Source organism: Athene noctua, chromosome 20 (assembly GCF_965140245.1).
Source record: "Athene noctua chromosome 20, bAthNoc1.hap1.1, whole genome shotgun sequence".
Taxonomy (NCBI): domain Eukaryota; kingdom Metazoa; phylum Chordata; class Aves; order Strigiformes; family Strigidae; genus Athene; species Athene noctua.
In genome coordinates, this window is record NC_134056.1 from 5,307,889 (window position 1) to 5,429,784 (window position 121,896).

The 121,896-nt window shown below is 38.8% G+C and overlaps 1 protein-coding gene across 2 annotated transcripts; it reads left to right on the top strand.

Moving 5' to 3' along the window:
- The first annotated feature begins 22,874 nt into the window (after positions 1-22,874).
- Positions 22,875-116,690, top strand: MED27 (mediator complex subunit 27). 2 transcript variants are annotated; one of them, XM_074923546.1, is made up of 8 exons: positions 22,875-23,091; positions 25,802-25,946; positions 59,308-59,438; positions 87,471-87,564; positions 97,899-98,006; positions 104,704-104,745; positions 113,555-113,632; positions 116,188-116,690. In XM_074923546.1, the coding sequence occupies exons 1-8, from the start codon at positions 22,886-22,888 to the stop codon at positions 116,320-116,322; spliced, it is 939 nt and encodes a 312-aa protein (XP_074779647.1). In that variant the 5' UTR covers positions 22,875-22,885; the 3' UTR covers positions 116,323-116,690. The 2 variants fall into 2 exon arrangements, with proteins under 2 accessions (XP_074779647.1, XP_074779648.1); XM_074923547.1 differs by lacking the exon at positions 97,899-98,006.
- The last annotated feature ends 5,206 nt before the right edge of the window (positions 116,691-121,896 follow it).

The following is a 121,896-nucleotide window of genomic DNA, read 5'->3' on the forward strand; positions in this document are numbered from 1 at the left end:
GTCTGTCACTAGAGAGGAAGAGATGTGCATGCGTGTATATGCAGTCATTGCTAACTGTTGAGCTTTTTGACTCAAATTTCGTTTTTGTGAAAATTTCTAAATTAAAATGAAAATCAACTGCAGAAACGATGAATGTGAAATACCAATAAGGCAAAAGCATGAGATGTTTTCTCTTGTTTTCTTAACTCATGGTCTTTGTGTGTAAGAGTGTATTGCATGGCAACTGCATTCACACTTCTCTTTAATAAAAGATCCTAGCAGATGGACCCACTATTAAAGTGTATCCCCCAGATTTGCATATTTCATATTCATGCCAAGATGGTACTAGGCACACATGGGATGAACAAGGCTGATATAAACACAATTGCACCAGATTAATGCAGTGATCAAAGGGTATTGTCCCAGCATCCCCGTTAGGAATCCAGTTTAATATTAGTTATTAATATTGTTAAACTTCTACTGGAGTCAAATTAAGGTCTTCCAAATACAGTCGGACAGGGCTCTTAGGTACTACAAGTTGATGAATATGTTATGAATTCCTGAGAGAGCGGGCTAAGAAACAGCATTTGCATCTGAGCTGTGAAGAATCCAACACTGGAAATGTGCAGACTTCAAGGTTTGGTCCAGCATGCTGTCTAATTAGGACTCGCTTGAAATTCAGATCTTATCCAAGATCTGGATCTGAGTTTCTCAGAATTCAAGTGCAATCTCATCTAGTCAGAGGACAAGCCTATCTGTTATATTTTATCAAATATTAGGCATTACAAAGTGGTATTCTGGAGCCCAAAATATATTTGAACCCATTGTTCTAGTCTATTAATCAAACACTGCATGGCACATACTAATAGGATCAAACATTAGGAAATATTTATGAATGAGCATTGTTGTGACTGCAAAAATTAAACACAGCAGGTTTTAAATACACAAGATCTCGAAAAGGAAAAGTTGATTATCTGGTGCCAAATTCAGAGTGAATTTTAAGTGAATCTTAGGTAGTCTGTGCTGGAGTAATTTACACCTTCTTCCAGCTCCCTTCAGCGTGTAAATTATACCTGCTTCCACCTATATTGAATCTGACCCATTGCACTAAGGATACTAATGAAATGATGTAGCACCAGATAATGCAGTTTCAGAGAGGCAGGGGACTGTCGTGTGCACACACCGTGACGGTACTCGGGGTGTACAAGCTCAGGCCCCTGTATGATCCCCCTGTGCTGTGTTCTGCAGCTCTCAGTGGAAATAAGCCACTGCTTACCCACGTGAGCACTACTCCAAGTGGAAGCTGCTTCTGTGTGCTGGGTGGAATCTGGACATGGTTAAAGTCCTTCTTGGATGCTGGGAGTTTTGTCCCTTACTCCAATGGGGACAGAATTTTGCTCGTAGATCCAAAGGCGAGGCACGCCATTGGCACGAGGTATACGGTAGCCCCACAAGCCATGGTTTTGTCAGGAATAAATCATGTCAAACCAACCTAATTTTCCCGTGACAGGGCAGCAGGCCTCAGAGAGGGGAGAAGCTGGGGATGTGCTACATCCTGACTGCAGTAAGATTTTGACACTGTTTCATATGGTGTTCCCAGGAGCAAGGTGGGGCAATAAGGTCGAGGAGAAAAGCTGTGGGGTACCAAACAGGCTGGGAAAGCGTACTGAAAAGCTATCGGCTGTTTACTGTTGAAGTGGAAGGATGGCTTGAGTACAGCGCTGTGGGGGTCTGTGCAGGGTCTGGTATTACTCAATCTTTTCATTAGTGACTTGGGTAATGGAATATGGAGGAGACCTATTGCATCTGCTGACAATACCAAGCTGAGAGGGGCTGCAAGTGCTCTCAGAGAACAGGAGAAAGATTCAAAAATCTTAACAAACTGAAGAAACAGGCTGGAAAGAATAAATTGACGTTCGAAAAGGACAAGAGCAAAGCAGAATGTACGAGAACTATTGAAACGTGTGTCAGGGAATGGCTGTGTAGGCAGCATTTCTAAGGAAAAGGGGTAATATCGTGGGCAAGAAATTAACCCTGAGCCAACTGTGGTACCCTGGTGTGAGAAAAACAAAGCTGGCACTGTGGTATGTTAAGAGAGTGTGGTATGGTACACAGCTCCCATCTGTACTTAGTGTTGGGGAGGAGCAGGTTTGGTCATCAGACTTCCAGAAAAAATACAGAAAGCGAAAAGAATGGTCAGAGTTCTAGAAAACAAACTTACCAAGAAGGAAAGAAGGAAAGAACTGCAGCTGATTACTTAAGACTGACAAAAAATACAGTAATAATCTCCCAAAATGTAAAGGATGCTACAAAAGTAATAAACTGTTACCCACATCCACCGGTGTAGGACAGAAGTAGTGGGATTAAACTGAAGCAAAGGCAATTCGGGTTAGACTTGGGGGAAAATGTTCCATCTATAAGAATAGCTGACACCCAGAATAGACCGTCTGGGGAGCTTGTGGAATCTCCTTAAAAACTGCCAGGAATGAACAGGTTAGAGAAACTCCTGTCAAGACTGATTTAGGCAGGGTTGATCCTACCCTGGGGGAAGGAGATGGGACTAGGTGACCTCTCAAGATCTCTTTTCCTCTTATTCCCTGTGGTTCTGTGCGTATTTTGCGTGGCGGTGATATTGTTAGAGCAGAGAGTTTGATTCTGCATATTGGGTAAACATTTTACATTTAAATCGGTTAAGTCTTGTTTACTTGTCAGTCTGTTGTTATTTCAGCTTAAACCTTACTAATTTAAGTTGAATACTGAATTATAAATTACAGTGATGGGTGTATGAGGAATATCTGAGGAGACAGATACTGAAACCTATTAATCTATTGATCCCGTTGATTGGAGTGTTTAATTTAGAATAGCATATTCCTATTTTTAAATATGTTTTAAAAGACTCCTTTAAAACAACTTTGTTTTGTTGCAATGCAGAAATTCTACTCTCTGATAGGTGTATGTCCTTAAGCAGGCACGCAGAAAAAATGGATGTTGGCATCTATGAGAGACAGGATGAAACCTTGCGCTACCACAATAAACAGAAACCATCGGGTTTTTGAAATGAAGTCAGGCAGCGGTCTGGCTGCCAATTAATGAACGTATTACTGTTAAGTGAAAGCTTTAAAAAAAGTTCCCGAGTTCTCCTAACGGTTTTTGCTCCCCGTTCCTCCCAGCTTTACACCGGCTGCTCCTTTACTGGAAGTGGAGCCCCTCCAGCAGCGGGATGCGGCAGTTCAGGGCCTGGCAATGAATAAGGTTCCTGTACTGTAACTGTAAGGGGGGGATCTACGGCAGCAGAATGTAATTCCACAAATTAATTTGTTCAAGACCCAGGGGTTAGCACTAATTTTGCACTAAGTACCAAGAGAGCTTTAATGACCGCAAATAGCAAACACTTCAATTTTTTGCTTCGTCCCACTCGGAAGCCAAAACTGCCAGGTTTACAGTGCCCTCTAGTATCGCACTGGAGCATTAGCTTTCATGTGCCACCTACATCGCAGAAGCGTTGCTCACTACAGCAGATTTTTCCTTCGTTATTTTTGCAGCGGAGAGCAGGAGCCTGGGCTGGCTGGAGCCGCGCTCCGAGCACCGCCTGCCTCTGCGGGCAGGCTGGCAAGGTCCCCACTTCTGTCCCTAGGCACCACTGGTTTAGGATAAAAAGGTGTGGGAAGATAAAAGCGCATGCTCTCCTTAGAGGGTTGCAGTGACCAGGCTGCTTGGAAGAATGATGTTCAATAGTTTGAAGCCATTTGGCAAAGTGATATTAATAATATTTTGCCTTAAAATGGTACTTTGCAGCTGTTGCTGCATAACCGCTAACTAGCGAAATGCACACCGGTGAAGGAGAGGGAAGGACAAAGGAGAAAATCCTGAGTCATACGAAACCCATTACACATTACCCGGGACCACATCCTAGACAGCTTGAGGTCACTTAATGCAAGGACTTCTCAGAGCTGTGACCTTCAGCCTCACACGGATTTCTCCATGGAGCAGATGCAGGAGAACTCCTTGGTGGAACAGGACGTGGCACCTGCTGTAGGAGTGGGCGTATTTATAAAGCACCTCTAAAGATTTCCAGCTGCTGAAGTAGCCTGTGGAGGCTGCCTGTGTAAGACTGAGCTGATGTTGTGTGGTGTTACTGCTGCTCTGAATGGCGCTGTGGGAATGGCACCGTTCCCATGGAGCTGTGGAGGCAGAAGGAAATCTTAAACTCCTGCTCGCCTCCAGACCAGGGAGGTGCTGTGCCCAGGAGTTCTTCCCCAGAAAACCCATTTCCTAGGAGTTGAACTTATACTGATTTGTAGAAAAGCTGCCTAGATTGTTCTTATTCTAAGAAAGTTTGCCGGTTCGTGGCAGTGAATGAGCTGGTTCTCATGATGCCCACGTTACCCAGAGATTTTCCTTGTGGGGAGAACTACTGAACTCTAGCAGGCACAATCAAGCCTTTAGTACATGGAAATTATTAGGTTATGTTAACTAAGCAAATTTAGAAAATGAATTAACATCCACTTTCAGATTTTTCACATCGTTTTATATGGCTGCCGATGAGATTGTTGTGGACAAAAACTGGCACAAAGATGGAGCTCTTCTAGTACCCAGCGTGACTGGTGTCTGCACTTCCCTTTGAAATGAATAATCATAGGAGAAAGCTGCCTGTCAACTTAGGCATTGACTTCTAGTTACTTCAGTTCCTGGGTTATAAGCTACTGAAGACACTTGAGCCACCCTTTCCTGACTGCACAGCAGAGACAAAAACCTGCTTAATAGCAACCATTGTTATTGTTTGAGGAGAGGAATAATTCTTCCTGCTTTTAAACCATATGTGAGGGTATCACACATATTAAAAATGAAGATGTTATAGGGAACAGTAATCAGCGTGTCTAAAGGACAGGGAGAAGTTAGGAAAAGTGTTAGTAAAATAAAATAATAGTAAAAGTAGGAGGTGTAAAACGTAAAGAGGAATCGTAAAATGAAACCGTTGGTATGTATCCAAGGGTTGAACTCAATCTTATTAGTCTTAGTGACTTTCAGAAATCAGCCACTCAAGATGGTTTTCTCTCTTTTCTATTGTAGGTCTGTATGATACATACAAATGTGTTTATTTTCCTCAGTGTCACTGCTGAACAGCAGGACAAAGGCTGTATGGGGACAACCTGCATCCCAAACAAGTATCGTCCCTTCACACCCCCCCAGTCTTGTAGCACACTAACAATTTCTGAAGCACGGGGTGGAAACGTTATTGTATCTAGCCAGGTTCTTTTTCATCAAAATATTTTCATGCCTTCTCATGTACTATGCATTCAATGTAAATGTGAACTTTCATTATTGCCAATGTGATTTCTGCACATGGAGCCACAAGAGTCTGAAATAAGAGGTCTAGAGCCCTTCTGCTTTGAATTTTTAACTCCTGCAACTAGTGTGCTAGAAATGAAGAGCTATCTCATTGTATATGCAATATGTAAGTAGTTTGACAAAGATGTCTCTTTACAGCTTAAGTGTCAGCTCTGAATAGATGGATTGGGGATCTTGAAAGACATGCTACACATCTCTACATCATTGTTCGTAAAAACTTTAGTAAGTATCTTAAATTCCTTGCACAGCAATACAAGCAACTGCCTCAGCTTCTCAAGGGCACTATACCTTTGATAATGAATATATTTAAACAAAAGGGGGGAAAAAAACCCCTTTGCTGAATATAATAGAATGCAGCTTTCTACTTTCATATTTCATAGGACGTGAAGGTTCATCATTTATTGAAAATAAGATGTGGACCATCAGTAACATCCTGTCTAGATTTCATATTCAGAGTAAAACGCCTTTCCAGTAAAATTACAAGAAACTGCTTTTCTCAGACAAAACCCTTGTGTTCAAGCTGTGTTGCAATATTCTCTAGACTATTTTCTCTCTTTTGCTGTGCTTCTCTTATAGCTTGTTTTGCCAGCTGAGAAACTTCCTTTGCAAATCTGTTTTCTCCTTTATATTTAAAAATTATATGCTTCATGTGGGCAAATTTCCATAAGCCTTCAGGACTTCAGATTTACTGTTATCCCTCACTGGCCAACAGACAAATTAATTTGATTAGAGCTCAACCCTCAAGAGAGAATTTTGAGGGAAGCAGAGTCCGATCCAGGAATACCTGGGGTCAGCTAACAAGTGAATGCTTCTGTGGCAGTATCTTCTCCCTCTTTCGTGAGCTGAACTGATGCCAAACAATGCTGAGGACTGGGGGACTTTGATCAGAGTAGAAATGGCAAATAGCATTATCTAGCAATAGAAAAAACAGGAAAACTATCATCTTTCTGAGGCAGTTCTCTTGCCTGCGGTACCTCTCTGACATTCAAGCTGAATTGTGCAATGGATGCATTCCTCCCAGAGGAGGAGGAGGAGGATGAGACCATCAAATCAATGGGCTGCACCCGCATCACCTCGCAGGGTGGTATTTGCTGCTCTCACAAACTAAGAGGACTGCTGGGTCAGTGGCTTGAGGACAGATCTCAACGGAAACCTTCTGTGCTGCAAAGTATTGTTTGGGTGGCTCAGAAGCTCTGTTTCCTTAGAATCAATATTGGAGTAATGCCTTGGTATTAGATTGGAGGCACCATGCTCTGGGAGATGCGAGCTGTAAGATGAGATATGGAACTGAAGTGTACTTGTAATACCTACTTGTAATATTTTAACAATTCAGTAACAACTTTGTAAGGAGGGTTATTAGCCGGACTGCGTGAAGCAATTCGAGCCAGAGCAGCTGAGTTCTCTAACTATGAACCTTGCCCCTGCATTTTTATTTCTGTATAATATTCCTGATTTGAGTTCTTGCATGGTGTTGCTATGCATTATTAAACTCCCACTATTTTCCACTCCAGAAATGGCTGCATTTAGATGTAGGTGAACTTTTGGTGGAGGGGTTAATCTGTAAAAATGCTACAAAAGTGCCAACTATTAATTACTGCTTTTGTATTTTAAGCTGAGAACCCATGACTGCAGGGATAAAGTTGGTGCGTTGGCTCACTAAGTTGCTAAAAACTCATACTCTTCCTGTGGAAGAGCAACTTGCTCTCCCTCTTTTCTCTTTTCCTTTTATTCTACTCCCCACCCACCCCACCCCCGAAAAATTCAATGACCAGATTGTTCATCCTTTTTCTCATTGTGAATGGTCTCCTAAACACTGAAAGATGGCTTGGGGTGTTTGTTCAGAAGATTAGTTTATCTTCTCAGAGCTAGTCCCTAACTGTATTCACATTTATGAATCCATATAAAGAACCCTGAAGAGAAATATATAACCTGATGATGCAACAAGCCAGGAGACAAAAAAATAGCCCATTAAGAGGACAAAGCTAATCAATACTAATAGCAAAGACTAAGATTTTAAAAGCCTCTCAATGAAGTCAGGCACAATCTTACCAGTGAGTCAATGAAAAATGAACTGTGCTGGGGGGAAGCTGGGGGGCAAGTCAGAGAGAGAGACGAGACCCTTTTTTAGGAGAGACTCGTGTGGGTTAGCTCCCCTGGATGATACAGCGTGTCCTCACTGCAGCTGGGTGAGGTGGAAGGAACAGCAGTGCTCGAAGGGATAAAATGCTGACAGCACATGGAGAGATCAGTTTGGTTAGTTCTCCTGCCTCTCCTTTTCCTTAACTCTTCCAGGTGCAGTTGGGATCTGAGCAGCAGGATCACACACCCTGTGTCAATGCATCTGTGCTCAGCCTTCCTCTTCTGTTCCCAGATCTGCTCATTTTTCAAGGCAGAAGGTATTGTGGTTTCATTCCCTACCTGGCAATAACTAATTCACCCAGGAAACTGGCAGACTAAAGTGGTTCTTTCTCATTGCTCATCTCCACAAGGACAGTTATGGATTCAGTAATTCCTGGTCATAGAAAAGACACTTCACAGGGTCTTCTGTTATTTTGACTGTGTTTTTTTTGTTTTGGCTTTCAAAATTCTTTGACAACATTCATAGCCCCTTGTTCTAGATCAGGCTCTTTGATGCCTTTCCTGTGTAAGTTCCTTTTCATGTCATTGAAAGTTTATCTGCTGTTCCCAAAACAAAAATACTGCAGAGTTCCCTTCATCAAAGTCAAGCCAATCTGTCACTCAAGCCTGCCATGGTGCCCTGTCTGTCCTGCATCTCCCATCCTTTCCTCAGCTCCGCTTTAGATTGTACAGAATTTTTCCTGTATAGCATCTCTAAAATGCAGCCTCTGATATCCATCCACACAAACCTCAGACCTGGACTTAATCTTGTGGTTTGTATTCCCGTGTGTTGATAATGCCAACATCCTTTCTCTTGGCCATGACTGATGCAGGCCTTGTCTTCCCATGCTGGTAGAAGTGTTCTCCTTCCTTTCTTTGCACCCTTTCTCTGACTTTCCAGTCCATCCCCATGGGGGAATTCCTCCATGAGTGACTGAGAAACCACTTCATGCTCTTTCAAATCCCTCCTACTCACTCATTTTCTACCCTGCTCCTGCCCACCATGCCTTATGTCCTCTCTGCTCTGTATTGCACTCCCTCTTTCTCATAGTGCAGCTGGAGGTAAGCAGCCAGTTTATCCCACCCAGCACCACCCTCTGCCTCTCACCCTGCGAGACAAATGCTGGCCCTGTGCCACAGAACATCCTTCCCTCAGCCTCTGCAGTCCAGACAAGCTGGTGGGCAGAAGGGAGAGCAGTGTCCTCCTGCAGGGATGGGCATCCAAACACAGCCACCACGGCAGCCAGCCCAGCTGCATCCAGAGGAGATCGTGTCAGCAAATCCTTAACTCTCAGAGACAAACTCTGAGAGGACCGAGCATCGCTTTGCCCTGTGTTTGTGTGGTGCACGGCAGAGCAGAGGCACAGGCACTACAGAATTAGTATCAATAAGGTAAAATGGCAACCAAAGCTTCCCACCCTGTGCGTCAGCACTGGTGCCTGGCTGTGAGCTGCCTGCGAAGAACAGGAAGGTTGCTCAGCCGCTGTAGTTCTGCCAGTCCTTGGCCCCTCTACTGAAACTGCTACAAAGGCAGAAAATCACTTCAGCTAGGACTAAAGGAAGCAGCAGTGCTACAGAGCTGTGCTGGGATCATTAGGGTGGTTAATATTCAGCAGGCATATCGCTAAAAAGACAGTGCATGCTAAGAAAAAAACCCAACAAAACCCAACACTGCACCTAGGTCTTTCTGTCAGAGATATTAACAGTGACAGTGGTTTTTGTACATCAGGCACCTGGTACCCCCTCAGACCAGAACCACTGCTCTGCCACATCTCACAGAGGTCATCGTGGAGCAGTTGTGAAACAGTCCTGAGTAACATGGGCCATATGTAAGCCCATAAATTTTTACGGCTTTACTGGTCCTCCAAAGATGACTTCTCTACTTTGGCTCAAAATATTCTGGTCAAGCTGACATTGTGGCTTTGGGCAGGGGTCCAAAATAGATGCTACTAAACAGTACTCAAGCCTGCATGTGCACAGACAGATGCATGTATTGCAAGAAATCTCATTTAACTCATTTAAAAAAAAAAAAATAAATCAGAACTCAAGGAAGTCTTTGAAAAGGCCCTCAACGGGAGATAAAGGCTGTCTGTCATCATAAATGCAATGTAGCTGTAAAAGGAATTTTCAGTGTATATAGAGACTCTGTAGTCCAAAATGTGTTATCAGGCAGAAAAACCAAATCCCTGTAAAGGGCCACCTCTTGCTATAATGCAGGTCTGTTCCATAATAGAGTCGGCTCTGATATAGGACTATTGCTGCACTGCAAGCTGTAATAAATATTAATGTGTCAAACTGTACGCCACCTCTATTTCAGGATGGAGGCAAAAGACAGCCTTACAGAGGATGAGTCGCAGCCCTGCTAGGGAGCTAGTGCATTCCCAGGGCTTTTGGTAAGGAATTTTTATCTTTGCAGTGATTGCATCCTGCATTTCTCTAAAGAATCACCAAAGCCCTCCATTTTACTCTATAAGAAAGGCATGAAATCTGTCTGTGCTTGGGGCTATGCCTTGGGGGAGTGATATTTGCACTTCATACTGTGTTCATTGAAAATCTGCCCTCATGCCAGTCCAGCATTTTGTAATGCAACCCCCCCAAGGTCATTCCCTACCAACTGACAAGTCGTATGTTAAAAGCCCAACATATACCACTTTGCAAAGAGATTCTGATATTTACCTTGCATTTATTTCTCATAGTGCAATTACTCTACAAAGAAAACTAAATATGTATATAGCGGTGTGTCTGTGTATCTTATAAACTAATCCTTCCGTTTTCTTGCCTGCATCATGACACTGTATTAAATATCTTATCTAAGCACATGTCTATGAGAAGTATTACTAGACAAAACATTTGAATGTATATATTGTTCTACACATAGGATATAAAGGTAAATAAGTATTATACTAAGTATTTATGTTTACCATCCCATGCAACAACAGTTTATCAAATATTTACTAGCCTATTTACCTGTGCTCTTGTGGGCATAGCTGCATTAACTACTTATGCTACAGAGAGGTTTTGTGGTTGATTAAAATGCATTTGTGTGTGTATCTGCAATGTTTGGTAGGCCTAGTTAAACAGCCACTTACAGAAGCAGGCAGTGAATGCTACTCCTTTAAAAAAAATGAAGCTACTTGTTATAGATTCTGCAACATCTTTTATATGAAGCTCTTATTAGCATCGTGCTAGGTGCCGGTGGAGCAGCAGGTTATTTTTATATTTTTAAAGTGTTAGGATGCCACACACAGTGTTACTCTGAAAAAAAAAAAAAAAAAAAAGGAAAAAAGGAAAAGCAGCCTCTGTTTGTAATGAGCCCTGATCATTAGTTTCGGCTCACAACACATTGATGAAAGAGAACTATTTTTGTTTCACAGAAATGTGTGTTTCTGTCCAGGAATAATCCTGATAGGTCAGGAGACAAGAGAGAATTGGAAGAGTATCCCAATGTTTTCTTCAGCAGAAAATGGAGTAATATGGAGATGGGGATGCTGATCCCGCTCTCCCATATCAAAGACTGAAGAGGAAAGGGGATTATATACTTCCACTGCAGGAGGATTCAGGCAGCATTTAGTGTTTGTTCCATCCTTGTTAAACTTGCTGCTCTACAGGCAAACACTGTTGCTACTGTTCACTCGGTATACATTCCAGCAGAAGCAATTTGCCTGCAATTAGTCAGCGATGAAACTCAGTTCTTAGGCAATCTCAGGTGGCAGCAATCACAGTTCCTACTCCCTCTGTTCTGTCTCTAAGCAAAGTTTCATATTCTCATGATGTGAAAGGACTGCATTTGCCAACAGGCCTACTTTTTGAAAAGTCATCGTGTAAGACTCCCAACAGAAATGACTGCTTTGGTTCAAATCTAATGGTAAAAAAGTACTTTAAAACCTTGTTCATGAAGCTCACTGATAGCTTAGTTATTCACAGAAATAAAACAGGAATGAGGAAAAAGCACAAATCTTTGCTTTTTATGGCAGATTCTAAGCAAATAACCTTAAAGGCAGTAGTTTGATGTTGTTGCAGTTTCATTAATTTCAAAGGAATTGTCTCAAATCTTTCAAATTATAACTTGATGGCAGGTTGTTACACTAGAAAAAATCTGGCCAACCGCTCCACAACCACATAGTGTCAGCCAGCAGGGCTCAGGGAGGTGAACTTTGTAAGGAAGAAGAGACTGCAATGAACATGAAAAAAAAAGACCTCAAAAGAAAGCCATTAAGTGCTTTTTCATCCTAACTAAGTTCATTGTGAAGGGTGGTTGGGAAAAGGGGTAATATGAGACTTTGTTATTGAAAAAAATATTGATTGTTAGGGATCAATAGCATTAAAAAGCTGTGTCTTAAGCACCAAGCTTTGAAGGACTCCACAAGCTTTTCCATTCCCTGTCTATTCTCCTGCCAGAACTTTGATAGCTTTAGCCTGCAAACCAGCAAATGCAGTGATTTGATGGTGGCCAATATATATTAAAAAAATTAAGGTGTCAAGCATGAATTTTATTACATCTGCAATCAGATGTACTTCCTTCAGTCAGCTCATTTGCAATTAAGTCCAGCTGTTCTCAGTGGAAAGGACTCTTCCAAGGAAATTGCTGTAAAATTTAATGGGAGGATTTTCCATGGTGCTTTGTTGTAAATATTGTATTCCTAACAGGCTTCCAAAGGGCTTTGCTTTTTTACTCAATGGGCAAGAGAAGTTCTGTAATTTTTCAGGCATTAGAAAATGAATAGGTCAGTGATAGAACTCATAAAACTTGTAAAAATATTCTCATTGTATAGCAACAGAAAGATCTTTAGTAACTTGAAGGAGAGGAAATTTTTACAGAATTTTTTGGTCTGCATGGTTTTTGTTTACATATGAAGGGCTATTTTTTAACTGACACATCAGATGGAGTTTGATCAATATGCTATACTGGGTTTCTTCTGTCTAGAGTCAGGCATGACAGCCAGAGAGGGGCACCAGATTGCAGATTTCTGAGTATGATCCTTCATTTCAATATTGCAGTATAACATCCCACAAAGGCCAAAATATTACACCATGAACTCACAATACTGCAGTGCTTTAGTTTACTATCACAGAATCCTGTTTGGGCTTTAAGCAAATGATGATCATTAGAAAGTTTATCTCCTTGCTACTATGTCCAAAGAGCATTTCTTTCCTTTTACCCCCTTAAGCAAAGCTTAGAAGTGTTTTTCCTATCTTCCAGCAATCGTTTCAGCAACATTTTCAATCTGTGTGCTTCTGTCACTCTGGGAGAACAGTGCCTAAAATAAACCAGTGAGATTTGTAATTATTGACATTATTTTAAGATGTTATGCTGAAGCATTAAATAGAACAAAATGAAACTATTTTGAGGAGGGATGTTGAGACACGAATGTTAGCAAATACTGTTATTGTGGATTTATTTTCACCCAAGCAAGAATCAGACTCCCTCTCTAATTGTGAAATATGACCTGGCTCTTGCAGGGAGAGTAATTTGCTAATTTGTTTAATGTTGTTATCTCTGCAGGAAAGCCTTGCAAGAAAAAGAATTCAGAATGGATCAACAGTACAGGTTATTTTGGGGGACAGAATTAAGCTACTTTTTATTCGTTAAGACAGTGATCGTATTCCTTTTTTTTGTCAGCTGTGAATACTGAAGAGAAAACAACTCATCCTGGTCAAAAGCTGCATTATCATTGTTATGTTGGTTTCCAGTGCAAGAGGTGAAACTAATTTCCTATCAAAAAAAACCTTCTGCTGAAGCAGTGGAAGTCCTTCTACTAGTACAGTTTATTTGAAGAATGGGAATGAGGAGAAATATCCTTTTGCTAGTATACTCATATATACCTTGGCAAATCCTATGGTTTAGAATCCCATCTCCCATGTCTGCAAATAGCAAGAGTTAGCTGGCACAGTTTGGAACAGTTCTCCAAAATAGTGTAGCAGAGAAGGTTATAGAGGAAATATCTGCTGAACATGTATGTTCCTGTGTATGGGCTTCAGAACAGATTGATAAACCTGTTAAGAGATGATTAATCAAAAGGGTTTGGATCAGGAAATGACAAGGGAGTCAGAGCTAGCTGCAGAGGAGTGTAAAAAGATTAGGTCTCTGTAGGAGAAGAATATCTTTTGTAGAAGTGATTAGAAAATGAACCTCAGAAGCACATGATTAACAAGGAAGGAGAGAAGGGCTAGAACGTTGTAAAGTTGGGGTGAACCTATATATATATGTGTGGTTTATTTGTACAGCTTGCTTGGTTTTGGTTAAGTCACTGCCTCTAAAATGAAGTATGATTTTCATCTTGAGGTAGTTCCTGCAGTTACAACGTTCAGGGTTTTTTCCTGTTGTATGAATTAAGCTGCCGGGTCTCCACAGCTGGAGTGGAAATTAAAAGCAGGGGACACAAGGAATAGAACAGGTCTCCTTGTCTGTGCAATGGCCAGTGCTTGCCTTTCCTTCTTCTAATCCATATGGGCAATATCTAAAAAGGGAGCGATCCAAAGTCGCAGTGGGGGATGTGGAGAAATGGCATCACTTGGATGAGAAAGCTGCCAATACCGCCAAGGCTCCATGGTCTCTTCAGTCATTGAAGTTCTTCGTATGCCTCTTTTCCAGCTAATATTTAAAACTTACACCTGATATATAGAAACTTTAAAGGTGTCTGGGTCACATTTCAGCTAGTACCTGGTAAGAAAAATAAGCACAAATGTGCCTTTTAGCTCCATAACAGAGCAGCTGCTGTGGGAAGCTGAAGATCTGGTCCTGACTGCTCCCCACATTAAATGCATTTATGGTTTGTGAGCTGTGATCCATCAGGGAGGTGCATGACAGCTTCTAGAGAAAGCTTTCTTGGTCTCTTAAGGATTCCCGCAAGCATTATTCAGCCATCAAATTCACAGCCTCTGTATCAGCACTTACCGATGTATTTGGCTTAAGTGAAGAAGAGCATATATAGAAGTCTGTCTCTGTTTAAAATAGTAGATGTATTTGAGAGAAGAGTCTGGGATCCAATATTGTACTGTTTGAGAACAAGCGGGTTCTACCTTGCATCTAAATGTTTTGGTTGGGTTTTTTTTTTCCTTCAGCTTCACTCTAAACTCAGAAGGTGACCAGAATTAATCCCTGTGTCTTAAGCATAAAGATTGTTCATGGAGCTTTGGAGGCTGGAATGCTCCAAACCCTCAGGATAATACTTTCCATTCTCTGTGGGCTTCAAAAAGCAGAAGGAATCTTCCCGTGATGTGATGGGAATCCTCACGAGGGTACAAGAGAGCATCTTCACCACAGGAGGTCATAGGAGGTTTGCTTTAGGGACCTGCCTGGCAGCCCCTACTTTTCACAAAGCATCCGACACCTGAAGTTTTTTTTCATTTGCATCTAGTGTCTTGAACCCAGTTCTCTGTGACACCTTGTAGACTGAGCTACACAGGGAAATGGCATTTATATGGTGTTCCTTTTGTCTTGTGTCCATAAACAAATTATCTTCTAGCAGCTTATCTCACCACGTACAGGGAAATAATTAAACAGCTTTTGAATGATAACAAGATTGCTTAGCACCGCTCTTGTCCACTGCTTTTGCGTTGCTTTCTGCAGTTGAGAAGAGATACAGCCAGGTACCTGCAAACTGCTTAGCCCCCCACACGATCAATAGCAGAAAAGATAAATCTGCTGCAATTGACTACAGGCTGTACTGTCACTAAGTGACGATGAAAAATGATCGCTACTTGAATACACTGCATTTTTATCTTTAAATCTTTCAATAGAAGCAGTGTCAATAACAGAGCACTAAATAATCTCTGGATGGAAGGAAAATCTTTCTTTCTTTTTTTTTTTTTTTTTTAAGAAGGAAGATGGATGTCACCTTTTTTTTTTTTTGAGACCTTAAATACTGAAGCATGGAATTAGACCTGCAAATTCCAGGAAGTGATTGTCTGTTTAGAAAATCTCTGTCTCATTTTAAGAAAGACTGGCTGGGTTCTGCTTGAAAACATAGCTCAATTCCGTATCATGCATGCGCCAGGGTAACTGTAAGTGGAATATGCAGAAAAGTTCCTTTGGGGATAATATATCTCTCTGAATTGGATACAGCTGCCAGAGATGGCCTTTCTTTACTTTAAAATATCTCTGACCTTTCTCTGAGCTAACTGGACGCAGTTTAGCATATTGGTCCAACTATAAAGCAAAGTCTTTTTCAGATAATAGCCTTTGGAAAAAATACAATCTGTTCTGTGTTTGCTGACCATGGCACACACGGCTCTGGGTCCTCCCTAGCCCACGGACGCTGTTAGCTGGCATGTCAGTGTGGCAGCAGGCCAGCACTGACAACGCACGCTCCTGCATGTTGCTTTTGGCTCTGCTGATCTTGGTGGAGCAACACCCAGACAGGGCAGATACTGGTTGGGGATACTGGTAGCAATGCGACCCCACTGTGTGTGCATATGCTCCTCTTTCTGTCCTGACAAAATGAAGGTAGTCTTTTATTTGAAGCCAATTTACTTCCACATCATATGGTGCCTCCACTATCTCCAAGTATTGATGTCCCTTTTATCCCATATTACGAGACAGCAAGAAACACACTAGAATGCCTTTGACAACACCAAATTGATTAACTTTTTTTTTTTTTTTCTCATGCAGGATGTTTTCCATACCAATGTCTGTATGTCTGTGGGAGTAGAAGCTTCTGAGTAAATCTAGTCTGGTGGCAGTTTGAGCAATTCCAGTTGTGTCCTGCTAATATGTGGCGTGCTGCAGTGACTCCAGGATGCCCTGTGAAGTTTTCAGATGTGTGCCTTTCAGATGGAGCCCACTCCAGAGGAAATGCTCTTTTGGTTGCGAGTCTCTCAACTGAGTTCAGTTTAGCTGCCCTACAGATTCCAGAAATAGGGTCTTGAAGCAGGCAGCAGGGGTGTGGAAAGGCTTATTGATTTAAAAGTCTCTTTGTATGTACTCCAAATTTGGTTCAGATGCTTTCTTGAATAAAGGTCAAGATGACGTACTGAATTTCTGAAATGCTGAAGTTCTGAATATCCCAGAACTTTGACTTATTCTGACTGTTTTGTCTGGATGTCTGTTAAAAAGCATGGTAGTCTGTCTTAATGGCTTGATGAACTATACTGAGTGTGAAACAGCTTGAAAGAAAATACTGATCTATGCAGTTGCTAGAACTGCTTGACTTGTCTGGAAAACTGCAGGTTTCCATGCCCTCATTCAGCCTTAAGCATATTTGACTATATTTATTTTTGTTGTTTGTCTCCCTCTTTTACAGCTGGAAAAGAAATGAAAGAAGGCCTGAAAGTAAAAGAGTAAAGAATAAGACCTTGTTGTTTCGGGATGGCTGGTGCTTTAAGGGGAGATCAGCCCAGTTTCATCTGTGAAAAATCCTGCTGAGATTGATTGGTTTATGGAGAGGCGATTATAAAAGCCAGCGAGTAGCTTAATTAGGATGGAGAGTTATGAGAAGTAGCTTGGCTTTTGTAGGAAGTACTGGAGCAAATGACTCTTGGCAAGTGGCTGGTGGAATGGGGAAAGCTAAGCTCAGGAGTTAGGCAGGATGGTTGCTTGGCACGCTGCATCCGTATTTAAAAGGAATAAAGCTGAAGATTGCCAAAATCATGCCTGAATCTGGTTCATGTCAGGCCTTATGAGGTTACACTTTTCTCAGATAATAATTACTAATAAGGAACTTCAGAACTCTTTGAACTTCTCTCAGTGATCGTTACTGTGTCATGTTTTTTAAAGAGCCTGGGGAAAAGCAACCTCTGCTTTTCCAAGCTGCAGGTTGGAGTTTGCTCCTGGCAAGAAGAAATACCATATATCGTACCATGAACTCCATCATATTTACTGTCATAACAGTGGATACACTGCCATCTAAAACTTTCATGTGCCCGTTCAATGAAAAGCAATAGCTAGTGGATATGCTCAGCCACGTATTGAATAACCATCAAGTTTCAAGCTTCCCCTTGCCTGCTGCAAAATCCTACCTCCGCAAGAAACTGGTAAGGAGTAGAATTCAAGCATTATATATTCAACAAATTCTGCTGACTGCTGCTAGGCAGTGAGGCTGGAATGATTGTGCCAAATCCTGGTCTTTCATGATAATGGAAGCGGAATTTTCCCCAGAGCAAACCAGTGTCAGAGAGAAAACCCAGGGGACAAGACAGAACATTTGAAAATACAGCCTGGGCATTAAAAAAGGCAAATAGGCTTTAACTATTTAAATTACAGAATACACAAATATCCCAGAATTATGTAAAAGCCTGATCCTGCAGTCTTTGGATAGGGAAAACAATGAGTTTAACTGACTCTAATACTGCAGAATCATCAATATAGTCAAGAAGAAGCAACTGGGTCATTCTGTCTCAGCCACTTGCATATTGCAGAACTGCTTGTCTGTTCTTGCTATTATTTCATCCCTGCTAATGTCTTATTTAACCTGCTCAGGATAGTTGTCATTTTGAAAGTGTGCAAAATATATTAAATTTTAACTACATCATTTAAAAATACATGTATTTGTGCAGATTTTTCAAAGTGACTAGGATCTGAATGTACAGGGCAGCAGAACACAACTCAAAGCCCAATTTAAAGAAATTATGTTTTGAGCAGGCATCAACAGATAGACTGAAAAGCAAGGCAAAAGCATAGGGTTTTTTTTAGATGTTGAGTGGACTAAATGCAATGTGAATTTATCTGCAAACCATCTGTGATTTCTGGTATTTTTGATGCCTTCACAGCTCTAATTTTAAGCAGTTATGTAGCCTTTAAATAATGATGCTTCCCATTCGGTTTTACATCAGATTCCACACTTGATCACTGAATGTTTAAAGAAGAGAAGTGGCTGAGTATACTTCTCTGCAGATTGCACACATACAGAATAAAACAGCAGCCTTTTATTTTTGCAAGTAAAATTTGACATATTTTGGGACAGAATTCCGCATGCATAAAATAACACCATGAGTTTTGCTGGGTATGGTTTACTTTTTGTATTTTGCTTTACACTTCTCATGTAAATTCAGTGCTGGAATAAGGTGTTAAATTGGCATCCCCAGGGACCAAAACTCTAGAAGCAGCACAGCATAACAGGAGATCTCTTTGAATTATCTTAAAACTGATATCAAGGGTGCCAGTTCCATCAGACGAGAGGGAATCAAAGAGTCATAATCCATCCAGTCCTTAGTGGTTCTGCAGACAAATCTGTTATGTGCCGGATTTTCTGTGTGTGATGTGGACACTTTATAACCATATACTGAAACAAAACACTCTGGATAAGGAACTGAACAGCCCCATGAAAATTGTAGTTCCTACAGTTACAGTGACCCCCTAAGGGGACTGTGAGGCCTCTAGGTCTTTTTTCCATACACCACGATATGGGGGGAGATCCTTTGGAATGTGAGCCAGGTCGCCTGAGAGCCTGAAACAATACTAAGCTAACTCTATTCATCCCACAGGAAATCTGATGATAACTACATTATTGTCAGCTCAGTTCATTGTTTCACTGTTTCTTCTGGCAGGAGTGTTCAGATAAGATTTTTGCTCACTATTGTTGGATATAGTGGGAGATTCTGATTCAGGGAACAATAGGAAAGAAATAGCACTGAAGATCAAGGCTCCTCCACATCTGAAAATGTCTTGCCATTCCAACCTTGTCTAAAAGGAGGCAGAATGCATTCAATTCTCTTGGTAGAAGCCTCAAACATGAGTCAATAACCCCTCAGCTTCTCTTCTGCTTCAATAATGCATCATGTAGTAAACTCTGTGGCTAACTGAGGACTGAAAACCTGAAAGAAATTAATAGGAATGTAAAAATAGCAAGAATATCTTACCGATTGTACCATTGAGTGTCACAATTATTTGAATAACAACAACAAAAAAATCAGTTTATTACATTTATGTGAAGTGCTGTCAAGAATGTAGCAATGAAGTATGAAGAAATGAAGAGGCCCTGGTGATGAATATCAGTCCAGCTTGCCGCAGAATAAGTATCAGCATTTATCTATCTCAGAGGAAGCTAAAGATTGTTTCTTATGATGTCAGTTATTCCAAATGTTGAGTCCTGTCCAGACATTTCATGAGAGATTATCTGCACTTTGTACGAAACCCAATAGTTGCTATTAGTTTTCTCTTCTGACAACAAAATTAATGTATCTTAAATGAGAATGCATTTCTAATTGGGCACTTTCTTCTGTAACAAATTGTTTACAGTACCCCTGCAAGGACTCTGAAATCATCCCTTTTCTTTGATGTTGCTGATTAATTACAGCCCACTTGGTTCTTAGCTGAAATTTGAGTAATATTGCCATAACATACTTTGCTGTGAAAGGTGCTTCTTAATTATGTGCTCCCCAGTGAAGCTTCTGCTTTGGAAGAGAACGGTACTGCTCTTGTCAAGCTGCATGTGATGCCAGGTTGGATTGTTGCTTTTTTTTCCCCCTTCCTCTCCAAGTGAGTTTGGAGCTTATGTACATTACGAGACTGACAGCACCCAAAATGAAATTCTCTCTTTAGCCACAGAACAGATCCAGAACTGGCAGTTCACTGCAGTCTCCTCTATTCCATCTCTTAGTCTATCTACATGGCACAGTGCAGCAGTGTGTGGAGATAACTGGGCTAGCTGTAGTATCACTGTGTTAGCACAGTGGTCTGCCAGAGCTAATTAGCAATGCTGAGAGGCAGGGTTTATTAGCCTGGTCAGAATGCTGAACTAACAGAGCAGGCTGCTTCCAGGACTGCAGTTGCTGTTTGAATCTCTCTACATGACACTGTTGTGCAATGTGGATATAACCCATGTGCTTTAAATGTGATCTTTTTTTGGAGGGAGATCACTAGGTCCTTGAACTGCTGGTGGAGAGGACAAGATGTCAGTTCTGACACTTGCTCAGATGTGGATATGTGTCCATATTGGACCACCCAAATAATTTTGCAGGAGCCCACTCAACAGCTGTCAGATAGTAAGATTTTTGGATGTTTTGAACATCAGCTGGATTCTTGCTTTTATGGTTTACTAGTGATTTCAAGGCAAAAAGATTTTTCTCGGTACCTTGGAGATATCCTGGTTTCATGTATTTAATATCCATAATGCCCATTTACAATATAGCAATAATGAAGATGAAATTAGCATACTGCCTTGGTTTGGGCAAGCTGCCACTTAAGGAATATTGCTCAAAAAGAAAGCAGTGAGCAACTTAGGCAAGGCAATGCCCTACAAATGAGCACACGAAATTACACGGTCTTTTCCTTCTAGATGTGGCAAAACAGGAGGAGGAGTGATAAGAGGAACAGGAACTCCTGTTCTCTTTAGCCATTATCTTTAGGTGTGATATCTTTAGGTGAAGCACAGTCTGCCTTAACTCCCCACGGAGCCAACAGAGTTCCTGATGCTCTGAATTGCCCGTTGTCTGTTCAGGAGAACTTGGCTCCTCATTTATGCACGTAAAAGCAGATCCCTGGAGCAAAAAATGTGAATGGCCTCCTTTGAATCTCTAAGCCAAAGCTATGCTGTGCTCTTTGTTCTTTAGGGGCAAGTTCCAAATGGTTCCTATACATTTATGGGTTTGTTTTCAGGCCACCGTTTTGTCCTTACAGTTTAAAAATAGTAAAACAACTGTCAAGCCCTTTTACTGTTCCAGGCAGAATGTAAAATCAGAAATCCTTGTGCTCTGGCATGATGATGATGGGGATCTTGGAGATAGTTAAAATAAATATTAGCAGCTGAAAATATATTTTCAAAAATAATAAATCTTACATCAGAGGGGAAGAAATTGAAAAGAATCATCCATTTCCAAGGGATACCATATGAAAGAAGTTACAGACATCTGCAATGTGCACCCAGAGTCTGAACTTTGCAGTGAGAGGAAAAAAAGAATAACACCATGCAGGAATGATCTTTCAGCCTACAAGTATGCCCTTATAATAACACAGTACCTTCTTGACCAATCTACTATAGTCCAATGAAAGGTATTGTATGTCTAAGATAACTAATATTATAGATCCATAAACAAGTCTAAGTCACCAGTGTGGCTGAGAGAGTTCTGTCCTTTCTGCCTCTGGTTGCTATTCTTTGATGCAGTGCATTTTTACCAAGGAACTATTCTTATCTTGTTCATAGTTGCCTGTGCACTGTGTGCTCAGTCCATTGCTGATTCTTTGAAGTACAGCACTATACATTTCACTGTTTATGTAGGCTGAACTACACTGCTTCAGACTATGTTGCTTCCAGTTTTACTTTACCTCTGTGCTCAGATACATCAGCATTACTAAGTTCGGTGAGGTAGAACTGCAGCTTTTTCATTTTCTCATTCTTCATGCTAAGTAATATGGTTTCACTTATCAATACCTTGCATGTTTCCTGAGATTAATTGATCAGACGCAATTTTCAGAATCCGTTGCATGATAGACAGAGAAGTGTCACTGAGTGGAGGGCAAAGCCTCGCTTCACTTGGCCACTGACACATCTGCTGTTCCTTGCCGAATTCATTTCCATTTTACATATTAAAAAAAAAGCTCCCCTGACTAAAGGATTTGACTGTGTGGATTTTTCTTACTGAATTTAATTAATGACTTTATGAAAGAGGTTGTTATTTACTTTAGAAGTTGAGAAAACAAAAAAACCTAGCCCTGTGCTGCAATTTATTCTGTCTGGAGTGACTATTGGCCTTCATTTATTTTAGCTCTATTTATTTTAGCTGAACTCTAAGAGCTAAAAGAGCTGGCGGTGGCATCAGAAACACAAGCAGGTTCTGCAAAATCAAACTAGTACTAGTTAGTGCTATGCTGGCACTCTCGAACTGTGCAGTGCTTCGCCAACATTCAGTAATGAAGGGCTGGTCCCTGTCCTGTTGATTTCAGCAGTAATCACGGCTGAGACACGAAATACGGGGTCTAACCTTCAAATCTTCAGTCTGTCCAGAATCGTGAGAGCTTACAGAAGCGTTCCTGCCTGCTGAAAGCTAAGCACAGTGGTTAGAGCAGGATGGGGGCCCTCGCTTCCTATTTTAAATGGCTTCATTTCTGGCTCTATGCCTGGGAAACACCCTACAGATCCTCAGAACATCCAGAAGAGGGAATATACCCTATACTGCGTGCAGAGCATGATGAGCAGCACAGGAAAATAAAACAGGGCGTTGAGTGGGAAAATTTCTGTGGAAGGGGAGAAGCACACGCCAGTGCGCGCTGCTTCTGCTCCGGGGCCCCGCGGCCGGGCAGGCATCTCCTCAGCCGCGACTGTCACAGGGCGCGGGGGGCACACCCGCCTTTGCTGAAGAAATCCCTGAGGTTAGAAGCGGCGGGTAAAAGGCTCTATAGTGCGGGTGTGAGCGGCCGCCCCGGCCGCGGCGGCGCCTGAGGGGAGCGCCCTGCCCGCCCGCGCCCCGCGCCCCGCCGGGACTACATTTCCCAGCATGCCCCGCGCCGCCGCCGCGCCGCGCTCCTCAGGGCCCGCCGCGGAGAGGCCGGGCCCGGCCGGCCAAGATGGCGGAGGGGGTGCTGAGCCCGGGGGTGAACCTGGAGGCCTTTTCCCAGGCCATCGGTGCCATCCAGGCGCTGCGCTCCAGCGTGACGCGGGTCTTCGACTGCCTGAAGGATGGGATGCGGAACAAGGAGACCCTGGAGGGCCGCGAGAAGGGCTTCGTGGCCGCCTTCCAGGAGAGCCTGCACTCCGTCAGCCGCGACCTGGGGTGAGCAGCCGGCCCTGAGGGGGCTTCCCCCCTCCCCGCCTCGGTGTGCCCGCGGCCCCGGCCCTGTGGTGACGGCGCGGGAGGGAGACCGAGGGGTCCCGGGGTCACCCCGGCGGGGCCCCGCCGCCCCCAGGGCCGGCCTGGTCCCTCAGAGGCCCCCGGCAGTGCCGTTTCCACTCCCGGAGAAAGTTTTAGGCAAATAAATGCGAAAACGCTCCATTTTATTTCTTCCAACCTCGTTCGCCTTACCCCTTCGTGGTGTTTCATTCCAGTCTGCAAGGGAATGAATGCTGCTCATAATATTTACCTAGGTTTTGGTCTTGTTTTGTTTTAGAAAAGCAGCTGTCAGTGAGGTTGCATTGGGAAGGTGAACGCTTTTGGTTACAGGGAGATTTTTCTCTGTTTTTTGAGGTTTTTGTTTAAAAAAACCCCCAAAACAGACCGAACACGTTTTAGGCTCTGACTATTCAGTAGCATCCAAGTGGTTCAACGAATGACCGTTTTACTACCAAAACCTATAAGGCTGGAAATTTAGTACACATAAGTGTAATTGTTTAGTACCAGCAGGTGTGTTTCCTGTAAACAGACAAAGTGTTGAGACTGATGGTCTGTGTGGATCCTGCCACAGGTCGGTTATATCCTCCGGGGAGCCATCAGCCCAGTCCAGGGAGGTGCCCCCAGCATGTAACCACCCTCTCCCAGCACATCTTCTGGCCTCCTTCAGGGTCTTGTGGACAAGAGTTTGTTTCTTGCTGGCTAACAGGCCTTGGTGATTTTTAGTTCTGATTCTGGTAATATGTTACCTGCTTCTTCCCTTGTGTTGGGAAAGATGGTAGACAATCAATCTTATGAAAGATGTTGTATACAGCTTCATAGACATCTGTTATATCCCTTTGCTTTTTATTGTTTTCACTTTGAGGAGGCTTCATGGTTCCCTACGTGGAAGCTGTGCTATTCCTTTGGTTATCCTTCTTGTCTTGCTCAGCAGCTTTTTAAAGAATTATCTAGTATAACCCCGAAATCTTGTTCCCAAACAATAACAGCTAGCAATTGGCTCTGACCTACCTTGTCTCGTGTGTAGGATTTTATACTCCTCTACTTTGCAGTTTATCATCCAGTATTTCAGTGCTGTGAAGTTCTTGTGCGATTCTTTGCGGTCAGTTCCTGTCCTTACTGCCATATCTGAGAGTAGCTTCTTCATCAAACTTCACTGGTTCCTTTTTCATTATCTCTTCCCCAGCATTAGTGGAGGTGCTTATCAGTGCTTTGGTGATAATTTCTTCCCTGATTCCTTGCAAAATAACTATTTTTTTTAATATTTTAAAGTATATTTAATTTGCCTTTTTTGGAAACATAACTGCCCCAAAATACTGTAATTTATATAGCACCTGAATGTTGCATATTCTGTTACACATTTGGGAAGTACAGGTTTCAAGTAGCAAGGGAATGCTCCCAAGGTATATTGAAGTTAATGTTATCAGTGGACTTGAGCTCATCTCATGAAAGTATTGAATGGGATCTCAGTTCAACAACTCCTTAGTTGTTATGTCTATTCACATTTATTGTATTCTTTTGTCAGGAAATACTAAGCACATTCATGAGTGTTCACAGCACTAGAGGCTTAGAATGAATGTAGGCCATGGATACTTGTAGAAATGATAGTTAAATAAAGAAGAAATTTGTGGTGGTAAAGAGTGGAAGTCTCTTTTAACTGTCAGTTCCCTGATTGTTGGTGTTTATTTTTGTAACCTGCATTAAATGCAAATTGAGATATTTGGGATTTTTCTTTACAGAGATTTTCAGAAGTCACCGCTTGAAGGATTTAAATCCTGCTTTCAATTTAGTGGAAACTGAAGTCAAAAGGAAAGGCACCTGATTAGTCATGTCTTGAAAAACTGCATTTTTATATCTATTCAAAGTAGCCATTCTTTCTTCTACAGTTGATTAATGCAAGTTTTAAAAATTGCTTAACTTCTGTCAAACACTACATTTAATAATAAAAGATGAGGTATGAAGCAATAATAGATCATTTCACAGTGCGATTTTTTTTTTTTTTTTTTTCATAGGAAAATGGTGCTTATTATACTTTAGTTGAGTATTTTATGCATGTCTACAGACGTACAAATTGCTCATGGAAATGAGAAGATGCTTCCTTGCCCTGAGAACTTGGAATGTGTATACTTTCTTAGAGGAATCACAGACTTTGCAGGACCATCTCCAGTCTTAGGACTAATGCCAGTTCTGTATATTTATATGAGGACAATGTTAATTTCTAGTTCTTTAGTGAAATGATGAGGCATCTGCCTGCTTGGTAGTTAAAAAAATATACTTCTAGTATTGCAGGCAATGCTAAAATCAGAATTTTGTAGTTTCTGAGGGTATGAATTCCTCAGAAGATGCCCTGGGTTCTGGAAGTGCTTGTGAACAGGACCTGCCATAGTTTGACTCTTTCCAGACTGTTTTACTAAGACTCTTGACTTGAACTTTCTCTCCTGAGAAGCACTGGGTTTAACAGACCACTTAAATTGTTTGGATAATGAGAGTGATTTTTTAATTTCTTTTTACCAAATTAGGGGGAGGCATTTAAAACTCATTTAGGTATTGAAATAGGGTTCATGCATGATTGCTGTCCCTGCAGGAGGATTGTACATCTTGGATATCTGTATCTGCAGATCTGACTTTAAAACATTGCCATTCTGTTTTCTTTCAGTGAGCTGGAGCGTCTGAGCAACCTAGTTGGTAAACCATCTGAGAACCACCCCCTGCACAACAGTGGACTGTTGAGCCTAGATCCTGTTCAGGACAAAACACCTCTTTACAGCCAACTTCTTCAAGCCTACAAGTGGTCAAATAAGGTAACAGAATACATTAGTGTAATTTAGTTGTGTATTCCTACAGAATGTTTGATTTATGATATAGTAGACTTATGACTGTTTGAGACTGTCAAAATTGCTGAGCTTTTTTATGAAGTTGAGGCGCATAATATGTACTTTCAAGGGTAAAAGTGGTGTTTTAATTGAGAGGAGACTTTCCTGTCATGTATGCTCCTGTTTTTCAAAGGGGTTGTTAACTCCCAAGCAGAACAATACTTTCCATGCTAGCTTCTTCATGTCTTATGTTGATACAAAATAAAAAGTTCCCTGTGTCCTTGCATCTGACAGTAAACACTGTAGCAGAGTGCAGTGGGATATTAGAGCAGAGAATCAAGAGCTTATGTCACCTCCAAACCTATTTCTAGGAAGGAAACGTCTAGGGAAATTGTCATCATCAGAAATCTTGATGCTTTTTCATACCATTTTCTGCTGCTAATAAGCATTTGCACTTTGTCTCAGAAGTAACTTTGTATTCAACAGTTTTGCGATACCTAGTGTTTTCAGACTGTATATATTGCATTGAATTTTAAGTAATGTAAAAAAAATGGAAAAAAATGCCAGATACTGCTAATGCAGTTTTACATTTTTTAAAAAATTAATTGATTTTGTTGAAAGAAATTTGTTTCTCGTGAGCATAATTCAGTTTCATAAACCTGTATGCTGAATATATCTAGAGACAGAAATTGGATGGGTATGATTCCTTCTCTGTTGTGAATGTAGGCTACTTGTGGGTCAGCAATACTCCTGTCCTCGCATCTGATTTTATTAAATAATTGCAATAATGCAATGTTTACTTATTAATGGTCTCTGTATCAGCACCATTATATTTCAGATTGCCTGTTCCATCCTGAATTTTTTGAGCATGCTTACTACTTTTTATAGAAGTATTTAAATGAATAAATATTTAAAAGCTTGCTTAAAATTATGTTTGAAATACTAGTGAGCTGTTACAAAATGTGAAAGATGGATTCATTTCTGTTACGGTAATTATTACTAATAAGACATTTCAGAGTTGTAGCTTTTAACAACCTTATATGAGACAGCAAGAGTAAGCAGGAATAATAAATCTGAAAATATTTAGGGCATTAAAGGAAACAATTCCACTTTAAATTATTTATTACAATACGTGAGCAAGGAAGACTTTCAGACTACACAAATACTTCGTAGGCAAATTCTTCTTATATATCGAGCCAACCAATCTATTATTATTCAGATTTAAAAGAGACGACCACAATGATGTTTGTTTGTACAGTCACTTCTCAGAATACAAATATGTGTTAACGTCTTCTAAAATCAGTAGAATTCAGCATTGATAGAAATTTAGTATGGTTGGAAAATGGGTGATAGGAAGAATTTTTAAATAGAGATTTATTGACAAAATGTTTCATGTTTGCTTGTGTTTCTTAGTGTTAGATTACTGAAGAAAAAATTCATTTGCTACTTTCAGAAAAAACTGTCTAATATTTATACTTGAAAATGTCTAAACTTGTAATGCAGTCAAGTCTTCAGTGATTTGATTACTACTTTAGGTCATTATCAGAGTAAGATCAGCTGATAATGAAATAGCTTTGATAAAGCTGTTCTAATGGAGTTTTTTATTAACTTACAGCGTTACGGAGCTCTGAAGAGCACTTTTCTGTAATATGGGATTCTGATTTCAGAAAGCAGAAAGTTTTAGTATCTTGTGTACTCATAAACACAGTTAAGTGTTCCAGGAGAAAAATCATTATTATTTTCTTTTATCTCTGCTATATTTGACTTCTGTTTTACAGCTAAAATAAAAGATACTGTATAAGTTGCATTTAAATAGCTGATTTCTATCTAATGGTTCTTCTGAATTTTACTAGTACACTTTCTAGGGTTTGCAGTAACCAGCTGGTGTGGATAGGTTGCCCCTGTTCCTCAGCCCGTGTGAGGGTGTTAGCTGCTGGACTTATTGTTAGTAGCAAAGACATTATTGATGCTCTGTGTTGCTGCTTAATTCTTCGTTGCTAAATACACTTCTTGAATAAGTGTTATTTCATTACATCTTTTGGCCACCTTCTGTTCTTATTATGTGTGTCTGGCGTTTTCTGTTGCTTTGAAGGGAGGATTTAGATGTGGTGATGTGTCAATAGACTTTATGTCTGTCTGCATTTAATTTTTAATTTGTGACCCCTTTGTGGCTTGCTTGCTTGTATTTTTGATGAGCTGAGATAAGGGCATTTTCCTTTCTCTTTGATTGTTCATGCATTACTGATGGCATGAATAGCCACTTGGCTGCCAGGAGAGGATAGATGGAGTTGAGTTTTGGGACTGTGGTACAATTCCAAAAAGACATTCATGAAATATAGGGAAAATGAGTACACAGACTTTGTGTTGCATGTTTTGGTGCATTCTGTTTATTTTTAAAATATGGGAAGGTTGATAATAGGAGCTTATAGGACAGTAATAAGTAAGGTTGGTAATAACAACTGGGCTATCTCATGAGAAGCAGATTATTGTTCAGTATATCGAAGCAGTCTACATAGTACTATATATGAAAAAAAAAAAGTTTTTGCTGTACTATTTTTTTAATGTAAAATTGATAGAAGAATTAGAGGCCTGAAATGGTAATTCTTAAACCACAAAACGCCAAAAACCCAAACCAAAAAAAAAACCCTCAGCATTTCAAAAGTTTTGTCTTAAGTAATGGTCTGTTTGTTGAAAAGCTGCAATTTTCAGTTGATCCTCTTGTATCAGTGTTTCTGCTTTGGAAGTGATACTCTCAGCTAGTTTTTGAGAATATAGTGAGAGTAAACTTCCAAATACCATAAACCACATGAAGCTCTTTAAAGCATAGTACTACCAAATTGTGTGGGTTTGGTTTGTTGTTTTTTTTTTTTTAGTGTATGAATGTACCTAAAACTTAAGCAGTTTTGTAAATCTGGAGGGGCATCCTATCTACCTATGATTCTTTTTTCCAGCAAAATAGGTTGCACAAGTAATAGCTTGTTTGGTTTTGTTTTCTTAAATTCAGCTGAGGCTGTATTAATTATTGTTCCTTGTGGTTCACGAGATACTAGATGTTAGAAAAACTTTTTGGGTTAAGTAGAATTGCTAGGTACGAAGTGTAGTGAAGATAATACAGACATAAATAGAAAATTCTCTGTTTAAGTTGTGAGTGTTGACATAGGAGATTAGGCTTACCTGAGCTTTCCAACTTGTTTTATTTACCACAATTAATATGTATAGCTGTGGCTAGTTATGTTTTTTGAGAAGACCCACTTTTAGGTGCAAATTTACTAACCTAACTCTTTGGCTTAGTGCAGTAGCGAATGAGTTGCATTTAATTGTCATTTCAGAGATACTTGCCCTGAACCTTATTTTACTGCTCCTGTGAGTCATAGCACACCAGTTCCTCTGTTTCTGAGTATCTTAAGTTTGCCTGCTCTGGGGGTACAGGAAAGTACATTGGGGAAAATTAACACACTTCTGTAAGGGAAGTTTTTTCTTGGCTGGGCTTGTTATTTATTAGCACCTGCTATCCTGATATTTACTTACTGTAGTTTACCCAATAGTTTTGCAGATGGTAGAGTTGTCTGCGTAATGGAAGCAGCTGTTTGGGAACACAACAGCTTGTCAAATGCATTAATTACACACACATGCAGCTGCAAAGGAACTTTACTTTTCCAGGTGTTTAACAGAGCTCACAAGCTATAGCTGAAAAACACAAGAAGTTTAAGTTGATTTTACTGCAAGCAAGACCTAAATGATTTTTCTTCTTTGCTTTAGATTCTTTCATGCTGCATGAAGGCATGTAGTAGCCATGGAACAGTATTTAGGTCTACTTGATAAATTGTTTTTCCCCTTCTCTTCAATTTTATTTAAGAAAAGAGGTTTTCTTCATTACAGTTGAAATGCTGTTCCCAGAAGGATCCATATGTGCCCTCTAATGCAATGCTGAAGATAAAATATTAGATAAGATAAAAATGAGCTATCATTCTGTACGGGTAATTCGGATAAAGTATTATTGCTAAGTTAGGAAGTTGGTAGACATCAGTCGGGGTTTTTTTCATGTGAACTGTCTCTGTTTAGTAACTGTAGTTGAATTTGGTTTTATTAGTTATGTACAATCTTATCGGTTGACTTTTTTTTGTAATGTGGTTGTTGTGTCTGAGCAGCTGAAAATGAAGATAACAGGAGCAGTTAGAAGGGTTTGTGTTTTCTATGTGTGTGGCCTGATGCTACCTGGAACAATTGGGACTGGATCTGTAGGATGCTGCTGCCTTGCTTCTCTTTACCAGGTGTTTCCCTCTTGCAGTATATTGGCATTTGAGGGAAACTACCATGGGGAGAATGGATCAGCTTAAATTTAGATGAAAGGGATTTTTAAAAGTCACTTGCTAGACTGAAATGCTGATTCAATTTTGATTTTTATTTTTTTTAAAAAAAGAGATGTGACCTTGTATTTGGACCGAGCACTTGAAGAACTCACTTTTCTTGCTTTTTCAGGACACTTCTGTAACAAGTGCCCTTATGCTAGCCTTCCTCCTTCCTCAGTGCTGCTTATTTTCTGCAGTAGATGAGACCATGATCTCATGAATAAAAGCATCTTTTACTAAGCAATTGTTTCTTGATATTTGTTCTCAATGCTGGGTGACATGGGGTTTTTTTGAGGGGATAATTCCTTGTTGATGATGTGTTTAAACCAATATTGTATACTTAACCATATATAAAATGTTTAACAAAGCTTGTGATGGTGTGGTTGCCCCATCTGGCTACCAGAATGCTGACAGTCAGATGTAGGTTTTTGGAATCCAGGAGTTTGAACTCAATTCTTTGAGTGGTGTAAACTTTTGTTTTCCATCTGCTGCTTTATTGAGGTTAGTTATTGCTTCTAGTGTGTATTTGTTCATCCTCTTTGCCCTTGGCAGAGTGTTTGTATACCCTCACCCTGTGTATGCTTGAGGCAGTGTCTGTTAAGGTGTTCCCATTGACTCCAGTGGAACAGAAAATCTGCAGTGTTATCATATACTGAGCAAGGCAAATGCTTTTACAGGGAGAGATTCCCATCTCTCGATGGGGTACTGTCAAGTAGTTCATGCCCAGCATTTGAGCTTTAATCACTAGTAGAGATTTCTTACTTGCTTTTGTCTGTTTTTTTGAAGGGTATATGCAAAATGGATCAACTACCAAAGCACGCTATGCAATTATTCTTTCTAACAGATTTAAACACTGAGTTTGTTGGATAGCAGCAAACTAAGTCTTCCCTGAGCTGCTGACTGATAGCAGGACTAGCAGAGTTTACTTGGCCAAGTGAAAATACTGTCTTCTATGTCTTCTATAAGTCATCTCTTCCCCCCCCCACCCTTTGCACCAAGGAGTTTGTTTTCAGGCTTTCAAATAATAACAGCAGTAGAAGTAGAGGAAATTTAGAACGATTGTAGTGTTGGAACAGGTGATGTTATTTTTAATTTTTTTCCTTGATTTTAACTTGACTGAAGTGCAGTATTGTATGTTCTACTGTTTTCAGAGTTGCATTTGTCATTTGCTTTACTCCAGTTCCAACACTTCTGTACTTTGAACCTTCATATGTGAGTGGTGGTGGTATTGTTTTATCATCATGAGATAGTAGTTAAACATGATAACTGTGTGTTTGGGAAGGCTCTTATCTACCACTTCAAGCAGAAAGCAAAAAAAATCACCTTTTCTGACTTTATGACTCTCTGGGTGAGTAGGATTTAGATCAAATGATTTAATTTACTCATCTGTGAGAAGATTATGGCAACTTGCATAAACTTTACAGTATCAGTGTATTGTAAATATTCCAATTGAACAAAGCTGGACAGTTGTTGTCATAAATTTATTTAAAAGTAATATACTGGTAAATACAAAATGGAAAAAAAATACTGTTGATCTGCATGTTGATATACACTAAAAAATATTTGGATTTAAATTTGTTACTTCATAGCTTCCTCTTGTTTTTACATAAATTTAAAATCGAACTGTTGAGATTACCATTAATGAGTTAAAATGATTTTCTGTCACATGACAGAAGAGAAAGGAATATATAGGTTTTGTTTATTAAATTATTTTGATGTGTTCCCTGATAAATTATTTGTATAAATTGTGTTTGTTGTAGGTCTCAAAAAAAGAAATCAATAGAGCCTGTAGAGAAAGTCCAGACTTGTTACGACTGCCCTTGGTAGCTTAGTATTGATTAGACACAAATATTGAGTTTAATGACAATAAATGACATTAAATGTTAACCATAATAGAAGAGGAACACTGTTGAAGTAATTTTTTTGTTTTGTTCATCTTGATTGTAAAATGAAGTGTTCATTCCAAGGAACATTAATTTTAAATTTTGGATGCACACGAACATTTTGAATTTAATGTAGTTTTACAGTAGCATGGACAATGTAACTGAATTATTACGCTGGCAGTTCTTTGGAAGTTCAGGCAGATGGCCAAGATTTTGTCCTTTCAGGGCTTTTTTCTACAAAAATGTGGTGTTACAATATTGTGACATACTCTTGCATGGAAATCCAGTTTATACTGCTGAGATTTTTATCCACCGAAACTGGGACACATTTTCTTTTCAGGTGTACTGTAATATCAGTGACAAATGTGTGGCATTGAGGAAAACTATCACAGTGACTGGATCATCTGCGTGCGCGATGCTTCTGGAGGTTGCTTTTGAAGAGCACTTGTGCTTGGTGGCGTAAGAGTGGGAAAGTTAGTGGTGCAGTCTGAGATCCTGGTATTCTCAGTGAGTAGGAACTCTAAGAAGTTACTTAAAGAAAAGATTTGAAGTGACCAAAGTCCCTTGGTTTGCTCACAGAAGGGAAGAAATGAAAAAATAAAATAAGATTTGAAGCAAAGTGATGAGTCCCTACAAGAGTATCTCTGTTGCACTCTGAAGAGCACATTTAATCTACTTTGTAAGAGCAGAATCAGTGCTTCACAGAGGGAGCTGGAGTGGAAAGGCTCTTGGGGATTACACTGTGGACTCCTTTTCTGTGCAGATAAACCATGGGAGTTTATATTCCTCTCACTGGAGAAATGAATGATACACGGACTGGCGGTGTCTTGTACACGGGGCACAAAATAGGAGCTGGGCCAGTTGGATTCTGTTCTTGGTTTTCTTATTAATTTTTGTTGTAACCTTGAACAGGATGAAGGATTTTTTTTCCTGTGCCTCATTTTTCTTACAGATAAAATAGGATAATAATATTTAACCTACTTCTTGGGAGAGTTTCTAGTCTAAATGTGTCTCAAGTGCATTGGGTTCTTCAGAAAGAAAGGCTTTTGTAGATGCCAGGTATTATACAGCTAGTGACTAATGTTGTTTGCCTGGCAGTCTGGAAAGATGCCCTTTAAGGGATTTTAATTTTGTGCGATCTTAGGCAAATGTTTTGGTGAAATGCCCTTGCTTTTCAGAGTTACATTAATGTTCTTTTTTTTTTTTTTTAAAAAAAGACTAGGAAACAGGTGGTTACCTCTTTGCTTCCAACTGCTGTAGTTATTAATTATTGCTCAGCTGTCTGCCTGGAGAATACTGACTTTCATTGTTACAGGGTTCATTTTAGTGACTGGCAATGGCAGGGGTGGCAAATTCAGGTAGTGTGCAAATTAACCTTGATGTTACAGCGATGGGGGGAAAAGCCCTGGAAGAGCAATGATCAGGGGAAAAAAGTGCTTGTACCAAAATGTAAAGGCGGGGACAGACAGGAATTGCAATAGTCTCTGTGTACTTCACTGGAGAAGGAAGAAGGTGGGACATGATGTTTTTCAGAGGGTCTCTGAGCTATGCTTTTTTTGTTTTTTTAAAAAAAAAGTGAAGGTAGTGAGAGGGAGAAGTAGTGAAAACCATGATGAAAACAGGAAAGTTTGGTGTAGCAACAGTAAAACTAAAGTCAGAATCATCAGCTACTGTATGTTGGATGAGTTTTATTCTTCCTAGAGATCCTGCCTAAAGCAGCATCTGGGGGCACTGGGGATGGAAAGCATCAGTTATGTCCATCTTCTTTTTGGAGGATGCATTTTCCCTCCTCAGCTGGATGTTCCTGGAATCTTTAGCTCTTGGACTTGTGTGTTTCTTTGCCTTTGATCCCTATGCTGGTTTTGTGCAAAAATCCAATTTAGGGCTATCTTAACTATTTTATTGTTATCATGTATAACTATAAAAGTATTTTTGACACCTAATAATTGGAACAAAAGGAAATTAAAATTACCATTTTTTTTTGCTTTGTACTACTGAAAAGATGCTATGGCATGTGAGAATTTGCCACATATGCTGCCTTGTGCCAGTATGCAGATTAAGTTGAATTTCTTTGACATTTCAGTAGAGTGAGGTTAGTTTGTTACTCCAGGAAGAGAAGAGTGATGATGAGTAAGTTGTTGCCTGAAAAAAAAAAAGTTTAAAAAAAAAAAAAATTAGCCTTTGATTCTGGCTTGTTTGCTTCGTTGTTTGAATGTTTTGTATCTGTGATCTTCCTAGAATTATAATAGTAATAATTCACACTAGGATCTTTTGTAAAATAAGGTTATATGTGTCCAAACAGAATTTGCCTTTCTTACTGGATTCTGTTAGAAATCCTTTTTTTTTTTTTTTTTTTGTTTTTTGTTTTTTGTTTTGTTTTGTTTTGAATCTAAAGCAGCCTGAGAGCATGGTGTGGTGTTTTTCTATTGTTGTGCCTGGTGTTTGTTGTTATTCAACAGTATTTTTCAAGGCTCTGATCAAAATAATGCTGTAAGCAGTACCAGTCTCACTTTTCCTAATTATGGGAAGTGATATATCAATACACACCATTATAAATCACAGCCCCCTTGTCAGCTGGTGGGAATTATTTAATGCTTTGCAACACCTTTATTTACTAATGAGTGGGTTTTTTTTTCCCTGTTTCTTTGATAAGTATTAATGTTCTAGCTGTTAGCCTATTTCAGGATGGAGATGATTGATGTTGCTCTATTTTAGCCAAAACACTTCTGCCTACTCTTGGTTCTTCCTCCCCTAACTCCTTTTTTTTTTTTCTTTTGCCTCTGCAAGTACTCTATACAGTTCATGTTGGATGGCTGAATTATGTGTCAGTGATTGCTTTCCCTTTCTAAGCTGTATAATGCAGTCATCAAACCCAGGTGGTTAAAACTGCTTTGCTTTGTGTTAGTAACAGACTTTGAATCAAACTAAGCCATACACAGGCACAGAAATGCAGTATGTAGATGAATAAGTCATGGTACAACCATTAGATCAGAAGAAAAGGCTTTACTTTTAGAAGTTGAGAAATACAACAAAGTATAACTGGAAATCCATGTTGTCTAGGGATTAATTGAAGAATATGTAGGACTGCGGAACAAGAGGAGCGCTATAAGAAACTCTTGGACCCAGGATTCCTTTGAATTTCACGTTTGCCTGCTGTCTCAGCTCTCGATGGCTCAGACTGACTTGCTCCTGATGATGAAAGCCTGACTTACCATCTAGTGCATGGTGGCCACCGTGAAAGCGCAAAGGATGTTTTCAGAGACTCAGAGTTGTGTCTCACTTTTCTTTGAGGCAAATTAAAGATGTTTGTAAAGCATTTGGGGACCTTCATATGAAGGGTATTCAAGGAATATGAACACTAATATAAAATAACTGATACAGGTGATAAACATCCCATTGATATTCTCTGTATGGAAAAGATTTTTTTTTATAGCTTCTAGAGGAAATCAAATAAAATGGAAAATTTAATGATGTCACTCTGTTGTGCTCTACTATTGTTGTCAGGTCCTTTTGTGTGACTATTATTTGATTTTCTTAAAGCAGAAGTGTGCTCATCTCTAATCTGTTTTGGAGTCCTCTGTTAGAGTTACTAAATTTGGCTCCCTCAGATGGTTCTCAGAGTGATTTAATTGTTTGAATTGCATGTAAGCAATACTCTATTCTTCCCTATTATATCTTAATCAGATACTGTTGATAATTGTTCTACAGAATGTGGAAATTGCCTAAAGGCTAATAAAATTGGAAACCGTGTGCACGGAGCTGTATGTAATCAAAAGTGCAATTCAGACCGCTAGCTCTTGCTTCATGGAAATGTACGTTTGGCAAAAATGTGATAGCAGTTTTATATACAGCAGTAGTTAATACTGAGCTTCTGGTGCTGAAGGCATGTAACGCAGAGGGTTTGTGGTGATTCTTGAAATCTCTTGCCTCTTGGAATCAATGCATACTGATTTTTATTTCCTGGGAGGCCAGAATAATCCTGCCCTACAGGAGCATCGGTTGTTTTGTGGCTCTTGCTGTGACAATTCAAGAATGTGAAGAAGAAATGACAGACCACAACATCAGTGCTATGACTGTTCATATGTGTGCCTGGTTTTTGGTTTTGACATAGGTAGAGGTGTATCGAAAAGATGTGCAGTTGATCTCGGATGACCTTTCAGAGTCAATTTGCTCTTTCCACAATATTCCTGTTAATAAAATAAAATTTTGCTTGATAATTTGAAGCAAGTTGTCTGTTTTCCCCAAAGGTGTGAGATTTCACTAATAACATTAAGCAAGCCATTAAGGAAGTCCACACTTTGCAGTAGATGTGGTCATTTTACATTCTTATGAAAAACATTTGGTTTTGCAGGTGAACTTTGCTTCAGGTCTGGTCAGATATCTGACCCAGCTTTTAAGAATACTTGAATTTGGTGTTCTGCTTTTTGCAGGAGCTCTGATGAATGACTCTTCTATAGAAAACCAAGACTTCGCTTCTATTGTAAAGTGCTATCTCTTGAGAAATGGGCTTGGGTTTTTTTCTTCCCTCCCTGCTCCCTGTGATTATATTCTTCTGTCTTGGATCAGCTGGGAGTAGAAATGGGGAAAAAAAAGCATTCTAAACATGGTACTAAGAATTGTAGCCTATGTAACTTTATGGCTGACTGTCACGTTTGTTCAGTAGTTGCAGAAACATATCTTGGCTCTCCTAGAAGTTTGAGTAGTGCCACAGTTGGGCAGGTTTGGGGGTTGGTAGGAGAGTAGAGATGAGAATATGAGCGTTGCACTCAGAGCTACTTCACTCTTAACTCCATTCGTTGTTGGTACATCTTTTTGGTATGAGCTAGCATTTAAATCTAGTAGAGTTGTAAAATCTTGAAGTTCTGGAGATAAAGATGACTTATCAGTGCATGTTATCACTTTCTCTGATATAAGATTGGCTCAAGTATGTATAGTGGTTCATTTGATCTAATTTTAAATGCCTGAGTGTAAGGCTTCTACTTGCACAAGAAACGAAAAACATGAATAAAATCTTTTAGCCACTGACATTTGTTCAGTTACAGTATACCTAGAAAAAGATGTTCTCTGAATTAATAAAAGAAGATTTAATGGAAGCAGATTGATTCTACCAGGTGCTAATCTTTCACATTTTTGATCTTTTCACTGAAAGATCAAAAGTTTCTATATCCTGAGCAGCAGTTACCTTGTTGTGCTCTTTTGTGAGATTCTTGGCTTAGTGTGAAGCATTCAGTCACGCTATGGTGCTCTACTGAGTTTGCTGAGAACCTAAGTACTCAAGTTCAATGCCTAAAGCTAGACTGTGCAAGTCATGTGAAATGGAAGTGACTGCAGTTGCACACTTGCCTAGTGTCTTAGTGAGTTAAAAACGCATTTCTTGGAGCGTGCAATTTTTTTATATGCTCATGAATTGGCTTGTTCCCAGATACCTCTTCTTCAAAAGCACATATACTGACAAGCTGACAGTAATAACTAATATACTTATTGGGTAGAATTAGTATATATCATTATTATGAGAAGTAATGACCATGTTGAAATGCTAAGGATATTTTCAAGATTACTTTAGGTTTGATTGGAAAGCAGAGTATAATGGCTACATCTTACAGCATGTAATAAAATCACAGGCTTCTTTGATGTTCACAGTTGCGCTTTGGAACAAATAGCACCAGTCTTGATTAATTTGGCGGCTGTATTTGTATTCTTTCAGCTTGTGTAACTGGCGGTGTGTAAGAGATGCTCTGTGTACCGCATGGGCCGTCAGACACAAAGGAATTATATCTCGATGTGACATTTTACAGTATATTCTAAAATAGATGTATTTACTTCTCATTACATGAAACTGCAATTCCTGTGAAAAACGATATTGAAAATACCCACTAAGAGCCTCCTAGGATCTGCAAGCATGCCCAGAAAGGAGCTGTGTGCATGTACTGTTACTCACAAGTGGTGGGTTAAAGTGAATTATTCTAATTTTTTCACGTCAACAGCAATTGAGTATGTTTTCCTTATTGCAACATCCTGTTACTGCTACAGAAGATGCGGAGAACATGGACTAGAGCAAAAAGAGTCCTCAGGTGTCTTTAAAGTCTTTTTAAGCTGCCCATGGTTTGAAAATATTCAAGAATCTGTGATATGAGCTGTTTGACATTTTTCCTATTCCAAATGCTCAAAGGAATAAATCTACATAAAGAGTGTTAAAAATGAGAGAGTCTTTGCGACAACGTCTGGAATCTCATAATGTTACTTTATTTCTCTCTTTTGGCTGACCACCACGATAAAACAGCTGATTCAAATATGTTCTTTTATGTATAAAATATATTTTTTGGGTCTTGACAGCTTGTTTCCAGTTTTAGTCTAATTCAGTTTGAAACAGCTGTTCCTAATCTCTGCAAAACAGTTTTTTGATGGAAATCATGACATTCTCAACTACTGCAGTGTTACTGGGCTCTATCTCATTTCAGAAGTTGGCTTTATGTTAAGAATTCTTCATTCAGAGAAAATGTCACTTTTGTATCAAATAAGCTGCAGTTAAAAGGATAATAGCTTCCTCTTCCCTGCAAGGTTATCTCTCAATGACTTGGATATACGTTTCTCTTCCTACATGACTTAAGAAAAAACATCACTGTGTGTTTTACCATTAGTTAGATTTTTATTCTAATGTTCCCTGCCCTACCCATATGCTTTCAGTTGGGTTCTATTTAGAGTTTTCTCTGCAGTTGTCTCTGCACTCAGACTTAACAAGTTCTCTGGCTTGCCTTATGGTTCAGTTTTACTCTGGAGTCCAATCTTGTATTTTCAGAATTTTCAATGTAGCATTTTCAGTTTTCTCAGTGCCATCTTGGGGGGGGGGGGCTGGCTCCACTGCTTGGTGCCTCTTCCAAAGCTGTTCGTAGAAATTTCATAGATCACAGAGCTGATCAAGTCTGTAAGCTCTCTTGTGCCTGCTAAAGCAAAAGCTAACCTTTCATTCCAACTCCCTGGTTCTTTTGGACACTCTAGCATGTAATATGGAGTGAAATTAATGACTTTCTGCATAAAAGAACTTACTATCTAGTTGGCTGTGTAAATGCAAGTGTATGATGATACCATGTGTGGACGTTTCAAAACCTTTCTGATGGGCAAGGTGAAGCTTTCAGGACTGGCAGCGTTGCCAGGTTTATAATGGGACTGGAGGGACTTTGGTGCTGTAGGTCCTCTTCTTTCCTCTGTCCTTAGTTTGCTGGATTGGGTTGCACAAGTCGCTTTGTTATGCATGTCTTTGTTTTCCCATCTAGAAAAAGGATTGTGCTACAGAATTAGTAGTCTGAGAAGTCTGAGAGAGATGCTGCCTGTGAGTAAGATCATGAGTGGTTGCTTATCTCGCTTCTGAGCCCGCTATGGACGAATATCATCCTGAACCCTCTTTTGGGTTATTTTGTTAAAGCACAGTTTATCAGCTGAAGTAAAACTAACATCTAACACAACATGAAAGCTTTACTGCTTAAAGAGCTGTTAAATATGTTTGTAGTTTCAAATTCAACCTTTTGCCTGGCAAATACTTCGGAGTGTTTATAGTTTTCCTTGCATTTGTTTTTCCCACAGTCTAAAGAACCTGACTTGTGGCAGCGTTAGGATTAAGTGAGATTACTAGCATCTTCTTTCCATCCCTCTTGTGTACCTTGTATGAATACGTCCTAATAACTATTGATATTGCATTCATCCTGCAAGAAGCTAAGACCTTTAGTGTCTGCTGATGCTGCAGTTTTGATGTTGTGGTTTTCTTGCAAGTAAAATCAATTGAGACAAATCTTGATAACTTTTACAGCAAAAGAAAATGCCTATGCCAGGCAGCCATTGGAAGTTTTTTAAGTATAGGTATGCTCTTAGATCACATACAGGGTTGTTCCAGCAGAATTGATTAGTTGATCTACTAGATTTAAAGGTCAACTGTAATCACATTTTGGGAAGATTGAAGAAGATATAAAATCGCTACTATGCTTTTCTGGGTCATAGACCTGCTTCTGGTGCACTTTGCTTTTTCCCTGTACATCTTAATTTACTCAGCTGGAGCATCAATACGTAAAGGGCACAAGTCAATGTGCTTGCTTTCTCCTGTTGATGAGGGAGCTAGTTAGTTGTATTTCCCCCAGCCAACACCTTCCCTCTGGAAGACCTGAAGCGGAGAGAGGTCGTCCACTGCACTCTACAGAAGTGGAAGAAACAAATCTGTCTTTCAGGGGAAGGCTGTGAGAACAGCTGTGGTCTGGCTGTCTTGTTAGGTGATCCTTTCAGTTGCTAGAGTTGATGCATCCAAGGGATGATACTGTCTGTTCAAAGTGCAGCACAGATGGAAGAGAGGGTCAGCATAACGCTCTTAATGGATGGACGCCTTTGACTGGGAGGAATCAAAAGAACATCTCATTAGTAGTGTTTGATTCAGCAGCCTGTTATTATACAGATGTCCATAGACACCAAGCAGCTTTGGAATATTAGTTTTGTAAATATGGTATTTCAAAGTCAATATTCCCATGTGATAGGTAACCATATCTGCATACAGAGGTGAATAAATTTCTTAATTTTTTGCAAGAACCCAAATGATGCAACTGCTTTGCCATAGCAGGTTGCATAAACTAAAAGTAGCAGGAACATAGAACATTCACCTGCTCACGTACAATTTACTTTCCCTGCAAGAAAGCAAAAGGAGTCCTGAAATGAAAAAGGGGTTGATGCAGAGGAAGACTTAATTTAAATTGATAGACCAAAATACATTGTTATTCCAGATTTTCCCTCATGAACCACACTGTTGCTATATTAATTTAATAAGACTTTATTTATTGTTAATTTTAGCTCTTTTCTTGCATTGATAAACTTGCTGTCCTTCTGTGTGGATCTTCCATAGAGCAGCAGAGGAGAAGAAATGAAAGAGTTGAATGGCATGGGAACTATTCCTGAATGAGGATATTGCATTGCAAATGCTTTTAGCTAATCTTCAAACAAATTTCAAAGTAACTTCATTATGTTGTGTGGCTAGTAAATGCATATTTGATGATGGTCATGCTCTAGTAAGGGTTTGTTGCATTAACAGTGCAGAGAAAGGTGATTCTTAAAAAGAGTTATTTTTCCCCAAAAAATCTGTTGTAGGGAATGTTAGCTGATTTACAAATTTTATTCATAGTAGAACTCCCAGAGTCTAAATTAACTCAGAGGGTACTGTCCTTAGTGCATTTTCATATGTGCTAACTTGCAAAATGTAGTAATTCCCAGATGTATAGAAATCAAGGGTCTGTGGCTTTTCTGTAAGCCTCCATGACCTGCTTTTAAAATAGGCACTGACATACAGCAGTGGCTGAAGACTCTGCTGGAGTGGACTGAGGCGGCATTTATTGTGCATTTATTTAAGGTGGCCTTTTTCAGAGATTCTTGCTCTTATGGCTTGCGAACTTCAGTATGCATTTTGCTTTGTCAGCCACTGTGTGAAGTCTGGAAAACTAATGTCTTCACTACGCTCCTGGTAAATATGGAGAGAATATTTTTTTTAAATAAATAATGGACCAGGCAAAGTATTCAGAGGTTTGCATGATCAAATCAGAGGAGCAGCAAATCCTTTGTGATTTTTTTTTCCCAGTGGCTGATGAAGTCAAACAGTGCCTGACTGACTGATTTGGTTTTTGTGTTTTTGCAAGTTGCTTAAATCTTTTTTTTACCTTTGATGACGTCTGTCTTCATTAAAAGGGTACTTACAGAAACAATTAATTTTCTAAAGTGCAGAAGTAATGCATGTAGGGTACTGGAAATGTGATTGTTCTTTTCATGCATGCAGTTGCATGTCATCCTGGTCAGTACATTAGCAAGACATTTGTGCAGGGACTTCAAAGAGGTTAAAAACAAGAATCTGTGATATGTCCATGAAGCTTCCAGGCTACAGGGGATTGTCAGGTTATAAAAGAATGCTTCTGTGTGGAAGGAAGTTAGCAAGGTAAAAAAAACCTGTCAATAGGATTATTGCAGTGTTGTACGAACTTTATGCCTTTTTCTCCTCTTGTTTTCCCTTCAAATCACAGGGCTCTAGCATCCCTCCTTTCTTCAGTTTGGTAACTGGAGCAGCAGATTGCTGTATTGAATGACAACAGTTGAATGTAGGATCCATCAGTTGCCAGTGTAAAATACCCATCAGAAAAGGGGAAGAAAAATCCCTTTATTATCAAGAGTATTTAAGTAAAATAAGTATTTAAACAATCGTAATAGCTTGCTTTCTTGAGAAGAGCAACACCAGTAGCAGCAGTCATGGCAGGCAAAATGCTGTGACTATACGTGCAGGTTCTGTTCTAATTCATGTTGTACAAGGTACTCCTCAGGCTTAAGTCCAAATGAGAAATGTATTTTGAAAGCCTCTTCCTTGAAATTAACTTGCCTTTATTGCTTACTTGATTATTACTTTAAAGAACAATAATATTTGGCTGTTCACTGAAAGCAATAATGTGCTTTCATGTTTCTTTTACAAACTAAACACAAGCGCTGACTTCATTTATAGCTCTGCTGAGCTTACACCTTCAGACCAATCTACTCAGCTTTTTTTCTTTGAACTTCAGTTGTAATCTGTATATATTGGTGTATTTACTCACAACAAATTGCACTTTTCTCATCTTCAACAGGATTTGTGTTGGAATTTGCGTTCCAGAAGTTGTTGCAGCCTCATAGGGAAACGTTTTCATTTCAGGAAACACTGGTAGATAATGTTATTGAGTAAACAATACATGGAGATTGTTTTAATCAAATTCCTGAACTATGGAAAGCTTGGATATAGAAAATATTTCACAGAGGCCTGGAGGGGCTGATGCTTCGGCAAAAGTTCCCTGGCTCCTAAGCCATTTTGTAAAACTACTTGCTGAAGCCTTTGGTTTCCACTGCCTTACACCAGCATCAGCAATTGTTTTAGTGAGTTTTGATTTAAGAAAAAGAATAGACATGTTCTCCTGTAAAATTCTTGTTTTAATGGAATTTTTAAAATTAAAATAGTCTTGAGAATATGTCAGCATAATCTGTAGCTGAGTAGCATCACCTGTCTTGGTGTGCAGGGCAAGATGATACTTAACTCTGTTAACTCCAGCTACTGACCTTGCCCTTTAAACAACCTGGTTTATCATAGGAAAGTTGCAGAGGAAGAAGAATCTTATGCTCTGATTTAAACTTAGGTTTTAATCTGTGCTCTAGTTCCCTAGAGAGCATATATATATATATATGTTTTAAGAGGTTCCTGTGGTCAGAGTTTATAATGATCTGGCCTTTCTGAAAAGTTGCAGGTTAGGTTTTTAGATGATTAAAAGTCCTTGCATGACTGATATATTGCTTAGTCATGATGGTTTTGAAATGTAATACTTAAAACAAACTAGTTTGATAAATGCATAAGGGACTTGAGAAGTGCTTCACCTGTTCTTTGTATGTTGATGTGTGCATGTGTTCTGCATGTCCGTTGCCTCTGAGTATGTCCTCAAGGTCTGAAGCAGCACTTCCATTTGAAACCAGGCAGCTGCTTGTCTGCTCCAGCATGTAGCTGGAAACTTCCCTTGGCAAATTTTGGTTTTGTTCCACAAATTAAATAAGTCTGACAGGAGAAAAAAAACACAATAACACAATAAAAAAACCAACCAAAAAATAAAAACCCCACAGCTTGGTAATGCTGCCCAATTGCAGTCTGTGCCATCTCCATGGTTTTGAGCCTTCATTATGCAGCTTGCTTTCAGCACACTTTTATTTAAAGCAGAGCTAAAAGTAGAACTAAATAGCTGACGTTCATAGCCGTTCAGTATGATGCAGAATTACTGGGAGGGGGACGGGACAGGAAGAGGAACACTGCTAGCGCTGGGTGGATTAGGCTCATGTATTTGCACGGAACTATGCAGGGCTGTCCAAAAGACCTCAACTAGACCAAGCTCTATCAGGGAATATAAGATAACTGTAATAAGTTCTGTTTTGTTTTACTCTTGTTTACTTTTGTTTTATACCCTGAAGTGATGCAATTCAGTTGCTGTGGCTGTTGCAACAACCAGACAAACTATTGTGACGATGTTATTGCAGCATCTCTGTGCCGACTGCTTTTCATGGAGCCGTCTCCATATTGCAGAGCCATCTGTTTTCCTTACTGTCCAAGCGTTGGGCTCAGTAGTATAAATTACTAACTGCTCCATGGCTTTCAATTGTTCCTGTTTGTTTAGTGTGCAAGTCTTCAGCTCTTTCAGCACCATTTGTAAGTTTTCTTTGCTTTTTTTTTTTTTTTTTTAAAGCCTCAGGCAAAAACTAGTTGAGTGAATTGTCTGTTGTTCATGTTGCTGAATTACTGGCTTGGTAAAATAAACTTTGGGAGGGAGGTAGATAGGTAGTGTCCTCATTTACAAAAGATTTTGTAGCTAGAGGAATGATAGAAACAAGTTAAAAAATCATGGTTTGCAAAAAGCAGTATTTTGTTCCACCACCGCCCCAGTTTCCTTAAATGCACACCAGTTTGTCATATTGCTGGTGGTATGATCTCATACAGAAAGATCCTTTTTGGCTGTATAAGTACATGTGCTGCTGAAGAGTGAGGATACTTTTGGAAAACTTAATGCTGAATTTATCAGCTTGTGTCTATTTTAAAACCTAATTGTACTGTTTAACAATCGTGTCGTTTTTTAAATGTAATTTCCTTTTCTGTCTTTAAGACCAAAAAGATTTGGTCAAAGCAAAAAGACCAAAGGCAGAGTTTTTTTGTTTTCCTTCTATGTATAATATGTTTTTACATTCTCGATTCACTGTTCAGGCTCAACTAGTCACTTCCAATAGTTTGCTGATGTTCTGCACCCGCTGTAGCTGCAGCAGTGGACACTGTGACATGCTTAAGCTCCATAAGGTGTTTGCTTTTGGGCAGCTCAAGACTGTTGGAGGATAAGGGGTTGCTTTGGTTTTTGAGGTGAGAAAGGTAAGAATAAGTGAGAATGTAAGGTACAGCATTTTGTGGCTGTTCAGGACTGGCAAGTTTTGGAGGGTAGCAGAGTATGTATATTAGGTGCATTGTGGTGTTATGGGAAGCGCTTGATAGGATGGCGTGGGGACCAGTTCATAATAGGCTGGTACTGAAATTTTGGTACAATGGAAACTGCGTGTAGGGAAGTTGGTGCTGTTCCCCTGAGTCAGCTGGACTTTGGAGTTCTCCAGCCTGGGTTAGAGGAGTGGCTTGGATAACATACCACAAAATGAATTCAACAGCAAGGAAAACACTTCTACTCTGTATTTCAGATGCAATGTCAGACAGCTCATATCTAGCTCAAGGCTCTGACTCTGCGTAGCATCTGAAGTCTGGTGAGCTGCTGCTGCTGCTATTTCAGTCAGGCTGGGAGGTACGGGAGCAGGGAGCGCTGCATGGGGCAGCCTCTGCCACACCATGGGGGAGCTGCCGTTTGCTGTGGGCTCCCTTTTGGGGAGCTGAGAGCTGGGTGATAGAGGTGAGGGGTAGAAGAACCTTTCCGGAACCTCCCCAGCTGTTTTCAAGAGACTACATAATATTGTGAGGCTTTTTTTTTTTTTTTTCTTTTTTTTTTTCTTTCCCCCTTGGGAATGGGAAACATTCAGAAAAAGAGAAAAAGGCCAGTAGTGTCTGTTTGTTCTGAGCAATATATCCTTGGGGCCTGTAGGCAGCGTGGCCTTTAGTAGACAAAGGTGAAGCAGTTAAAACAGAGAAGTTTGTCTTAGGGTTTGAGAGAGGAAGCACCACTCTTGGTCAGATGAAGCTGTATAGAAGAGTTTTCTATTCCAGTGCAACATTATTACCTTGCTTGTAGCACTGTGGTCATTAGTGCTTTTAATTTACCTTCCAGTAAATATACCAGAGAAGCCGCTGTGGCCAGCCATATTCACTGTCTATTTATTTTTCTTATGATGGCCACCTGAAGCAATAGGTTGATGTCTGCAATTTTTAGTTTGTTAATAAATGAAGTCCGCAAAGCAATGACAGTTTGCTTACTTGGTGTCTTAAACTGCAGTACTGATGAATGCTGTTTTTTGATCTGGTAAGATTTTCTTAGTGATTATCAAGATATAGAAGTAAGGTATGTCCAGATTTAGACGAGGAACTGAAATGTCTGTGGGTTAGGTGGTAGACAGACATTTAAGTGGTAATTGGGTTATTGAAGAGTGCCTGCAAGATAGCTGATGCATGGAAAGTCAAATGTATGTCAGTCTCCTTTGAAATCCATAGAAATTAATCATTTAGGTTTTCCTGTGGCTTTAACTGTGTCCCACAGCAAGTTAAAAATGGCTCAGTCTTAAAGTCTTAAAACTCTTCTGATAACATCAATGCAAATTCCTAGCTAAATAAAGAATCTGTAGTGTTTATAACTTCCAAAAAGTATTTTTCAAATTCTCTTGTGGCAATTAGTGATAGGAGTACTGTAGGGCTTGTGTGGGTGGGGATATTTTATGCTGAATACAGTGACAGCTGCAAGTCTAGTGTTCAGAAACCTGGGTTTGGCCCCGAATATCATTCTCTATCCCTTCTATTCCTATTTTCAGTCCAGTAAAGAGAAGCATATGTTTTCTTGCATCAACTATGTCGGTGTTACCTTGTGAAGCATGACAAGGTCATGTGTTTGTGTGGCGAAAGAGGAAATCTCAGTTTGTTTGAGATGTCTTAGACCTGCTCTTTTCCCCGTGATATGTTAAAAACTTCCATGAGATACATGGTTAAATTTCTATTCGTGTAGGTATTGCGTGTGTTGATGCTACACTGCTGCTCCTGAAATTGGTACTGTTATATTATTAATATTGCAGATCATGCCAAGAAGGTGTCTTGCATTTAATACAGAACATAAGAAGGTTTGCCTACCCCGTATGAAAATCTCAAATTGGAACTGAAGATGCCATAAAAATTTAAAAGGGACAAGGTCAGCCTGAAAATCGCATATTTTAAAAAGCAGAAAATCATCTATTTTTAACAACAAATTTCCTTACCTGTTAGTACCTGTACTAATAACATTTTCAGTTATTAACACTTGAAGATGGTTTTAAGTATTATTTTAATTGTAAAACTACTTAGCTATCATTTGTATAGGTGCCTGTTAATTTGGGGTTTTCTAGTTGAGAGACATGAGAACTGATCAAAAGCATTTGGGTTCCTATGCTCCTTCTGTATGATCAAACAAGTTCAACTTATTTCGCTCATAAAAGAAAAGGTAACGGATGACTCACTTGCTTTGTACCAACATCATTATTGAGGGGGAAAAAGTGGATAAGAGGGTTCTTCATTATAGCAAGCAAAGACAAAAAAATTCAGTAATTGAAAATAGAAGTTTAACAAATTCAGACTACAGCTGAGGTGTGTGACTTAAACACTTGTGGTAATTAAGCAGTGGAAGAATTGGAGAGGAATAGTACAGGAATTGCTTTTCTTGGAAGACTAGAAAGGTGAGCACATGCATATTCTGTTTTCTCTAACCACATTTGCCAAGTTATAAACACAGAAGTAACTTGAATTAGGTAAGGCACAAGATTAAATGTTCACAAAGGTTCTTTTAGATTGACTTCATATTTCCTAGGAAGCTTGTGGAAAGGATTAACTCCAACTATCCAGCCTCTTAACCATAATGTAACTTTTTTTTTTTGATCTGTTCTGTGATCACTAACTACATGGCTTCTAATTTGAGGACTCAAAATGAGAAGGGTCTGTATCCATGAGAACATGCTGTCTAGAATTTAATTTGAAAGTTCAGAATCTCAGTTTTTAACTTATTTTCAGAGAATAGCTGGCAAGATATGCTTCACTTCCAATTAGTGGCTGATCAAGACAAAAAGTAATGGTGAACTGCTAATGACTAATCCTTTACTGCAAGTGATAGAAGTGGGGGTAGAGATTCCAACCTCGCCATGACCTTGGCTTAAAGCCTTTTCTGGCTGCTTCGAAGACTTGCTGAGCGCCTGACTGCAGTTGTTATCTATAGGAAGTCTACTACACATGTAGTATGTAGTAAAAACATCTAGTATTCTTAAAATTCTGAGATTCCTCAGATCCACACCCAACATGAGTGGAATGAGAATTATGAAGGTAAATTTAACAGTATTTCTAAAGAAGCAAGATAAAGCAGGAAAATATCATAGAAGACATCTGAGAAGATAAGTGTGGGCATTGTGTGAAATACTGTAAATAACATTCTGTGCGGGAAAATGGGTGCTGAATAACTGCCTCTTCTTCCATGTGATCCTGCAGACTCTGGTAATTTGAGGTCCTTTGGAAAGAAGCACATAATCAAAGTCTGAATCCTTAGCACAAGCAGACTGATTTAGATTACATAGGCAATATGAATTCAAGCATTTCATAGTTACTGAAGTCTTCATCACCTTAACAATTTTAATGTAACTTTTTTAGCATGTATAACAATACATGAAAACCCACTGCTTTTCTCCTCAAATATGAGATGTTTCTTAAGTCAGCACAAAAGCTCTGCTTTTGTTACAAATACCTAGATAAATACAATAAGAAGCTTTTGGAGAGGATTTCTTCCTTTTGGTTCCAGTGAGAGAGGAGTAAATAAAATAATTGATGTGCCCTGTTAGCTGTCGACCAAGTTTCATGTGGCATGCCTTTCTTTTGGCATGCATGTAGCAGCAGCGCATTTTAGCACCTCGCCTACAGCATCCACCTCCTGACAGCAAAACTTGTCAATAGAAAAGCATTCAGTACTTCATTATTTCTACAACCTGAGTGCATTTGCAAATTAATTGATGTGTGGGAGGAAAGGCATCTGCTATTGTAGAAGCCCTTAACTGTTGCAGCAAAACTAGAAATAAACTGGTTAATTGTAGTGAGCTGATATGCTGTTGCAGGTGTTGAAGCCTGTAAAGTTGCATCTTGTCCATTTTTCTTGTTGTCTTTGATTTATTTATTATTTAAAAAAAAAAAAAAAAAAGAAAAACCAGACCAAACTGCTCACTGAATTGTGACCACGGAAACAAACAGCATGGTAAAAGTAATACCATATATATTTATATATGGTTAGTTACCAAGTAGTTTTGTATTTCTTGCTGGCTCAGCACCAAAAGAGAATTTTAATTAGGCCTGTAATGAATGACTGGGAGCGTTTTAAAGGCTATTAATCTTGTGGTGTAATTGAGTTAATTATAATATCATTATAAGCTCCCATGAAAATAATATGAAGTGCATTCCATTTGTTTTACCCCCTAAAGATATTTCTGAGGCCCCCCTGGCTTCATCTGAAATACTCCTACTGGAAGTCTTGAACACTGACAGAGAAAACTGTAAAACTGCTTTATGTGGTGTTCCACTAAACCCTTCTGTTGGGCACATCATCCTGTTCCTGGTCTTGGGATCTCTAAGCTGCCACTTTACCTGTAAGCTGCGGGTAACTTACTGCAGTGGAGTGTGTCTTTTTTAGCTTTTCTTGCACAGTGTAGTATTTCCTTGTTTTTCTGGTTTCTGATCGGTTAGCTTATCCGAACGTGGCAGATGAGAGTAAAGATATGTGATCTATTTTCAGAAATAAAGATTACAGCAGCTTTCGAACTGTTACTCTTTGTGCTGTGGTAAAAAAATGTGTAGCAAAAGAGGTGTTTTTGCAAAGCATATGGCTCTTACACTAGTTCAGACTACAGTAAGTTTTGGATTTGGTTGTAAAACATCTCTGTGCTTTTTGCACTCTCTAGTCAGTGTGTGACATCTTCAACAGATGGACAGATAAACTTTCCATAATCCATGTCTTTCCTTTCAGAAGAGGAGATGAGATTCTCATTTGTAAAAGTTGTTGAGGAAAACCTCATCTGTATAAGTCTGGCCTATGCTGAGATGTTAGGGTGTGAAAATTTGATGGATACACAGCTAAGCACTGGATTTACTGATATTTTTGGAGCTGTCTTTTTGCAGATGCAAAGTCAGCCCTGCTCTTGTACGTACTTCAAGCCTTATTAGAGCATTTGCTTCATCTATTTTCAGAACTGTGTGCTTAATCGTGGAACAAGCATGTTGCTCAAATCCACCTTCTCTCTGTTTTGGCTGATACACTGTCTTGTTTCCTTATGTAATCCTGCATTATCACGTTTGGTTTGGTTTAGTATTTTTAAATTCTACAGTCAAGAGTTTTTTGCAACCTTAATTAACCCTGCTGGGATGGTAGAACTGCCTTTTTTTCTTTCAGTAACTTTGCTGGTCACACTTCTATATTTCCATCCTCTTGACTATTACAGATTTTGTAAATAGTTTGGAAATGCCAGCTTGTGATGTATGGGCCTCTTTAACATTTCTTTGATTTATGTGCACTGTGCTGAAAAAAAGCAAAGGAAGCATATTATTCTGGAAAAAATGTTGCCAGTCTTCAGTTTTTTCAGTCTTAGTTAAAAGCTACACTTTTATCAATCAAACCTGATAGATTCTTTTTTCATTCCTAAAAAACATTAATAACTTAACTCTTTCAAGTCGAGAGAAATACTTTGACTAAGACTTTTATAAATGTCTACCTAATTTTTGGATGTCTTAACTTGAAATATCTTTTAAACTGATTTTTCAAAAGTTGGCTTTTTAATGCATTACAGTTTGGTCATCTAGAAGTAGAGACATTTAAAAAATCACTAAGGGTGGGGGGTTTATTTTTTTTTTTAAATAAAGTTTGGCTATATGTTGCTGTTGTCAATAGTGCATTGCACAAACTGATGTAGTAAACCAGGTTTTGGTCTCCAGCAGTATGGAGTAAGATTATTTCTCTACCTTGTATACAAATGACAGGAATTGTAGATTTATGATTATCCAACTTCTCATGTAAATGTCCTAACTAAATTCAGGGAGTTTATTTTTGTTAAGTCTGATGTTCTGTTTAGGATAAAATTCCTGAAAGTCCATGTTGTAAGCCATAAATGGTGATTCTGAAGGGTGTTTAAAAAAAAAAACACAAAACAATTGAGTTTAAATGTAGAGTTCTTAGTTAATGCATAATATTGTTTTAGCTGGAGAAAATTTTCAGTGAAACTTCTCAGACAAGCAAGAGCACACACTGCTGTTAGTGGTCAGCAGGATTGCTCTGTCTCCCAAAAGTCAATGTGAGGTTGAAGACAGAATTCAGATATGTATCATTAATTTTTGAACACAGAAAACTTGAATAAGGGCAGAAAAAAGCTCTCTTTTTAATTGCCTTGTGGGAGGAAAAAAAAAAAAGGTTCAGGTTTTGTTGACCATTACATTTCAGCATTCTGCTTGCAAGTTACAGTGGTTATGGTGTTTTCTAAGAAGTATGAGAGTTTTCATTGTGTTGAATGTGATATGTTTTAAAAGGTGAAAATGATGTGTTTGGTTTTGACACCCATCCTCCAGAAGGCACCTGTGGTGATTCTAGGGTTTGTCTGTGCAAAAATCTGTGTTAAAAGGGAGGGTGAGAATTTAAACCTCTTTCTCTAACCACTTAGAACAGTGACTTGTACCCGTTGCCATTTTTTGTGTATGAATGCTTTCTGTGGGTCACTTTATACTGTCTGGGAAGGAGTATAAATTAATCCAATCGTGAATATTCTGAAGCTAGAGTAGGAATGTTCATATAGGGAAATAGGCCACATACATTCTGTTCCAGATCTAACTGTCCTGCTTCAAGCTTTAATTGGTTGTCCTTGCTAGCGGGCTGGAAATTAGCATTCCCAACAGCATTGCTTTGGATGCCTGCTAGATGTAAAGAAAGAGGATATTAGCAAAAGAAACAATTTAAGGAAGAATTCTCTCTCCTAATTTGGCAAGTTTGGCTCAGTTTAAACAGTATTAATGCAACCCCTTCTGCTGGCACGGCAGTGTGATGGCCTCTAGCAGAAGAGAGCGGTGATGTCTGGTGCAGCTTGGCAAAGTGTCTCCTTCTGCCCATGGTGTGCCTCATCAGGACAAACCCTGCACTGGAGTTCTGCTTGTTGAAGACAGGCTCGGGTGGCGTCCCTGAAGGGGAAGCTGAGGAAAGCCAGATTTCCCTATGCTGGCAGAAAGACCCAGGGCTAGGCTAATAGCTATTGTCTGACACTCTGTGGGTATTTGCTACTCTAAATACATTGTACATTTAATTGTGCGAGTGACCAAAGCTAAGGAAAGGCATTTAACAGAAGTTAGAATAATTAAATTTAATGAGTTGGTGAAGGGGGGGGAATTATCTGCAGAAGTATCAGCTGGGGTCATTACTGCTACACTGCTTATCCACTAACAGATTTCCTCCTCATCTGTTCTTTCACTGTCTTTCTCCCCTTTGATGGTGCAGCTGGACAAGTTAGATTCACATAAGATGCACCTTGTAGACATTTTATTGAAGAAGAGAATTAATTTCTTTATTTGTCCGAGTGGTAGTTCGTTTACTATGGTGGTAAAGCCCAGCCAACAGTGCTGCAAATAATGGCACGCTGCTAGACAATTTAAAGAGTGTTTCTGTAGCCGATTGCAGCCCTTTATTCTACCGCTCAGTTTTAAAGTATCTTCACATTTCTTATATAAGCACCTGAGCATCCCCTGTCACAGAGGCAGCAGGCCATTCTTTATACTGACATAGCTGCCACCTGAGCCCCTGACAGCAAAGATTTAGACTAGGGCTTTAGAAAATATTAATTTTAGCATAAGAGCAGTAGAGCAGTGTCTTCAGTTCAAAGTTCTGGTGGCTGTTTAAGGGAGCACAGCGGCACTGGGGGAAGAGACTAATTGTGTCCTTATCCAGTCCTGAGTTTTAATGATGACTTTTTTTCCCCTGTGACAGATTATTTGTCCTATGCAAAGATAATACTTTCGTCAAAAAGGAATTTGGATTTTCTGTCAACTATTAATCAAGTGCACTTCTTGGGTCTTTAGACTTTGAAATCCATTAAGTCAACGCACAAGTGTGAATATATCACGCAGAGCAACACTAAGACCATTTGTGTATTAGTGGATGACATTAGTACCGACTACTACCCTTGAGCTCCAGGTTACTTGAAAATACTACTGTTTGTTATTGCACGTGGTTTTATTTTGTCATTTGGATGCAGAACACAATATAATAATTTTTCTCTGCTTTCTGTGATTCTGTTACGTGTGTGGGTTGTAGATGCATATCCAATGAAATGCCAGTTCGTTTAGTTATCTTTCAGGAAATCTGTATGTTCAAGCTCTTCAGAGCATCCGGAGGTATCTATTTACCTCTTCAGAAGAATAACTGTATTTTATGCTTAAGATGTTCATAGGGTAGTGTGTAGCCCCAGATTGTGATTTCTCTGCCTCTCTATCCATTTCAAATGCTGGATCTCTTTAAACCTCAGAGCCTGTTGGCTGTGTAGTGTCCCTTTCTGTTGACATTATCCAAAAAGCAAGAATATGTCACTGATGCAACTATTAAATGGATTCCAGAATACTTTTTAAAAAAACCTGGAGGAGTAGTGGCTTTAGCAGAGACTTTGAACAGCGTGGATAATTTTATTGGCAGCAAGGATGCAGATGCTGAAGTTTTGACCAATTCCTTGAAGAAAGTGCCGCCAGATTTGCTATCTCTGCATGGTAAAAAGCCAAAGACTTGCAGGCAGTATTGGAGTGAGGGAACATTGATGCAGTCATTCATCAGCAAAACTTCAATGTTTTCGAAAGAAAAGTATGGGAAGAACACACTTTAAGGCTGAAATCTGACACTAATTAAAACAGCACTCTGAGCAAAAATAGGAATTCAAAGACAATGGGATAAAAAAATGTAGCGAAGACAAGACATTAAAAGAAACAGAGATATGTATCGATGCATTTCCTACTATTGTGTGTATATATGGAAAAATGTCTAAACTTGTTTCTCAGCTCCCTAGCCTTGGGAGGGAGGAGAGACCTAAGGGAGAACCAAGATTGCCTGTGCAGGGGCATGTGCAGGTGCATGTCCTCGGAATGCTCTGTATCTCTGGGTTTATTGACCAGGGTGAGGCAGTGGCACTGTGCAATGCAGATAAGAGCTGTGACATGTGAGAGGCTTTTAACAGAAGTGCGAGCTCATTAGTTTCACAGTTTAGTTGGATCAGGGTGTTTAGGAAAAGATGCAATCACTTTTGTACGGGGATTTAAAAAAAGAGTGGAATCGGGGTAGCCTTTGTTCCCATAATGGATGAGTATTTGTTGCTTAAATATTCTTGTAAAGTGGAAAATGTTTGGGGGGCAAAAATGCTTTAAAAAAAAATACAACAGTGTGTCCTAATTAAATTGCAAACTAGAGCAAAGGCACAATGTCTAGCTTTCCTATTAATTGAAAAGCCTGCAACGCAAGAGGAAAACCAATGAGTAAAGAAAGTGGAGACTGCTCTTTTGGTTGTTGATGCTGTTTTGGCCAAGCCAAGAATTCAGCTATCCTAAAATGATCAAACATTGTTTGGAGAAAAAGAGAATTTCCAAACCGGCCTCATTATCGAGAAAAGCTTAAAAATATCAATTAAGGTAGTGTAATTTCTCTCTTGCCTACTTTAGTCTGCAGAGATGAAACTGTGGGAGTGTCCTACTTGCTTGCTCATTGCTCTTTTCAAAAGAACAACTAGAGTTTTATCATAATAGACAAATCCCTTGTTAGCTGCAAGGAAGAAATAGTTTAATGATGAGGGGCAAAGTACTATGCATCTTAAAAGGAGGCAAATGTGCATGAATTCACCAGTATTACAGTGAACTTGGAAAATTCCATAATAAGTAAGTACCTGTCAGCCACTTCTTCATTTCTTGGAGGAATGGAAATAAACTTTTTTTTACTATTACCCATACCTGAGAAAATGCTTATCTGTTTCTGTATGTGGTCAGTAAGTATTTACAGGAGAATGGAAAACATACTATAACAGGGTAATGTGATTACAGAGAAAAGTAATTCTTCTGATTTTACTTTTAAAAGAAAACCTATTGGTGCTTTAAAAGCTTTAAATAATGGTAATATACTGTGTAAATCTGATGTGCAACTGTGAGTTGACATGATCAACTGTAAATGCTCCAAGTGATTGGTTATTTCTTTTTTTTTTTCCCCCTGATTCTTCTTCCTACTCAACCAATTTTTGCAACTTTAAATGGCCTTGTCAGTAAGCAGAGTGTAATGACTTGTTTGGTCAGCAGTCAGCACATGCAAAATCTTCATGAATTATGTAAACTAAAGACCTTTAGACCCATCACAATTCTAATGATGAAGCTTTAATTTTAAAAGTTTTAAATTACCATTGTGTACATGTTTGTAGTTTCAGAACATACACTGTAGAGTAATCCTATAGGCCAAAATACAATCTGTCACGATGTGATCAGTACATTTCTGCTGAACTAAGGGTCCTTACTGCATTGTTCTGATTTAAGCTCGTTGGATGTAGCAGAAGTTCTCTGCTCCAAACCTTAAAGATCATCTGCATAAGACGATGTGATCTTTTGGGGGGATGAAGGGGTTAATTTTTTTTGTTTTGGGGGTTTGTTGCCTTGTTTCAGGTAAGAAAAGAGTCACTGGGGTAGAATGAATAAAAGATACTATGTGATTAACTTTAAAAAAAATATTATTGCTTTTGGAACTAAATCCAGTCGGTATTTCTCTAATACACCTTCTCTGTTGAAGTAGTTCATGTGAAAGCTAAAGACATCTTATGTGAATGAAGAAATTGCCCTCCTTACAATTATAACTGTGAGAAAAGTGACTCCAAAGTGCTATCTCTGTTATGATGTATTTCACTTTGAAGAAGATTGAGAAGCCGTTAATATATGAATGTAGCTTTCGTATACTCAGGAACACTGTGAAAATGTGAATTATGGCACCTGTAAAACATTAGTGATAATATTTTCTTTCAGAAAATATAGGCCATGCTGCCATGAACAGAGAAAAATAATGAATCTCAAAAATAATTAAATTTAAAAATAATCCTAGTTCAGTTTTTATTTACTGTCAGATAAGGCTTTTGTATGTATTGAAGTGTTATTTTCAGTACTTTCCTACATCTTTGAGAACTAGAGTCTCTTTTGATTTTAAAATGTGGAATTCACACATCTACTTGGAACCACAGTTTTAAGAAAAATATCAGCTATCATGAGACTCATCATAAAACTGTGCAAGTTGGCATTGGTATATATCCTAGCTGCTAAGTGTTATAAATTGACTTTGTTGTTGTTGTTTTTTATTTTGTAGTTTTCTGAAATAGATTTTATGTTTCTTCTGCATGTATTGGGGAAGAAAGATCAATCTTGTTGAAATTTTACAGAGGAGTATTTCATTAGGAAGAGCTTAGCTTCACATAAACCAGTTGGAATTCCCCAGAGCTGAAAGACATGGATGCTTGCTGTAACAAAGCCTCTGAATGATGGGGAATTCCTCAGCTGCTGATAAATAAATGATTTACAATACTACCTAGTGCTGCAGCAATACTGAAGATCAGTGGGTATTTAGCATATTTTATGGATAAAACTATCGCTGTTTACCGTTCTGCTGGTAAATGAGCACGGTTGTCAAAAGCAGATGGAAGATTGTTGGGAATATGCTTACAGAAGGCCGTTGTGACCATCTACAAGTACTTAACTTTTGGCTGCATTGGGTCCCAGGATCTGCTAGGCCTGCGTGGACCATCCCTCTGTAGACACGAACCAAAACACACAACACCTCTGCTGGGTCAAACCAAAGGCTCATCTTGCCCTATATCTCATCTCCAGCAGTAGCTATAAGCTCATGCCTGTATGCAGTGTTTTACCCGATGTTCTTCCAGCCATCAGCAGTCTGTGACTCAGGCCCTTCTTTAGCTAAATGTGGTTTCCGTGTGTTGATTAACCCTCATAGGGTTTGTGTCCCGTGAGCTCATCTCAGCTTTCCTACCTGAGCCTTTTAGCACCTATAATATCCTCTGACGATATGTTTCATGTGCATTCTCTAAAGTGAAGAGAGTATGTTTGGAAATAGCATTCTCTTGTTAGTATGAAAAAATTTGGTATGGTTTTAGTTGAGATTTGTTGTCATGGCTGATGCTGGCAGATAAAGGTGTTTATTTTGCAAGATAAAGGAACTGAATGGCATGTTTATCATCCATCAGGGCCATTGAATAGTTTTGATGCTAGTGGTACTGCTTTGGCACTATTTTCAGTCTGGTTTCTGTCCCTCGGAACAAATGATTAAGAAATAATTTCTCAATCTCTTCAGTTAACACCCCTCCACCCCCAAAAAGGACTGCATTCTGCGCAGTACAGTATGTGATATTTTAATAATGTATAAATCAAGTTGGACAGAAGCTGCCTGTCAGTTTTATTAACTTTGACCTTTTCTCCCATTATAAGGATGGTTTGGTAAATATTTAATGGCCCTTATAGATTTTGACAGTTGGATCTGCATTCCTAGGAGTAAAGGTAGATTATAAAGAAATAATTAATAAAAATAGCTTAATCACTGGGAGTCAGCCTTCAAGGACAGAATTGCTTTTTAGAATATTTTTAATTCTCAGGTTTTTTTATGCCTGACCACTAAATGTCAGATTAGCTGGGAGGTTATGAAATGATTTTTAAAAGGTTGCATTTAAAATTCATCTATGATTACCACTGGTGATTACCTCCGTCTCCAAGCAAGTGTCCAGATGATGTTGTTTACTTGAAATACCTGTCAGTGTCATTCTGCGCAGGGAACATAAGTGAGTGGTGTCAACAGCACAAAATGGCTGAAGGAGGGCTGCTCTTACAAGATGCAAGAAGAAAAGGGAAAAGCATGTTCCTGGAGTCAGAGGGGTCTTCTGCCAGAGCTGTCTTTACCTTTAATTCCCTGCATATTGCACTCACTGCAAATTCTGGTAGTGAAGATTGAAAACTAAGCCCCTGACACTTTGAAACATTGCCTTTCAAACATGTGCTGTCCATTGCTCTCATTGATTTTTTTCATTTCAGAAATCTGTCGGAGAAAAACAAATTTGAGCAAAATTCATTGGTCTAAGCGGAGCTGTTGGGGCAATACAATCCCCCCCCCCCTTCCCTGGCAGAGTGCGGTTCTCTTCCCATTAGGAATGCGATGTGTCTTCATGTTGTGCCATGGCCAAGATCACGTGGCAAAGCAGCCAAGTAAATCAGGAGCCTGTTAAAAAGCCTTATGGATGCTCTGAGCATTGACATTTCAGTCAAACTGGCTCACGGGATAACTTCACTCATTTTAATAGCCATTTTCAAGTAGATCACTTTACCAAGCTTTGTTTCCCTCATTTTTAGTCAGTACCCTGCAGAATTGTTTTACCTAAGACCAGTTTATTTTTTCTGAACACTTGCAAGTGATGTTTTCCTAACTGTAACCTTTTTTTAGATACAGACCACGGGGTTAGAGGTGTTAATGTGTTAAACAGTTGACCTTTTTCAGAACAAATCTTTAGACAATTTAATGAACACATTGATGTGGGGACTGGAATGGTGAAGGAAATTTCATTTGTCTGACACTGAATCCCTCCCTTCAAAAACAGGGAATTAAGAATGTAAATGGAAAGAGTTTAGAGGTGAGCTTGTAACTTGTTGCGCTTCAGGCTGGTTTCCGGACAGACGCAGCACTGTAGCTGTTCTTAAATTTGTGAGCAGTGGGAATGCACTCAAAATCTTGCAGATTCACATTGTGTCCTTCATAAATTTGTCTTTCATTGGCAAGTAAAATAGGTTAGAGGAGAAAGCTACTGAATATGAATCTTTCTGCAATGCTATGGAGATGTGCTCGCAGGTCTTTTAAAGGATAGATTTTTCTTTATGGTGGTAGAGATTTCTTTGCGACTATTTTGTGGTTTTATGTTTAAGAAAAAAAGATGTTATTTCTAAAAAGCTGGTTTATATAGTGAAAGGGTTGCATCTTTCTTTCTCTCATCTTCTTCCAAAAAGTAAGAATGCTTGATCCCTTGAGAGGAGAAGCAGCCTTAACATTTAAAAGTAAGCCCAAGTTTCAGCAGAGTTAACACTTGAGAGGAAGTCTTTGATTCATCGCCTTACTTGCCTTATACAATAATTTCCTTGTAATACCTATTTCACAGCAGAATTTTAAAATATGCTTTTGTTTGTGTCATCCAAGTGATATATATGAAATACCATACATTAATATACTGACTGGCTGTAATTTGAATCAAGTGGTACAGGCAGTAGAGGTCTGACATAGATAGAGTAGTACTGCAGTGGCATGTGTATTAATATATATGGTTTTTATTATCCAGTTGCAGTACCATGCCGGGCTAGCATCTGGCCTTTTGAATCAGCAGTCTTTGAAACGTTCAGCCAACCAGATGGGAGTATCTGCAAAACGCAGACCAAAAGCCCAGCCAACAACTCTTGTCCTGCCTCCTCAGTAAGTAATAGAATATTTTGAAGTTTGCATGGGTGGGATTTTTTTTAAACCTTTTTATTGTAATTTTTTATTCCTTTAAATCATCATAATAGCAACTTGGTGTGATGAATTATTCTTGTTGAATGGGTGGGGTACCCTATGGAAACAATATTTTGTTTCTTATGTCTATTGGAGGCATTGTGACAACAGAAAAGTTTCGAGGATTCATTGTAGCAGGTCATAAAAGTTTTTGCAACACAAGATTGTCATTGAGGAATGATGTTCCCGTGATTAGTATGACTTGGAGCTTCAAGTAGGACTTTTCTGAAGGTCCTAAAAGGCTGAAGCCAAAAAGTCTTTGGTGTGAGTACTTTCTCAACAAATGTCTGTTCTGAGTCCATCTGTTCACCATATGTTAATTTTGCATTGGATCTAAACCTCTTTTACAGGTGACAAGCAATTATGAGGACACTTAGAAACTGTTTGAGGACACAGAGTATCAACACTTTAGGCAGTCTGTGTACTGATGCCAAAACCACAGAGATGTCCACAACTAAGCTTATAAATTAATAAGCTGCTTAAAATATTTAGTTACATATAAGAAAATTATTATGTAGAAAATGAAGCGCTAAGCAATTATTCATTGTACTGAGCATCCTTGTTGTTTGTGGAAACTGCCTGCCTTTTTTCACAGAACAGGAGTCACATCAGTGCTAATAGAAACTTCATAGTTTTAATGCTAAAAGTTGCTGTTCTTATCAGAGTCCACGGGCCTAAGTTGGGGAAGGAATCAAAGGAAGTGTAGAGTTTTTTCCTTATGAAATGATAAAAAAAGAAAAAAACAAAGTCACAGAGCTTTCCCCATGTATATTAACTTTAAAGGGCTGCTAATTCAAGAATCCATAAATGTTCTATTGTTTTACTGATTCATCAGATGAAGAATGGTAAGAAGGGCAGCTCTAGCAGAACTACAGGTTTGAAAACCAGATGTAGGTTCTTTTATATCTGTGAAAGAATAGGGGCATATTGCGACCAACTGGCTAATTAGTTTTCTTCCTTTGTTGGGGCATCAGGTTTATCTGGAGCTTAAAATGGACTTCTCCAAGAAGCCTTTAAATTAGAGTACTGTGATACTAGTCACAGTTTTTATTCAGAGGTCTTAAAATATTTTGTTGTTTTGTTTATTTTTTTTAAATTATGGCTTCTCCATTTACTCGCAGTGTGTATAGTGAGAGGGAAATAGCTAGCTTCTATTTTTGCATAGAAAAGTCTGTACTTAAACAGTTGCAGCTGTATAATTCTTAATATGAAGTATATAATATACCCATTTAAATATTGTATGTCTTTTAATCTGCAGGTGCTTTTTCCTTCAGTGGTGTATTTACCTAGAATTTGCAGATAGAATGAAATTTTAGTGTGGTAACTAAACTTCAGCTGGTAGTTGTATTATGTTTCAGTATTTTGTTAACACTTCCAGCATTATTCACAGGGAAAATATGTTTATGCTGAGCTGGCCCTTTATCTGTTCCTGGTTCCCTCTTCTCTGGCTTCTCTTTGACCTTTCCATATTTATCCCTATTTGCTATCTTGGTGTGTCTTAAGAAGAGAATAATGCTTATATTAAGTTAAATCAAATACCTGTTGAGCTCAATATCATGTCTCCAACACAGGGCAGAGGCAAATTATGAAAAGACTTAAGAAAATAGGCTTATGGAAAGTATTTTAAAAAAAGGTATGGCAAATTGATTTTAATATCTTGATTTTGCTGTAGTTTCATGCAAATAATGATGAATCATGCTGTGATTTTTTTTTTTTTTTCTTTCCATTCTCTATAAAATGCAGCAGAAGAAAACATCCAGGTGCAAAACTACGTATCTCCTTGAAAGGGCATACTGCATACTAATTTTCCCATGGCAATTCAGGGATTTTTTTTTTTTTTTAGCTTTATTGATTAGTCAAGAAAGGGATAACTATTTCTTTGTCGTCTTTTGCTTTGATGTATGCTATTAAAATTAAGGTCAATGACAAGTCTTTGGGCTGATTAACAATGTGCTATGAGTCAAGTATATATTAAATGTTGTTGAGAGCCACTATATTATAGAGCTTTTCTTAAACATAAGTATTTAAACCCAGCTATATGCCAAAATGTCATTTTAGAATAGCAGATCGGAGCAAATAGCAACACTGCGATAATTCTTTTCAGCCGGCAAAGGAATGCGGGAAACACTGTTGCTCAGGAGGTAACAGGTGATAACTTGGACAAAGAATCTTCTAAAAATTGTTTTATTTTTATGAAGATTTTGCATATGGATAGTTTGATATTAAGCATGTCTTCATTTGAGTTAAAGGTAGCATTAGAGAACATGTTACTGATCTATTTATTTATGATCCTGTTCCTCGAAGAGACTGCGTGGGTAACTTCTGCTATTGCACATTACATTCTTAATGTCAGTGGTGCAAGCTGAGCATTTATCTTGCTAATCCATATCTTTGATCTTTACTGCTATGGTGAGACTTTTGTTTTGTTCCACAGACTGAACCGAATGGTGTCTCTTCCCGTAAAGGTGGTGATACAAAACTTGATTCTTGTGCTGTGTCAACTCGTAGTTCACTTGAGCCCTTAGCCTCTCTCCCTGCTCTGCTTTTTTCTTTTCCTTTCCTCTCCAAAATATTTTTTTTAGAAAAAACCAAACAACACAAACCTAAAATCTTCTCAGCTTGTCTTGGAGGCTCAGCCATGTCTTCCTACTTCAGGCTCACAGAAGGAGGCAGAGGAAGGGTTTCACTAATGGCAAAGCCGATGCTTGGTGGGCTCACTCATTGGTCCCTTGCCAGCCTTTGGCCATCTTATGATGTGCTCAGGTTTGGAGGCAAGAAGCTCTAGTTTTTCACCAGTAGATGTCTGAAATAGCAGCAGCGATTCTAAATCAAAAAGGTATTTTTTTAAAATGAAAGGTCTTTGTCCTGTGCAACCATTACCAGGAAAACTTTAATTTTCTCACTGTTTTCATTCTCTGAGGGTTTCTAAGGGTGCCGGATGGTTTTGAGAAGAGGCATTTTGGTATTTGGTTTTGCTTTTCAGTAATGGTTTTCACTGGCTCTGAAAGTGCAGAAAAGAATACTAGATTGATATGCGTCTCACTTGTAGCCAAATGTATCTGTATGAGAAAATGACTAACTGCTGGCTGCTTTCTCTCCCTGCTTAGTCCCTCCTTCTGTCTCCTATTAACAAGACATCTCCCTGTACTTGCTAATAGATGCGTTCCCTCACATGCTTCTCATCTGGCTGCTGGTTCCTTCCTTCTGTTAAAAAATCTCAAAGCAGTGTTTGCTGAAGTGCTGAAAGCTGTCAGCTCCTTCCAAGTGACTAGGAGAGCATATACATGCAACCCTTCTGAAAACCAGGATGGCTTCTTCTGGTTTGAAATAAATAAATAAATACGATAAGAAATTATGGTTCTTAAATGTAGTAAGTGACGCAGCTAATTAATCTCATTTTGCTTGGCACCACATCTCAGAAGCAAATTCACAATTAGGATGTTGTTTCCATGACCTTGCAGGAGCAGAACGTTGTACCCTAAAGAATCTGGGGTGTCTGAGAGCAGTGAGCCCATGGGGTTAGTCCTTGCTGGGCTGCTGGAGCACCCTGCTGAGAGTCCAACAATCTCTGGCGTGTCACTGTGTAGATGGAAGGTGACAGCAGTGAGTGGCTGTGACAGGAGGACGAAGAAAGAAAAGAGGAGGCACGGGATGTTGACTGTATTCTTGCAGTTGTGTGCACTGGCACACACAAGGGGGTCAGTTAGTATTAATGGGAATTTTTAGGGGTCTCAGCTGAAAACCTCGTGACTTTGATAGCTCTGTTGCATGGGGCTTTCTCGGTGCTCCCAGATTAATCATCTGTCTTCTCTGTCTGGAAGGAAATTGCCAGAACAAGAACTTGCTCACCACAAAAGGTACTGAGACTCTTGCCCTTTATGGTGCTTTTTAGGGTCATTTGTTGCGACATTTGTGGGTTTGGGGAAATAAGCACACTATAAACAACAAACAAGTGAAAGTCTGGTTCTTGTTTGACAACTTCAGGCTCAATGGACAGAGAGGCTTGAGTAAAAGAGAGTCCAATTTTTTGTTTTAGGGCTCTTCAGCTTGTCTTGTAAATCTCTTGTGCTCTGATATATGCCCTAACCTGACAGTGAAAACACTGTAATAGATTGAGTAAAAATAGCTGTGAATTTGTACTCTATTGCTAGGAGCAGACCAGCAAAATTACTTTTTTTTTTTTTTTTTTTAAATAAAGGAAAAGACAGTGCTGCCCATGATGTTTTTCTAGATAAATGAGCAACAAAAATCTGTGAAGATAATTTTTCTTTTAGGAGATAATAAGGACTTGAGGACAGAGTGCTGGGCAGAGACTCAGAAGGGACAGGTTGTTTCTGCCACTTGTTCTGGGTGAGATGGAGGAGCTCTCTACACCTCAGAATCCATCGAATTCTTCTTCTAGAGAAGATAGATATATTCAAAAGAAGGCTGTACTTGCTCCATCCTTTGGAGCTGAATTAGCAAAAGATGGTCTTTAATGAGTGGTCTCATTTAAAAGCCTAATTTACTGGCTCACTTGGTATCTGTTCATCTGCATTTGGAAAATAAATTTACAGATATCCCAAACTCTGTATTTACTGTAGCTTGATTTAATACCAGCATAGTCAGAGTGTTCTTCTTTCATAGCATTAGTGGCCTATCAGTTTTAATGAATCTGTCTTAGAAGCAGTATTGTAGGGTTCTATTGTATTTGTTCAAGAGCTTGCTTCAGGGTACCCAAGTTGAATCTTGAGGAAGGAATTTAATTTAAAATAATCAGTGATGTAGTATTCAAAAAAAAAAGTTGCTATTTTTAGCAATACAGTAAAGGGGTGTGTGTGTGTATATATGTATATAAACTATATATCAGTCATCAGATGTGCCAGAATAAATTATTTGGAACTTAACTCCTGTAATTTATCATTTTTTACATTAAGAAAAATTCTGATGAGCCCTTTGCCAAGAGTTTTTGCAGGAAAGGGGTTTTTTTTTCCAGTATTTTATTTTATAAACAGCATCTAATTGCTTCCTAAGGTTCAGGGATTGTCATTATGAAAGAAACACGGATTGTTTTACAAATAATGGCAAATCATGCTTAAGCCAATGTATGTTCACAGGTTTTGTATTTTTTAAGACTGCATGTTTAAACTATCCTTATCTAGTCTGACCTTGCTGTGTGGTAGAGGTCTGAAATCCCAGACAGGGAGAACCAAGAATCCAGTGTACCACTTAAGTGTGACACCTGGTGTATAGGCTGTGGGGAATGTGGTTATTTAACATGCAGGTGTTGTGATTGCAATAATCCCATTCAGTATTATGAGCTGTACCCTAACATTTGGGCCTCTTCTTAGAAGTATTCAAGAATAGAAGAGCAAAACATGTGGCTGTATTTTCCATTTTGAGAAAAGTCATTGAAAGTTTTGTGCAGTTCCCAAATTCTTCTTTCCCCCTACTGGCAAAGCTGCATTAAGTATCAATATTCATTAAATACCACAGAGATGATAATGTAATAAAGCAATAATCCTCAGGCCCATATCTATACTTCTCTCCAGAAGAGTTGAGGTTGAGAATATAATTAAAGATTAAAACTCTGTTTGCGTTCTGGAACATGGAGATATCTTTTTGTACATGATGGGGAATTGTATTAATAAGGAAGAGATCAGTTTCCAATAACTTTCAATACTGGGAGCTCATTTAATATCCCTGTTCATGTTTAAGTTTCTCAAGGTATCCCTTTAGCTTGACTTTAGCAAGACAGTGCAACAGGAACTGTCAAAGAACATGTTGTTGAAATACGTGACCCTTTTGCTCTGCAAATTAATCCCTTTTTATATGAAGAAGAAGGATTAAAAATTAGTTCTTTATAGTGTAAGACAATAATATTTATATGAATAGGTTTAATTACTTTGCAACTATGTGCTGTGTAGATCGAACATCAGTTTTAGTATTTGGATCACATCGTTGTACTGTTTTCTTTTTCTTTTAGTACTTTTAGGTGCTGAACACCTGTTCTGCAGATGTTTTGTGAAGCTGTTTTACTGTAGGTTGCAGTGTATTGCTGTACAGTGAGATTGTGTTTATCCCTAACTGGTGCACTGATTTTAGTGTGTTCAGAGTTTATGTGCACATCTTGCAGGATCTTTTGATGCTCAAGTCTCTTAATATTTCACCTGATTCAACTAAATAGAAATGCTCTTTATAACTTCTATATTGTATTTCATCAGCTTGTTAAATAACTTACTTTCCCTTAAACAATCTTAGCCAATTGGTTCTTTGCTCTTTTTTTTTTTTTTTTTTTCCTGTCCACATGTTTGCTGGTGGTGAATGTGGTCAGTGTTAAATACTTCTTTCTCTTGCTTTTTGTAAGCTCCATAATTCTGCACAGAATGTCCAAAATATTGGCTTTCCTCCTGAAACACTGTTATTCTAACTATCAAAGCTAATCTAGCTAGGTAGAGTACTAGTTCTTTGTAACCTCTGGTAAAAAGGATTGTGCTCATTAAACAGGTGGTTTGGTGAGCATTTGTCCATTCCCTAGAGGAAAATCTATTTCAATTATAAAATCCATGCTGTGCATTTCAGTGGTTAGTATTCCATTCTTTTCTAAATATAGTGGTGGTGGAGGATACTCTTGCATGGTATACATTCCTCTAGAACTTTTCAAAAGAATACAAATAATGTATATGTGTAGTATTTAGTTCCTTTAAAGAAAACTACAGAATAATATGAACCTATTCAGACTGCTGCCTACAACACTGCTTCAGAGAATACTGATGTCCCCAAGTGAATTTTTCAAACCATGCAGAATATAATAGAGAATAATGAACAAACAGGAAACCACTATTTTGACAGCTTTGTTACAGGAAGATAAGTGCTGAGAAATTCAGATCATAATGAATTTTAGCAGCTATTGAAAATATGATAGTTTCAAGATGTTTTAAGACACAGCCATGTTTGGGTTTGTTTTGGATTTTTCTTCAGGTTTCCCTTCTGCCTACCAAGCAGAGATGACAACAGTTGCTTTTAAGCAAGTTATTTTACAGAAATGAGACTGGACCCTGTTAGAGGAGGAGTGCACCTTTCGTTTTAGTTTTAGTGAGACCCTTGGGTACTTTTAGTTTAATTGGTAATACAGTAAGTATTAAAGTTGTATCCTACGGCACAGGAGGAGAAGATACAATTATAATCCTAACTGCTTCATTTTCTTCTCAACAGTGTTTTCCCACCACTGAAAGCTAAGAAGTCTGGTTGTCTGGTTTACTACAAAGTTTGTTACCACCATGGTATTAGAAATTCTGATTGAAGTTACTCTTAAATTCAATGACAACACTTAATAGATGGTTTGGAGATGATCTGGTTCTTTTTAGATTCAGTAGCCAGGACACTCAGATCCCAAAGCTGGGGAAGCATCTGCCATGGCCATGCTTGAACCCATGTTGTATTATGAATTATGAGGGAAAATTCCTAGGTGATAACACATCATTGAACTACCTTGAACTGAATTTTAGTAAGAGAACAGCTGTGCATGTGGGTGTCACATTGTTCTTTCATTTGGATGAAAGATGATTCTAAGCTTTAAAAGAGATTTTTTTGTTGTTGTTTTCCCAGTGGCCCATGTCAACAGCAGTGACAAGTGGTTTGTAGAGCTCACTGGCCGGCTGTTCTCAGGTGCAGAGCAGTGATGGGCCTGCTGTTGCTTTATCCTGTTTTGTCTAGTGTGTTTTGTTTAAATACTGGAGGGAGAAAGCAGTCTGTTATTAAATTTAATAGCAATCTCTCTTTTTAGTTGTGGTATTTACTGTTTAGCAATCAGTATAATTTAACTGGAAAGAAAAAGTCTGAACTACTGTTTTGATTCATGAGGGGCTTTATTAGACAACTCCAACAAGATCAAATCCAGTAATTTACTGGGAATATAACAATGACTATTCATCTTACTGTTTGTAGCCAAAGATACTTCACCAAGCTCTGCTTCAAAAAGGAGAAGGGGGTAATAGTTGAACTCTTAATTTCAGTGCAAGAGGTAAATTTTAAAATAAGGTGCTGTTTTATGTCTCTGCTGTTCACTTGGTTTATATATCAAGTTAAGTTTGGAGCCATACATGTGTTTTGTAACCTGTTTAGATGCCAAAATACGGAAGGCAAGCAGATGTGGTTTTGTTGTTTCGTTGTTTTTTTCATCCCCTTTCTTTCCTTGTTTGGTCTGTGAGACTCTTGAGGTCAGTTGTTTGTCCTTTTCTGGGCTTTATTAAGGATGTATGTGGACCGTTCTGAAGAGTGGACCAACACAAGTTTAATGAGAATCTGAAATCTGCAGAAAAAATGGGATGTGCTTTTAAAGTTTGTAGATGATAAAAATGTACTGTAGCACTCAGTCCTCCAACAGATAGCTGCTGGGATCCACAGCCCACTTCCACATCTCTGACTTCAAAATTTTTCAATGGCATATTGTAATGCAATGTAAATCCAATTGTCTCACACTGCTTGATCACTCCAACAGTATTAAACCAATATTTGGACAATAGGAGAAACCCTCTTACACTGCTACATATTTTGGATTTTCATTTATGTTTATCTCCAATCAGTAGAAGCATTGGAGCCCTAGATAGAGCTGTATGAATTGAGAAGTTGAGTAGGATCTGAACTAGACCCTAACACTGGCAAGAGGGAGCAATTCCGTAATAAACTGTTGTGGGTTTTAGCAGATTTGGTCCCAGTACGTGTGATGTAGGGAGGCACTTCCCTGCTTTCTGCTCTGTGCCCTCCTGCAGTAGCCAGTAGGTGGGTCATAGAGTGGCTTCTGTGGATGCTCACTAAGCGTTGCCAGAGCTCTAGTAGTCACCTGGGTAGACTTCACATTGCTACTACTTGGGTACAACATGACTTTCTGTGTTTTGGTTTCGAGGTGGGGTTTTTTTTGGTAACAGCTGCCATTCTTGGGTCTGGTGATGCTTGGTAACTCAGTACTGAGTCAACACCTTTGCTGTTCTGTGCATCTTCAGAAACATGATTCTTTAAAAAATTTTAATCTTGATCTAATCTCCTAATATGTTGATATATCTGACAGCAGGGGCTTCAGTAATCTTCTTTGTTTCGTTATGCCAGATCAATGTGATTTTTTTGGCTATATTTACATAGTGAATTTCATTTCATTCCATTAAGTACTATACAGCTGCATATTTCCTTACAAAGTAATTACAAAAAAACCAGCAGGCATTGATCAACACAAATTGTCCAAAGGAAAGATTTTGACTAAAACAAAATGTTCCTTATGATATTCATTAACAGGATAATAATTTCTATCCACACAAGTACAAGAGACAAGGATCTTGGACACTGCTTTATCCCTAGTGAATTACTGAAATGTGCATTAGTTGAGTTGTAAAACTTTTAGTGTACTTTACCATGGAGGAAAAATCTGCTTTATTTATTCACTTTGCAGCAAATACTCTCACCAACCACTGTGGAAAGCAAGTGCATGTAATTAAGATTTCATCATTTCTTTACAGCGTATAGAGCTTCACTTACTAGTGTGTTGTGAGCTGTTACAGACTGATAGCCTTAGCTCAAATGTCCTTGTAGTGAACACCTCCGTGAACACATGTCAGGAAGACATTAGCCAGAAGAAGCCTGGACCTGATTGCTGTTGATATTTTGGTGTCATATTTCCCAAACTAATCCCACAAATAGGATTGCTCCGAGTGTGATGTGCAGCCCTGTGTGACTGAGCACAGTGATTTGAAATAATTCCCATCTACTTTGCTGAAGATTAGCTGGAACACTCCATAGTTGGGAAATGAAAAAGCTCTATCTTTTTGGAAACTTTGTGCCCTGGTACTGGCCTTGATCTGCATGTTCATTTTCTGGAGTAGGCACAGATCCGGAGCAGCGTGTAGCCCTTAGTGAGTGTTTGTGTTACTGGGGGTTTTAGCTGAGTTGTAAAAGAGCAAATTTCTGACTCTGTGATGTATGTTTGCCTTAAAGGTAATGTTTGTGTGAGAACCGTGCCATTAAAAGGTGGCAATTAATTAAAAGTTGTTCCACAGTCCCAACCCTTAGTAGATGCCCTTGCAGAATTTAGAGCAGAACACTAATATTACACTGGAGGGAATCCCTGTACTTTCAGTAAAAAGAAAGTTAAGGATGAAGATTTTAATGTGTAATTAAAGACTGCAAATACTAGTTTAACTGCTTGTTTCTGTGTCAGAAAAAGGAACACAAACTACCAGTGGTTGGACTAATTAGTGAAGATCAAGCTAGGTAAGAGAGGAAATTTGTATGAACTTAACGATGATATCAAAGCTTTTGCTAAAGCTGTGATTTTATCATGATTGCTTTAAAGTCCCCCCCCCTTTTTTTTTTTAAAGCTTTACTGTTTGGGGGAGGGGGATTAGAGGCTGCTTTACTGCAGCAGACAATCAATCTGAAAAGAATAAATTAAAACTGCTGCTTGCCAAATTCAGAAACGCATTACAGCAAGTGTTTCCATCTGCATTGGTTGTATATTCCCTTGTCAGAGATGATGAGCAGAAAGAGCAAGGCCATAATAAGGTGGAAGGAGAGGGTCTTTATGTTTCGGTGGCTTTGCACGAATGGCTTTATTGCTTAATTATATTGAATAATGTGATACGATATGAACGTCTTGTGAATGTATTTATTAATTGCTTTATTTCTGTCTCTGTACGTGATTCCAAGAAACCTTCAGCTATTTGAGAGGAAAACTAAACAACTATACTATGAGGGTGGGATGAAAGTGCTTTCCAGTGTGAAACCTGCACTGTTAAGGAGAAGAAAGTTCCAGGTGTATCACGCTAAAAAAATTTTGAGGTGCAAGTTGTACCTGAAAATCAAACGGCAATTAAAGTCCCCTGTAGTTTTGAGTAACTCTACAAAAAGGGAAAGTTTTCCCGAGTAATGAACTGCAGATGGGGATTTACCTGGGGTCTGAAGGGGCTGTTCCCTTCCCTGAGGACCACGGTGGGTGGGTTCTGGCTGTGCTGCAGCACTGCCGGGAGCACCCATCAACCGACCGGGCTGCTTCAGGGTTTGAGGACTGCTAAATGCCCTTCCGAACTAGAAAGGATACAGAACAGAACTGCTTTGCTCTGCTTTCTTTACCTGATGTTAAAAATAGCTGTTATTACTTTTTAATCTCACTTTAGGGCATTCTCTGGGTATTCATGTGTTTACGAGGAACCCCCATGGATGGGTTAAATGAAAAAAGCTGAGTAGCAAATTCCAGCTGATGACTTCATAGAGTTTTTCTCTAAACATAATCTCCATTTGTAATGACTTGAAGTATTTTGATACAATTATTTTGCTAGTCCCAGTTTCCCAACTGCCAGTGGGGAAAAAAAAAAAATGCAACCATTAGAAGTTTTACTGGGTAAAGTGTCATGGTGTTCATCTCCTTATCGATGCTAATGTTGCTTTCATTCCTGATGGTTTAATTTTCAAGGCACTTTATCTTTGCTGTATAGGCTTAGAGTATGGCTGTATAGGTATAGAGTAACACTCTTTGTAATTTCAGTAATGTTACTCAGTAGTCTGTGTATGTCAGTTTGAAAATAAGTATTGATAGCATAATGCACATTTCTAATTAGACATAGGTACAATTGCATCATTATTAATTTATTTTCCTGATATTTTACCTTTGCATAGGTAACATAGGGAGTAAAACACCATAGACAAGGAAGACCTTGTTAACGTTGGCAGACTTAGCTTTGACTTTTTTCTGCATACAGTTTCTTTATTGTTAGTGAGTCATGGCCAGGGGAATTCTGTAGTAATTACTGCAATTTTAGCAACCAAAAGCATCTCCGTGCAGCGATTTTTTTTTTGCATTAAAATGACATTTTTCTTTTGGGTTGCTCAGGATTGTTCTTACAAATTCTCTTTCAGGTAAGAAAGTAAGAGTTTGGCACAGAAATCGTAATAAAGTAGTTAATTGCTTATTTAACCTTTGTATTGAATGAAATAAAGATTACATTCTGTCTGTGATCGTTGTGTTCCATTGTTGCCTATAATACTTTGTTTCTGTCCCTTACAAAACATGATTGCGGAATAGCGTTCGGCTTTTTCATCCTGTATCATGTATGTTCAAAAGCATTTGAAGATACAGAGGTTCCTGAATAAGTTACTGCAGAGCAAATTACTCTTTTGTTGAGTTGCTCTATGCCTTGGTTTCCCCCTGTGAACTACATGAACCGTATCGCCTGGGAACTGTGCAGGAGTGCAGAGAGTGACTCCAGTAATATTTGTACAAACCTGGGATAAGAGGAAGCATTAATTATAAGGCAGATGCTTTCATCTGGGGGAAGAGTCTGGATTTTTGTCTTTTATAGTCAGTTGGTCAAGACCAGTTAATTTTTTACAAAATTCAAAGTCCAGGACTGACACACTGTGAAGAATGAATGACCGTATAATTCCTACTTGCAGGATGTAATAGGAAGCTCTAACTATCCACTGTCGGCATTCATTCTGATAAATGAATGGTGATGTATTATTCTGTATCCTTTGTGTTCTTGCCTTTAGGTGTTCATTTCAGTGATGGAAGACAAAGTGCAGACACATGAAATAATTACACAGCAAGCTTGGCTGGAGCCTGTCAATCTGTGTCAAGCTCCCTAGACTTCTTGAATCTCTAAATTGTTGAGCTCTTTTGCTGATTGTTGCATTCAGTGTTTGGTTCAAATCAAATGTGCTCTAGAAGTGGCAAAAAATACCCTAGTGTTTTGATGTATTTTAAGTCAGAATTTAATATCTGTGTCCAAAATAGCACTATAAAACTGAGATCCCCTCAAGCCAAAACCGAGGCTCTTTTACTTTCTTATTTTACATGCAGAACCTTCTTTCATTTTGGCTTTTGCATTTTGACAGTTGCTCAACAAGGATGATGCTTTTTGCTCATGACAAATTTGCATGTGCCTTGTAGACAGGTCTTATAAAAGAGCCTTTTGTGAAGGACTGAATGACAAATCAAATTTGGGTCTAAATTTGGGGCTAATTAGCTACATGGCAGACTCCTAGTTTGAAGAATCATAGTTGTATCTAATAGTAATTTATTATAAATAATACCTCAGTTTAAACATTTATTGCTTTTTAACTGTTTTTTTTTAATGGTTCAATTTTAAATTTAAGTTAAGAAAAGAAGCTGGTTAGCCAAGTGTTGCTGAGTTGTATTGTTAGCAAGTAACCCATAAAATTGAAAGTTTAGGAAATAATTCCTGGCTGATAATCATTGGTTTGGTGTTTCAGTTACTGAAGTGTGACCTGTCCACTGAGCACACTGAATAGATTCCATAGTTGTAATTTTCCAACTGTTCTCTGTGTTTATTCAGGTACCACCTCTGCTAACCCTCTGCCTCTTGCAGCTTTTTTGTATCTTTTAGTCAAGTAGACATTTATGGAAAAGTCTGCTATGACAATGGGTGCTCCAGACTGTCCACTCTGAATCCCTTTTTGATTTCTAGTTGGAGATTGAATTGAAAGGGACTTCCTGAGGTCATCTAGTCCAGCCTCCCATTCAGAGTCAGTCCCTTGTCACAACTAGATCAGATTAGCTGTGATGTAGCCTAGCTGAATCCTGAGAACCCCCAGGGATGCAAGACTACACTCGTAGCCATTATTAAAGCAGTCCCCCCACTTCTAGAGGTGCAGCTAGTGCTGTTCATGTTCAAACAGGTCTGCTGAAAACCCACATCTTGAAGATAACCCTGTTCTAAAGAGGGCTTGGGGTGGGCTGGCTGCTGGAGGGAGAAACCAGATATTTTTGGAGAAACTACAGTAAGTAGTAATGTAAATTATAGTAACCTGTTTAAAAAAATGCAGTGAGAAGCAGATGAGTTAACTAAAGTGTTGCAAGGAAGAGTCCTTAGGATTTAAAATATTTGTATGACTTTTTAAATCTAATATTTGGCTTTAAAGTAGTTCATATGTTGATGCTTCCATAATCCTTTCTACTTTGAAAGTTGCTCTTCATTTAGACAAAAAGTTACTACTTCAACAACATGATTTTAAGCACAATAGATAAGCAAATATAATGCTATCTAATCGTAGGTATTTCTAAGGAAGTGAAACCAATTTCTTGACATGACAGAGCAATGGTGGCTCTTGTACGCCACTTGTAAAATGAGCTTACTGACAGAAAATGCCAGGCAGAACTATTTTAACATGTGATTATGCTTTTAAAATGAGAATTTATTTTCAGTGCAAAGATAGCAACTTTAACACCACAGACAGAAAATCAATTATAATTTTTGCTAGTACAGCTAAAATATTATCTGCTGCTACTAATTTATTTTTGTTGTTCCACAATTGCTGTCTTCCCTCTGTTTATTAAGTCATCAATGGCGGTGGAAATTCTGATATTGAAGCCTGAATGTTGTAATGTCCTTCTTTCTCTCCTGCTGTGTACTTTTGCATGTCTGCAGTACCATGATTGAATCTTCTGTTTCTATGCTTTTATGTATTTAAGATACTTAATTTTTATTGCATTTTAGGCATCATCCTCCACCAACAAGCTCTTATGTAAGTGAACACCGTTTGCTTTTGCTAATAGTTGCTTTCTTAAAGTATCAGTATATACTGAATCTTAAAATTTGCAAATCTCAAATACCTTCTGCTGAAGTTCTTGTTCACACATCTTAAAATGCTGGTGTAAGCAGGCTACATACAAAACCTGGTTGTTGGATGGTCCTTAGCTTTCGGATTGTTTCAAATATTTCCTTATCTGTTAACTTGTTCTGCTTGGTTGTTTCAGGGAATTTCAAGAAAGAGGGTTTTTCTCTCTCACATAATGTCTGTCCAAATAGTTGACTCATTTGCTTTCAAATCCTAAATAAATAGTTCATTTCCATCTCCTGAGTGTGGAGAACATGATATATTGAGAAGAGTTCAGCTCTGATGTGAGCATAGAGCAGCCTCTCCAGGTGTGTCAGCACTGAGGCAGTGTGGCACGCGAGGATGGGAAGTGCTCCTTGACTGCCCTGTGGTACTGGGAAGTGTATGTACACACGCCTATTTAATGTTTTATGGTTTGGGGGAGTTTCTAAGCCTTTGAAAACAGTAAAATGAGCCCTTTGTTTTGTTTGCCCATATTTTTTTGCTGTTGCTGACTTCTCCCCAGTTGCAGCTTATGAAGAAGTCTGTTTTCCGTATAATGGGTTGGGTTGCAGAAAGGCAGTCAAAGCAGCGAACCTCAGCAGTGCAGCTGAGGATGTAACTGTAACTACATCTGATTTGTTTTCAGTTGAGTTTTCTTTTTCTGCTTTCCCATCTTCATGCTTCCTTTTCAGAGATGTTATGCGATGCTCATCTCATTGGGTCTTTTTCCAAACAGTACCATCAATGGCTAATATTTTTGTCTCCTTTTAAAAATACCTATGAAGTGCTGTTGTGTGTGACATTAGATCAGTGCACGTATGTTTTGTGTTTTGAATCTGCAGAAAACTTGGTGATTGCAGTTAGGCAAAAAGTGAAGAATAATTAAATGATTCAAAAAAAGTCAAATACAGAAATGCACATCAGTGCAGTGAGTAGTGAATGCAAAGCGAGCATGAATGGAGAGATCCCTTGAAACATCTGCAAATTCACCGATGTTTGGAAATAAAACTGCAGGATAATTTTTTGAGTTTGGTAATATTTTTATCTGTTTCTGTAGGGCATCAGCTTCAACTGGTTGGCTCTCATTAGCTACATGTTAGCTAATTAATCATATAATTTGCTGTCATGTTACTAGGTGAACCTGTATCGTAGTAGCAGCATGAATTTGAGATAATGGTTTCCTAATGATCGAAATAGCTGTAACAGCCCTGGCCCTTCTGGTTGACTTGGACTTTCCTCTGGTTGCTTTTAGAAAAACCTTTGATATAAGGTTACTCTTAATGAAACTTCTGTCTGCTAATACAGATAGTTTACAGCTGTATGTATTAATATAGGTGAGTCACATTCTCTTCTTAATACAGTATATTTTTAATTAAAACACCATACTAGAATAACACATTGGTATATATTGTATATGTGTTTGATATCAAACTATTCCGTAGCTTTTACTCTGTGATGAAGTAGAGATTTTTTTTTTTTTAATTTGAATTGAGTGTGGTTTTTTGTTTATGCTCTCATCAGACCTAGGAAAATACAGAGCGCTCTGTTGGGTGGAATACTTCAGAAGATTTGCGTTGGGAGTTTTTAATCAAAAAATAATTGAACTTTTCACAAGATATCTTTAAGCTTGAATACTGTAACTGTGTAATGTAAAAAGCCATCCCAAGAAAAGGAAAAATATAAACAGTAAATTTAAAACAAAAAAAACCCCCAAAAGTAACTTTGCCTTAAAATACACTAACATTTTTCTCCATATTTAAAATGTTATCTGTGTGCAGGGAATGTCTTTACTCAGTGTAAAAATCTAATTAAATTTTCTCATGGTAGTGATTCATAGCTGACCCTCTCTTTATTGGAGCATCTTATTAGAATAATAAACCACTCCCTGCTGAGAGACACTGTCATTGACAGACAGGCGAGACGCTTTGGCTGCTGATTAGAAAAGGTTGATCAGGCTGGTATTGTCTTCAGAGTCTGAAAAAAATCTTCTATTGTTCCTTCTGCAGCAGAAATTTCAAGATGCTGTTTGGCACAGTTCTCCCTTGTGACCATGTACAGTCCCATCCAGTGGTGGATTATTTCATGCCACTCATTCACGTTACAGTGAGCAGTCTTTCTTTTTTCCTTCCTTCCTTTTTTTTTTTTTTTTTTAAATTAAGGACTGTGAATACATAGAGGCTTCCCTTTTTAAATCTGTATCCATTTACTATTAGAAATTATCTAACAATTTGGAATTTCTTTACTTTTCAGTAAGCAACTTGACATTCCTTAAAAGAACTTGCTTTTTTCAAGTTTTGAGCTCCGTATTCATGAATTGGATGCTCAGAATTAGAGAAACGTATCTAGGAGCAAAGCTGGGCAGTGTTAATAACCATGTTTGTATTTACCTAAGGAGATATTCATTCTTTGTTTTTCACTTAGTCAGTTTTCTCTGTTAGTATACTTACATAAACAGAATTGTATTATTTTTTAATAGGCTGAACATTTCTCCCCGATGGCAGCAGATACAGTAGTTCTAAAGGGGTTATTCTACTTTAGATATATTTGGCATGAAAGCTGGTTTATGTTTTATTTTTCAGGGAAGCTATGCAGGTACAAGAATATACTTATGAACACAACAGGATTACTTACCATGGTGGTACTTTGGCTTTAGTCCAGGCTTGAGCTCTGCAAAATACTTTAAACTCTGCTTTGCCTGTTCCATGCAGTGGAGGAACACAGGCAAAGCAGACACTCCAGTGTTTGAAAAGCCACAGTGAACATAAAGCCTGTCTGATCTTCGCTGTGGTCGCGCACTGATCCTTGTGCGTGAAGGGAAATAACATCAGATGAGAGGAAACCTGATTACAAGAGTGGGAAAATGGCCAGAAAGGTGCAGTGAATTTCTGCAGTCACTTTGAGGTGTCTGGACTGTGTTTGGCAAGCCCAGGAGTAACTGCCATGATAAGCCCTTTCCTTTAACCAACTCTGTTGTTTAAAGAGAAAATTTTTTTCAGAGAATTTGCTGAAGTGAATTAGCCCTCCTCCCCCACATTGACTTTCAGTGGAAGCCACGCAATTAATTTCCATGAGCCCTATAAAAAATCCCAACCTAAGAAACAGCTTGTCATGTTGGAGGAAGAAGTGATGAAAGTCTTTTTTTTTTTTTTTTTTTGTTATAAAATAATTTTGAAGGGCCTCCCTCCAAAATGTTTGTACTGAGAGAGTCTTCAGTTTAGAAATGCCTAATTGTACTTGTTATATGCAGTTTTCATCCTGGCGTGTAAAGATGACCTTGAAGGAGTCTTTTGATAAACCTTGGAGTTTGAAATAGATTTTTAATTATTTTTCTTTTTTATCTCTAGTATCACAGATAGATCGAAATACTTGGTCAGAACATAATCCTGAAGAAAAAAAAATCAGGACTAATTATTACATTCCCTCAAGAAAACTTAAAACAGGTGATTGCAAGAGTTGAAATGGGTATTTGGTAAAAGTACCCATTGTGCTGGGCTGTACCAGCGATCATTTGTTACACTATCTCAGCTTTTGGTTTTTTTTCCTTCTCTTTTACTTCCCTCTTAATTATAGAAAAGCAAATTGATCTTAAGTGTCCTTAAAGGCAGATATCAAGTATCCTAAGTACATTTAGATCTAGTGCTATTTAGAGTTGTCTGGTTTTACCACAGTTTATAATTTTAATAAAGCACTAGATCTTGAAGTGGACGCTCCTTTTGAGTGACTGCTGGAAATCTATTGGTGAGCCCTAAAATTTGAGTCTTTAATTCCTAGTTCTATCTATTTCAACATCGTGTTCTGTAAGAATAACATAATTCTAAAGGAAGAAATTAAAAATATAATAAGACATCACTGTGAGGACTTGTATGAAATGACAGAGGCCATATTTTTAGTGCCTTCATGTCCATGGTGGGGTTTTTTTTTGGTTGTGCTTTTTCTCTTGCCTAATTTGCTCCTTCAGGCACTTCTGTTGTTATCTAAGTATGCTTAGATGTTAACGTGGTTACAAGCTTTAGAAATCTACTTGCAAAATACATCAGGAGTTCAGCGCAGATACTAAAGCAATAGGTAGCACTATGTCTTAGCTTGGGTCTGTAGGAATGAAACCATCTTATATAAAAATTGAGTATCCTCATCCCAGTAGCTTGTAGCAGGTCATGAAACATTAGATACGATAGAGCCAATAACTGTACAACACAACACAACCTACATGCATTAAATAATGAAGGCTGAAGCTCTTACATGCATGCTGTTGCCCACATTAGATGTGGATGTGGCAGAGACAATGTTACTGTATTTTAGCTGAAGTTAGAAGAAAAGAGGGCAAGGGATGAGAAATTCCAGTGTGACAAGTTTTCACCATACTGAGCCATTGCAAATTTAAAGAATGTTTTAAAACCATATGATACCGCCTGCAAACCATCAAAGTGTTATTTAACTATGGGACACTTTTTTTTTAAAAAAAAAAAAAAAAAAACCAAACAAACAGAAAATGTCAGGGCTTTGGAAACTTAACTGATACAAACAAAACCTGTCTTATGAAATGGTCTGCTCTGCTCTCCTGTTTTGATATGTTAGCTGTTCTCTGGGGGTTATATCCTTAATCCTCCCATCCTCTGGAATTTCTGTTGCCTTCACAGAGTTCTGGGACTTGATGTGCCTAGCATAAATGATCAGTAAGATCATTCCTTCCAGCAGTGCTTGTTATATGGTCAAGCATAGTGTATAAAGAGGTCTAACTGCACAACATACTATGTCCCCTATTTATCAATCTCTCCACCCAAACGTAAAAATCTTGTTGCTTTTGGTAGGTATAGAATACTTAATAGTATCATGCATCAGGTGTTGCTTTTCATAAAAGGAGGTAAGTCCTGTAATTTCTGCTCTGTTGAGAGAGAGATAAAGCACAAAGAAAGTGAGACGTCTTTGCTCTTGAAGTAATTCTTCAATAGCAGAGCTGAAAATAATGTTATAAAATACTGGATTCTAGCTTTGGAAGGCTGACTTCAGGAATGACAGCGTGGAGTAATGTGCAGTGTCAGCATCCGATCAGTCCACACCATGGGACCATTCCCATCTGCAGGGAGCCCCATTTACTTCTCTTGGGAATCTGGCTGGGCAGGTGGGCTGAAAACCAGCCCAGCCCATCATCTTTTCTAGAAGCAGGACTGAACCTGATGCATTGTTTTGAGACCTTTGTCAAAGCACCGTCTGGCATTCACTGAACATCAGCATGTCACAGTTTAATCCTCTCTCCCTCTCTGCATGACTGACTAGTAAGTGCAGGAGAGGGGTTTTACTTTACAGTGCGGACCCAAGCAACCTCAGATGAACTCTGCTGAACCACAGGTGGTGGAGAGGGGGAGGATTATCCATCTCTGAAATCCTGTGGGAGAGAGCTGTGTGTAGTTTGTGCAAACTTTTTTTTTTTTTTTTTTTTTTTTTTGAAAAGGCCGGCTGGATCTCTTGGCTTGAGTTTCTCCTGAGGACTGTTGGCACAGCTTTACTGTATGGAAACATGTATGTGCATTTGCAGATTTAGGCTAACGGGTGGGGCACAAATTGCTTGACAAGTTAGGAGTAATTCAAGAACCATCTTTGTAAATAAACACTGATGTAATAATTCTGATTCTCATCCAGGCCCCTGAAAATTATGTTAGCATTGGGCTGTGGAGCAACATCTAGTTTCATGAAGAAGTAGAAATATAAACAATACATATGTGCTGTGAAGTATTGCTTCTGAAATTCTATTACTACTGATGCTGCATAGTTAGGGAGGGCTGTTTTTCGTCTCGAGGTATGTATAAAGGAGTTAATGTTTTCCATAAAGCACAGACTAGTAACAGGCTCAGACAAGATCCTGGTGATGACTGTAAAGTAGATGCATGCTTGTTTTGTTAACCAGCTTTCACACAATCTAATATCCATATTCCTCTCTTGATTACTGCTGTGAATTAAAGGCATTTTGAAGAGTGTTCCCCATAAGTACAAAGAAAGCTATTTCAACAATATAATAAAATATCTATGGGAATTTGACTGCAAGGTCTCTATTTGTAACTTAGTTTTCCTTATTAAAATTACGCTTTTTAAGGTGGTGCACTGGAATTCGATACTGCAAACAGATGTCTTTTTGCTCGTAGGAAACAAACTGTGCACTGACAACGTGTGTGTTTTCAGAGTGTATTAAAGAGGTGTTCATATTTAATGTAAATGTGCAGATGTCCGGAGACTGCCTGATTCAGGGGCAGGTTTACATTTCATAAGCATTCAGCATGAGAACCTGTGTGCATGTGTAGCATCACTGTCAGCTCATACCTTTGAGGACATTCCCTGCAGGTTTACACCATGTTGCTTATCAGTGGATTCACAGCAGCACTGAAGAATTCAGATTTGTGTTTGTTGTATGAACAGTACAGTATAAGTAACACATTTTACCATAAACCAATATTTTATTGTTGTAATTGAATGACCCCAGTGTACAGTATTCTTGGCCCGTGGTGCATGGTCCCAGCAGGAATTGTACTGGCACACAGTGTGTGCAGCCACACAGAGAGCTGAATCATGAAACTGGTTCAGATTTAAACTAATACATTTTTCTTTTTTCTTTTTTTTTTTTTTAAAGCCAGATCAGTTGTGTGATCCAGCTCTTCCAGCACAGCACAGTTGAGGGGGCTGTATGCTGCAGTGTGCAGGAGGGGATGTGTCAGTGCCTTATGTCACTATTGGTGCTGAAGACTGAAAATTGTTGAATCACAGCCTCAGGTTTCTAAATGTCTTTGTAAATCCAACCCTTTAAACACTCTGTCTTGGCTTCTAGAGAACTGTCCAAACGACTTCACATGCATCCTTAAGTGCTGTACCAGGTTTGGCCTTTTGTGAGTGAGAAGTGCAGATGGTTAAGTGTTTGATACAGCTATATGTGCATATGCTTTTGAAGCAGACCACCCTGTGTTTATATGTAAACACTTCTAGACTATTTAGGCACATAACTTAATCTTTAGCATCCACTCAATAATAAAACATAATTCCTCTATGACCAAAATAACATCCATAGCAAAGTTGAAAACAAGCTAACTTGCAAGAGTAAATGGAAATCTGCCTCCTTTCAGGCTTGGAGTTGAATCTTTCAGCACTTTCAGATGTGCATTGTCTCACTTCTCAGCAGGGTGGAGTGGGGTTGGACATGAATCTCAGCAAGTTTGTTCCTTAGGACCTTTGTCCAAGGTATTTTAGCAAATTTGTTCCTGACAATCCACACATTCTGGCTTGCTTCTTCCCACACCTGTGGACTCATTTTTCCAAGGCACTCCAGTGCTGAAACTCCCTTTGTAGCCCAAAGACTGAAGAACTGTGTGTAACTCGGGAGACTCAGATTTGCCCCTTCTGCCTTCAATTTAACTCATGGTAGTTAGAAGGTAGTTAGTTATTTGAAAGAGGTAACGTTTTTCCTTTATAAAGTATGATGAATAAAGGTTTCACAGTGGGAACAGAGGCATTGAAGAGGTAGCAGAGACTGAATTAGTGTGCAGATGAGAATGGAACAGAAGGAAACAAGATGAGCCAGGAGGAGCCTGGCTGGAGTCTTCCACCAACAGAAACTTGGAAATTGGGTGAGAAGAGAGAGGAAACGGCTGCAGCAGTTTACTCAGAAAGGACAAGAGGACAGTGTTAACTATAAGAGAAGACATCCTGGCAAGGAAGCTTATAGCTGGGGGAGAAGTTGATCAAAACAAGCAAGTGATTTTAGTACTGGAGCCAGGAAACGGGAGAATTTTATAGAGGTTCTGCAAAAGAAAAGGGCAAGAGCCTGAATTAACAATAAAAAAAATCCCCAACAAAACCCGTGGAATTCGGGGAAAGAGGCAGAGACTTCCAGGATTGATGTACAGATGTCACGGATTGTGCCAGCTGTCTAATTTAGTCTTGGGACTTGAAGTCACTTTCTCAGCATGAGAGTTGTTGAATTTCTTTTCATGCTCTTCATTGCCTATCCAAGCAGGAAGTGTTATCTCACAAAAGCTGGCAGAGGTCACTATTTTAATAACTATTGTTAATTGATGCTTTTGAAAAGCCTTCTATCAACTTGAATTTGCTACCTGCAGAGACTTGCTCAGCAGGTAGCTGAATCAAATTAAAACTTTAATTCATTGATTAATAAATCACACTAGAACTGTGACTACCTTGTATGTTTTAAAATATAATGTTTCTCTAATCAGGTTGCCTGAAAACTATTTAGTCTCTTTATAAAATCTATAATATTTAAAATCCTGGTACTGCTGAAAGCTTTAAGTTATATATTGAATCTGGATCTGCAAAAAATAGCTGTTCCATAGGTCTTAGTAGAGTGCAGGCAAGCTCTTTGCACCGATGCCTTCATTAGTGAACGCTACATACGTTAGCACTACATGTGCTAGCAGGGCCAGCCCATGCTTCTGAAATACCAGACACGTGAAAAGAAATTATTAGCTTTGTTGAAAATAGTAACTGAAAGCCAAAAAAAAAAAATAACTCTGGGAGCAAGTAAATACTGTGCTAGTAAGTGAGAGAATGTGTGGAAGAGTTTCCCCTGTTGCTGTCCAGAATATCATGAATCCAGATTCAACAGAGTTGTAGAGTTTCTCTTTGTCTCATATCTGGTGTTTTCCACTGAATGTATAGGAACAATTATAATCTTTAATGTTACAAATGTGCATTTTTTTTTTGGGTCTCTTTGTCTGCTCATGATCATTTAGCAGAATTTTCTTTCTTCCAAAAGACCTCCTCAGAAAATTATTATTAATACCTATATTTCTAATCTTTAAATTGTTACATTGAGTGGAAAAAATGAACAGCATGCAAGTTAAACACTGTGTGGGATAAATGCTATTTAAATCTTGTCTAAGCTGTTAAACATCACACTAACATTGGATTGCTGGATCTAATCCAGTAAATTTTTTTTTTAAAAAGTAAAAAAGAGAGGTCACATAAGAGAACTAAGCCATCTGTCCAGTGTGGAATTGGAAAGCATTTGTAATGAATTACTTTTCTATATTACTGTCTTTTGGGGGACCTTTGTGTGAATCAAAGAGATGTTACAAGGCTGCTTCTCTATAAAGATGGTTCCTGAATTATTTCTACCTTGTCACCCTGATGTTTTAGGATGAAACTTCTCGTTTAGCATTTTCTGTAACTAATTAATCCCTTATAAACAGCATTTTCTAATTGGCTTCAAAAGTGTCTTCTGTCTGTTCCAGACATCATTCCTCTAATATGGACTAAAGGGTTTATGTACATGCTTATTGGGAAAACGGCAGAGAGATTTTTCAAATAATATCTTTGTTGCTTTATTCCAGTGTTGATTTTTCATCATGTTCATAACAAGACTTCATTTGCAGTGTAACATTTTGAAGTAGTTTTAGCCTTTGCTAATGTTCATGAAGTAGATTGTTGTGTTTTGACTTTTGCAGTATTAATATAGCATGTTTGCAGAAAAAAGTATTCTACGACATTAAAATGAAAATAATGATTTATAGTGTTGACAGCCTTGGAGAGCATCTGATGTCAGGTCTCATCTTACTGGTTGGTTCTGTTGCACATTCAGATGCAAACCCCTGAATGATGCTGTTACCATTTTTTAAAATAAAGATTTTCTGTCAAAAAATATAATTTTAAAACCTCCTTAAATATCATGAATCTGTGTCATGAAGAAGAGAAATAAGGGAAAAAAATGAGAGAGGGAAGTTGGTACAAACCTGCCATTAAAGTTTCTTTTAAAAATCCTCCCTCTGACCAGTAAAATTACATTAGCAAAATTGCTTTAGCATTTGATACGATTTAATGATCGGAAGTCCCGTTGGTCAAGTCTATTGTTCTTTTCTGACTAGGATGCAACGGATCTGGATTAGGACGTGGGTTATTGATGAAGTTACTTGAAGCTTTTTTGAATAGAATAGGACTAACTTAGGATGTTGGAGTTTTAAGACGTTAATATCTTGCTTCTGAGGCCTAGAAGAGTAAGATGAAATTCTGCCTGTAAGGAGTTTAAATACTGTGCTGTACTTAAATATGGGGGTTACTGGGTATGATCTCTCGTCATTCATGGTCTGTTTTCAGACCTTATTGAGCATCATTTGCATGATAGAGAAGCTATGGGGAGGGAGTTTGTCTAGACACTCTATTCAACCCTTCGTAGGTGGAACAATGCCTTTTCTAGGTCAAGAGGATAAACTATTACCATAAAATTTCAGCTTGTATTTAATTCTGAAAATTCCATGATTCTTTTTTTCACCTAAGATTAAGATATGCCAAATGTTTGAGCAAAATCTATTTCCATTTGCTTTCCCCTTCTTTGCGTTATTTCTTCTGGGTTTGTAAATGTTCGTTCCAACCAGCATCTTTTGTAAGTAGGAGAAAACTGAGATGTGGTAAGTACGTTAAAAGTTAGAAGTGCTTATTGGCAAAGCAAAATTAGACTTTTCTCCATCCTTAAGTGCTACGCTTCTCTGAGACTGTGTAAGAGGCTCTGTAACATAAATAAGAACTATCATATTTTTTAGCTAAAACTGATTGGACAGAGATGTGTAAATTGTGACTCTGCTTATTTTGGCACTAAATTAATATATTTCAGTTCTGCAAAATAAGTTCCAGACAGCAGCTTTTTCTCTGACCCTTTTTCCAGACAGCCTCAGGAGTGCACTTTATCTTGTCTTTATCATATGTTCTTCAGTTTTCTCTGAAGTCATCACCAGTTACACTTTTACATTACTTTGCTGCATCTGATTTATCATATCCATTCCTTCGCAAGATGTTTTACCAGATGTCCTCTCTGAAGGGCATATCTATAGAAGAATTTTGCCTCAGATTAGGTTGTTTGTCATTTTGTGTCTGAGACCACTGTGTAGTCAGTTTAATTTAGTAATTATATATGCATCTTTGATGAATCCTCAGGAAACCCTGATGTCTACTCGGGAAAAGGCAAAAGATCAAAACAATATATAAATCAGTGCTTTTTTATCATATTGGTGTTGGATTTTTTGTGACATCCTCCTGACTGAGAAGGAAAAGGCTACCTGCGTGGATGATCCTGATAAAAGAGTTGCTGAGCCTTGCCAAAGTATAACATTGTATTTCCTTAAGTGTGTGGTCTTAGTTTTGGTTTTTTTGTCCACTGACTTTTGAAGAGAGAGATAACATTAACAAGCTTCTAAGCCCCAAGTATCTTAGTAACTCATCTTTAAGTTCTTTCAGAAGCTAGTTAATACAAATTAGAAGATTTCTCTTTTGCTGTGTGTTTGATTTCACTTAAAGGGAAGACTCTTCACAAGCTCCCTGTGAATTCCCTGTTCTGCCTTATACTGCTCAGGTAGTGCAAAGTGACAGTCTTAAGTCAAGTTTTAAGGCGCCAAGACAAGTTTTACATTTAAAAAATAATCATATCTAAGAAAGATCTGAAGAATTGATTACCTCAGGCCAGCCTGGATCACATTGTCAAAGGATAAATGTGCATGTCCAGTGGGATTTTTCAGAAGGACCTAAGCAGATTAAATGCCCAGGTCCAACTGTTGGTTATATGATTTAAAATTACTTGAATTTTCCTTCCTTAATGCATATAGATTGTGTCAGTGTCTTGTTTCATGCACCTTCATATTTTGTTTGGCTTTAACTTATTGTTGCCCAAAGTTTAGAAAAATAGAAAACTTAAGTTATGCAGTAATCTTCATATTAGCGTGTAAGGCTGTAAGACATGTTCCTAACTACATACTAGTCAAGAAACACAGAATCTCTCCTTACCTCTTTCACAATCAGTCATCTCTAGTCACGCACAAGCGATAGCTGAATTTATTTGTGGAGCCTGGAGTAATTGCATTTACGAAACAGTACAAACTGTTACGCTGTATAAAAATTATGGGATTCAGTAATGTGTAAAATTAGTTAGGTGCGTACTGTCAGCGTGTAGTTTACTCGTCCTGAAGCACTGTCTTACGCATCTCCTCTTTCACCGTGCTAAGGAAGTTCTTGGCTTATGGATGTTTTGACTTTGCTTATCAGCAAGCAAGCTGTTAATGAGTCATTCAAGTGAATGGGGAAACTTTTTTCTGCACGAGAAGTGTGGATTAAGATTTTTATGCAAAATTGTCATAACTAATTCCATTCTTTTAAAAGTGGACTGACTTTACCAGCTGTGTAAATGTACCTTTCCTGATTTTATTTTTTTTCTGATGACTTTTAATTTCTTGCAAAATAGCAATTGGAGCGTAGCACCTTACTGTGTTTTGGCGAGATTTTAGGAACTAACATTAGAAGTTAATAACTTTGAAGAGCAAGAATTCAACATTTTTTGCCTTTATTTAAGCAGATTAAAAGGAAATAATTAGATTTTTCAGTTTTACTGTTAATCTGAGGCAACCAATTTTTCCAGAATCTTTTTTTCAGAGCACATATGTGGGCTAGTATGAAAACAGTTTTATCAATAAATTCATTCATGGAACCGACCAAGTTGCAGAGCTTGTAGATGCATATGATAACGAGGCAGTAGTGCCCCTCCCTCCTTCTGTGTACTTCAGGGGAACTGAAAGTAGTACCAGAGGACAGATTAATGTACAGATGATATAGACTGTCACATAAACTCTGCTAAAGCAACTACTGTGCATTTTAATGTGTCCAGAGGAATGCCTGAAGGATGTGAGACATGCCCATGGGATGCGGCGATGCGTTGTCTTGGGGAACAAGGTCTCTGAAAGGAAGTTTTCACTGTTAAAGGATGTCAGCTCTTAATACGGTACCAGGGAACCTAGACAACTGTATGCAGGTTCACTTTGGCCTGCATAAGCAGAGAGATTACACGCAGCAGAAAGGATGTTATTTTACTTCTGTGTTTGATCACCCCAGAGAAACTCCTGGAATGTACTAGCCAATTTCAGAGTCACCCGTGTATGAAATAAATGGGAAAGATTCAGAAATCTCCCCCCTAAGAATTGTCTGAAGACTTTAATAAAACCTCTATCTATTAGTTTATCAAAGAAAGAGTAAGGAGGTGACATCATATGAATTCCTACACTGGAAGAGTATTTTTTATAATGTATCTTTCAACCACCTGAGGGAAAAGTATAAAAATACAATGGCAGGAGTTTGACACTGACAGATTTGGACTAAAAATTGAGTGCATGTTTTTAAGGGCAGAGTAATTAATTTTCAAAACAACTTACATAGGGCTTTGTTTTTTTTCCTCTTATTGATGACGTTTTAAATTACACTTGCATGCATTTTTGAAGAATATGCAGGTATCAAAGAGAAATTAATTTTAGGAGAGTTCGGTGGCCATTGTTAAAAAGGAGTAATAATCCGAGTCTGTGACAACGACTGTGTGTGTTAATTCTGTTGTGCTTTGTTCGGTAGATACGTTGATGATGTGATCAATCGGATTGACAGGATGTTCCCTGAAATGTCTATCCAGCTATCCCGGCCAAATGGAACCTCTGCAATGCTTCTGGTAAGTTGGATAGTTTAATCCCTTGAGAAGGATTTTTTTAATGGATTGAATTAGCGTTCCTAAAATGCAGGTTATTAAAGATAAATTTTTTTTCAGAAACATACTGTTCTTCATTTGTCACAGCAATATAGGATCTTTCTTGCTCTTAGGCAAATGAGTGGTAAAAAGAATTTCACCTTTAAATGAAAAATATTTTACTTTTTCTTGTTAAATGTGACTATAGAAATATGAGTACAAACTCAAATATTTGCTGTGTTTTTCAGCAGCCTTGGAAATGAGTGAGTCTTAATCATGATAATTAAGAAGGAAAAGAGTGGTGGGAGGAAGAAAAGGAGGAGGAAACCAATATGATTTAAATTTGTTCAAATTGTTCTTGGGTCAGTGAATTTCTGTTATATGATGAAGTCAAGAATTTGCCTTTGAAGTAAATGAGCAGTAAAGGCTGGATTAGAGATAAACAAGTCCAATACATTCGACTTACTTCTGCCTGACCAAGCAAGATTTCATTCTAGAAGAACCTATTGTTCACATCAATTTTCACAGGCAGCTGTTGTGCTTATAGAAAGAAAAGTCTTTAAAGCTTTTACTCTAAGGCAGAAATGTGGAAGTGGGGTCTGTAGTGTGGCAGTTGGATGCTGATTTTCCTCTAGTAGGGTAGAGGGCAGAAGTCACGTCTCTTGCCAAATTTTAAATAAAAGTAGAAAATGCACTGTACACACAGGTGAAGAACTGAGACCAGGTCAGTCTTTTCCATCTCAGACTTCTCATGGCACTTCTGCTTATTTTTTGCTTTCTCACATAGGCTATTACAAAAGGCAAAGGCCTTGGTGTAGTAAACTTCTTGTTTCCCAACAATTGGTAAAATGAATCTGAAAATCAGATACTTTGTCAAAACAAAATTGTTGAGTCAATATAAGTCAACATTAGGGTTGCTAGAGTTTGTTGAGTTTAAAACACTGTTATGGTAAGATTTTTGCCTGTATTTTTCGAAGGTTCTGTTAATTTCTCTATAGTAAGTATAGCTGTGATTATATTTAGTTTTAATTATTCAGCTGTCTAACATCGCATTATTAACTTTCTTTGAACAGCCCCAAATTTGCAAGAGATTAACTGAGTCAGAGGTTAAAATAAACAGCTGGCATTAAAACATTTAATCTGTAATTGTTGCATTCTCCAAGTGGAACAATATATTCCAGAAAAGAATTGAATTCATCAGTGCAGTCTTAACAAGATACAAGTCTTGGAAGCTTTTCCATTTCTTCTTAAGCTGACTTTATATTTAACTATTTTGCTATACAAGAATGTCTGGGTTTACTTCCTAACTTTGAAACCCTTTCCATTCTCTTAGAGCCCCTCTTTGCATATAGATAAGTACCTTCCACTTCTAATGGCTTTTTAAGGTCAGAAAATAGATGATGCTTTTCAAGATTCAAGGACAATTAGGAAATTAAATAAATTGCCTTGGATAAGACTGCTAAGGAATATGGTAGGGTGGAAGGGTGGTTACTGTAAAAGAAGCCCCTTTTACAAGCAGTAATTTAGTGAATTCCTTGTTGCAGTTGCTCTCTAAATCAAGGACATTATTGTTGCTACAGGATAGCAGCCCTGTATTGAACCAGTGGTCTGCATTTTTTCTTTGGATCAGAGATCAGAAAGATTGTTTTTAAAGTATTTTTGTATGTGATTGTGTGATGGGTTTATCATTTTTTCTTTTAGGCAGGTTTTCCCTCTTTCCCATCTGTCTCAGTTGATGTTGCCAATATGGCACTTTCCATCTGGCCCTGACTGCTACAAAAGCTTTTGCTGTTTTCAGCTACAAATCATTCAGTGAAAGGTGCTGCAGGATGGGCAGTGTGAAGAGCACCTCCCCCAGAAGAAGGGAGGTTTCTTCAGTACTTGTGATTTCTCACTCTGAACTTATCCCAGGTTAGATTTGGAGTTGCTCCCTTACAGCAGCGTGATTTACCACAATACCAGAGGATTCAGATAATGCTTCTTTTATTTAGAAATATTTTACAACCATACTCTTTGTCCAGAGTTAATTAACTAACTGTAATCTCCACCATTTTCATCCTTGGACTGCTCATATCACACGTGCCATTGCTTTTGAAGGTCTTTGATGCCGAGGTCTGGTTGTTATATTAAAACATCTTTAAACACAGTCATTCCATCTACCAAAAACCCACATATTCGTCTTCAGAGGCACCAGTAAGCAGTATACATCTTTTAAGAATGCATAAGATTGGAAGGAGATGAGGAAGATGAGGTAGGGAGGGCCTGTGAGATTCTTTGAAACTTCAGAATAGCTGGAGACTTTGGCAAATAAATCATCTTTAGGGAAAAAAGACCTAATACAGGAAATTTCAGCCCCATACTTTACAACTTTATGTGCACATGGAAATCAATTTATGTCCTTAGCTGTAGAGGTGGAACTTCCATGGTTTAAGGTTCATCCAGTGTTTCAAGAGGAATAATTATCAGCCACGTGAGCCTGCTGGTCTGACTCTTCTGGCAAGTAACCTTTGTGTTAAGATGGGTTCTTCCTAAGCAGGATACAGCTTTCACATAAGCTGAGAACTTTAAGTAAAAAGAAAAATAAACTATTCCTGAAAGGATGAATGCTCTGTCTTGAAAGATTGCTGCCTTCTAGTCCTCTGAGGTTACTGCTTCCTCCAGACAGCAAGGAGGGTTTTTTTATGCTTTAGATACATACAGAGCAATTGTACCTCATTAGTCTGGATTTATGCTATACAGACCAAACACATAAATAATTGAACCCTTTCAATGCTGTGTGAAATCCTTAACTAATTTTAAAAACAGTTTATCACGGCATTTCAAGGTGCTCTTTAATCCCAATCTTCACTAGTGATTTTTCAATTAATCTTTTAATCGCACTATGCATAAAAAAGACTAAACACAGAATTATATCAGCTTTAATAACAGTGTTATGCAAAATTAATTTCCAGCAGCAGCAGAGGGAACTGCAAACTCCTTACGGTTTTTGTGAGATTTTTGTTGGTCAAACGCCAGGAACTGTAAATCGATAAACTTCATCTTGTGTGTTAAGAAATCATGAACTGATTTTTACTTAATGAAAAATACATAGATTTTTTTTCCCAATGATTAGTTGTATTCCTAGACATACATCATTTTTTCTAAAAAAAAAAAAAAATATTTGATGGTGTGATTATTATATGATTGGTTCACACACCTTGTTTCCATTCTCAAAATTCAGAATATTTTTTTGTGTGTGAAATAATTTCTGTGTACAATTCATTCATTAATATCTGAAATATTTGAGAAAACAGTGAACATCAGCCCCACTTTTCCAGTTGACAGATACAACTTCCTTAGAGTTCTGTACCTAGCCAGTCTTAGTCAGATGCAGAAACTTATTTTCTTGTCTTCATCTGTGAACTACTTCGTCTTTAAAATTGTTTGTAGCCCCAGTGTTTGTAGAGCTATATAAAAACACTACTATAAGAGTTACAAACACTGGGTAAATATTTTCACAGGTAACTGAATAGTTTTCTGTAATTTGAGCTGTTTCTAAAGCATGGTGATAAGTATAAGTAACTTCTAATTTGAAAAATCAAATTGTTTCTGCCAAACCAAAGCTTATGGCATCAATCATGATTTCTTCTTTTCATGTTATTTTACAATTTGTAATGATAAATTAATTTTATAAATTTATATCGATGACTAGATTTTAATAGATCTTTCATATAAAAATATGAAACATATTTTTGTACAGTTTTATTCATTCTCTATAAAAATCAGAGATATTTGCATTTGAACTTTCAAATCTTGTTCCAAGCATTTTAAACAGTTTGATTGTATGGAAGTGGGCTGTATTAATTTCAAATAGGCTAGACATCTGTTCAGTGAAACTGAATAATTTCTTGTGTCTCTTTTTTGTTTATCAGTGTTTTACATAAAATCGTTGTTATTTTCTGTTGGAGAGATGGATTTGAAATTTATTATCTGTCCATTAAGAAAGGCCACCTAACTGACCTTCAAGAGACCCTGATGTTGGAGAACTGGGAGGAAGGGGGGGAAATGTGCTAAGTGCTAAAATCAGTATTGATATCATACTGATTGGAAACAATTTAGTGCTGTTATTTTCAAAACAATCTCTTTTCTCCAAAATGCGAGGCAGTGTAAGCATTCCTCCTTACCAGTCTGGTGGTTCGTTAGGAAATCAGTGAGCAGTAGGCGCTGGGTAAAGGTTCATGGTAGGGATAGAGATCTTATGTTCACATTTGGTGGCTCAGACACCTCATTTTAGTCATTTAGGATGAATATCAATTTAGGGATTTACTCTCTTTAAGACACTAGCCAGGTTTTGATGTTTGACAGAACTACTGGGATGCTTGAGGATCTCTTATGTGAGCTGGATCTTGAGGAATTGCTTCTGAGCTGATAGTGGGACTGTTGTGACTGCTTCGCAGTTTGTCTCTTAAGGCTGAGAACCAGCATTTAAAGAGCATCAAGTCAGCATTTGAGGTTACATGTGGAAGAAGAATGTCTTGAATCAACAAGGTATGTGAGCAGGGGATGGCAAATAAATTGTAAATTATTCTCTGCTTATCTAATAGAAAAATGAGGAAGATGAGGAAAAGATGGGAAATGAACAAGAGTAGAAAAAGTAGAGAAAGACCTGTGAGAAATTTTCTCAGCTTTACTCCCTCCCCAGGGTTTCTGTTCCCCAGGGTTACTATCCAGTCCTGAAGGTCGCAGCTCTGTGTTGATATTCCCATAGGTTTATATTCTGCAAGATCTGACATTGTTTTCATCCCTATAAAATTCCTGGTGTGCTGTAATTTAGAATGGAAAAAGAGACAGAATCCATTTCATCATCTAGCGGTGCTGGACTAGTTGTGACCCTTCCATAAGTGTGGCTGGCCACTGGCAAAATCTGTCTTTTAACCATAGAACAATCTTCTCTGCTAGTTTGTTCAGCTTGTTAAGAGACTATGCCATGTTACCGAGGGAGAGGATCACCAGCTCATCCCTAATATGGTGAAATCATTTAAAGTCCTTCATTTATGTTGACTTTTTATCATGCACTATTGCAATTAGGTTAGACTAATGAAAGGTAAATTCCAGCCCTTACATAAAAAAAGAAATCCTTGTAAAGAACCTAATTAGTATGTTTGTTTATTTAGACTCTAATGGCTTAATTGCATTCGTATCTTGCTATTTACAAATAGACATCATTAAAGAATAATGAGCATGTGAGGGAAAACGTAGCATTCATACCAGCAGCAGATGAGACACAGGAGGAAAAAAAAAAAAAAATCTAGTTGAAAGTCTGGGTGGGATTTTTTTAAACTTTATTTTTAATATAAAACCTTGTTTTTCAGTATATATAAATGTGATTTCCAGGCGTTGCACTGATTAGTAAGATACACGAGTGGGAGGACAAGCTTATGGCTGGCTATATGGCAAGGAGCAGGTGTCTGGCCTTTTGCTGGAAATAATGTACAGCTTGGTTACATCTCTGGTTTGATGTTGCCTTGTTGTTTTTGAAGGTGAATAAAAAACGCATACAAACTTGTGCTCCCTTTTATACAAGCAGGGAGGTACCCTTGTTAACTGAAACTAATGTTTTCTATCTTTTAGCTCTGCATTGCAGAGCATCTGCAGCTCAAATCAGCAGCAAATTCCCTGGGATGCTGAGAGGAAATCTGGAGCTTTGGGAATTTTTTGCAAAGTGTTGGAGCTTGGTGTTGGCAGCATACACTTTCCTGATATCAAACTTCTAAATAAATCTGAAGAAAGAATGTTTGTTAATGCATTTTTAAAAATTCTTTATAAAAGGGCTTTTTATGTGGTAAAGTAAGGATGCAAAATTAAAGGGGGGAGGGGTTTCAAGCTGTTTCCTCCAGGCAGAATTCTGGCATGGTAAATTAATTTTTGATTCTTTTCATTTTGTAAACTCATGCTGACCCCGATTCTGACTTATTTGGAGAGATACTTTTTTTTTTTCCCCAAAGATATGTGATGTTAAATGGGAACTTTTTTAGCAGTCTTACAAGAAATTATCTAAGCCATTCTCACTGATTACTCTGTTTCCCCCTCCCCCTTTCTTGGCATACAGTGTCTGTCATATGCTCTTTGAGAATTATCTTGGTGATAGACAAAATATTTTTAAAACTGGGATATTTCAAGAAGATTTTTATTTTATATATCTTTGTCAGAAAAGCTGCATAATATTGCAGATTTCAATCAGCTGCCTGTCCTACCTTCTTCTGGAGCTTGCCATTTTAGGAAGCAGGGGATTTATGAATAACTTAAGTGTCTGAATTTAGTATACTTTAGTTAAAAGGAAGTTAGAAGTACATTGTTATTACACAGACCAAAACAGAAGCTACAGAAGTATTTAACTTGCAACTGTTCCATTTTCAGCTTACAGAACTGTGAGGCATATTTTTTCATTCATATTAATTGAATTTTAAAGTGACCTTGTACATGTATTGATTTGAATTAAAATTTTCTACATCAAGGACGAGTTGGCATATATCCTTCAGGCAAAATATTAAAAAGCCAAGTGCTGTCTTAACAGGATATCGACAGAAGTTGTTGAAATTTAATAGGAAAACTTGGCTTAGAAAGGAAATTGTTGCCTTTTTGTCACAATTGAAAGGTATCTTTTCAGTATAATGAAAGAAGTTTCTTGCAGTTGGTATCTGTGGAAATGCAGGGACATTTCAGCGCCCATTAAAAAGGGTCCATCTGGGTGAGTGACCTCCAGAAGGAGAGACCTGTACTACTGCAGCTTAGAGTAGAACTATCAAATTACTTTTTTACCAGAGCCATTAGTTTTTTATTACCTTCATTCAGGTGGTCTGCAGGGACACAGTTGTAAGACTATAGGTGTAAATTATAGTTCCATACATAGATCTTTTCTGAACATGGACTCCAGTTAGCTAAGTTGAGCAGGCATTGAAAGAAAAGGGTTTGCTGGAAAACATGATTTGTAAAATATAGTTGAAGTGAACAAAAACATTAAGTTCTGGAAACAGTTACAAGTCTTCATTATTAGAAGGAAAAATAAAGGGTATCCCATTTATCGTGCACATTATGGAAAGTGCTTTACCCTGAACAGAACTGTGGAGCACACTTTTGTCTTCCAAATCTAACAGCATCCTCCAGTCTAGTGACAGGCTGTTGTTCATTCTTTGTACTACTAGCCTCATTCTTTCAATGCTGTTAAAATGATGAACTATAATTTTTCTGAGCTACACATAGTTTTACAAAAATTCTGCTTCTGTCAGACTTAACTAATGATCTAGTCCTACAGAAATAATCTGGAAGTCCCAATCTCTCTTCCAGCCAGTATAAAACCTACAGGAATCCCATCTCAAAACAACCGCGGCACAAAATAGGAAAGTTTTCTATTTTGGTGCGAGAGCACTCTAAGAGTTAATTCAGACAATCCAGCAGTAACCCGGCCAAAGTTGCAGTCTCTTCTATCGTCCATTTGTATTACCACGATGCCTGCGTGCCCATACTCCTGGAGAAGACCCATTTGCACAAACCATTGTCTATAATAAATTGAGGTTGCAACAGTGGTGCCTTCTGCGGGGAGCTCACAATCTTAGGTACCCATCTAAGGATGGGTTTACACAGCTCCTTACACGTGTGGGAGATAGTGTAACCCTGCTTGTTCGACATTCCAGCAAGTGGGTGATCAAGGCTGCTGTCCCGGACCAGTCTGCAGAATCTGACCTTTCAGTATCGCATGACGGATGATAGCTGGGATCTGGGTAGCTGTGATGAATTCTGAAAGTGTGGAGTGAATCATTGGAAGGGTATGAAAACAGACAACCTGGAAAAAGGCAGTGAGCTAATGCAGAAGCATTTGGAAAGCATTTGTGCAGGTAAATCTTGTGGGGAGGTTTGAGGCCAGCAGTAAGTATATTCAAGCAAGCTGGAGTGCCAAACATGGGATTTTTGAGCTTGTTATGTTCTACTGTTCACTGAGGATTTTCAGGAACATCCCACACAGGCTTCATATCAACTTCATCGAATTTTTTTTCTACCTGGCAGCAATGTGAAATACCATGAATGCAGAACGTAAGGGAAGAGGAAAGAAGTGAGCATCCACTAAAGTGTGTGAAGGCGATGGAGATAGAAAATATTATACACAAAGCTGAATCTGGGAGTTTGTAGGGCAGCCTTTTGCTCTTCCATTAAGAGGATTTTTTTCTTTTTGTTTAAAATGTCTTCTTTTCCTCCTTTTAATTTTACTGTATATGGTTGATGCCTAGTGTGAAGTTATGAGAGTCAGTTCTCTCAGTAGACCTGTATCCTAGAAAAGTGCCAGTCTTACTAAGGTAGAGAAATAAATAAAAAACTTAACTCTAAATGTGCTGACAACTTTTTTTCAAAGTCACTCCATTTCCTCATCTTAGCAGTTATGACAAAACTGTCTTTCTGATTCCAGTGGTTGATCAGCATTATAGGTCAAGGCACCTCTGGGTCATGACTGTGTGCGATAACTTTGTTGATACAGTGGTAAGTGCTGAAATAACTCTGCCAGATTATTTTATTTGCAGACCAACTAGGTCTTATTACAGCAAGATACTACATTTAGACCCAATTTTGCAGTACCTGACATCATGATGTGGCTGCCTGAGAACACTGTGCATGTCCGTACACGTTCAGAAAATCCCAATCTGTTGTAAGAGGTAGGAACCAGAAAAAGCCGTTCATGGTATGTGCAGCTCAGGCCTTGAAATGAATTACCCTCCTTTGGCCTGTAACATTTTTCTTCAAAAATTTACCCATTCTTCTGACTTGCTTTTTCTCTTTGTGTTCTTGCAAAATTATGCCCAGCAGCCTGTCTTCATGAAGTCTGTCATTGACTCTTTTTTTCCACTTCTTGTTTCCCTGTCCTCTCTTGCTGTCAACTTGTTCTTCCCTGTTGTTTAGGCGCTTCTCTCCTAGAGTTGCTTTCTCCATGTCCCATGCCAAAGAATTGTCAGCAGTTCTTTTCAGGATTTGTAACTCTGTCCTGCTATATAGTGATATAATAAGCAGCATTTGGAGTAGTTTGGGCAACTGTTCTGCAAAGTCCTGTATTGTCATCCCATTCCTACCACCATTTCCTCCCTCCTAACCCTCCTTAAGCAGCATGGTCCTTGCATCAGCTTTGAGATGGAGTCTTTGTGCCAGATAATACCTTCCTCACTGGGGGGAAAAAGCATCTTGGCACTTAAGAGTTGATTTGCCTGTTAGTCTCTTAGTTTGTCAGCATCACGTTTAGGTTACTTATGTTGAAACAAGGTGGTAGGTAGGAGTCATTATCAGGAGTTAAAAAGGAAAAACATGTAACAAATCAATAAAGATGCATATTGAGTGATTTCTTTGGGTGTGGATTTGTCTGCTGAGGTTAGCAGTAAAAACACAATTGTTCTAGCTTAAGTGTTAATCTGCACTGGACAAAATGTTGGAACACAGACAAGGGAAGATGAGCTGCTGCTGGTTGGGAAATATTAAAATGAACTAATTGTTTCTTTTTTATCTCGTTTTTATGCTTTTGTGGGTGAGGAAAAACTCCGTAATAATCTCTGTATAACCACACAAAGACAGAATTATTGTTAGACACACATCTTAACAATATTGAAGTGTAAGTTCATCTTTGAAATGTAAATTGATTTTTAGATTAAAATGCCTTCATTATTGTATTTTTGTCAATAATATAATTCAGGCTTATTTCTGTTGTTGTACTCTGACCCTATATATTTTCCATGATACTAGTTTTATTCTTTACACTTTACTGCTTTCACAGAAGAAAATTAAACCTTTGAAAATGTAACATTTTTACTTTTTAGCTGTAGTTTTCTTTTAAATAACTTTACGGTTTTATTGGACCCAAAATGTTTTCCATTAAACTCATGGCATGCCTTCAAAAGCTAGCATAAGAGTCTGATTCTTCTTTCAAATTATTTTTCTCTAAGTGGACTTATACCAGAGAATATCAAATACATTGGAAATAATCACATTTGCTCATTGTTTTTGACAAGTTATTGAGTTGTGGTGTTAATAAAATTGAGAGAGTTGCTTGGCAGTGTCATGCCTACACAAGGGAATTCTGTGAATTCATACATTTTCGGTTGCAAATGAATGTTTGTTTGTTCTGCACTTTATAGTCTATCTCTTCCTCATAACACACACAGTGGTTTTAGATCTTTTATTTTGGTCTGTCTATAAAATATTGAAAACTGAAATTGCATCAACTTAAGCTGTTAACTTGATGGCCTTGTGAATTCAGACACCATCGACTCTCCTTCAGCTTGTTTTTGTCCTTGTCTCATTCTTCACAGGTTACCTTAGGAAAAGTGTTAAAAGTGATAGTGGTGATGCGGAGCCTCTTCATTGACCGGACAATAGTAAAAGGGTATAATGAAAATGTCTATACTGAAGATGGCAAGGTAAGTTATTGTATATGCAGCAACATCAAATTTTATTTTTACCTGGTATTTAAATGACAGAGAACAGGAATCCCATCACGGGTATGCTGGAAATATAAAACTGTCAAAAGTCTCTGTGAATGTTTTGCAAAATGCTCAGGTTTAAATTTATCATGCTTTGCTTGGATTTTTCATACCCAAATGTCTGACTTTCTAAGCTCTAAAGCCCTTGCTTGAATTTCTAATTCATCACCTTAGACCCCAGTTGCCTCGTTAACAATGTCTACTGAGAAAACATTTTTTCAGTGTACCAGCACATCAATAGCCCAAGGTTCAGTTTTCTGTTTTCTGAGAGCCATTGGGAAATCTTGGGCTAGTTTTGTGCTCAACTTGATAAACACAACTGTGCGAATCGTTGGTAGGTAGTCCTCGATAATTTGCTTGTCAGTAATAGCACAACTTGAACAGCAGCTATTAAAGCAAGTGTTACCTGCTTGCACAAGTGATTTGGTTTGTGAACAATTCACCCTGCTTGAACCCTCAAATTTTGTCTGACTGCACATATTCCATATGGTTCTTTTTAGCACATCAGAAGATGTTAATGGGACCTGACGGCCTTCAGCTCAGCTTGTTTCTCTTTTCAGGGTGGAATGGTCTCTCTTACCGAGACATCCGCCAGGACTCTCCTTTGCCAGTAACAGTACTAAATACCTCCATGTTTCACAATTTCTCTCTGGAGCTTTCTCTTCTGATTATGAAGCCTATTAAAATAAAAAGTTCATTATATCAAGATGAGTGCTTGGCACCCATAGGCCATGTTATAATGAGGTGAGACTTCTTTCCCTTTCAAAAGTGGTAACTTGTTTTAGCACACAGAAGCACGTTGTGTACTGACCCGGAGTTCAGCAGCTCTGAGTCTGAACCTCTGTTCTCTAGAAAAGGCCAGGAGCTGATCTGCTGAAGGAAATAGTACAGCCGTATTTCCCAGGTGAGAGACTCACTCGAAGGGAGGAGGATTGGCCTAAGAAGTAGTAAAATAAAAATTGCCTGATTTTGATTTGCATTATTCAAATATGCAGGTTTAAATACCACTTTGCCTCAGAAGCAGCTGCACTATACTCCCTGTATATTAGCATATAAATACAGACTTACAGCACCAGCCCCTCTTCACCCCAAGTTCTGCTTGGGAGTGAAATGATAGTCTGCCTAAAGAGCACTGACAGTGCTTGATGGATTCCTGTGTCACACTTCATTTGGGTGTGCTCATTTTCTCTGATTAATCCAGTTTCCTTTGAAGCTCCCTTGAAATATAATAATGCTATATATGCTGAAAAGCCAAGTAAAAGAGTTCCTTTCTGAAACTCAGCATCTGGCGCTGGGCTTCTGTTTAGCTCAAGGTTAACTCTCTTGAGAGCCGTATACCATTCCTCTGTCATCATTTGCTGCGAGGGGGAGAGCGGGACTCACCGAGGCCAGCTTTGGGCATGGGGCACTAACCTTTGTCTGCTGTCAGCAGGGAGCAGTTCAGCTTCTCGAGAGCATCAGTGAGAACACCTGGCTTGTTTTCTTGCTTTAAGCCAGTCTGCAGGGGGGAGTCTCTTTGCTTCCAGTTTAGCGTTCTGTGTCTAAAGCTAGGTTATATGACTGCTCCCACGAGGCTTCATGAACCTGTGACCTTTACGTGGCAGTTTGCTATTCCATCGGGCCATCCCGGGGCTTTCACAAACCTGAAGGTCTGCACTTCAGGTATAAATAGGAACATTTCATTTGACTTAAGTAGAACTGGAGTTGCAGCCACTTAAATCATGAGTAAATTTGGCTTGGAAGATTGAATAAATGCGTAGCTTGCTAGTTTTGCCAACTGGAGCACATATTGACAAACAGTGAGCTCCCTCTTTTTCACTAATTAACTACACTGGTAATTGGAGAATAAGAATAAGATTGTGTTCTTGCAATGATTCGCTTTAGTTATTGTGCCTGCTGGGAATGAGCGATTACAGTCAATTGCAAACATAGTCCATTCCAATTCCTTCCCTGTCACAACAGATGCTGTTGGGAAAGTACTCCAGTGAGGTTTCACCATATTATTCTAGCTTCTCAGTTTCTAGCCTGATAGAGGGCAAAATGCTCTAGTGTTCAGAAGAGATGCAGAAGAGTATGAAAAAGGGAATCAGCAATCCCCATCTTTATTAAATAACAAAAATACAGAGAACCCTCAGGATCACAGTAGGAGATGATCGTTTTTCCAGTGAGCAGTTTACACAGTAACTGGTGATTTGGAGGTTAGCTTATGTATTCCTAGGAAACATGTAATATTTGTAAGCAGCAGCAATAAGATTAACTAGGTGGTATTGTACAAATGGCAATTTTGAAGCTTGTGTCTTTTCTGTAAGCTGTGTTAACAAAGGGACACTAGATAAGTTGTTGTGCTTATCTACACCTAAATAGTCAAATGAAGGTCTGTTGGGTCACCCTCCTAACTGTGTAAGTCAAAAGGTCCTTTAAGTAACAAAAATTAAATTCAGTGGGGGCTTGCTTTAAGTAGAGTGGGATTTGGGGTAACAAAATATATTGAACAAAATAAATGGCCATTGGGAGACTGAATGATCACACAAACAGTAAGTGAAAAATGGACTGTGCACAGAAGAGGCCAACAATTTGCTTGCAGATCAGGGAAGTCATCATTTATCTCCGAAAGTACAACCGTTCTAGCAAATTTTGCATGACTGGGAAGGAAAAGAGACAAGATAAGTGCAAACAGCAGAGGTGTTGATAGTCTTCTGGTCCATTAGTCAGGCAAGTCTAGAAGAAAACAAAGAATGGGCGTTTCTCATAGTTGTGGAACTGTGCATGGTGGCGTGCTCACAGTTACACAGGAAAGCTGACACTGCATTATCCAGGTTGCTTTACCTTGCACCTTGTACTGTGTAGGGTGACAGGTACTTACATGAAAGCTTCAGGTGGTTGCCACTGTACTGGAGTCTAGTTAAATTTGGTACTCCTTCTTACAGATTTAAATACTTTCAAAATTAAGGTGAAAAAACCAGAAACCTTAAGCTTGCAGTGAGTAAAATAAGACACTACGTTCTAGTGTTTTATTTCCAAGCTTTGCTTATACGGATCAAGAATCATTGCATTTCTTGAAGTGCTTCATGTACTTCTCTTGTGAATTATTCACAAACCCTGCAGAATGTTCTTTGCCAGATTGCCAGCTGCATAACTTAGACATTTTTGGTGACACTTGATGAAAACAATAGGTGAGTTCTGCAGCCTCTGTCATGTCGTGGGTTCGGGACGCTGATCGCTCTGCAGCTTACTGTACTAACCCATTGCATCCACCACATGCTGATGCATTTTAATTAGCCCCATGGTTTTAGTGATGGCACTGTGCCACCCTTAATTTCAAACTCTGACATACTTACTGTGCACTGGAATTTAACCATGGATAGCAATTAATTACTAGTGTTGTCCTGATTCCTGAATAAATGAAGCAGTGCAGCTCACCCTTCCAGGGCAGGCTTATTGTCAGCTGAGCCATTAGTGGCCCTAGTCTGCCAATAAAAATAAAAACGGATTGGGATTTTTTGGTATAATAATATCATGCTTTTCTTTGGATGCAGAGACCAAGAACCACCTTGACAGGGTGTATTTAGAGTGGGTACTTAACACTGCTGCCTAGCTGGATTCCTATTTTTGCATCTGTTAGACTTAACTAAAGAAATGCGTCTCTGTTGAATTATCATGTTAAGGAACTTGGGTTATGTTAATGCTATGGCTTCATTAATTACCCCATATCAATAAGAAAAGGCAGCTTTTAGCCTCCTAGCATAAGAGAGGAAAAGAAATAGTAGTATCAAAGGCAAGCTTCAAAGACAGGCAGAGCTGTCTCTCGGGTAATTTCTGATCCCTGCATTCTTTCCACTTCAAAGCTGGATGTGTGTGTGTTTGGGTGAGGGGGGGGTTGAATCCGATTTCTCTAATAAGTGTTGGCACCGGACTTGTTTGATATTAGATGCAGGGAACATTCTGATTTGTTATCGTCTTTGAAATCGTTCAGACGACCTTCAGAAAATGGCCTCTTGTTACTTATGCTGGGGTGGGTGGGGAGAGTGGGGCATTGGGGAAAAAAAGCCCCAGTTTAATTCACATGCAGAGGATGCCCTGAAATTGTGCTTTCAGCAGTTTTTTAGTTACAAATGTGTATCTTGATTGAAAGTGAAAAGTTGAAGAATAATAGACCTATAACGATGCATTCTTTAATCCGCCTCTGCCTTAATCCTCTGTTTCAGGGGGAAAGGTGGACAGCAATTTAGGATGTATGCATGTGGTTTGGGGGGTTTGCTAGCTTTTACTTTTTTTTTTCTTTTCTTTTTTTAACTCGGATAACATCATGTCTGTAAGACAGACATTCGTTACTTTTTCCGCTTTTCAGTCTTATGCCAACTAATGAACATTCAGAACCTGTTGGACTCATCTTAATGCAGCATCTGAAGTGGACTTTTTTTTAGATCTTGAGTCTAACTGGAGAAGATCACATACTTGGTTTGATCAGTAGAGATTAGCAAAACCATATATACTTTCTAACTCTGTCTGCAGTCAAAGAAAGCTTTAAATTACATGAACACAGCTTTTTAAAAATACGCATTAATTTTATTTTCTTTTTCAAATGTAGACTTTTCTAGTATGGAAATTCAGTGCTTCCTTCCCAGTAGGCAGAGGTCTGTTATTACAGTGTAAATCAAGCTCAGGTCCAAGTCTGGGCTAAACCACCGCTCGTGGATTCTAGCACATGTGTGCTGTTGGTGTTCACATAGGTTCTTGATCCCACCCTAAGAGCCAGTAAATGTAAAAAGGTTTGTAGTTACGTGCCTGAGGGTACTTCTGTCTTCATCTAACCTGAAAGAGGTATTGAGACATCAGCGCCTTTTGTCCCACGGCAAGGTCAGCAGTACCAAGCCACGCAACATCTATCCTGAAGTGATTTTGAAAGTCTTTAACATCACCTCCTGTCCAGACAGGACTGGGGATTCAAGAGTAACTTCTGTTACCACTATTTAGAACTGGGCCACTTAATAGTGTTACTCTTAGAGGAATGGGAACTTTTAGTACTCTGACCATTTCTAGCAACGTGAGTTCATTACTTGGGTTCAGCATCCGTCCCCCTCTCCTCCTTCCCCCCACCTCTATTATGTTCCACACACTTCATATGTCTTCTTTCATTTCAGACACTTTTTGTGCATCTTAAAAGATTTGTAATTTCAGCTAGGACTTATGGACACATAAGACGGAATTAAAATAATTAGCTGTATCTTACAGTAAAGCAGATAAACCCCCATTGTGAGAAGACGTGTGTCCAACCATGTTACGAAGCACTGCTTCGTAAATTCACTCAAATGTTTCTTCTGTCTAGACTAAGATTCCTGAGGTTAATGCTGTATCAAACACCTTTCCTGTGACAAGTTTTGTGTATATGGAATTGTTGAGTACAGTAGGATCTGTGGGGGAAAAAAAAAAAAAAAAAGTGATTTGCAAGTCTTAGATTGATGGAAGTTCCTCTTGTTTTTCCCTGCTGCTTTTCCTTGACAAGAGTACAAGATATTCCACCTGGCTGGGCTAAAAGAGCATTAGCACGTCAGTTGAAATTGTTTAACGTGAGCTGTTTGGTTGTTTAACAAGGGCAGCCTTACCTTTTGGTTTCCAGGGCTAATTGTCCTGGTACATGAGGGTACTGGTGGGCCTTATAGATACCATAGAGCATCATGCTCAGTATATAAACTGGGGGGAGTTGGCCGGGAGGGGCAGATCACTGCTCGGGCATCAATCAGTGAGTGGTGAGCAATTGCCTTGTGCATCACTTGTCTCTTCTTGGGTTTCTATCTTTTTTTATTGTATCAATTTTCCTTACTATTATTATATTTTATTACACTTTAGTTATTAAATTGTTCTTAACCCATGAGTTTTACTTTTTTTTTTTTTTTTTTTTAAATTTTCCTCCCCATCCCATAGGGAGGGGGGAGAGGAGGAAATGAGTGGCTGTGTGGTACTTAATTGCTGGCTGGGGTTAAACCATGACACTAATAAAACTTATTTAAATTTTGTTCTTCTAGTTTGTATATAGTTGAGTACAAATTTAAGTCATGGATGTGTCTAGTTATGTACAACCTTAAATCTCTTCTAGTGTGATTTTTGTCTGTAAATGTAAATGCCGTTTCCTAAGGGATGTTTTATTGAGCCCCAGTAGACCAGTGCTTTGGTTTAATTCAGCTAAACGTTCTTTGTGTCGTTTGTAACTGAATCACTTACTCAGACACAAGGCAAGCATAAACTTAGTAAAAACGCCCTCGTTTTAGAAACAGACTGAAGCTGATGAATATTTGCATACATCAGCCACAACCCCATACAAATGAAGATTTTGCTATTTTTAATGAGAATGTGTTAATTCAACAGGTCTTGTATATGTAATTTTTTTCATTGAAATTGTGACAAACTATGTTCATTCTTCATTGCAATACAGAGGAAATCTATCATTAATTCCCTTCCTTGGATTGCAACAGGTAAAGACAATGGGTGAAAGTAGTGAACTGAGAAATATGTCTCCATAGATCTGTTTGCATGCTCTTTTAATTTCAACAGCTGCTTAGTTTCTTTTTCTGCATAAAGCAGTTTCTTTATGTGTGGTAATATATAACTCCTTTTTTTTTTTTTTTTCCTACTGTAGCTTGACATATGGTCTAAATCCAACTATCAAGTTTTTCAGAAGGTAAGTCTTACATCATTTCTCTCTACATAATGCATATTGAAATATGTTGAATTTATTTTAAATATCTAGGGCTTTATGTAAAAGAATTCAGAATTTATTCCTTTGTCATCACAACTTGCAAATAACAAACAATAATCTGTTAATAATGGAAAACTGTGAGTAGAAAAGGAGATCACTTCTGCTGTTACTTGATTTGGATTTATTTCCCATCACAGTTCCAGTCCATGGTTTGGAATAGGAAATCAGAGATTACACTACTCTAGCCTTAATATTTCATGAGGAATCTTCAAGCACTCTTTAGTTTAAATCTTTTGGGAGAGGAAGGACTGTTTCAGGTTCATTTAGTTTTTGTTTTGTTGGTTTTGGCTGCCCCCCTCTCCTGAGGGCTTGAGTTTAATAAATTACTTTCCAAAATTAGTTTGGAAGTTTTTTCCATCATGTTATTTTACCTGACTCTCTTCCCATGATGGTGTAAACAAAAGAAGTAGCTTACTGAAATGAATATCATTTCAGAAAGTAAGAAAAGACCAATGAGAGAATGGGAGCAGTAAGTATAAAACTACTAAGAAGCTCAAAGTGTATTTTGGAAAGATCTGTATCTTGCTATTTTCCAGGCAGGGAAGAGAAGATTTCTCTTTCAAGGCCTCTTGTCAAAATGCTGTAAGTTCAGATTGATCTGGGTGTAAATTCCGGTTTTCTTACCTTCAAGCCACAGTTCAAGGAGCTTGAGTCTCCAGTTAGTGCACTAGCTTCCTTTCATCTACCTTTGTAGTTTGTGTAACAAATAGGGGTCAGGGACTCGAAAGGGCATAAAAGCAGGGGTCAGAAGTATGGCATATTGGCTGCATTTGTGTATCTTCCTTCCGAGATTTCAGATGCAGTCGGAAGGAAAGACGTTTGACCTATGATATCAACCTGCTAGAGATCAAAGGACAGCTTTTGGGGAGGTTATTTGCTCTCCCTCTCTGCTTAGCATTAAAGCAAGATTTTTCTGCAGTTAATTCTTTACCTCAGAGATTAGTGGACTAATTATTCTTTCTTTTTTTTCCCTCACTCCTTAAAAATATTTAGTGTCAAGTAGGGTAATATAGCAGGAAGTAACGTAGTTCTTAGTAACTTGCTTATCACTGTGCTTTTCAGTAACTTTTGCAATGGAGTACATTTAAGGTTCTGTAGTTAAGTGCATCATCTCAATTTCCCCCTGTGTGTTCGTTTTGTAAGCTTATTTGGGCATAAGATTGTCTTTCTGGATGTTTTGGTTTAGAATAACTTGGAAGGGTTAAATCATATTGCCATCATTTGTGCTAAATGATAACCAATCTTGAGGGTTTCATTATGTAATTTTAATTGCCTATATACAAGGTAACAGTAAATGTACAGGTTTGCTTAGGGGTCCAAGTTAAGGACGTGGGGAGCATAAATAAATTTTTCTTCAGGTCCAGGTGATGGCCTTCAGACCAAAAGTGCAAGAGGTCAGTGAGGAAATGGGAAGTGCCCTTCTTACTGCTGCCTGGGTGCCTGTGTTATGGATAAATAAGAATCTTTGTTCTCATTCTAATTCTCTAAAATAATATGATACAACCTGAATATTGAATTCCTGTTGTCCAGTTCTCTCTTGGTAAATAATAGCAAATGTATTGATATTTACAAAAAACCACAAGCAAACAAACAAAATAAACACCACAAAAAGCAAACAAATAAAAGACTGCAGGAGAAGAGGTGGCCTGTTACCAGTTGAACAGCTGTCTGCAGGTTTTTTTAATAGTAGTCTTATACGTTTTGTTCCCAGCTCTGTCACTGTCTTGTCTTGGGCAACTCAGCCTCCCTTTGGATCAGTTTTCTGCATCCCTTAGGCTGGGGCAATACTTCTGACTTCCCCGGAGCTGTTGCTGAATTGGTTACATAGTGGTCTCAGATTCTTGTGTGAAAAATGTGATAAAATGCAAGATGATAGTACTTTGCAATCAGTAGCTTCTGTACTCTTGAGCTGATGGTTAAAGAAGTTAAGGCTAGGACCTAAGTCAAGTTTTTAACCAGATGATAGAAAATGCTGTAGTTCAGTGTAGTAAGTTTTCTGTCTGTGGCACTGTGCTTGGTTTTCTCTTTGTTCTTTTGGTTTTCTTTTTATTATCGGAAACTGCACTTGTGTCCATTTATAATACCCAGGACTAGTGATTTAGCAGTAGCAAAATGAAGGAAATAGATAAAATAGTGTTAAACTATTATACTCTGTTACTAGTGTAGGATCTGTACTGCGGGATCTTCAGAACAAAAGTTTTTATGCCATTAAAAAAATAATCAGTAAATGTGTCGGAGCATGTCTGAATATTTTTTGAAATGTGTTTCTCATGGCAGTCACCAGTAATGTGATGTGGAAGTACTGTGCTGAGAAGGAAAAATACAGATGAGGAACTGCTCCCGCCAAGGAGGCTGGGTAGCCCTTTCAGCTCTACTGCCCTTAACTCTGTAAAATCAGTCATCCCTCTGAAGGGCAGGGCTGTTTCTCTTTAAAGGCTGGACCAAGTTCTCCGACTCTTGTCTTCAATGATAATATAACAACATCTGGAGCTCACAAGATACCTGCCAATGGTAGCTGCAGGCCTGTCAAATTCTCACAGGGTTGCAGCATGACTCTCTAGGTTAAGGACCAGAGACCTCTGATCTTCAATCCAACCCTGTCAAACAAAGCTAAATTTGTCCTGACTTTTTGTTTGCAAATGCTGGCTGTGTCAGCAAGCCTTTTCTCTCTCCTTCTTATTAGGCAGGATACCCACGTGTGTATAATTTGATGGGGACGGCTCCCGGAGGGCCCATTACTGTTAAAGTGTACAGTCATTTTCTGAGTTCCCTGGAGACTTCTTGAATCTGGTCCTGGGGTGAATAAGCTTTATAGGCATTGAATCCACCAGCAGGGTTAGATTCAGAGAATGGAGCTGGGAAATATGAGAGGGAAGACTGAAAGGGCAAAAGCACAAGGAGTGAAGAAAAGGTTTTTCAGACTTCCATGTTGGTCTGACATTTAAACTCCACAGGAGCGGCAACTGTTTTGATCTCAAACCTCCTTATCTTAACACCTTGCATCTTTTGATCCGCTAGTGCAAGAGGAGGAACAAAACAGAAAATAAGGAAATACTGTGGGGCTTAAATCTTGGTGGGAAGAAGAGTGTGCTTGAGGGTTGCATAATTCCAGGTCATTGTGCAGAAGATTAAAAAAAAATGTATTGTAGAGAATGGTGCAATATTCATAACTTTGCATTCAAAAAAGAGGCAGAAATATAGAATAGTGGAACTGCTATGAATGGATCGAAATGGGAGATGGAGTCAAATATTAACTGTTTCATTTACTAAGCTGCTCAGTTAAGAGCAGCATTAGCTGGTTTTGCTGTGTAATATGATCAGCTTGGCTGTTTTAAGTCATGCGTAGGCTTTAAACCCATGTATTTCGTTCTGGTCTCAGAGTCCCATTTGTGTTTTCACCAAAATGTTCTCTCTGAGCATGCCACAAACTGTTTTTGTTTGGGCTTGATATGCTTCTTCCCAAGGCACATTTTAACCTAAAGTTTGAGAAGCTGTTTGTGCCTATCCAGCTGTGTGTGGGCTGTGTGATCCCAAAGCGATGGGACTCGGGAGCACAATTTTCACCACCACAAGGGCACATAAGTATTGTAATGTATGAAGATGTATTCTTGTCAGTAATCTCAGAATAAAATCACATGCAGGATGAATGCATGCATGAGACAGATATTGGGCTATTGATGATCTCTGTTCAAGGAGAGGAGATGGACTGTTCCAGGGTCACCTGCATGATTGCTCCTGTGCACGATCAGTACTTGCCTCTGTTCAAAGACCTCCTTACATGAAATAAAATCTCAGTGACCCAGTCCAAGTAAGCAGAACAAGTGAAATAAAAACTTAAACACTGTGAGCTCTGAAAACAAGTGATAAATTCTACACTTCAGAGAAGTCTGGTAGTGCTTTACTAAACTGGGAGTGGGGAAGGATGTGTAAAGGGTTTCTGTGGAGTTCCATCGGTGCCTGTTCATAGAGGCACCATTTATCATCCTTCCGAGCGCCTCTTGGGCACCAGCTTCTGTGCACCAGGTTCCCTCCAGAGAGACTCAGACGTGGTCCTGGAGAGAAGATTGAGTAATGGGAATCCTTGGAAATGAACAAAGGCACTCATGCAGTTTTCCATGCTGTAAGAGGTCTAAACACTAATAAAATAACTTCCTTTTTTTCCTTTCAGTGCTGTGATCATCCTTCAGAACTCATTGCTACAGCCTACTGTTAAGGCCATGAACTTAGCAGGGTTCAAAAAAAAATTAAAAAACTTTCAGGGGATTTAGAGAATCCCTTTATATTAGATGGAGTTGTCAGTGCCATACTTGAGGGAATAAACCAATAAGTAAGTGGCAAGGAAAGTTATGACTCTTAAAGGAAGTTTTGTACCTACTTTTGAAAAGTATATTTACTGTCAGTGAGATAAAATACTAGAAGAGAGAGACAGCTTCTATAATGCAGTTGTGTGATGTTTGTGTTTTTATGTTTTAGTTTTTATGTGAGGTATAGCTTCATACATCTATGGAACATACCTAATCTGTGGTGGAACTATACCACACGTCTTTGGTGCTTCTTATTTCAGCTAGAGGAAGCACTTGTTCAGCTTTCTCAACCTGTGAATTGTACAATGCCTTTTTTTTTTTAATGAATTTTCAGTTTGGGGAATGCTCTATGGCTAACAAGTGTCATTAAGGCCCAATAATGCCATTTTTTGGGTGTGTCACCTTTGGAAAGCACATTTCAGCAGAGCAGCACTATCAAGCGGGTAAAGAAATACTCTAGAAGTGACTGATGTTGGCTCAGTTGAGACAAATAACAGGGATTTTGTTTTCTCCTCATCTCTGGGTGTTGGTCTCATGAGCTATTTATAACTTTACCGAGCAGACAAGCTGAGCAGTCGGCTGTGAGAGGGAAGTCAGGAGCCCGTGTCTCCCCACTCAGGCGCGGAGCAGCGGTGGGGGCTCAGCAGGTAGTTTTCTCACAGTGGGCCAGTACCCAGACAGCCCTGCTCGCTTGCTGGGGCCTGGTTGTTTGCCAAGAGTGACAAATACGTGGGATTTAATTTGCACAAAGTCGTGGTGAAGATTAGGTTTGATCCAGTATCAGTCTGTTTTGTATTCCTGATGTATACAGTGCCCGAGACAAGGGAGCAGAGATGCATTTAAGTAGTACATGGTTATAGTCAACTTGAATTTGGAAGTGAAAATGAGGAAAAAAACCCAAACAACTTGGGCAATATAATTAACTGTTAACAGGAAGGGAAGTTTTCTTGTTCAAATTGAGTCTCTTTGCCAGAATTTTTTTTTTTTTTCCATGTAACTGAAGTCTGTTTTGCTCTGTCTCAAAGTGCTTAGTTAAACAATAGCTATTTTATTTAGCGGAATTGTGCTTCAAGAGATTGCTTTGTCTTGCCTTTTTTTCAGACAGAAATTCCAAGTGCTTTTCAATATATGAATTGTGAAATATTGAGTTTCTCTGCAAGATCTCTTGAAAATCTATTTCAAGATCCAGAGCAACAGCTAGCCCAATCAATGTGTGCTCTTCTGAATATGTTCTCATATAAAAAGAGGTAGAGAAATTAGAAAGTGAACGATAACTTAGCAGTAGGTAAGATAGAGCAATAAAAGTGAAGTTAATAAAATAAAACCCTGAAATGTACAAAATGTCATCCTGCACCCAGAATAAATTAGTTAGTGATTCCAACTTGGCTGGAAGAAAAAGTGTGTCCCTTAAGTGAGCTGGAGCATATGCAGTTTGTTTTGCTTTGCTTGGTGTGAAATCGTATTGCCATTAGTAAAGTTAGGTATTGATCTTTTTTTTTTCTTTTTTTCCTCCCTCTTTTTTTTTCTCCCCCCCTCCCTTTTAAAATCTTGGCTAGTTTGTGCTTTCCCTCATCATCTCTGTTATCTTGTGGGGATTTAATTCTTCCTTTGCTCCCGGGCACTGGCCAGTTTATGATTTGCCCAGCTCTTTGCTGTTTGAAGTGTTCTTTTCTGGATTGGGGGCCTGGGAAGGGGTGTTATTTCCCTACTCCTCTTCCTCAGATTTGACACCCACTTTGATCTTTTTTAGAAGCACTTTATCAACACTTGCTTATGGTAGAAATTGCTTCCTTTTTTGTTCGGGAAACATTATTAGTGTTCTAGCAGTGCTGGGATGGCTTTTATCTCCCTGTGGAATCTCATTAGCTTTACATTACAATAGGAACAGCATATGTGCAACTTTGTCAAAGTGGCCAGTCAATTTAAATTTGTTAATAGCAGTATTTTTTTAAGCAACTTTCTTCAGTGCCAGGAGAAAACAACTTTGTTGTTCAGGAAAAAAAAAAAAAAAACACCACACGTTTGTTAGAAGTAGGAATACAGCAGAAGGCAAGCGGCTGCTCATAAATATCTTCAGAACTTTCTATTCTTTGACATGTCTGGTACTATCCTATAAAAGAACCATCTTAAAAGAAAAAAATTCACATAGCTGGTAGGGCTTGGATTATAGTCATTTCTGAACTCTACATGAGATGTGTTTAAAAGAAATGACTGATTTGAGTTATGCTGTGCTATTAATGCAATGTTAATCCTGTTCTTTCTAATATTATATTTTTTTATATGGTAACATATAAATGGCTTAAGCAGGCTGAGGTCCATTTTGTGGATATTTTTGCAAACTCACCAGGATGTGCATGGTCCCAAAAGTTTTTCCTTCCAAACGTCAGAATCACATGTCCTTATTCCTGCTGAATGGAGCTGCTTTTGGAGTTAGTTGTGCCCAAATGATGGGGAGCAGAATCTGTTTCTAAAATTGTAGTGTAACTTAAAACTGGATTCAGTGTAGGACAGACTGATTTGATGTAGTGTTCTGCGGAGGAAGTTTGTATGGTGTGAATTAGAGCCTGTCTATACATGGGTTTATTCAGGAATATATCTTTTACAGATTCACCTCCCTGAATAGCTTCAAGCATGAGCCTCTTTCTCCAGTGAAAGTCTGAGTGCTTCAGCACAATTCATATTGCTGAATTAGGCTAAATACGAATTAGGAACAAGTGGAGTTAGCTGGGAATAGCAATTGTAATTTCAGTTCACACTTTATCTTACTCAAAATTTACTATAGTATATAGACAAGCCTTGAGAAAAGCACTACTTCTCCATGTTAAAACTAGAAAATACAATTTTATCACTAACTAGACAATCTTGTAGTTTGTTGGATGCTTTGATATGACTGGTAAGGACTGTTAATAGATTTACAAGTTACAAGATGTGAAAAAGCTTTCATGGTTTTGTTGTCTTGAGTTCTTTAATAGTCCAACCCAAAGAATTTTGCCAAGAATTTCTGTATTAAACCTAGAACAGCAGCAAGGTGTTGACTGTACTAATAGCTTGGGAAGCTGACAGGCTGCATACTGTTAGTGAATTGTATCATAGCTGTCAGAAACTGCCCCCTTCCAGAATAATTTCAAAATGGTAGTGAATTAAAGAAAAAAAAAAAACACACCAACAAACCAAACCAAAAAAACCCAAGAAACCCCCAAAACCAACAACAAGACAAAACAAACCACCGTAAAAGCATTGGTTGGTTTTCCTGATTTTAAAAAATTTATTTATTTAATTATTCCTGTTGTTATAATATATATTTTATATGTATTCTGTCTAGCTGTAATTCCCAGATGTAAGATACTGTTAGGGCTCTGTCTGGGAAATTAAAAAGGTTTCTATCAGGAATTACTAATGCAAGTATTTATAAACCATAACCATATTAATTGATTCCTGGTTTCAGAGGAAATGAAACTGAGAGCTCAGTTCCTGTTTGTTCGACATAAGCAACCTGAAATAGGACTTTTCACAGTTAAATGTTTTGAGTTTCCCCATTTAAAAATGGAGAGACTGTACTCCTTCTTCTGTAAAAGTGCAGTTTAAATTCACAGTATTTTATCCTATTGGATAGGGTAAATTGATCCTATTGGATATGCTTTGGGGTTCTTTTTTTTTCTTTTTTTCACTAAAACCAAATCCAAAACTTCGGGATTTTTTTTTTTTTTAAGTCCTAACTTCTGTTCTTATAGATTAGTCTTCCAGAACTATTTAATTTAGCTAGGTTGTTGACAATGTTTTTTTCTTTTGTTGAGCAAATCATCATAGAAAACTGAAGCACTTTCCTCTGACCTGATTTGTTTAATGACTTTGCTTGTTTATGATTTCGCAGAATACATGGGATTTCCATCACAGAAGCCAAGATTCTGCTCTTATGCTGTAGACATTTGAAACTTGGGCAAATTATTTGCTTATGGATGCTTTTGTTTTATATGGTACAGAAGATTTTTTTTTTTTTTTCCCTTTTTACAGCTGGGTCAGTAGCCCAAAGTGGGAAGCGGAGCCTGTTAGTTTTGTATTGTTCCATGCAGCATAGAGCTGGACACCTTCCTCATACTTGGCTCACATTAGCTACCAATCCAGATTCTTTTACCAACACTATTAGCTTTTATCATGTTTATGAACTTCCAAAGTTGTGTTTGATTTTACTATATACTTACAAAGTTATTTATCATGATTGCTTCAGCTGATTGTTGGATGAAGTTGGCAGAGGGAATGGAAGCTAGCTGTCAAAAAGTACCCAAAATTACTTTGAGAATATTATCACAGTCATGTAATCCTTGGATTGTTACTTTCCCATGGAATTTATACTGTTTTCTTGCCGATTAACACTGCTTGGTCTGAAATAGAGGATGAATAAGTATATATTCTCCTTTTGTCTGATACAGGTGACAGATCACGCGACCACTGCGCTATTGCACTACCAGCTGCCTCAGATGCCAGATGTGGTAGTCAGATCCTTCATGGTAAGTGTATTGGAAAATACATTTTTCCAGACAGACTTCAGCATGCTTACAGTGATTGACATTAGGCAGTTCTGATGCAGTTGTCGTTTCCCCTATTTAAATAAGCTAGACGGTCAAGAATGACTGTAATTCTTTGCATCTGCTGCCTGGCCAAGGATGAAGAGCTCATTCTCATTACCGTGGGATAATTGTTGTTGGAAGACTGAGCTGTATACGGTTCTTCTGTCACAGGTCTCAATATTTGCTTGATAATTCCCATTTGCAGAGCTACGCTGGGATCATCTCTAAAGACAGTAGAAAAAACTCTCTCAACCTAAATCTTTGCTATGGTCCAACCCTCTCACACTGTTCATACTGTCAAGGACTCGAGTTCTGTGTGTAGAAAGTCTGCTCCACTGGAAGTTCCTCTGTAAGAGAAGACTCCCAGGTAGTGTGTTCCAGCTGAGGCAGCTCGCTTGTCAGCTTGCCTAGTATGGGAATTGATGAGAGTTATTTGGAGAACGATGAGAGGGAGGAACGTGATTGGGAAAAGTTCATTTTGCTGTATCCACTTTCAGCCCCAACTTTGTTCCTAAGGAATTGGATGTACTCGCCCAGTACAACAGCAGATGGTTTTGGGAATCAAGGAAATGCTTATTGAAGTATTCTGCTGTTTTCTTACTGAAGAAAATTAATCAAATACTGCTCTACCTTGATATGCAGATTTAAGTTTATCACCTTTAATTCTGCTTGTATTTAGAACTTTATTTGTGATACAGCTTGTGTTTAAGCAGCCCAGTTAATCAGAAGGTGAGAACAAGGGTTTACAATTCAGATTTCTTTCTACCAAGATGAATTTTGGCAGCGGAGACTCTTGCTGTTTTGTCTGCTGCAGTCTCCCAAAGGAGGCTTTTGGGGAGAGTTCTCTGCTCTTCAGACTTTTGCCTTCACTTAACTTCCATTATGTTACCCCTTCACCTGGAGCAGCATAACTGAGACTTTTAAAAACAAACATCTAATTTTGCCGTTCACGATTTTTAGGTGTTTACAGTAGCATTGGGTCTTTGATATGAAATTATACAGTGGAAATTAAAGACTCCCTTCTGTGCTGGTTTGTTTATTTAATAAAAAGGCCACTAAGATGAGAGATTTGCAAAGGTCTCTTCCCTTAGAGTGTATCTTAAAATAATAGTTTTGAAAGGTGAAAGCAACTCTTAATGGTCAAATCCATGTTTCAACATGTTTCTGATAATTAATGTTTAATAGCATGGGTAGCACATTTGTTTAAGCCATGGATCTGTCTTATTGATTTGATAAAATGCTACTAAAACTTTTAACAAAGCAAAACAAGATGTACACCAGAAGTGTCAATATGTTGGTCCTTTCACATGTCAGTTGTGCAATCCACATGACAGGATGTAGTGAAGCCCTAATTTTCTGATGAGAATGAAGAACACTTTTTTTTTTTTTCTCTTTCAACAGATGTCTGAAGTGCACAATTTAACTTCATTTACCTATTTTTGTATTATGGTTCAGAAAATTCGATTTCTGTGTAGTGCAAGCAAAGCCCATCCAAGCTGAAGCAAATAACAGCAATTTACTTGTAGTGTTCTGTTGCCCTTGTCCCCATATTTACTGCTAAACCCAGAGAAGATCTAGTTCTTTTGGAGGAGAGTTATTGACGGGCAAAGCTTCGGTTGCTATAGAGAAGGCTCTGATGAAGATGGAAGGATTTGTTTCAATAAACTCAGCTGACCTCTTCTTCAGAGAACAATTTTCTCTTATCGATGTAATTCAATAGGACTTTAAATGACAAGATTCATGTGCATCCTTCACAGTATAAATGTGCTGGTCTAGGTGCTTTTTTAGTTGTCTATCTCCTTGAGTTGGGAATTGAGTTAAGTAATGCTCTTTGCTATGTGTGACGATGGGAACAATCCACTTTAGAGGCAGGAACTTTACCTAGGAACACCTGAACTTTCTCTGTGTTGTTCAGCACTAGCCTTTTACATATATATTTTTATCAGTGTAATCAGATTTTAAATGGTACAGTATTTTTATGACCAATGAGTATTGATCTTAAAATTGCATTTAGAGAGGAAGTTAGTTAGCTCACTGTGAAAGTCCTTATGTCTTCAGCTATGGAGAGTTCAAACCATTGCAGTGTGATTGCAGCAGGGGTGTGATAGATGATCATAGGAAGAGACAAACCAATATTCTGTTGAAGATGGTGCCCATCAAGAACAATTATACTCCAGTAAAAATATGAGGAGCGTTACAATACTCGCCTTCCATCATGATTCTCTAGCTGTGAATACCTCCTGCTCAGAGTGCATGAATTTCTATTAACAAATTTGCTTAAGTGACTAAAAAAGCAGATTATTAATAAAGTGGGAATTCAGCTATACAGTGACCTTGTAATCTTCAGCATGCTTCTGTTTATAAAATCACTGTATACCTCACTGGGGCCTCGCCAAAGTACATTCTCTGCCCTTGCTATCGCTGTTTGACAAGAATGATGACAAAGGGGAACATCCATATCCAGTTTTCTTAATTTCTCTCCCTTTCCCTTTTAGACCTGGTTAAGAAGTTACATAAAGCTGTTCCAGGCTCCATGCCAGCGCTGCGGAAAGTTTCTGCAGGATGGCCTGCCACCCACATGGAGGGATTTCCGAACACTTGAAGCTTTTCATGACACTTGCAGGCAATAGTAGCCCAGCTGTTGATAACACGAGGAGGGAACAATCTGTCGGGCTTGGAAGAGAGCTGATAGTTTAATAGGTGGTTCCATTTCTGAACCTTTCATCCTGCACTAAGTAGTGAGGTCGCACTAATACATTTGACTCTTAAAAAGCCATCGGGTCTGCAAGGCCCATGTGAGACTAATGTATTTTGAAGAAGATGGTAAGAAGCTGTGTGTGATCGCTTGATGTTTCTGAGCTGAAATTATGTGTCTGGGGAGACCTGACAGTAATAATCATTATTCTAAACCTTAATGAAAATATCTCTGTACAGTTTGTGTTTTGTGACAGAATTTGCAAGACTTTTGTAAGCTTGAAATAAATTTTGTATTCCAAAACTTGTGCTATTCATTTCATTATTTGATCAACAAAATCCTTGGGTTTTTCAGTGCTGCTCTTTTCTTTAGAAAAACTGGAAACATTTGAACATGCATGCTGATATGATGGGGGGGTGTTTTTGCAACACTGCTTATCTGAGTACTGGGGTTTTTTGTGGAAGAGTCTATGGTGCTGATTAAACATGGAATTTCAAAGGCTTGTGGCAGCTTGGAAGATGCAATGTACTTTCTAAGGCAGGGGGGAAACAGATGTTTCCCTGTACTAAAATTGTAATGAAAATGTTAGCGAAATCTGCATGTATTAAGTGGTTAGAAAATGTGTGATGAGCAGTGACTGTATAATTCATAATGTATTAAAACTGAAAGTAGTAAAATAATTCAGCCCTAAAGCACAGCTTCTGCAGCGCAGACAGATACAGCATGTTTCCTAAGTGTTTTAAAATTTACATGCAACATGCCAGCGCAGAGTAAGATCCCTCCCAGTAATTGTTGCCCTTAGAATGGATGGGAGTGTTCAGCTCCTAAAAGCCTCAGCCGTTTTTCCTCTACCCAGGAAGGACCCTGGTCCTGTCCAGCCGAATGCTCACTGGCCTGGGGCTGTAGTGGGTTAAGTGTCGTCTTGGGTATTTTCTAGAGGACTGTACGTTTCATCTGTCATCTCCTGATAGCCAATGTGATTAATTCTACTCTCATTCCCACTAGCACACCCGTGTTACCTTTACAAGCCACAAAGGCTTCAGTAACAAGCTTGCTACTTGGAGCTGGTAAGGGGAGGTCTGGAGACGCTTTGTCACTCAGTTTTCAGATAAATCGACGTTAAGTTGTAGTGCTGCAGACTAATTTTGAGGTTCCTTCTGCCTGTGCGAAAAGCTGCTGTTGCAGAAAAAAAGATATCCCTCTCGGAAGTTTTGATGATGGCAAAGTTTGGTTTGGTTTTCAGCAAGGAATGTTGAGCAAAGTTGTCAAGTTTAATAAAATGAAGGGAGTGGGGGGGACACAAGAACAAAGCAGGAAGGGAAGGGACCCTTTTTTTTAGCAACCAATTGAAATAAGGTGATCAGAGATTTTGAGGCACTTGTTTAATTTAGTTTGAACCCACAGTATTTACGAAACAGCCCGTTTCATAGCTGTGGAAACTGAAAAATGAAGAAACTTGAGTATCGCCCTGTACTCGTGTGGTACTAAATTAACTGTGTTTGCTGGTAACATAAAGGACTGAGTTCCCGAAGACACAGCTTCTTCCTGCGAGGACAGCGTGTGATGTGGGAATTTCAGCTTTCTAGGTACAGAAACCCATGCAAGGCCAGCTCATATGAAAGAGAGAGAAACTTGAAAGAAAATAACGCGTTTATGACTTCCTTTGGAGGCACAACACTGTGTATGAAGAATGAGTGTATATTTGTGTGAGGGTGTTGGTAAGTGAGATCTGATTCTTTTTTTTTTTTTTTCCCAACTTTTTTATTATTCCCAATCACCAAACAGAAACATTGCTGTAGCAGAGGGATAATGGCTACTTCAAATCCAGCTGCAGTTGAACTACCTAATGAAAACTCTTCGTGCTGTTAGTTGACCCAGGTAGCCTTCTCAGTACAAAGATCACCCAAGACAGAACAATGTGTGCATCTTAGATGAGAGCGAGCCTTGTAAATAAACGGCCCTGCTATCTGTCCCGTTACTGTACTAATTAGAAGGCCTGGGTTTCTGATAGTGTAAGCATTTTTTTTGTATTAATAAAAAGGTCATAATATGGTATCTAGCCTGCTTTAGGCACTGCTGTCTGCTCCATTCTGTTTATACTTAAATAATGGTGTAGAAAGCAAATCCTGAAGTTCACAGAAGTATTATGTGTGGAATCATGTCTTGGCACTTGGAGATAATTAGTTGCAGAAAACAGCATCAGCCAGTCTGTGTGTTAATTGAGCCAGAAATTTTAAACCTGTAATTGGCGAGCCTGATGGGGAGTCATAAAATTCACTGTAGGTACCTCAGTAAAAAAATAATTGTCTTACAGAAGTGTAACGCAAACCTGTTTGTCACGTACATTCCCCCTGAAAACTGCAGTAGGAGGGAGTCTGCTCCCCTCGTAGAGGCCCCGGGAGAAGCAGTGATTTCCATCCCAGCAAATCTTTAAGTGCAAGAGGTTGGAATATTTCCATTTTGGGGATGGAATTCAACTGTCTAAATTCTTCTAAAGCTTATAAATTTCAGCAGTTTGGAAGCAGCATGTGCTTTATTGTGCTGGGAGTCTGAATGCTGGGTGGCCGGTGCCTGATTATTGCTGAGATGTGGATTTCCACGGCAAGCAGAAGCTTGCTCTGAGTTCTGAGCGTGAGGAACAGAAACTGGGCATCACTTATCATTAAAAAGCCATTCTCACCATACAGCACTTTGGTGTTCTTCCTCAGCTTGTAGCTTAGATACTGGACAGTACAATTTTTTACCCTTAGTTAAAAGGGATGGGTGGCAAAAAGCGGTTTTAATTGATGAGCAACCTTGCTTTTTTTTTTTTTTTTTTTTTTAATTGTTGGAGTTTGTTGCAGCTTTTTAAACCGCTCAGATCTTTTAAGGCAAACAGCAAGGACTGTGATCCCTGAAGAGTGGCTGGCTCTCACCTCTTCCAGAGCATCTTTGAGAACTGCATTTCTCCTGATACTTATTTTTGCAAGGCAAGCGCCACTGCAGAATCAGCCAGCAGCCAGATTTGAGAGAGAGAAAAGGAAACTACTCCAGATGCAGAAACAACAATGCTGCTTTTAGTGGCTGGGGCTGTGTGTGTTACAGAGCTGCATCATTCCAGCATTGTTGTTTATAGCACAATGATATATGAATCTCACCTAATACTGCAGAAAAAGTGCATTGCCTCGCCCTGGTCGGGATCATCTTGGTGTCACTTACCCTAATCAGAACAGGCAGTCTCCTATTGCATCCCTGATGTGAAGAAATCCCATTTTATTTTCCCATGTGCAAACCCCACCTACTGTGCTTGTGGCGCTTGCGAGTGCTAAAGGTTACAAAATCCATCTTTTTGCTAAGAAAGCAACTTAATTAATGTGAAAGTTTCTCTCGTGAAGGGAACCCGCAGCAGATATGCAGTGCATATTGCAGCTGGCTCCCGTCTTCCCTCCCAGCACCCCTCCCCAAACCACTTTAATTTCTCTGCCAATATTGGACAAATGTAACAGGCTGACTTTTTAATTTTCTACTCCCAGGTCTCCCTTGTCCCCTCATGCATTTTTCATCACTGCTCATGGCTCCCTCCCTGCCTGCCCTGTGAACAATATTGATCGACTGATTAAGCCATCAAGCCATGGCAAACAACTTTAATTTTCTAACCAAAGCCTTTTAGTTCTCTTCCCTTTCTTGTATATTTGTTACCGTCTTATGAAGTTTTTAATGTCTACTTGGAAACAAATACATTTTTTGAATTAGTCCCTAGGTTAATTGGGAGCTATGCACCACTGAGAGCAATCCACATTAAAATATTAACCCAGAAAATGTAATAAGAGAGTGTGGGAAGTGCTAGGTACAGTCCCTTGTTTCAAAGCCAGACTGATTCCTGCCCAAGCTTTTGGAGAAGGGCGTAGAGAAGATTCAGGATACTTGCCTTTTCTCTTTGATCTCTCGCAACAGCCTTAAATTTACGGAGAAGAGAGGAAGCCCACTGCGCAGTCCAGTGCCCCTGGCCATACCTACAGCACTTGGGCTCTGGGTACCGGGCTCTGCTCATCAGGTTTCACACACGCTGCTGCCTGTGTGCTCCGAAAACCGTAACAGTTCCTGCAAGTATACGTGAGCCCCAGTCTCTCTTGTAGAACATTTTTAAGCGATGATGATGATGATAAAGTGAAATTCATCTGACCTGAATCCCAGAGCTGGCAGGTGGGTAAAAGCATCTTTCTTGCAAACTCAGTAAATGTGGCTTCAGTGAGGCTTGTGAGAATCGCTCTGTGGGTTTGAAAATTGTTTTTCAAGGTAAAAATGCAGCTTAAACATCAGGACATTTGTCTCACTGGAAGCCTTAGAGCTCTGTATTGTCCAGTGATGGTGCAGTCCTGTCTTGGGTGCTGGTCCTTTAGGTAGCACAGAGCTGTGAGAGCAGAAATGAACTGTAGCGTGTGTCAAGGATCCTCATGCTGAGCGTTGGCTCGACTGCTTGTTCTGATGTCTCCAGGTCTGTGAATTACAAGGACAAACAAAACCTTCCAAAGGAACCAGGCCACTGTGGATGGAGGGTTTGCATAAAGACAGTGCCGGGACCAGGCGTCTTTACACCCCTGTAACCGCCCTGTGACTAGTCTTTCTGCGAGTAATTAGCTGGGAATCAATTGCTCTTTGCTCTGCACCAACACACACACAGAGCCGAGCCCCCGGAGGTGGGTGTGTGGCTCCACGTGCTTGCAGCGAGGTGGTTAAGCAGGAGACTCAGCTGTCTGATTCAATAGCTGTTACCCACCACTGCGTGGAAACCTCAAATCTTTCTATTGCTGCCTGCACCTCTGCCTGTCCGACCTCAGTATGGATTCGTGCTGTGGATTTAGTTCAGATACATCCAATAGGGTGACAGATCAACCTCAAAGCTGGCTCCTAATGCAGGTTTCATCAGTGAATTTAGCACCTTAATCCATGTGCCGGACTCCCTCCCCCAGCTCCTTGCGGGAACTGGCTCTGTCGGGGTTGAACCTCTCAGGCCGTGCCAACGCCTCCAGTTCCCCTGGTTTATCACAAATGCACCATTGCTAGGCAGGGCTTTTGTTCTCCTAAACTCACCTGGTGTCCTTCAGAAGAGGAGATTTTCTGCAAGTAAACAGGGGAAGTGATGGCTTTGGGTTTCTCTGTATCAGAACTCAGCTGTTCTGCCCATGGTCGTTTGTTGGTCAGAAGCAGCCGAGGTGCGGATGGAGTTGGCTGTTTTGTGAACAAAGCTGGCTCAGAGTTGTTGGGGTTTGTGTCACCTCTCTTGCTTTGAGGGACTCTGATTTCAATATCAGATAATTAGCTCCTCTAAAGACGTGTATGTGTTGTGAACTTGTTAGAATTTTTGAGCTTGTCTTTTTTTTTTCCTTCCCTTTTTAAAACCAAGTGATCAAAACAGGAGACATCTCCAGATGTGGTCCTTGTTAACGGGGAGAGCGATGAACCCTCTGGGAGGTCAGGGGTGTAATCCCTCTGCAACAACCAGAGGGTTTTTATCATCTGGCATTTTACC

What these genes read in the sequence shown, in the direction of transcription:
- MED27 (XM_074923546.1), top strand. Translation starts at nt 22,886, where the DNA reads ATGGCGGAGGGGGTGCTGAGCCCGGGGGTGAACCTGGAGGCCTTTTCC. An exon ending in TCCGTCAGCCGCGACCTGGG is followed by an intron (nt 23,092 to 25,801) that starts GTGAGCAGCCGG and finishes GTTTTCTTTCAG; the next exon opens with TGAGCTGGAGCGTCTGAGCA. An exon ending in CCTACAAGTGGTCAAATAAG is followed by an intron (nt 25,947 to 59,307) that starts GTAACAGAATAC and finishes TTTATTATCCAG; the next exon opens with TTGCAGTACCATGCCGGGCT.